This window comes from Puma concolor, chromosome B2 (genome assembly GCF_028749965.1).
Source record: "Puma concolor isolate L17-30 chromosome B2, mPumCon1.1.hap2, whole genome shotgun sequence".
NCBI lineage: Eukaryota > Metazoa > Chordata > Mammalia > Carnivora > Felidae > Puma > Puma concolor.
Genome location: NC_141671.1, coordinates 121,559,826 through 121,681,721, shown reverse-complemented (window position 1 = coordinate 121,681,721; position 121,896 = coordinate 121,559,826). Strand labels below are relative to the sequence as shown.

The 121,896-nt window shown below is 39.2% G+C and overlaps 9 protein-coding genes and 2 pseudogenes across 10 annotated transcripts; 6 read left to right on the top strand and 5 right to left on the bottom strand.

Moving 5' to 3' along the window:
- The first annotated feature begins 4,045 nt into the window (after window positions 1-4,045).
- Window positions 4,046-5,014, top strand: TAAR2 (trace amine associated receptor 2). The gene has a single exon (XM_025925606.2). It carries the CDS (start codon window positions 4,094-4,096, stop codon window positions 5,012-5,014), a length of 921 nt encoding a protein of 306 aa, XP_025781391.2. The 5' UTR covers window positions 4,046-4,093.
- Window positions 5,015-17,119: 12,105 nt separating this feature from the next.
- Window positions 17,120-18,151, top strand: LOC112862354 (trace amine-associated receptor 3). Its single transcript, XM_025925641.1, has one exon. The coding sequence runs from the start codon at window positions 17,120-17,122 to the stop codon at window positions 18,149-18,151; it is 1,032 nt and encodes a 343-aa protein (XP_025781426.1).
- Window positions 18,152-25,659: 7,508 nt separating this feature from the next.
- On the top strand, window positions 25,660-29,711 carry LOC112862883 (trace amine-associated receptor 4). Of its 2 annotated transcripts, XM_086705961.1 has the most exons (3): window positions 25,660-26,033; window positions 26,912-27,029; window positions 27,980-29,711. In XM_086705961.1, exon 3 carries the CDS (start codon window positions 28,038-28,040, stop codon window positions 29,079-29,081), a length of 1,044 nt encoding a protein of 347 aa, XP_086562087.1. In that variant the 5' UTR covers window positions 25,660-26,033; window positions 26,912-27,029; window positions 27,980-28,037; the 3' UTR covers window positions 29,082-29,711. The 2 variants fall into 2 exon arrangements, with proteins under 2 accessions (XP_086562087.1, XP_025781887.1); XM_025926102.2 differs by lacking the exon at window positions 25,660-26,033 and having other exon boundaries at window positions 26,562-27,029.
- Window positions 29,712-36,321: 6,610 nt separating this feature from the next.
- Window positions 36,322-37,782, top strand: TAAR5 (trace amine associated receptor 5). The gene has a single exon (XM_025925391.2). The coding sequence runs from the start codon at window positions 36,693-36,695 to the stop codon at window positions 37,704-37,706; it is 1,014 nt and encodes a 337-aa protein (XP_025781176.2). The 5' UTR covers window positions 36,322-36,692; the 3' UTR covers window positions 37,707-37,782.
- Window positions 37,783-42,309: 4,527 nt separating this feature from the next.
- Window positions 42,310-49,095, bottom strand: LOC112862633 (trace amine-associated receptor 6-like; annotated as a pseudogene).
- Window positions 49,096-51,260: 2,165 nt separating this feature from the next.
- LOC147581214 (trace amine-associated receptor 6-like) lies at window positions 51,261-52,376 on the top strand. The gene has a single exon (XM_086705960.1). The coding sequence runs from the start codon at window positions 51,335-51,337 to the stop codon at window positions 52,358-52,360; it is 1,026 nt and encodes a 341-aa protein (XP_086562086.1). The 5' UTR covers window positions 51,261-51,334; the 3' UTR covers window positions 52,361-52,376.
- Window positions 52,377-59,041: 6,665 nt separating this feature from the next.
- Window positions 59,042-59,764, top strand: LOC112862634 (trace amine-associated receptor 7a-like; annotated as a pseudogene).
- Window positions 59,765-76,091: 16,327 nt separating this feature from the next.
- On the bottom strand, window positions 76,092-77,129 carry LOC112861980 (trace amine-associated receptor 6). The gene has a single exon (XM_025925150.1). It carries the CDS (start codon window positions 77,127-77,129, stop codon window positions 76,092-76,094), a length of 1,038 nt encoding a protein of 345 aa, XP_025780935.1.
- Window positions 77,130-86,862: 9,733 nt separating this feature from the next.
- On the bottom strand, window positions 86,863-88,335 carry LOC147581213 (trace amine-associated receptor 6-like). The gene has a single exon (XM_086705959.1). The coding sequence runs from the start codon at window positions 88,197-88,199 to the stop codon at window positions 87,162-87,164; it is 1,038 nt and encodes a 345-aa protein (XP_086562085.1). The 5' UTR covers window positions 88,200-88,335; the 3' UTR covers window positions 86,863-87,161.
- Window positions 88,336-97,238: 8,903 nt separating this feature from the next.
- On the bottom strand, window positions 97,239-98,270 carry TAAR8 (trace amine associated receptor 8). Its single transcript, XM_025925488.1, has one exon. The coding sequence runs from the start codon at window positions 98,268-98,270 to the stop codon at window positions 97,239-97,241; it is 1,032 nt and encodes a 343-aa protein (XP_025781273.1).
- Window positions 98,271-105,577: 7,307 nt separating this feature from the next.
- On the bottom strand, window positions 105,578-106,624 carry TAAR9 (trace amine associated receptor 9). Its single transcript, XM_025925484.1, has one exon. The coding sequence runs from the start codon at window positions 106,622-106,624 to the stop codon at window positions 105,578-105,580; it is 1,047 nt and encodes a 348-aa protein (XP_025781269.1).
- Between the last annotated feature and the right edge of the window lie 15,272 nt (window positions 106,625-121,896).

Sequence of the window (121,896 nt, the reverse complement as noted above, 5' to 3'; positions counted from 1 at the left end):
TAAAAATCTGGGGATGAAAATGTTTTGGCAAAACTGTCTTTCAAGAATAAGTCTGTCGTTTCTGTAAATAGTCGTTAGGGCATGAGCTGGCAGAGACCCCAAATGCAGTTTGGTAGCGTTCCTCTGTGGTTGTAAACAGTCGTGTTCCTCCTTCTCTAACTTTAGCTCCATTGCTAAAATGTGTCCCATCTCACAGGCTATTAGTTCTGTCTAGGTGGAGATAGAACCCCAGAGTAGGAAGGATAAGTAGGATATAATTGCTTTGGATTCAACACTTAGAATTAGTTGGAGAATTAGCATCCAGAATATCAGTTGGAAGGTGAACAGCCAACTCATGCAACTCAATATCAAAAAAATAAAAAAACAAAAACAAACAGAAAGAAAAACAACACCAACAACAAGCCCAATCTAACTAAAAAAATGGGCAGAGCACTGGGTATCATATGTAAGAGATGAATAGCGCTGGATTCTACTCCTGAAGCTAAGACTACATTGTATGTTAACCAACTAGAGAATAAAAAAATAAACAAAACAAAATAATAAAAGAAAAATGGGCCGAGGACTCGAATAGACTTTTTGTTTTCCCCCAAGAAAACAACATACAGATGGCCGACAGGCACATGAAAAAATGCTCACCATCACTAAAGGAAATACAAATCAAAACCACAATGAGATACCATCTCACGCCCATGAGAATGGTTATTATCAAAAAGATAAGAAATGACAAGTGATGGGGCGCCTGGGTGGCGCAGTCGGTTAAGCGTCCGACTTCAGCCAGGTCACGATCTCGCGGTCCGTGAGTTCGAGCCCCGCGTCGGGCTCTGGGCTGATGGCTCAGAACCTGGAGCCTGTTTCCGATTCTGTGTCTCCCTCTCTCTCTGCCCCTCCCCCGTTCATGCTCTGTCTCTCTCTGTCCCCAAAAAAATAAATAAACGTTGAAAAAAAAAAAGAAATGACAAGTGTTGACAAGGATGTGGAAAGAAGGGAACCCTTGTGCACTGTTGGTGGGAATGTCAACTGGTGTAGCCACTACAGAAAATAGTACGGAGTTTCCTCGAAAAATTAAAAACAAAACTACCATATGATCTAGTAATTGTCCTTCCAGGTATTTACCTGAAGAAAAAAAAAACTTTAATCCGTAAAGACATATGCACTCCTATGTTCACCGCAGCATTATTTACAATAGTTAATATATGAAAACAATCTAAATGTCCATTGATAGATGAATGGATAACGATGTGGTCCTTATATTTACATTGAAATATTATTCATCCTTAAAAGAGAAAGAATCTTGCGATTTGCAACAACTTGGATAGACCTTGAGGGTATTATGCTAAGTGAAATAAGTCAGGCAGAGCCAGACGAATGCCATATGGTTTCATTTATATGTGGGACGTAAAAACCAAAACAAGTGAACGAATAAACAAAACAGAAACCGATTCACAGATACAGAAAACAAACTGATGGTCATCAGAAGGGAGATGGGTGGAATGGACAAAATTGGTGAATGGAATTAGGAAGTACAATCTTCCAGTTATAAAATAAATAAGTCATGGGGATATAATGCACAGCATAGGAAATATACTCAACAGCATTGTAGCAACTTTGCCTGGTGACAGATGATAACTGGACTTATTGTAGTGACCATTTTATAATATATAAATATCAAGTCACTACACCTGAAACGAACAGAGTCTTGTATGTCAGTTATTCTTTTTTTTTTTTTTAAATTTTTTTTTTCAACGTTTATTTATTTTTTTTGGGACAGAGAGAGACAGAGCATGAACGGGGGAGGGGCAGAGAGAGAGGGAGACACAGAATCGGAAACAGGCTCCAGGCTCCGAGCCATCAGCCCAGAGCCTGATGCGGGGCTCGAACTCACAGACCGCGAGATCGTGACCTGGCTGAAGTCGGACGCTTAACCGACTGCGCCACCCAGGCGCCCCTGTCAGTTATTCTTCAACAAAAAGAGAATCAGTTGGAGGAAGCTTTTAATTTCAGATCTGCACTCATTCTCCGCCTGCAGCTATCTTAATTGCTTTCTTTATTTTTTCTTTTTAAAATCACTGCTTAACTTTGAGAAAAATGGGAAAGCTCCTTGACTACCTACTGGCTAAGACCACTGGCTTGGGGGCAACAGGGAAACTAGACACCCTCCCGCCTCCCACTCTATCCTCTCCCCAACCCTTTATTTTCTCTGTTATGTTCTGGAGACCCTGAGAATGACTTTCAAAAATCTTCAACCGACCTCGAGCTCTTCCTTCACCTTTTCTTCTGCTTATAACCGGCTTTCTTTCTTCTGTTTAAATCCCACTCACCCACTGAGAACCAAATGGAAAGTCCCAACCTCACCGGAGCGTTCTTGTCTACCCCAGCCTGAAATTCCCTCACCCATTTCTTTTACCTTGGCACATTTTGCTTAGACTCCTTTTAGATCAGTTAATCTCCACAGTTGGTTTTTATCTGTGGTGCAGAGTCATTTAGGTTTTAAGTTCTGCCTCTTCAGTTGTTTTGTAGAATCTCTGAGGCCAACGACTAGCTCAAGCTTTCTTGTTCCTTTCATTGTGTCTTGCGTGTTGTGGGCACTCTGTAAACAGTTGTGGCTCAGTGTCTGATGGTGCTCACAGGGGCTGAGAATTTATTGGTTTATCTGTTAGTAACTGGTCAGGTCTGATATGTGTGAAGTCCTTGATGGCCACAGACTCTCGGCAGTATTAACAGTTATTCTTTTTGTATTAGTGTTTTCTCCCCCAACGTACTTTAAAAAAAAAGGAAAGTTATCCTAATTCATGAACATGTTACCTTCCAAATATACATGGAAATAGCATCATGCAGATTTTTATATGCAAAATGAAGATACTGGGCCAACACAAGGAAGGAGTGGAGATGCCTAGCTGTCCTGAAGCTCACTGACCACCTTCTCCTATAGCTTTCTCTGCGACCCACACACTGAAACTTATTCGGCTTTCATTTTGCGTGATACGCGTTGCCCAAGGCTTTGAGGAGAAGCACCATGGAGGTGTACTTGTTCTTCCCAAAGAAGTGAGAGTGGTCCAATTTTGGCCTCTGCCCATGTCTGATTCAGCTGCTCTGGCTGGTGAGATGCTTGTCAGGGCTCCATGACTGGCTGAAAATGATTCTACCCGGTCATTAGACATCCTTAAATGATTCTTCCCCTTTTATTTATTTATTTATTTTTTTCAACGTTTATTTATTTTGGGGACAGAGAGAGACAGAGCATGAGCGGGGGAGGGGCAGAGAGAGAGGGAGACACAGAATCGGAAACAGGCTCCAGGCTCTGAGCCATCAGCCCAGAGCCCGACGCGGGGCTCGAACTCACGGAGCGCGAGATCGTGACCTGGCTGAAGTCGGACGCTTAACCGACTGCGCCACCCAGGCGCCCCTGATTCTTCCCCTTTTAAACAACCTTAGCATGAACAAAATCAAAACACCATGAAAACAATACAACACATGAATGAAACAATTTTCAAATAATAACAACATCCTGGTCCCACAAGGCAGTAGACTGTACTCAAATAAAAGCTGATTAAGTGTTCCGGACTTATTTGAGGAAGAAGTGAATGTATTGTCTAATATATATCCATTCTTTCTATGAACATAGGAGCATCAATTATAATAAAGTAGATAATGAACTTGTTGCTTCTTCTCTTCCCCTCCTTTCACCTCCCAGTTCTCTCTCTCTTCCTCCTCTCTTCCTTCTTTTTCATTTCTGGCCCTGGAATAAAATAAGAGCCTACTAAATGTTGGTGGTATAATTCGAATCCAGGAAAGTATAAAGCAAATAAATCATTTAAACCCAGGTTAAAATTCTGTGAAGTTGCAAATGAAAGTTAAGATAAATAAATGAGAAAGATTGTAATTAATATTTCAGCATAAATTAATTATCTTCCTTGAGTCTTCTATATTTTTCTTGAGTTGTTCTGTGAAAACTTACATAAAATATAGAATATTTGATTAATATCTGACAAAATTTCATGTGTTCTTGCTTTTTCTGAAGGAAATATTGGATTGCTCTGGATATGGAAATGGATCTTGCCCGGAAAATGAAAGGCCACCGGGTGTCCGAGCTGCTATGTATTCATTTATGGCCGCAGCCATATTCATCACGGTGTTTGGCAACCTCGCCATGATAATATCCATTTCCTTCTTCAAGCAGCTTCACACACCAACCAACTTCCTCATCCTCTCCATGGCAGTCACTGACTTCCTCCTGGGGCTCGCCATCATGCCCTACAGTATGGTCAGATCGGTGGAGATTTGCTGGTATTTCGGGCTTACATTTTGCAAGATTCATTACAGTTTTGACCTGATGCTTAGCATAACGTCCATTTTCCATCTTTGCTCTGTGGCTATTGACAGATTTTATGCTATCTGCTACCCTTTACGTTATTCCACAAAAATGACGATTCCCCTCATCAAGCGGTTGCTATTTCTCTGCTGGTCGGTTCCCGGAGCATTTGCTTTCGGGGTGGTCTTCTCAGAGGCCTACGCCGACGGGATTGAGGGCTACGATATACTGGTGGCCTGTTCCAGCTCCTGTCCAGTGATGTTCAACAAGTTATGGGGGACCACCTTGTTCATGGCCGGGTTCTTCACTCCTGGGTCTGTGATGGTGGGGATTTATGGCAAGATTTTTGCGGTATCAAGAAAACATGCTCGAGCAATCAATAGCTTGCCCGAAAATCAAAATAATCAAATGAGGAAAGACAAAAAAGCGGCCAAAACTTTAGGAATAGTGATGGGCGTTTTCTTACTATGTTGGTTTCCCTGTTTTTTCACAATTTTATTGGATCCCTTTTTGAACTTCTCTACTCCTGTAGTTCTGTTTGATGCTTTGACATGGTTTGGCTATTTTAACTCCACATGTAATCCCTTAATATACGGTTTCTTCTATCCCTGGTTTCGCAGAGCGCTGAAGTGCATTTTACTAGGTAAAATTTTCAGCTCACGTTTCCATACTACTGATCTGTTTACTCAAAAAGAAACTGAATAGACTTGTGTATGAGTGAAATGAGGCAAAAGCACAGGAATGTAGAAGAATAAAGTCACTTAAAGCATGTGTATATGTGTGTGCATGTGCGTATATGTGTGTGCATGTGTGTATATGTGTGTGTAGGTGTGTGCGTGATTTTGGCTACCAAGGCAAGCTTTTAGTTTCCAAGACTTGAGGGGAAAAAAAAGAGTCTTCTCTTTGAACCAAAATCCCTCTTCTTCAGAATACTTCATATACCTATTACTTCTAGGGAGAAAAGAGGAAGAAACTTGGAAGGATAAAGAGAAGACAAGGAAAAGCCAGGAATGGTGTGAAAAGAACACACAACCTTGATACTATTTGGAAGGGATCAGAGCATAAACTGAGCTTAAAAACTCCTGCTGCCTCTTACTACCACGAGCACTTTGTGTGATTCTTCCATTCGCTTTTTGTTCTTTCGTGTCTGACCGGATGTAGTTTGAAACGTCAACAGCTAATAATTATAGGCAAAGAAATACAGAAATAATTTCAAACATGCATATTCTGTCAGGAACCAGTCACTGGTTAGCTGAGAGTTAAACCTTTACTAGAATTTACTATCGTGAGGTTAAATGTTTCTTTTTTTTTTTTTTTTAAGTAAAGTTTATTTATTGAGAGAGACAGAGAGAGAGAGCAGAGGAGGGGCAGAGAGAGGGAGAGAGAGAATCCCAAGCAAGCTTTGCACTGTCAGTGCAGAGCCCCGGACTCGAACTCATGAGCCATGAGGTTTTTATTCAGCGTCTTTTTAACTATAAGTTGAGGCCCATTAGTAACTTGTGAAGTGAAGTTAGTGGTCTGCAACCAGTGGTGTGCTGCTAAGTGTTTGACACCTGACTCTGAAAAGGAAGAAAAAAACAAAGAAAAAAAAGCCTTGATTTGCAGAATTTGACTATAAATATACATATAAACTCAATATATATATATATATAGAGAGAGAGAGAGAGAGATTATATATATATGTATGAAAATTATGATTCCAGTACATATATATATATATGTATACATACACACATACATTTATTTAGCAGAATGAATATATATTGTTCATTTAGCTGAAATCAAGCTATAAATGTGATGTCAACTGGCTCTCAGAAGTCCTGAAAAGTTAACCTGTTCTTGTCAGTGGGCATGAGAGGTGCCAGTACACCACTGGCTGCAAACAGCATTTTTCATGAAAAGCAAACAGAAGAAAATAAATAGTCTCAGAATACGTTGCTTGCATTGAGGGTAAGTAGTGCCTTATAATGTTTTAATTTTAGTTATGTGAGTGTGTGTGTAAGTGAACTGCGTTCCACTAAAATTTTTTGTGGTTCATTTCTTTTTTTTTTTTAATGTTTATTTTTGAGACAGAGTGCAAGCGGGGGAGGGGCAGAGAGAAAGGGAGACACACAATCTGAAGCAGTTTCCAGGCTCTGAGCTGTCAGCATAGAGCCTGACACGGGGCTCAAACCCACGAACTGTGTGATCATGACCTGAGATGAAGTTGGACACTCAACTAACTGAGCCACCCAGGTGCCCCTAATTTCTTTATTTAGAAATTGATGAACTATATTGATGAACAAATTAGCAATTTCTCCTCTTTATGGAAAAGCTTACATCATTGCCTGTAAATTTGCTTTGATCTTAGTTAATTGCACAAATCACAATTCAGCAGTGACCATTCTGTGGTCAGCTGAAATATTAGTTTTGTCTACCTGCCCAAAGATGGCCCTGCCACATATTGTCTAGACCTTCCATCCCTGCTAGCGTGCTGATAGGTTGGTGCCTCCCCGTAGCCTTAGAGTAGAGAAGAAATGGTGGAGATTCTTTGAGATGGTGAAAGAGATTGCAAGTACAAAATAAGTGGAAACACTGATTTTCCAAGAAGAGAGGAATTAAAGCCAGGTGCAATGATGGGAGCTAATATGGTGTGTTGGATGCTATTGTGGCTTTTTGGCAATTCTTTTTAATGAAATACAGTAAAACCTTGGTTTGTGAGCATAATGTCGTCCAGAAACATGCTTGTAATCCAAAGCGCTTGTATATCAAAGCAAGTCTTCCCGAAAGAAATAATGGAAACTCAGATGATTTATTCCACAACCCAAAAATATTCATATAAAAAAGTACAAAATATAAAGAAAAATAAGCAAATTAGCCTGCATTTACCTCTGAAAACCTTCATGGCTGGTGTGAGGGAAACAAGGGAGAGGAGGGTTATTGTAGGACGACTTTCACTATCACTAACGGAATCACTGCTGTCTATTGGCTCAAGGGAATCTTTTTCTTTTCATGCAACTTTAACAAGGGACCTATCCAGTGACACTTGGTTTTGCCTCCTTTGGAGGATTTCGGGGAACTGTGACATTGCATGGTCATTCAACAGATTCATCCCTCGCACTGCTACAGACTTGTTCAGGTGGTGCTTTTCCACAAAATTTTGCGCTGTTTCACACATTTTACACATCTCCCTAATCTCATTTGAAGCGAGCGATTCCTCCACCTTTGTCTCCTCCTCCTCTGCAAACAAGATGCAGACATAGACTTCTTATAACATCTTGCAATTTCGGCAACCTGCATACGTCATTTGTACTTCTCAGTGATTTCCTTCTTACCTTCCACTGCGATCATCTCCTTATAACTGCCTTTCTTTTTAACCTTTTTCTGCACGGAGGCCATTGTGTATGCTAGCACAGATGTTGACCACAATCCAGTATTCATAAACTCTTGTCATATACTGTATTTAATGTAACTGACAATAAGGCAGCAGAAGAAAGGGTCTGTATCTGCAGGCCACCTGACCTAGAATGAAGCAAAGCATTCCTAAGCTGATTCTTGTATGGAAAAGAAAAGGACTGTCCATAGGTGCTTTGAAGTGACAAAAAATTCACTAGTGCCAGTTGTGGGCAGCTTCCAACGTTCTGAAAAATCACTGATTTCTGCCAAACACTACAGCCTGAGACCGAGCGTCCGAGCATGGGAGATGATCACCCACAATCCTACAGTGTGTATTGTGAGAGACGAATCACCGGCTCAGTTGTGACCATGTCATATTCGGCATCATGTATTACTCGTATTGCAAGACATTGGCTCATATATCAAGTTAAAATTTATTAGAAATGTTTGCTCATCTTGCGGATCACTCACAGAGCAAGTTATGATCCAAGGTTTTACTGTACTGATGTTTATGCTGCTTTGGTATTTGAACACCCACCCCCCAACACACACAGATGTTCTGTTTTTATTTAAAAGACCAATTGCTAAAAAAAAAAATAAGTAAAATAGAATTTAGTTTTACTGGAAAGTAGAAGTATCTTGAATTAATTTGTATTAAATTTCCTCCCAATTCCTTAACGTATGACTTTAGAAAAGAAAACTAAATATCTTGATGTAAGTTTGTTGACAAACTTACAACAAATTCGGTGGAGAGGGTTAGACATTGCTCTTTTTTTTTTTTTTTTTTTTTGGCCAAAGGATAATGTTTGTGATGGTGGTTCTTGTTTATGCCAGTGCTTACAGATGCAAGAAAATGTTAGCAGCCCTACACCATATAGTTCCTTCTAATACTTCTTTCCTTCTTCTACTAGATCCTATTCGTATTTGAAAACATCAAATAGCCCCGTGTAAAGTTCTGCTCAGTTAGTCCCCTTTCATTGAAACAGATAATTTTCTCTATAGGTTCTCATGGCACTTGTTGGTTTCAGCATGTAGTCATCCTGACTTGTTTGCTGTGGAAGAAAGTGATCCAGCCTCCTACCTACTGTCCACGTTCCATCATTTCCCAGAGTTAGTAAAATAGCCTCCTTTCCACACCCAGGATTTGACGGTAGGTGGCAAATGAGAAAACTGAACCCAGAGATATTAAATGATTTGCCCTGAATTTTACAGCTAAGTATGAAAACCGGAACTAGAACCCAGCTCTACTGACTTCTCATTCAATGTTCTTTGTTCGCTGAACTGATTTTTTCAAGATTTGTGGCACCTTAACTGGCTTTTCTTCTTCTTCTTTTTTTTAATTAAGGATTTTAGTCAGACTAATATAAATCACTAAAGCAAAAATTAATACTTCCCTCTTACCCCAATATCTTATTACATTCAGGAGTCAAACTGTAAACAGCAACCTTTTCGGAGTCAATTGTCCCTCCTTTGGATATCAGCTAATGTTTAATTTAGCCTACACATATTTATGTGTTTTTAATATACAGAAAGGATACCTTATCTTTGGTACCTTATCTTGCCAGAATGAAGCCCAAAGGACCATGAAATCGATATGAAATAGTCCTTTGTTTGGAAAAAAAGGAAACTGAAAATACTCGGGACATTAAAAATACACAGAATATTTTGATATCCTCCAAGAAAGAGAGTTAGAAGAGTAATTCCACTGGGGCTCTGCAGTTAGCTACTCTCTCAGAGCTCCTGGATCTGAGCTCCCCACTCCAAGTCTCTTGAGAGCAGAGGCAAACTTATATGAATCAGATATTTCAATCCTCAACCCTACACTTCCTAGAACTTCCTGACCTCATACCTGCCAAGTCACCAGAAAAGACTCAATGATTCACAACTAACTTTTCAGGAGATGGAAGGTACTGAGTCAATAAAAAGAATTGAAATGTACCATTGTTTTTTTAAATATTGCTAATTTGTTTGCCTTTTCAAAATAATTGAACAGAGAGGACTCAATTTGGTGGAAAACCAGAAATTGTTGCCATAAAAAAAGGTAAGGTATTTTCCTAACTGGAAAATGATAATTATTATGACATTTAAGTGAACGAAACTTCTTACATTTTCCATTAAGTTTTGTCTGGCAAGTTTTGTAAATTTTTATGTGGTGGCCTATAAAAAATGTTTTTGTGAAATTCTAGAATTATTCCAAGCATGATTCAATAAATGTAAGGTACATCTATGTTTCAATAATGTTAAAATGCTTTCTCCTCTTTAATATTATATTTTAACAAGCAAATCCTGTTGTATACTACTTAATTCACTGCTACTACTTAATTCACTACATATTTCATTTTTGGTATTTTTCTCTTGCCAGCAGCATTTACTTAAGGTATTCAGTTGCTCTTTGCTCCTCAAAATTATTCACTCATTTCAGATACAAAGAGTGTCTGAACTAAAAATGCAGTTTCTCTATTGTCTGGAATTGTTCTTCTAGAATTCGTTGGGCATACAAATAACATAGGTATCTTGCTAAGATGTACATTTTGGGATGGCTTAAAATATTTCATTTCCCAAAATATTCCCAGGAGATGATGATGTGGCCGGTCTGGGGACCATATTTTGATTGGTGAGGCCTAGTAGGAGAAACTATAAGCAGACAAAGCTGTAGAAAAGACCTAGATTATAATGTTGTTTTTCAGCATTTAGTGGCAATATCTACCTCAGGGCCTTAGTTATAGGGGGAATGTGGCTTTCAAGTAATTTAGAAACATTAAGGCACCCAAAATTTTAATTGTCACCTAGGTTTCATTTAGAATACTGTTTATTTGGGGATAAACAACATTTACTGTTTTCCTAATGTTTTAAACTTTCCCAAACCAGAGGTCTCTAACACCATGAGAGGAGATGCTTATTAACCAGGTTACATCATGTGTTGGGATTAATTTCTTTGCATTTAATCCAACAAGCTGTTACTGCACAGTCCCCAAACACACAGCTCTGTATTGAGTATTGCAAGAGTAGGAAGGTTAACAGAATGGGTTGAAAAATTTTTACAGTCAGGGTGAAGTCATTTTAAAAAAAAACAGTTGTGTCACTTGTTGGGAGCACTGGGTGTGGTATGTAAGGGATGAATCACTGAATTGTACTCCTGAAACCAATATTCACTGTTAGTTAACTAGAAATTATATTTTAAAAACTTAAAAGAAAAAAGAACTTTGCTGAAAAAGGAAACAAAAGTATTTGAACTCGAAGTCAGCTATGAGGAGAGGAATTGGAACCACTTATCTCTATGATCTTTGGCCACCCCAAAGGTCTGGAATTTCATGAGATTAACTCCAACTGGGAGAATCAAAAATAGGTTCCTGGAAGGAAATGATATTTTTGTAGAGCCTTGAAGTGCTCAGAGATGAAGGGATGGGCAATCAGGAAATGGGGTTGGCCAAGCCACGGAGTGGGCCTTTGTAGGGCAACATGGAGACAACTGTGGGCAAAAGTGACTGCGCTATTGCAGACTGAAGGGGGGGCAGGTGACAGACAGATGCTGAAAGCGTAAATTTATGCATGCAGGATTATGCCAAGGTATGTTGTCTCCGACTTTTTCCCTTGTATCCACTGAAAAATGTATACGTGATCTTGATAAAAGGTGTATTTAGATCAATTCTTCTTGGGCTGTCTACTTCTGACACATTTTCTGATGCATAGTTTTAGTAAAACTTCCTCTGTTCTGCTGGTTTTCAAACATGCCATCATTTATAGCTAATTATAAGAAAGATGTTTTCCTTTGCTCTTAGTTTTCACTCTTCTTTCTGCCCCCGCTCTCTGAAATGAAAGGTGCTCTGTCTGTTCTCCAGGTAATGTTTCCTGATCCCAGCTGCCTTTGAGAAGACAACATTTTCAAGATGTCATCTCTGCCTGTTGCCAGCTGCTACGTGGCGTTATAAGGCTTACTTAAGACCCTTATAACGCCACTTGGGGTCAACTTAAGTAAGTTCTCATTACTTAAGAACCATGAGCCACTTGGGGTCAACCAGTCATTTACACGCTAGGTACCATTTTTACTTTTTGATGTCATGATGTGTAAACTACTAGAGATAGTTGTAAAGTCGATTTATAGAAAAAATGATCTTTTTCTTCTGTTTGTTTTGTTTTCAGTGTTACATTTGAATATAGCCTACTTATTATCATCCCTGAAACGTCTTCCAAAGAGTCTTTGTGATTGTAGTCTTTAAATATTCATTGTAGTCTATGTTAGATATTAAAGAATTAACCAGAAAAGATCCAATATCATGAATTCATAAATTGCAAACCTTGGCTTATTTTTTTCTGTTACACTATGTACACTATTTACGCCCTGCTCTCTTGATTTAACAAGTTTAATAGAAAATTAACACAAATCTGCTCTTCGGGTGGAATTTGGTTTTAGGCCCAGAATGATTTTGGAGCTTTAAAAACGGAATTTATATCTGAGACTTTGCAGTTTGGGATCAATTTCTTGGAAGATTATATGAAAATTGACGTTATTTTCTAACTTGTGGCAAGAGAAATGAAATAGTCATTTTTAGTGTCAGTTCTAGGCCTTCCAATTGGTGCTCGTTTTGATAAGAGACTGTCTCAACTGGCACACCATGAGCAGGCATTCAGAAGAGCCTATGGTTTGAGAGGCTAGTTTGAAATTTTACGTGGTTCTCTCAAGCAGTTAGGTGATCAGCTGAAATACTTTAGACTTCAGCCTTAAATTCCAGGGCGATCAGAATTCAAAGGAGAAAAAGAAAGCACATTATTTGTGATCATCATCCACATTTGTGTGCAAATAAGACAGAAACTTTAAAATCTCCTTCATATTACACTTAATTTGACTCAGAGTATTACAGAACAATAATACTGACTCATATCTTCCTTTGCTGATCCTTTATACCTGACATTTTTTCAACAATTAAAAATGAGAAAAACCTTAATTGGGATTATTTTATGTATATGTACACAGACATATATACATAGGAGGCGATAGCAATTTTAAGTTCTTTACCAAATAGTTAGGTTCCAGAAGAGAATGTGTTTTCTAGCAATGGTGATACTTATGTACTTATGTTAGTTGGTGCTTTGTTAATAGCATATGCAAATGTATGTCTCCTTCTATTAGAACCATGGATTATAAATGCCCATTTCTACTACATCTTATATGATATTCATATTTTAAGGCTATGAAAATTAGATTCTGAACCTAAATTTTGTGTTGGACAACTTTTTCCTCCTACTAAAATCATGTGTTCACATGAAGATTTTCTTCAAGAAGCTTTAACTCCATGTTATAATCTTGCACAGAAAATCTGACATCCTGCACATGTATGTGACTGGAGATATGCCAACCTTGTTATCAGTCAGTGCTTGGAACTGAAAACTAAGGGGAAAAAAGAAAAAAAAAACACCTAATGTAATGTACCTAATGTAAATTATATAAAAGCATTAATATTTTAACGTTTTAACTTACAAAAATGACAATTTCATAGAGGCGTGTGGTTCAACATAATAGATTACATGGAAGTACAAAATAAAGAAAACTTGGCGGAGATGCCATAATTCTTATGCAGAAAATCAAGGAGGAAGGTAAAAATAACGCTAATGGTCTTAAATATCTTCACAGCCAACTCTCCCATTTTATAAAAGAGGGAACTGAGGCTCAGGGACACTGAAAAGTTGTCCAGAGTAATATGGTTGATAAGTGCTACAGCCAATCATCAAACAAGGTTGACCTGATTTCAAAGTCATCTTGTGGGATGTAAGATAGCCAGGAAGCTGGAAAATGCACAAAATCACATGATATGTCTTTGTAAACATTCCATTTGAGGTCTCTACTTCTGAAAGTGTGTGTGCAGTTTCCCTTATATAAATAGTAATGTGCATAGAGGAAAATTTGATCTCATGTTAAAACACCTCCTAGAATCCTCTCAATCCTTAAAGAAATGGAGCAGTTATTTATATACAGCCCTCATATGATGTTGTTTCAATGTCACGGCTGTCATCATTAAGGTCATATGGGCAACTGAGGTGTGACAGGGAGTTTCTTGGGCAACACTACACTTTAAGTGTTCATGTCTTCATGGACTTACATACTGTATAAGGTCAATGGTGAGTCTGTGCTTTCCAGATTGTATTTAATTTATGAAAGTCTGTGAGTTTCGGCAGGAAGAAAATCTTCAACTCCCCTCAGTGGTAGGTAAGGTTCTAAACATTGTAAAAGGGGCTGAAAAGGGCCAGTATAACCTCATTTTAACGTGTTCATGAAACACCAATGGAGTTTTATGCCACCATCACCACCACCTCGTAGGTGCATTTAACTAAAAAACTCAGCAGCTTTTTTTTTTTCTTTTACTGACATCTTTGTATTTATCTGAACTTACTATCTTTAATCCTCTTATCACTAGCCTAGGGGATCAATAAAGTATGTCTACAGCAATCCCTCCTGTCTGCCTGTCTAAACGTTGTCTAAATAATGAGGGATTATTTTACAACACCATCAGAAGCAATTGAATCCTGGAAGGTATGTTCACAAACTGTGCTCCCGGGTCTAGTCCATTCCTTTACAGCAAAGTTTCAAGTACATTGAAGCAACTGCTTTAATTGGAACAATGCAGATATTTTTTAAAACAGACATAATTTGCCATTTATTTTTACTTTTATTTGTTCAAAAATATGTACCTAGTGTCTACCACAAGCACTAACCAAGGTGCTGAGAATCCAGGGGTGAATGAGATCCGACAGGTTCCTTGCCTCAAGGTAGTATATTAAAAAATTGTGTCTGATAAGATTTAGCTGTTACTTAGAGTTGATTATAAAGGCAAGAAAAGACAAGATGCGAGCTGATGTATATTTTAACACAGATAATACATTCAACAACTGTTTATCGACTGCTATCACTTATATGCTAAAATGGGGCCCAGGTTAGATGCTCACAACCTTTCCTTGGTGAAAACCAAAGAAGAAAGGGAGGCAATGAGGAGTGGAGGAGCGTCTACAGTGGAGAGAAACAAATCCGTGATCTTGGTCAGATGTGCCTCAGGACTGAAAGTACTATTCAATGAATTCCTGCATTGAGCCACATCCTTTATTCTATGTTTTCCTTTCATCTTGTTTCTCTGTTTTTCCACTTTCTATTTTTTTTAGGAGAAGATAATTTAAAACCAAGGACCTTTTGGGTACCAATCATTCCCAGATTTTCAGAGCCTCTGAAAGGCCATCGATTCTAGCACACCTCCTTTTCCCGGGAGCTCACAGCTACTGAGAGGTAACGCTCACAGTAGAAGAAGAACCCCTAATCCAAGGATATTTTGCCCCCTCTCCTTTGGAAGTAAGTACGTCCCTAACCCAGAGCGAACAGGAGAGCCACATGGAGCAGTCAGCTCAAAAAGGATCCCCCTAAGACTTTCTGAAGAGAAACCTTCCTGAGACTTGGGAAAAGATGCTTCTCCAACTACATTGAACAGGTTTTTCTGTCATGACCAGGTTCTTTTACTTTTCCCTGTCAATCAGGAAAGAGAGACAGAATCAGAAGGAATGAAAGGAACTTCTGACACTTTGAGACCAGAGACCAGTAAGGGACCTTTCGTGCTGCTCTTCCTTAGGGTTCTTTTTTTTTTTTTTTCAACGTTTTTATTTATTTATGGGACAGACAGAGACAGAGCATGAACGGGGGAGGAGCAGAGACAGAGGGAGACACAGAATCGGAAACAGGCTCCAGGCTCCGAGCCATCAGCCCAGAGCCCGACGCGGGGCTCGAACTCACGGACCGCGAGATCGTGACCTGGCTGAAGTCGGACGCTTAACCGACTGCCCCACCCAGGCGCCCCTTTCCTTAGGGTTCTAAAGGCAAAACTAAGTTGAGTCTGCCTAAGTAGATGAACTTGACAAATGTACACTATGGTTGAATCTCTGTGGCTTGGAAGAATCTGACATAGGGCAAGAGTGTCTCTTGTGTCTGACTCAGACAAGATTGGACTTGTCTTTCTGTAGCTCACTAAGTAGATTTGATGCTTTGTGAGACGCACGGTGTCTAGCTTCTCCAGAACCAGCCAGTGGTTTTTCATGGTGGCGTCCCAAAGTAAAGGGCAGGGAGGTGCAATAACTTACTGAGAGGTTGGACTTACTCAATTTGTCCATCATCTCTTATTCAGCCCACTGTGACCAACAGCAGTTACGTGAGATTTGACTCACCCAAGTCTGTGAATATGAAATTTGTGATACTTCTGAGTCACTCGGGGATGGCATATATGTCCAGTAGTTAGAATTTCAGATGAATGACAACACTCCAGAAATACAGGGGAGGGGAACAAAGAAGGAAGGGCAGAAGAGAAGGACAGAGGAGAGGAGAGGAAGGGAGTAGAGAGTAGAGAAACTTTGAAGCGTTAGCCCAGGTGCATGGTTTGACCCATAGGTACGTGGTTTTCCTTGTATTTCAACAGCTATATGCCATTTATAACTCTTACAACATCTGCAGACTCTTTAAAACGAAGAGTTTAAATTATTGAAAGAATACCTAAAGAAAAACACCGCGATTTCACTTAGCTTTTGTGTATTAAGTATTTTTATGATGAGAGATGTTAACTTGTTGTAGTGCAAAGGAGTTTCTAGAAAAGTGGTTGCTCAAGGTAAAAGTTGACCATAAATTCTTTTTTCTTAAACAGCTTTATTGAGAGGTATATTGATAGACAAAGAACTGCACAATTTGATTAGTTTGGACATCATACACCTGTGATACCATCACCATGGTCAAGGTAAGGGACATACCCAACAAGTTCTGGCCCTTTCTTTTTAGTTTTAGTTGTGTGCATGTGTGTGCATGTGAGTGTGTGTGTGTGTGTGTGTGTTAAGAACACTTACGTGAGATTTACCCTCTTAACATGTTTTGAAGTACACAATACCATATTATTAACTATAGGCACTCTGATGTACAACAGACCTCTAGAATGTATTCATGTAGCATAACTAAAACTTTGTATCCATTGAACAATAACTCCCCACCTCCCCCATACTGGTAACCACTATTGTCTTCTCTGCTTCATGGGTTTGACTATTACAGATCCCTATACAAGTGGAATAAACTCTTAAGAAGCTCTCAATACCTTAAAAAGAACAGAGCAATCAATAGATAAGCCCAGGTCGAATGAACAAATGGATGAGTGGAATAGAATAAAATAGAACAGGAAAGAATAAGTAGTTGAAACTTTTCCTGCCCTAATGCAGCAAATAACTCAGAGCGCAACCACAACTGGCATAATTTTAAATATTTAAATAAATGGAAATTGAAATGAATTCATAACAGATGTCTTTTTTTATGCAATTAATGCTTTTTTTTATGCACTTAGGAGCTGAAGTTTCCTGGAATCATTTTTAAGAGGAGAGGAAACACAGACTCATCTTCCTAGAAAAGGGACTTTTAAGTGATAAAGCACTATGGATCCAATTTATATTCCTGAAGACTTATCTGGTTGTCCAAAATTTGGGAATAAATCTTGTCCTCCCGTAAACCGCTCTTTGCATGTCCGAGTGATAATGTATTCAATTATGACTGCAGCCATGTTTATCACTATCTTTGGAAACTTGGTTATAATGATTTCCATATCACATTTCAAACAGCTTCACTCTCCCACAAACTTTCTGATCCTCTCCATGGCAACCACCGACTTCCTTCTGGGTTTTGTCATCATGCCATACAGCATGGTGCGATCAGTGGAGAGCTGCTGGTATTTTGGGGATGGCTTTTGTAAATTCCATGCAAGCTTTGACATGATGCTTAGCCTAACCTCCATTTTCCACCTCTGTTCCATTGCTATTGATCGATTTTATGCCGTGTGCTACCCTTTACACTATGCGACCACCATGACCACCTCCATGATAAAGCGACTGTTAGCATTTTGCTGGTCGGCACCTGCTCTTTTTTCATTCAGTTTAGTTCTGTCCGAGGCCAACGTTGCCGGCATGCAGAGCTACGAGATTCTTGTTGCTTGTTTCCATTTCTGTGCACTTACGTTCAACAAATTTTGGGGGACGATATTGTTCACTACATGTTTCTTTACTCCTGGCTCCATCATGGTTGGTATTTATGGCAAAATCTTTCTTGTTTCCAAACGACATGCTCAAGTTATCAGCAACATGCCTGAAAACACAAAGGTGGAAGTGAAAAAAAACTTATCTAAGAAAAAAGACAGGAAAGCAGCTAAGACCCTGGGAATAGTAATGGGGGTGTTTTTAGCATGCTGGCTGCCTTGCTTTCTTGCTGTATTGATAGACCCATACTTAGACTATTCCACTCCCATAATAGTACTTGACCTTTTAGTGTGGCTTGGGTACTTCAACTCTACTTGCAACCCCCTCATTCATGGGTTTTTTTACCCGTGGTTTCGGAAAGCTCTTAAGTACATATTGTCAGGCAAAATATTTAGCTCTCACTCAGGAACTGCAAACCTATTTCCCGAGGCACATTAATAAAAAAAAAAGCTATTACAAAAGTGAAGAGAGTATTGAAAATGAGACTTATCATTTTGGCCTCATGCCTCGCATTAATGATACTACTAAATTTCAGTAATCCGGATAAGTGTCTCCTAACGTGCGCAACAGTTACCTTCAGTATCTTTGACCCATCAGGCATCAGCCGTGTATTAACTGTGAACTCTATCTAATCAACACTCCCATCTGACTGGGGGAAAATACACAAAAGGAGTATAAGACATTTCAGAATAGGTTGGCCTCTACTTACACACATGAGACAATTATAAACCCATAAAAGAATCAATGTAAGAATAAAGAAAATAAAGTGCTAATGGTTTTGGTTGCTGACTCCACTCTAGGAATTCAGAAAATAGATTATTGAGGCCTGCGGACCCATGGAGAAAGTGTGACATAAGGTTGGTCTATACTACCTACTAGCAGTCAGTCCCCTTTATTGTTTGGTTTGGGAGAATTATTAACCATCATTATATGAATTATTCAGTCATTTCCTGACACCCCGAAGCTTACTACAAAGAGCTGCCCATTGGAGAAGCAGTTGATTACAAATCATCATATGCAATTTGAGCTTTTATCCTTGTGATTTCTCACTCCGTGGTTTATATTCGAAATGACTTCCTGTTTCTTTGTCCCCACCTTCTTCCTCTGCATGCTGTGTCTACACCACTTGCCAGCAATCACAAAGCCTCTCCCTGTACTCGTTTAAATCATTTTCTCTGTAAGTTGCCCTGCCATCCTGCCAAATACATTTCATCCACACCACAATGCCTATGATTTAAGTCAGATCATGAATGTTTGGTGAGAATCCTTCCAGTGATTCTTCTGTGAAACATTAAGAAAAAACCAGAAACTTCCTTTTATCTGATAGATTGGAAAACACATGCGTACGTGTAACAACCATGTGCACATCCTGTCCTACGTTGGATTAAGTTGTGGGGTGGAAAAGAGGAGGAGCAGAAGGAGGGCAGATTGCTCCTGAATCCAAGTTCAGCTTTAGGTCAGACTTTGAATAGGCAAATTTAATTCTGGCTTTTTCCCGACTCTCTTCTAAGCCCTTCTCTCCCCATACCCTGACATCCATGTTCTAGGTCCAGCTATGGACAATCATTGGGCTCCACTTGTGCCTTGAAGGACAACATGATTCCATAAGGATGATTCCTCTTCACCATGATTACAGTTTTCATTTCCTGTACTTGTTGGTAGAAAAGCAAAGGGGTGTAATAAATGCATAATTGAAGTACTTTCAAATCTGCCAAAATATTTACTAATGCAGTGCAACTGCTCGTCTTGAGACGAGAGGGAGGGAGATTGGGTATGAGTAGCACTGCCTGGCTCCTTCTTCCTGAGAGTCCCAAAAGACTGTGGACACCACCCAAGTATACCTCTTCCCTCACAGTTGATGACCAGGGGGCCTGGCTGGCTCAGTCAGTAAAGCATATGTCTCCTGATCTCGGGATCCTGAGTTTGAGTCCTATATTGAGTGTAAAGATTACTTTAAAAAAATTATCACAGATGAAGACCTTACAACTGACTTGCTGACTGTAGATAGAAATCTATTCTAAATATAAATGGAATAATCTATTGGAATAGATTCAGCTAGGCAATGCATGTAATAGCTCTAAGGCTATAGGAAAACTGTCTCTATTCATTGATATAGATATTGAGTCCTCAATAAAGGATATAAATACTCATCATATGCCTTCCCTCCCATCTGTGTTAACTAGTGTTCTTGCCTCAGGTTTCACAGCTTTCTGATCTACTCTACACAGTTTTCTGAAGTTAACAATTTTCTTCTTAAATATCTTCCATTGTTTCTATGCTAGATTCCCTCTATTTACACTAGTGGGGAGCACAGATTAAGATTAGGATTAAGGGGGTCCCTTGCTGTGGGGTGTCCAATGGCATTCTACCAATGAGAAGCACCGCAGGAGATCGAAGGATGGACAGAAGTTGAAATCAGGGTAACGCAGATAATCTCTCTGTCACATTGCCCTGGAGTTGGCTGACTTCATACAGGAAAGGACATGTGGAGTCCCTCTCCATACAACTATTCTCTCAAGTTCCCATAGCTACTCCCTTTCCCTGTCACTTAGGGCCCCACAGGGTGGTGACTCTATGTTATTGCTGCCCCTGGATACTAGGCTGTTTCTTGCTGGTTTTCTTAATGCTGCCCACATCATTGTAAATAGTCCCTTTATTAAACTCTTCTCAATCACCCAGGTTGATTGTGCCATCTGTTTCCTGCTAGACACATGGTGAGTGTAGCTTTCATTGCTCTAAGACAAAGTTTTGAAATTCTTCTCAAAAACATCAAGTCTGTCCAAACCCAACTTGGCCTTTCTTTGTGTTTTCACATTTAGTCACTTCTCTGAAGGGATTGTTGGTGTCCAATAAATCGTTCTTCAGTTAGTCCTACCTGGGGGCAACTTGCCTTTCTCCTCTACCTGACAAACTTTTTATTTTTAGGATCAGTCATCAATGTAAGATTTATGGTGTCCTTTTTGTGTATAGAAAAGATTATTTGAGGTAATTTTGGCTTCTAAAATTAATCTTTCACTTACAAAATCATAATATTGAAAAACGTAGCTCTTCCTTAAAAATCTTATTTAACTTATAAGTTTTATTTAATGGTAACATATAAACTATAATTTATAAACAGAATATAGTTACTCTATTTCCATAGTTAGTAACTTCTAACATCTTTAAGCGGCAAATACAGCTATCTAATTGAATTATCTTAATATTTTACTTGTATTTATCAAAATGTTCAACTTCTCTTTTTTGTAGTTTTTAATTTTTTAAATTTTTTAAATTTTATTTAATTTTATTTTAAGTAGTCTCCACGCCCAACATGGAGCTTAAACTCATGACCCCAAGTTAAGAGTTCCATGCTCTACCAACTGCATTAGCCAAGAGCAACCCTTAATTTCCCTCTTGAAAATTTGTCAGACTAATGCATAAAACTTTTCCTAGTACTTAGAAACTCTTGTAGACTTAATGACTTACAAATATGGTAATTTTAAGATTCTTTTGTTTTATTTTATTATTTTTTTTATTTTAAAGAGAAAGAGAGAGCATGAGCAGGGGAAGGGGCAGAGGGAAAGAGAGTGAGAGCATCCCAAGCAGGTTCCACGCTCAGTATGAAGCCTGACACAAGGCTCGATCTCATGACCTGGGATCATGACCTGAGTTAAAATCAAGAGTCAGATGTTCAATTGACTGAGCCACCCGAGTGATCCGGTAATTTAAGATTCTTAGCAATTATAATACCATTTATAGACTTACCAAACTTTTCTTGGGCCTTTCAACTTAAAAATCATGGCTAAATTAATTATTTAATAACAGATTTTATACAACAGAATAAGAGGCTTCTGCACAGCAAAGGAAAACAATCAACAAAACTAAAAGACAACCTACTGAATGGGAGATTATACTTGCAAATGACCTATCCTATAAAAGGTTAGTATCAAAAATGTTTAAAGAACTTACACGACTCAACAGCCAAAAACAAATAATCAAATTAAAAAATAGGCAGAAGACATGAACAGACATTGTTCCAAAGAAGACATCCAGATGGACAACAGACACACGACTAGATGCTCAACATCGCTCATCATCCGGGAAATGCAAATCAAAACCACAGTGAGATATACCTCACACCTTTTAGAATGGCTAAAATCAAAAAAAGAAAAAAAAAAAAAAAAAAAAAACAGAAGAAAGAACAAATGTTGGCAAGGATGTAGAGAAAAAAGAACCCTCTTGCACTGTTGGTGGGAATGCAAACCGGTGCAGGCAGTCTGGAAAACAGTATGGCTTCTCCTCAAAAAGTTAAAAGCAGAAGTACTCTATGATCCAGTAATCTTACTACTGGGTATTTACTCAAAAAATACAAAGCCACTAATTCAAAGGGATACGCATCCCTGTTTATTGCAGCATTATTTATAATTGCCAAATTATGGAAGCGGCCCAAGTGTCCATGAATGGATAAAGAAGAGGTGGAATATACATGTATATCAATATTATTCAGCCATTAAAAGGAATGAAATCTTTTTAATTTGCAACGACATGGATGGAGCGACAGAGTATAATGCTAAGCAAAATAATTCAGTCAGAGAAATACAAAAGCTATATGATTTCACTCATATAAAGAATTTAAGAGACAAAACAAAGACAAAACAAGAAGAGAAAGAAAGAGAGAGACAAACCAAGAAACAGACTGTTAACAATAGAGAACAAACTGGTGATTACCAGAGAGGAGGTAGGTGGTGAGGGGATGGGTGAAACAGGTGATGGGGATTAAAGAGTTCACTTATCACGACGAGCACTGAGTAATGTATGGAATTGTTGAATCCCTGTATTATCTACCTGAGACAAATATAACACTATATTTTGACTACACTGAATTAATATTTAAAAACTTAATAAAAAAATCCCTAAAGAAGTAGGAAAATATTCCATACTAATGGATTTAAATTCTCAATATGGATTGAAGATGACAATGCTCCCTGTCGATGTATAGGTTAAATGCGATCCCAATCAAAAGCCCATCAAGGTGTGTGTGTGTGTGTGTGTGTGTGTGTGTGTGTGTAAGTTGAAGGGCTGATTCTAAAATGTTCATGTGGAAATGCATAAGATATAGAAAACAATCTTGAAGAAGAACAAAGAGGACCTTCCACTACCAAATATCGATTACTACTACAAAGCTATAGTAAGTAAGACAGTGTTATAACGGTGAAAGGATAGAACGGAATAGAAAGCCCAGAACCAGTTCCATATATATTTGGTTACCTGACATAAGATCAAGGCACCGCTGCATTTATATATACTGTGATTCCATTTATAAAAATAGCAAGAACAGGAGGGGCGTCTGGCTGGTTCAGTCAGAGGAGCATATGACTCTTGACCTTGGGGTATTGAGTTCAAACCCCATTGGGTGTAGTGATTACTAAATAAATAAAGAAAGACACTTTTAAACAAAATGCAAGAACAGGAAAAACTAATTTTTGATGAAAAAAGTCAGAATAGTGGTTACCCATACGGGAAGAGGTGACTAGAAAGGGGCACAAGAGAGCCATCTACATACAGGAAATATTCTAGGTCTCTCCTGGATTATGGCTATACAGGTCTATATGTATTCAAAATCTCATAAGCTGTATGCTTGATATTTGTGCATTTACTGGGTTTGTGTTGTACTACAATAAAAAGTTTTAAGAATATAGAAAGGAAAAAAATAAAAACACTTTTTAAGTGGGAATCACAAAGCTATGGTGATAAATGCCCTAACATACTAAATTCTTTTAAACATTACAAATACTGAAAATGACACATATACAAATATTACTTTGAAACTGGATGTAAACTATATTAATACTACAAATTTGAATTACAGATCCTTCACAAGCATGAATATAAGGGTTTTTATATGCAAAATTGTAATTAATAAATTTAAATGATATAAATAAAGTAAATATAAATGATAATAAATAAATAATACATTTAAATGATATAAAGAAAAACTTTAAAAAAATCTTTTGAGGGGCGCCTGGATGGCTCAGTCGGTTGAGCGTCCGACTTTGACTCAGGTCATGATCTCACAGTTTGTGAGTTCGGGCCCCATGTCAGGCTCTGTGCTGACAGCTCAGAGCCCGGAACCTGCTTCAGATTCTGTGTCTCCCTCTCTCTCTGCCCCTTCCCTGCTTGCACTCTGTATCTCTCTCTCTCAAAAATAAATGAACATTAAAATTTTTTTTTAAATCTTTTGAAAAAATTTTAAAGAGACTGCGTGCATATTAAAAAATGCAAAAGGAAGCAAGAACTGTGCACTAAAAAATAAATTTCCCTCTAATCTGTCCTTTTGGCTTACAGACTGCTTTTTCAGAGGCAATTACTTTCCTGTGTATCTTTCTAGAAATACACAGGCACATCCACAATCATATATGTACACATTGTTCTCACGTACTTTTTTTGAAGATGGCAAAATACTATACATGCTGTTCTGCAACTTGATTGTTTCAGTTAGTAATATTAGGGATTCATTCTCTATCAGGAAACAGTTTTTCTTAATTTTTCAAAAGCTCTAAAAAATATTCCATTATTTGGAAGTATCATAATGTATATAACTGGATTTCTACTGTTTCTGATTTCTGTGGTAACAAATCATGCTGCAATAAATATCCATGTGAGCACATATCTATTTATTGAGTATATCAGCAAACACCTTAGTTGTTTGCTTTTTGATGTTTATTTTACTGCATTTCCATGATTGCATTATATCACTTCTCCCTTTGTGGTTCAATACAGTGCTTAGTTATCAATGTCTACCCAGAGGGATACAGAACAGAACATAGTGATAAGCTAGAACTAAACCCTGTCCTCTGGAAATTTGAATCTTAGTGAGGGAAAAGAAAACAGGGCAGATGAACACATATTTTGCAAAGTTTTTCAAGTATAATATACCTGACCTGAACCATGTGAATCTTGTGTTTAATTTAGATCTATTAGTTATTTAGTGTATGAAGGAAATCCTTCTGAAAATTCAAGTGTGCAATTTATAGGTACCTGTTGGTCTGGTTTGTCTTTTCCTTCCTTATTTCCATTCTTTTTTCTTTTTTACTTTATTCTTTGATCTTTATTTTAGTCTCTATAACTTGATTCTTATTTCTTTTATTTTACTTACTTTATTCTTATTTATACTTTATCCTATATTACTTTATTCAACTTGGGGGATAAGCCACTGAGAGTGGGCTGCTGGTAAATTAATGCCAAGGAAAGAAAAGATCTTCTTAAGGTCAAAAGGATGCAATTGTTTTTCCTTTTGCAAATTAAGCTCTTTTAGTAATAATTAAGTCCTGGGGCTCCAAAAGTCCCTGTGCCCCAGGAGAGCTGGGATGATGGATCGGACAGCTCAGAATCTGACTGTAGCAGCTAAGTGTGTGCTTTATGCTTCATCATCTCAGAAGCTCACTGAGGAGTAATCTTCATGCTAAATAATTTTGCTTAGTCAAACACCATTGAAGCATTCGAGCCTTGGTTTGAGCCTGGACAAACTGTTGTTGCAATTCTGAGGGACTTTTGTGTTTTTGAAATCATTATTTCAGTCCTTGTTTGTTTCCTTATTATGTTATCTTTTCCCTTAAATAATTAAATTTCAACTAAAAGACAATGCAATGCTTGCTCCTCTCCAGAGTTGTTTGCAAATGTTTCTTTTTACTTCTTAGGAAAAAAAACTAACAATTTTCTATGCTTGCATTGGGTGATTGTTTACAGTGCTGTCATGCATTTGGCCCCCGGAAATGTAACTGGTAAAAAGAAAAAGAAGTGTAATAATAATATCCTAGGTTGAAAGTGAGATGTCTTAGTGGGCTTAACTTTATTTAATCTTATTAAAAATTACTGTATATCTTTTGGAAGTGAGTCTTCAACCTAAAGGAATCTAGTCTGTTATGTTCTTTTTTTTTTTTTAATGTTTATTTTTGAGACAGAGAGAGACAGAGCATGAACAGGAGAGGGTCAGAGAGAGAGGGAGACACAGAATCGGAAGCAGGCTCCAGGCTCTGAGCTGTCAGCACAGAGCCCTATGTGGGGCTCGAACTCACGGACCCTGAGATCATGACCTGAGCCGAAGTCGGAGGCCTAACCAACTGAGCCACCCAGGCGCCCCTGTTATGTTCTTAAATAACAAACAAAAGCCGGACTGCACTTGATTTCATGACAATTTCTTTGTTTAACAAAGCAGTAGACCAGCAGCCATATTTGCATTTGCTTACTTGCTTTTGTAATTTGGGACCAAGAGTTTATGATAGGGGCTTAAAGCACTATTACCTTTGACATTACCTTCACAATTCACACGCGTAATGACTTTGTAAGTAAATAAGTTTAAACACTTCCCTAATATAGGTAACCATGCGTCAGAAACATGAGATAATGCTATTAAGTTTGGGCAGCTGTTTCATACCCTGCTTCCTCCCACAAAAAAATAAATAAATAAGATGAAATAAATGATATTCACTTTACACACCTAGGAGGTTAAGTTGTATCAATTCTTTCAGGCATTAAATTTTCAAAAATGAAACTTCAAACTCCAAAAATTATACCATAAACAATTGAAGAGTGTCTATTTTGTATGAGAATGCTGTCTGTCTATGGATATGCAGTGAAATGCTTAAGAAATTTTTTGGTACCTGTCAGCTATCTTTAAGGATGATTTTTTAAAGAATTAAAGAAAAAAATTAAATTCACAAAAATAAGATGAAAGGCAAAATAAAGTTAATTTGTTAAAGAAGTTAATTGAGCATTTAAGATTTCATTATTCCATTATTTAAGATTTCATGGCTAAAGTGATAAGTAACCAAATAATTTGTGCTGTATGTTCCAAAATTGATAAGCTACAGTTTAAAAAGGATTTGAATAAGTCTTTGTCCTTCTTACCTGTGTTTGGTTTCTCAAGTTCAAATCCATTGCACAATATTTGATTGACAAAATTAAAACATACCTAAAGAAAAATGTTAATTTGAGAAATTAACTTATTATATCCAGATCAAATAAAATGTGCCATGATGTTAAAATTTCAAATAATACACATTGGAAAAAAAAATGGCTGAGCTATTGTAGCAAATACTGTAAATATTATTTTCAAAGGTAATTGTATTCTCATTTAGTGTGTTTTCCAAGTAAATTTCATGAGGACATGATTGTGAGTTTGTTTTTACGATGGACCAGTGAGTTTTCATTTCTTCTCAGGCCAAAGTCCACTCTACCCACCTGGCCTTAGAGCTCAGTAATGCTTGTCTTTGGTCATCAGAATTACACAGCCAGTCCGGGCACTGGAAAAACAAATCCAACCTCTGCCATACTCTGGGTGAGTCAGTCTCATTATTTTCACACTTTTAAAGGCAACAGCATAAATTATGTAACGTGACAGTTTAAACAGTGAGCACGCCCATGTGTCAAATTTGTTCCCAATATAAGTCTTGCAATCTGGGGACCAGGAGACCTCAACTTAAATTTGAATTCATGGATGGAGTTGCTAAATGAAAGGAGGTAACACATGAGATTTACAGAATTTATCATATCAGTATCCCCCTGCCCTTTTTGGAGATTATTCATGTATAATTTTGTAGACTTTAGCACATTTTTAGTCGACCACCAATTGCTCTAAAAATCTAAAAACTTATTCTTCACATTGGAAAGAAAAATATTCCCTTAACTGAATGGTATGTATTAATCAACAGGATCCAAAGCATTTGCAAATACCCACAAGAGAAGTTAAGGGGGGGGGGGGGAAGCACAATCTTTAGATTGTAATTATTTTTGAAGCTAAACATTAAAGTTCCATAAGTCCTAGTAATTCTTGACAGGTTTTATCCATCAAATTGGTTAATATAAGTGGGATAGAGAAAATTCTTGATCTGCCTATAGATTTGGAATCCTAAGTAAGGGTTACATATTAGTGACCAGAACATGGGCATTTACCTGGGTTACTTAAGTGGTTTTAACTGGGTTACTTAGACATTGGATATTCATTCAGTTGTCTTTAGTCCCTTCCTACTTAAGGGATAGTCCTTAGACTAAGCATCTCCTGAGAGCCAGACTAGGCATCTCCTGAGAGCCAGACTCTTAACCTCCACCCCAGAAACAGAATCTATATTTTAGAAAGACCCCTGGGTGATTTGTATGTACATTAAAGTTTGGAAAGCAGTGTTCTTGGTCGGTAGGGAGTTCAGTTTAGGATTGGAAATGCAGCTACCTGGGCCTTTCTGAAAATTTGCCCACCAGGGATTTTTATTGTTTTTCTTTTTTCTCTCACAGAAAGGAGAGGAGCACAGTAATTTTGCAAAAGATTAATAGTGCCCACAGGACAAAGACGATGAATTCACCTGAACTTTGGAATCCTCCGGAAGTCCAATTTTGCTTTGCTTTGGTCAACAATTCATGCCCTAGAAATGTGAGGTCTGTGCTGAGTGTGTGTGCCATGTATGTTGTCATGACTGCTGCTATAGTGATGACCATGTTGGGCAACCTGGTTGTGATCATTTCCATCGCTCACTTCAAGCAGCTCCAGTCCCCAACCAACTTCCTGATTCTCTCCATGGCCACGACTGACTTTTTGTTGAGCTGTGTGGTCATGCCCTTCAGTATGGTCAGGTCCATTGAGTCTTGCTGGTATTTTGGAGACCTCTTTTGCAAAGTCCACAGCTGCTGTGACATCATGCTCTGCACAACCTCTATTTTTCACCTCTGCTTCATCTCAGTGGATCGCTACTATGCTGTTTGTGACCCTTTGCATTATGTCACCAAAATTACCATCCCTGTAATAGAGGTCTTTCTACTCATCAGTTGGTCTATTCCAATTTTTTTTGCCTTTGGCCTGGTATTCTCAGAATTAAACATAGTTGGTGCAGAAGACTTTGTTGCAGCCACTGACTGCACAGGTTTGTGTGTATTGATATTTAACAAGCTCTGGGGGGTGTTGGCTTCCTTTATAGCCTGCTTCCTACCTGGGACTGTAATGGTGGGGATTTACATACACATTTTCAGCGTAGCCAGGAAGCATACTAAGCAAATTGGCATGGGTCCTACCAGGAAACACGTTGGGTCAGAAAGCAAAATGAAAGTATCATCCAAAAGAGAAAGCAAGGCCACCAAGACTTTAAGCATAGTCATGGGAGTGTTTGTATTGTGCTGGCTGCCCTTTTTCATCTTGACAATCACAGACCCTTTCATTAATTTCACAACTCCTGAAGATTTGTACAATGTCTTCCTCTGGCTGGGTTATTTCAACTCCACTTTCAATCCCATCATATATGGCATGTTTTATCCCTGGTTTCGCAAGGCATTGCGGATGATTGTCACGGGAACCATCTTCCACCCTGACTCTTCTACCCTAAGCCTATATCCTGCAGATACGTAGGCAATACTCTCCATTCTGTAAGATTCTTTCCTGGTAAGGAATCTTGTTGGATGCTCCTCCTCAAAGGTAAGGCCATAAACTTACTGGATAAGCATATTCTTCCAGTTGGTGTTATGGACATCTATCTAAGTAGGAGCAATCGATCTAGTGTTCTAGGTTTACCAGAGCTACCAAAGTGGTTAATTTCTGGAGTTCTGGGGAAGGCATCTCTAATAAAAAACTCTGTCCCATGGCTTGCTGATTCCTGAATTCACAAAATTAGAGATTTAGAATTTCACTCCTTTGACTTAAATCAAATGGAGATCTTATTTTTTCTTATGAACATCAGAAGAGGAGACAGAGTTGGTCTTCACACTTATTGACAGCCAGAGTTTATCTAAATCTTTCATGAGACTATTGTTCTATCTTAGGGGAGCCAGGGAGAGAGCTTGAGAACATTGGGAGTCTGGATTATTTAGCATGTGATTGACTTGGAAGGGGAGAAGGAAGCAGACAGTTGTAGCTAGTTTCAATTTTTTTGGTTCTGACTTAAACCTCTTCTAAAAGCATTGATGTGAATTTTGTAATATTTTGGTAAAATTGGACTGTCTTACTGAATGAGAAGAATGAATAAATAAGAGTTTAGGAATATATTCTTTCTCCCTCTCAATATGTAATTATATATGCTGTATATATTTACAGCCTGTGTATATACACATAGGTGGTATTTCCATGTCTTTGGGTGTCTGTGTGTACATACTAATTATTCACTAAGGTTGAGTTTCATTCACAACTGAAGTTCTTTCCCTACCCCATAGTTTTAAGATAATACTTAATGCTGCACATGTCTCTTCATGTCTTTTTTTTTTTTTTTTTTTGTCTTGCTCTTGCTTCTCCTACCCCATAAACTTATTTTGTCCTTTACAACCTTCTTTTCATCCTTCATACCATCCCTCTGTCTCTCTAATCTGGTGGTTCTCAATCAGGGACAGTTTTGCCCTTTGTGGCCATTCAGTGTCTGGAGATGTTTTTGGTTTTTACAACCAGGGAGGGATGCTACTGACACCTAGAGGGTAGAGGTAAGGAACACTGCTAAAGAGTCTACAATGCACAGAATATCCCCCACACTAAAGGATTATCTGGCCTAAGACTTCAATAGTTTCATGGTTAAGAAATCCTGCTTTAACCTTAGCTAACCTCACAGCTTCAATATTCATGTCTATATATCTTTCTCTCAAGTATATTTATTTGCAGCCTATCATTTCTTCCAAACTCAAGCCCTTCATTTCTTACTACCAATAGACTGCCATTTTGAATGTTCTACCAAGATCGCAAACTCAATGTAACCAGCATCTTCCTTCTATGCACACCCACCACCCCAAACCCATTTCTCTGACTCCTGCTTTGTGCCAGAGTTGAGTACGCACCGGTGTGTTGGTTCCTCATTAGATTGTAAGCTTCTTCTGTGGGACACTATGTCTTTATATTTTCCATTTTGTATCCCACAGTGCCTGGGATGGTTCCTTTCCCATTAAAATCTCTGAACATGTTCACTGGATAACTAAAACATATAAACTTTGAAGAACATGGGAGTTACTCAAATCCACCAAGATAAACAACTACAAAGCAAAGAATTCTAGGCAAGAAGGGACTCCTTCTCTTGGGAAAGAAGACGGAAGAAAAAGCCTATTTGTAAAGTAGAAATTGAACTGAATTTAATTCCTGTTTTCTTTGGTCACATGTGCACGATATTGTACTGGGGAACTGGGGGACAGAGCCAGAAAAGGCACATAGTGGAAAAGGACTTACTGACTCAGAAACATTTGCAACACTCAAAATGAAGCTTTCATGCTCATATAGTGAGATTCCCGAGAATAGAAGTAAGATCTTCCCTTCCTTTCCTAATGCCTCAGTGGCGGAAGTATTTTACTGAAAGTTTTGGTTATGTAGAAATATTGTTGATTATCTAATAGATTGACAGATTGGGAAATTTCATAAATGGAGATGTTCAATAGAAGGACTCTTCCAGCCAAATAGACTATATCTGCAAATAGTTTGTATGTGGCTGATGTGATTTATTTATAACTTTTGCTTATTTTTGCAGGAAGTAAGGTTGCTTTTCATAACTTTCAGACACTGGTATGTTGCAAAGAGAAATCTTGTTACCATTAGCATAGGCTTTAATATTAAGTGCATTTTATTGCAGTAATTTATTTTCTTTTATTTTTGGGGGGGGGGGGGAGGTGGGGCAGAGGCTCTGAAGTGGGTTCTGTGCTGACAGCCCAGCTGATGTGGGGCTTGAACTCACAAAACAGTGAGATTATGACCTGAGCCAAAGTCAGACGCTTAACTGACTAAGCTACCCATGTGCCCCTACAGTAATTGTTATAGTAATATCAGAATATTTGGTTAATCAAACCCCCTCCATTCTTTGACCTGGCTAAATGATATCACACATCCATGCAGGACATCTTAATACTTAAAGTTTCTAATGTCCATATACATATATATAAATCCTAAATGCTGTTTATGAACCTTTTTGCCTTTTTGACTCTATCCCCACTCTAGACTATCTATTAGGAACTACTCATTATTCCAAAATACATTTAATAACATCTCTATTCAGTTGAGAATTCCCAATACTCTCTGGATCTACATGTTCTGTTGAATATTTATAGCTTCCTGAGGCCAGTACTTGTAATTTAACCATTTAGATATAGCATATTTAGATCCTGAGATGTTTTGGCAAATTATTATTATTATTATTTTATCATCATCATCATCATCATCATCAAAGGACAGTATTTAAAATCATAATTAGGTTTCAAGATGCTTGGTAAAGTATTGGTTTATTCTTTAATGACTACAGTCATTTAATCCTTCAGGAGGAGATTTCTTCTGCCCCTAATCCCAAACACGACATTCCAGAGGCTAATGGTACTCCTTCCTTTTGAAGACTCAAAGAAATAGGAGGAGTTCCTTGGTCTTTAGGCCAACATAGACCTCCTTCCTGGGTCAGATGGGTCAATAGATAGAGCACCATATGATGGAAAGAGTATTTTACAATCTGCTTCCCATGATGAGCCTCTCTTCCTTTTTCGGGATTCAACAAGGTTATTTGCACTGCTAGCACTGAGAGACTGAATGAGAAGGACAGCCACTTACTCGGTATATGTGCATTTTCTCATTTGACCCTCAGCATAGCATAAGGATGGGGCACCTGGGCAGCTCAGTTGATTAAGCATTTGACTTCGGCTCAGGTCATGATCTCGCAGTTCACAAGTTTGAGCGCCATGTCAGGCTCTGTGCTGACATCTTAGAGCCTGGAGCTTATTTCAGATTCTGTGTCTCCTCTCTCTCTGCCCCTCCCCAGTTCGTGCTCTGTCTCTCTGTCTCTCAAAAATCAACAAAACATTACAAAAATTAGAATCACACAAAATGGTTGACTTAGTATCAAGGAACTCGGATCTGTGGCCACAGGCCACATTTTCTCTTGCCCACTAAAAGCATAGCTAAATAGAGGAGAAATGAAAGAGCATATGGAAGCTTCTGCTGCAGTCATAATCACTCCCTACCTTCATAAAGCACTTCTGTAATTTACAAAGGATGTCCATGAACATCAGCTCAATTGTTTCTCAAAACAGCTCCACCTTCTCTTCCCTAGGGGAAGGTGGCTAGTCCGAGGAAAAGTGAATCATTCCATTATTATTACAAACCCAGTGCTCTTCTTTCCAGAATGTATTGAGGTTGAATAGAGCAGCCATTATCCCAGGAGGATGGTGGCTGCCATGGACAGCCTATATTAAAAGCCACTCAGTTCAATAAACATTTACTGAGCATCTACTATGTGCCAAGTACTACTCTGAGTGTTTTTTGTTCAGAGACACATAAAGCTGAAATCCTGGCCTTAAGGGGCTCATGGTCTAATAGGAGAGACATAGCCATTCAATTACCCTGCATGGTAATATATCTTATGATAGAGCCAGGCACAATAAGCTACAGAATATGGAGGAGGAAAATTTTGCCTGGCTTGGGGTGTAGGGAAGACTGCATTTTAGGCCGAAGGAATGTGTCATCACATTGAGTAAAGGAGACGCTTCCTACCACTGAACTACCTAATCTTCCTAGCACTCTCCATAACCTCTAGCTTAAATCCCCTGTTCAAGAGATTAGGCAACTTTTCCAAGATCATAATATTCAAAACCTGGTGTATCTCTTGGTAAAGCCCACATTTTTTTTTTTTTGCCTCATCTACTGCTAACGTAGGTTTTCCCTTTCATATGCATTTAATTGATCTTGACTGGATTGCAGAGGGGCTATGAAAAACAGGAAATCTTGTTCTGCAATTGATTTTTTATTTGTGTCCTCAAGGGAATTGCTTTTATTATTCTTTCTGTTAAAAAAGAAAAAGAAAAAGAAAAAGAAAAACCTGACTTTCTTAGACCTTAGTCATCAATGGTGATTACTGTTTCAGATTGCAAATATGAATAGAGGCAATTCTTAAAAACTTACTGACTGCCTGTCTCAAATATTGCTAGCATTTATGGGTCCCTTGGGTATCATCAGTTAGATTATTTTCTTTTCTAGAATATCTCCTAGTAACCTTTATCTCTCCTGGACCAACACTCACAGCTTATCTCAAAGGAGTCAGACATTGCTTTGGGGGAGGGGGGAACATTAATATTCTTGTCTTATAGCCTACTCTAGTAGCTTTAGCATTGTTAAATAGCAAAACTAATTGTTAAGATCCTAAATCTAAACAACACTTTTGACTACCTTATAAATATTCCACTTTCTCTTCTGTCTTGTTTCTAAAATATAAAGCCTCTTTGATGAAAGCTGTACAAATGGAACATCAATGAATCCCAAGATGAGCAAGAAAATCTAGAGGATCCAAACCCCAATTAGTTTTGCTCCCAGTTGTTATGTACCTGGAGTGTATTTCTGAAAGTCAGTCTGGAAGAGGGGATCAGAGCCCTAACTTGGGAGGGTTAACACAGAATCGGGACTAGTATCTATTCCCACTCTTGTCTGTCCAGCTTGCCATGTAACAGGAACCATTCTTAACACTCATCCATCTTCATGACAAACTTGTGGTTGTAGGTATTGTATTATATTCAATTAATAGATTAGAAAACAGGGCACAGAAGGTTAGGTAATCTCTGACAGAGGAATCACACATGTGCTTGCATATTGCATTTCAGTTTGATGCAATATATCCCCCAAACAAACAAAACACAAGACCCTTTTTGAGAGTTTCCTTCTTAGGCCTTTTTTTATTTAGAAGACATTTGTCCTTACTTTTCACAAACTCTTGGTCAGATTAGATTTAGAGCCATGGGAATCTCTGCCTGATTGCAGGGTGGATTAGGATTTATGAATCAAAAGGTGTCACGGTATGTGATAACGCAGGATCCTTCCTGGTCTGATCATCAAGTTCTGGAGTTAAAAATCTATTTCTATGCACGTGGACTGGATACAGGCAAGTTTCCAGTGACGACCACTGGGTTTGGCCCAGGCCTTGTGGAGAAGGTGGAGGTGTCTGTCAACCTCCTTCATTTTTTTTTTTTTATTTCATTCCTTCGACCCCTATACTTCCTACTACAGGCCCCATTGGCAGATGTAATCTTTTGTCACCTTTACAGTTATGTGGTTTTTGCAACACCGGTTTGATTTATTTTGAGGAATGATCTCTCCAAGGCCATAAAGAGGCATCCCATCCCCTGGAGGTTTGGTACCAAAACTCAGAGAGAGCAGAATATGATCAAATGTGTTATTTTCCTTGGTAGTATCCACATAAAGTATGGACATATGAGTCTACTTGTAGGTACTCTTACCAATGGGGAGGCAGAGGGACGAAAAGGGTAAGGGATGACTGAGGGGGTAACAGAACAAGAATCTAACTCGGCTGAATTCAGGGAACTGTTTCATCTACTGTGACTTCTTTAACCAACACGAAGTGAACCTAAGGGCTTATGATCAATTATTCTCAACTATTTTGTTGAAAGAAATGTGCACAAATAATGTTTTTTTTTTTAATATTTAACGTTTATTTATTTTTGAGAGAGAGAGAGAGAGAGATACAGAATTCAAGTGGGAGAGGGGCAGAGAGAAGAGAGAGACACAGAATCCGAAGCAGGCTCCAGGCTCTGACCTGTCAACACAGAGCTTGATGCAGGGCTCGAACTCACAAACCGTGAGATCATGAACTGAGACAAAGTCAGACTCTTAACCAACTGAGCCACAGAGACACCCCGTGCACGAATAATTCTAAAGCAAGTGGGGTGCCTGGGTGGCTCAGGTCATGATCTCGTGGTCTGTGGGTTCAGGCCCCATGTTGGGTTCTGTGCTGACAGCAGCCTCGAGCCTGCTTCGGATTCTGTGTCTCCCTCTCTCTCTGCTCCTCCCCCACTCATGCTCTGTCTCTCTTTGCCTCTCAAAAGTGAATAAATTAAAAAAAAATTTTAATAAAAAATAAAGCAGAAAGGATATACAGAACTCACTAAAAATAAAATAAACAAAAGGATATATAAAACTGGTGTCTTCAGTTTTCATCTCTAATTGGCAAGATAAATGATCTCGTGCTGAGAAGAAGCTTCAAACTACTGAAACTTGTGAATAGTGCAAACTAGGTCCCTTGGAGCACTTCCAACACTCATTTGCATGGCATACCACCCTGAGGACTAGTTTCTATTTGGAGTATAAAATCATTAACTGATTGCACATCTGTCGTCTTTGCTGATTGAAGAGAATTCTACATACCTGTGTTCACCTGCTACAAGAAGGACTTCTGATGAAGTGATCCTGATTCCCACTTCTGTAAGTAGTTTAGAAACCTTGAATTCAATTTACTGGAACTTGTTTAAAATTGCAGACCGGTGTTAAGATAGAAAAATACTTTTTCACAACAGATAGTTCTTCCAGGATGTATGAACAATGTGTGTTCTCTTTAGGAATTGTGCCGCATGCAAAACTGAAATTGGTAATTCTCTACTTTTTTTAATTATTTGTGTTTTGAATTATTTTCTTGGTTGGCATGTAATTAAACATCTCAACCTGTTGATTTTACTGTTGCTTTATTTAATTCTTGAAGAGAGGAGCCAGATGTTATTCTTTCCCCAAGCAATGATTTATTAAAGACTTAATTCTTCCTTGTTTCAGACTGATAACTTGAAATCTCACTTTATGTTTGACAATAGGTCAACTTATCAAAATGGAAGAGATGGCCTCTCAATAATTGTATAGTACCTACTGTGACATAGCCTGCTTTGTCTCTGAGGGAACAGTTAGCTTACATTCTACTTCTTTTCCCTTAAAGATACAGTCTACACTAATTTCAAAAGTGCCCAGTTAGAGAAACCAGAGCCAGCAGAGAAATGACTCTTATGAGACCTTAAATCTCACATTATACTGATTTTTGGACAATATTTGCTTCAGTACCTAAGTAAATTGTACTAGGTTACAAAATGCCCTTCAGTTTCTCCTCCACATCTTTTTGTTTTGTTTTGTTTTGTTTGTTTGTTTGTTTGTTTTGTTTTGTGGTTTTTTGGGGGGGTTGTTTTTTTGTTTGTTTGTTTTTTGGGTGGTACAGGTGGCCAGTTCCCAGAGAGAAAGGAAGAGTAGGAACCATAAATGAGTGCTGTCCTCAACCAAGGTGCTGAAGAACACCCCGCAGCATTCTGCTACCAGGTGAATGGATCTTGCCCCAGGACAGTCCATCCTCTGGGCATCCGGTTGGCCATCTACCTGGCCGGTGCAGTAGGCATGTTGATTATGGTCCTAGGAAATTTGTTTGTGGTGTTTGCTGTGTCCTACTTCAAAGTGCTTCACACCCCCACTAACTTCTTGCTGCTTTCCTTGGCCCTGGCTGACATGTTTCTGGGTCTGTTAGTGCTGCCTCTCAGTACCATTCGCTCAGTGGAGAGCTGCTGGTTCCTTGGAGACTTCCTCTGCCGCCTGCATACCTATCTGGATACCCTCTTCTGCCTCACCTCCATCTTCCACCTCTGTTTCATTTCCATAGACCGCCACTGTGCCATCTGTGAGCCCTTGATCTATCCCTCCAAGTTCACAGTCAGGGTGGCCATCAGGTACATTCTTGCAGGGTGGGGGATTCCAGCAGCTTACACTGCCTTCTTCCTCTACACAGATGTAGTAGAGAATGCACTCAGTCAGTGGCTGGAAGAGATGCCTTGTGTGGGCAGTTGCCAACTGCTCTTCAATAAGTTTTGGGGCTGGTTAAATTTTCCTATGTTCTTCTTCCCCTGCCTCATCATGATCAGCTTGTACGTGAAGATTTTTGTGGTTGCCATCAGGCAGGCTCAGCAGATCAACACCTTGAGCAAAAACCTGGCTGGGGCTGCCAAACATGAAAGAAAAGCTGCCAAGACCCTCGGCATTGCCGTGGGCATATACCTCTTGTGCTGGCTTCCCTTCACCATTGACACGCTGGTTGACAGCCTCCTTAACTTCGTCACACCGCCACTGGTCTTTGACATCTTTATTTGGTTTGCTTACTTCAACTCGGCCTGCAACCCTATCATCTATGTCTTCTCCTACCGGTGGTTCAGAAAGGCACTGAAACTCTGCCTGAGTCGAGAGATCTTCTCACCTCGGACACCCACTATTGACTTGTACCAAGAGTGACTTCTTTGAATGCAGGCGAGGGTAGGTCCCTGCAGGAAGGATGAGGGCTCTGTGGCAGGGGCGGTGTCATGAGTTTGTGGGCATGCTTTTAGGGCACCGTGGTTTAAGTGGAGGAGAAAAAACAACCTCTTAATTCGAAAAGAAATATAGTACTCTCTTAATTCAATGTTTCTGTAGTAGAATGTAGCACTCTCTTTATTCAATGTTTCTGTAGAAAAGGAGGGAATGAAATCAACCAAGTATTTATTGGCTGCGTTAAACTTCTGTGAAAATATTTGGCTCCTTGTTATCACTTCCTTGAGACTGAGATACAGAGGTGGAGAGAAAAGAGCGTGAGGTGGAGATTTCTGAGTTCTCATACTGGTTCTGCCTCCTGGCAGTGCTTGGGTGAGACTATTTTGACAACCTTTGAATTTCTCCCCATCTCAGAGTTACAGCTGGAAAATTAGGGTTTTGTACTGTTTGTTCAGGTAACCTGAAGCTCAAATATTGTATAATAATTTAACTTTGGAAAACGCTGTTTGACATCACTTTTCATAATTGTAGTCAAGTGTTGGGAGTGTTTCTTTTTCAAAATGTCCTCTTTAGAATCCCTGTCTCCCTAAACAGGATTGTAAACTACGTTTGTCCATTTGAATGATCACTGAGTAAATGTATTGTATTCTTGAAGGAATATTTTCTCACTTTTCTTTAATTATTAAAACTTGGAAGTGGTGAAATGTTTGTAAAGTGATAATGATCCACATCTGGCCATTGTAATATTTTTCCTTTAAAAAAAAAAAATTACCTAAGTTAGATCTACTATCTTTCCAGGGACACCAGTATATGATTTTCTTTGGAAATACAAGTACTTAAGCCACATGCTTGTTCAACACTGAACCAAGTGTTTCTTAGGACCTATTACTAGTAAAGGTATTGACATCTTCTATGTACATTTTGCCTCTTTTTTCTTCCTAAATCTTTTCCTACAGGTCTCTAATAACTCCCACATTTCTTACTGACTATTTTTCAAATTAATAATTGCTGATTTGGAAAACTTATTTGTAAGTTAATTTGAGGTCTCCAAAGTACAAACATATAGATAGATGTAATATATATACGAACATAAATCAATCAATCTCCATAAATAAAAAAGTAATGTTTTATTTTGTCATGGAAGTTAACTGAAATGAATTCATTTCCTTTCCTTCCTTCCTTCCTTCCTTCCTTCCTTCCTTCCTTCCTTCCTTTCTGGCTAGAGAGATAACTTTTATTGACTTTATTGTTTTTCTTAATTAAAAAATTATTTATTGTAGGGACACTTGGGTTGCTCAGTCGATCGAGTATCTGACTCTTGATTTCATCTAAGGTCATGATCCCTGAGTGGAGTCTCCAGTCAGACTTCATGCTAAGCATGGAGCCTGTTTAAGATCCTCTCTCTCTCTCTCTCTCTCTCTCTCCTTCTGCCCCTCTCCCCCACTCATGCTCTCTCTTTTTCTCTCAAAAAAAGTATTTATTATAAACATATTTTTTGATGTATTTTTTAATGCTTCTTTTTTCTTTCGAAGTAATTATTCTTTCTTTTCCAATTAACTTTTTGGTATTATTACATAATTAAATTAAAAAAGAATTATAAATTACAATTTATTCTAATATATACAATTTTGAGATATCAAGGAACACTGTGCCTTAGATATAGGAATAAATAAAAATTGCAAAGTATAAATCAGTCATTACTTTAAAAAACACATTTTTGGGGCACCTGGGTAGCTCAGTTGGTTAAGTGTCCGACTTCAGCTCAGGTCATAACCTTGCAGTTCATGAGGTCGAGCCCCGTGTCAGGCTCTGTGCTGATAGCTCAGAGTCTGGAACCTGTTTCAGATTCTGTGTCTCCCTCTCTTTCTGCCCCTCCCCCGCTCATACTCTTGTCTCTGTCTCTCTCTCTCTCTGTCTCTCTTTTTCTCAAAAATAAATTAAAAAAAATTTTTAAAACCACATTTTCCTCTTCTTAGAGATAAATCCACACCTCTTCACAATCCACTGAGTATGGCACTGTCTGTCCTAGAAGGACGCTCTGCTATATCACAAGGTGGAACTCTGCATAAATAATTTTTATGTGCATATTTAAACGATGTTAAACAGGTTTTTGTTGAAACAGGACTTCTCGGAGTCTTTACTTTGTCATGTCTAGTGTTATTCTCCAAGAGCAGGCTATTGTATGCAGCAATTCCAAAACGTTGGGGATGCAGGAATTTCTTTCCCCTGGAGCATTTCGTAGGATGACTGTCTGATAAAACCTCATTTGGGAAATGTTGGCTCAGAAGACAATGAGAATCAGAGGAGTCAAAACCTGAGCAGAGCAGTGGAGGTAAGAATGCCTCCAAATTAAAGTGGGGGGTGCCTGGGAAGATGGAGGGAGAGGAAGAGGTGGAGGGGCTTGAATGCCAACCTCAGGGAGGTCAAAAGGGTGACGACTCCCTTGGTAGTTGTTTAGCTGCTTTATCTCCGTATTTCCTGAATACTCTGTGCACTTTCTCAGTTTCTTTGGTCATGCCATTCCTTCAGCCTGAAAATCCATTTCCATCCTTTCCCTCCTGCAAAATCTCTGAATCTCATAAGGCCCAGCTTAAGTGCCACTTCTTTAATAAGTCTCCCTGATCTTGCTTCGAGAAGCCAAGTTCTCCTTTCTTTCGTGCTTCTCAAACACATCTTTTATCATTTAAACTTCCATGCATTCCAAACCATAAAAATTGTTGATATACCATTTTTTTTCTATAAGATAGTCTCAGGTTTTTGTTTTGTATTCCTAAAGCTCTGAACCAGAACCCAGAATGCTAAGTTTTCTAAGGTATTTGTGAAATGGATCAATGAATCAGTAGTATAAGGATCAATGCTCACTGTCCTCACATAATTGTGTGCTCTATATTTTAAAAATAAACATTTTATTTTAGAATATTTTAAATTTACAGGAAAGCTGCAAAGATAGCACAGAGAGTTTCTATACCCTACACCCCATTTCTCCTATTATTAACAATTTAGATTAGTATCATAAATTTCTTACAATTAATGAACCAACATTGATATATTTTTATTAATGTATCAGTAAGAAGTCCAGCATGATTCAGATTGCCTTAGGTTTTCCTTATGTCCTTCCTCTGTTCTAGTTCCCCTTTAGGACACTACGTTACATTTAGTTGTTATGTCTCCTTAGGCTCCTCTAGACCTTGACAGTTTCTTTTATCCCTTATTTTTTATGACCTTGACAGTTTTGAGAAGCACTAGTCAGGCATTTTGTAGGATAGTCCTCTATGAGGGTTTGTGTAATGATTTTTCTCATGATTCCACTGAGGTTATAGGTTTTTTGGGGGAAAAAACATTGAAATAACATGCCATTCTCATCACATCATGACAAGGGCACACTGCTATCAACATGACTTGTCACTATCGATGTTAATCTTGATCTAGTTGAACTAGTGTTTATCCTTTTAAAATTTTCACAGTTAACAACATTGCTTCTTGCCAGAGTTACAGATTCTGAAACATAAAGGTAAGATGGTATTACCATTTCTACATAATCTAGCACTGACTTGGTACAATGTGGGCATGTGGTTCATATGTCAAAAATGAAAAACAAGGTGAATATGTGAGTGTCTTTATCGATGTATATTTCACTTATCTCCTAAAACTAGCAAATTTTCTGTTGAAATTAAGTTTTGTTATAGACAAGAAAGAACTAAAGACTGCTTTCAAAAAAGAATTACCCTGAATGGGAAAGTAATATTCAATGAGTTTAAACAGAAGAGCATAGCATAGAGTCCTATCCATACCAACCATTTACACAGTTCTGAGTTGTAACAGCAGTAGTGAGAAGAGCAGAGAAATAATCATCCTATCATCGTTTCGGGAAGTACAGTGGCTTCTGCTTCCTACATTGGGGGAGGAAATAATTACACAAGATGACAGTAATCTGTTTGGCCATCACAACAGCTTGGTCAAAACGATATCTATGCTTGCAAATGCCCCCCAACCCCCAAGAGATCTCCACTAATTCTAAATCAGACACAGTGGCTGTGTTAGTCTACACACAATTTATAGATAAATATTTCAGATCTCTCTCCTCAGACATTAAGCCCAAGACATGTAACTGCTCCCCAAAAGGCTCCCTCCAAAAATGAAGCAAACCAAAAGAAAGCAAGAATCTTGGGATGCAATTCACAGGTGAAAGTTTTGACTGGTTGCTAGAGTTAAAAAGCTTTTTAGAAAAGAGGAAAGTGAATCAAAGAATGAAGATGTTTGTAGATGACGTATCAGAACAAAGGGAAGAGTCAGTGAACTGAAAGAAATGAGGGAGAAAAATCTTTTTAGAAAGTGGGATATGCTGAGCTCTGAGGTAGTTAGCAAATAAAAATTTAACACTTATTAATAAAGTACATGCTTTTGGAGAAGTGACAAGGAAGTTCACATTTTAACGAGTGGAAAAAAATTTCCTTTTACTCATAAATACATTTACCCTATTACATTTGAAGAGTAATTTGTTTTCTCCTCATTAATAGCCTTAGTTGATTTTTAAAACTCGTTTCATTTAGAAATTGTAAAGATTTCTTTTACTTCCCAGTCCAATTGTTTACGTTTGTTCAGAGAGCAAATTCACGGTAGCTGAACTGTCCTTGAAAAGTCAACCATTCACAACAACTTTTATGGCTTTCCGAAACCATGGGTAAAATAAAACATAAATCAAAGGGTTCATGTCTGAGTTATAACAAGCACACCAATAGCAAATCTCATAAGTTTTGGGAGGGGTTATGAGGCCTATAAAAGAATCAATCGATGAGTCAATACTATACGGTGACCATGAAGTCATAAATGCTACCACAGTGATACCCAGGGCTTTCATTGCTTTTCACTCTCTCTTGACCACTCTGGATATAAATCAACTAGCTGATGAAAATTCTATTTTGCCCCCGGTATCTTCAACCTTTTTATCCTGTTGTCTACCCATAAGAAAAATATTGCTATAAAGAGTTATTATAACAAGAATAGGTGTGAAGCAAGATAGAAAACCTATCAACACCCAGTTTTGATTTACAATGGTCTGACAACCTCCTACACAGTTGAGGGCACTAGATAATTCCTCCAGCCCATCATCATAAGCACCTGTGAAGAACACGGCACCACTGTATACAAGAGGCAGGATCCAGGAGATGCCGATGCATGCCCCTGACACAGACACCGTGAACTTGGTAGGATAGACCAGAGGTTCAGTAACAGTGATGTACCTGTCGATGGAGATGAAGCACAAGTGGAAGATAGAACAATAACAAAATGCCACATCACAGCCCATGTGGAAGGTACAGAAACTTGGCCCAAAGTACCAGCAGCCCTCCACAGACCTGACCATGCTGAAGGGCATGACGGTCACCCCCACCAGAAAGTCAGCACAGGCCAGAGAGGCGATGAGAAAATTGGTTGGCGAGTGCAGCTGCTTGAAATGCAGGATTGAAATCACCACCAGAGGGTTTCCAAAAACGGCCAGCACAGCCCCCAAGCTGAACAGTGTGTAGAGAATGAGCCGGGGTCCGGGCGAGTAGGGGGCTTTCACGCAGGATCTGGTCAGAGTCATGTTCTGGTAGCAGAGCTCTGGGCTGCAGGTGAGGACAGGTGCTGCTCCTGATGCTGCTGTTTACATGTGGAGAATTCTGTGTTTCTTCATTTTCACAGAGGAAGTGGGATTTTACTTCTCAACACATCTGGGAAAAAATCCACAAGGATGTCTAAAGGAACGATCAGATACGATGTTTATTATATTTTCCAATCTCCCATTTTTATGGTAAATCTTTTGATTTCTATAATAAAATTAAAATTATATAATAAAAGATTACTGAGGGGTTGATGTCAATTAAAAAACATTTGGTTGCCTTAATTTGATAAAATTTCCTTTTAGTCATAAATATCTTTATTTTCTACCTTTAGCATTTCTCTTTGCAACAGTCATTGATATGGTATGTAACTCTGGGACTGAAGGATCACCTCTTCTTATCCTTATCTCAGCATTGCTTTACTAGGACATGTAGTCCTTCCAGATAAATAAATGCCATCAACGGGAAAATCCCTGCATGGAATCCCTATAGCATAAGGTTTGTGAACTTGGTAGTTTATTTTCAACAGTGATTTTTAGGAATGTTTTTCTTTTATTTTTTCATGTTTTCTTTATTAATTTGAGTGTGTGTGTGCATGAGAGGGAGAGGGGCAGAGAGAGAGGGAGAGGGAGAGAATCCCAAGCAGGCTCCACGCTGTCAGCGCAGAGCCCAACGCTGGGCTCCGTCTCAGGAACCGAACCCTGAGATCATGACCTGAGCCTAAATCAAGAGTTGGACCCTTAACTGACTTACGCACCCAGGTGCCCTGATCATTAAAGCCTTTATAACAAATAACTGACAACCTTGAATTCTGAAATTAGCATAAATACCTTTCAAAATTGAATGCAAAATAAAAATATTTTTAGATAAACAAAACCCAAGAATCTCCATTGCCAGCAGACCCACACAAAAGGAAGAAGCTAAAGGAGTTTTCAAGGCAGAAAAAAACCAATCCCAGAGGAAACACTGTAGTGTGGGAAGTAACGAAGTGTGCCACAGAGTGTCAATATCAGAAAATAAAATAAATGCTAAAAGTAAAAATAAATGTCTTTTTGACTTAAATTATATGCAGAATTAAAATAAATGACCACAGTATCAATAAAATGGCCAAGACAAACGGAGTTAAAATGTATATTGAAATTCCTGGCAATCTTTTGCATTGCCCTGAATTGGCAAAATTATTAACTTATTGGAGAATTTAATTAATCAGGGATACATATTAAAACTCCAGGACTCCAGGGGCGCCTGGGTGGCGCAGTCGGTTAAGCGTCCGACTTTAGCCAGGTCACGATCTCGCGGTCCGTGAGTTCGAGCCCCGCGTCAGGCTCTGGGCTGATGGCTCGGAGCCTGGAGCCTGTTTCCGATTCTGTGTCTCCCTCTCTCTCTGCCCCTCCCCCGTTCATGCTCTGTCTCTCTCTGTCCCAAAAATAAATAAAAAAACGTTGAAAAAAAAAAAATTAAAAAAAAAAAAAAACTCCAGGACTCCAACAGAATAATATGTTAGTCCAATTTATAATTTCATAGGAGAAAGAGTGAATAATAAAAAAAGTAATTTATTTAAAAAAAATTTTTTTTTCAACGTTTATTTATTTATTTGGGACAGAGAGAGACAGAGCATGAACGGGGGAGGGGCAGAGAGAGAGGGAGACACAGAATCGGAAACAGGCTCCAGGCTCTGAGCCATCAGCCCAGAGCCCGACGCGGGGCTCGAACTCACAGACCGCGAGATCGTGACCTGGCTGAAGTCAGACGCTTAACCGACTGCGCCACCCAGGCGCCCCTAAAAAAAGTAATTTAAAATGAGTCCAAAATGATAAAAGAACAAAGACAAAATGTGAAGAATGAAGAAAAATACTAAGATAGTTGACTTAAACCCAAATGCATCAATGATTATAATAAAATAAGAGAAGACTCATTCAAATTGGTAACAAACTTTTAGGCCTGGATTTCAAACTTCAGGACCAAATCTTTGGTTTTATTTACCCTGAGATTTGGAGAGAAGTCAAACAACCTAACTGCTCAGGAACTACAGGGTAGCTTCTCCGCCACAAATGTGTTTTCAAGATCAGCCTAAACTTAAAATTGAGGTATTTGTGAAACGTTGGGAATTTTCCGTGTTTTATGACATGGGATACGGTGTGTGAATATGACATCAAATTTGAAAAAAGTCTTCCTCAGATTTAACCAAACATTGCTTAAAGTGAGCTTTTCCAAGCATCTGCCACAGACAGATTTACTGACGTGGTGAACAGGCCTACTTCCTACTGCTGATTCTGCCAACTTCTTGTCCTGTCACTTTTCCACTTCCCAGCCTTCTGGGGGTGTGATTTCTTGGTATTTTCACCTTTCACGGTTACCTCCCTGTCACTTTCAATGCTCATTTTCTTCTTCCTCTTCTCTATTAATGTCATGTGCTCTTGGCCTTCCCCTAGACTCTTGTGTTTTTCGGCCAACTTTCATTCCAACATTGTCTTTTGCTGGAGTTCTTGTCTTAAATCTCCTCAGCTCCCTCTGTTTCATGCTCTAGCGAGGAGTTGAGTTCCTCTTGTTCACCAATGCTCTTCCAACAGCAAGGGAATCAGACATCCAATTCAGATCTGACTCAAACCTGAGATTTGATGTTTAAGGGACATTCTCCTTAGGACATCTCTCCATTGTGAAATTGACAAAATGATGTATTTATAACAATAACTATCTTTCCAACATGTTTATTTCACTTCACTTCTTCAACATCATGTGGGAATAGTTGCCTGTCATAACGTATTATAAATATTGTCACTGTTGGTTATAATGCAAACATACAATGTCATATATTTATAGAAGATGATATATTCAACAAATTATGCTTGGACATTTACCTTGGAGGAAAAAAGTTATACCCTTCCTCTACAAACACTTGAATATCTATATCTATATATCTATATCTATATCTATATTTATATCTGTATCTAAATAGATAGATGTTCCCCTGGGACAGATCTGAGTATAAAATAACAAAACCATAGGGGTGCCTGGGTGGCTCAGTTGGTTAAGCATTCAACTTTAGCTCAGGTCATGATCTCACAGCCTGTGGGTTTGAGCCCCGCGTTGGGCTCTGTGCTGACAGCTCAGAGCCTGGAGCCTGCTTCAGATTCTGTGTCTCTTTCTCTCTCTGCCCCTCCCCTACGTATTCTGTCTCTCTCTCTCTGTCTCAAAAATAAACATTAAAAAAAGTTTTTTTAATTCAAAACCATAAAAATTTAGAAAAAAATACTGAATACTTTCATAGTTTCGAATGGAAAATTTTAGGGGGCGCCTGGGTGGCACAGTCGGTTAAGCGTCCGACTTCAGCCAGGTCACGATCTCACGGTCCGTGAGTTCGAGCCCCGCGTCGGGCTCTGGGCTGATGACTCAGAGCCTGGAGCCTGTTTCCGATTCTGTGTCTCCCTCTCTCTCTGCCCCTCCCCCGTTCATGCTCTGTCTCTCTCTGTCCCAAAAATAAATAAACGTTGAAAAAAAAGAAAACAAAAACAAATGGAAAATTTTAGAAGATTTAACATAAACTTAAAATTTCCATATAATAAAGTTTAGAAAAGATAAACTTGGAAAAAACTCTTTGGAACATCTATTGTGCTCTAATTGATTTAGTTGAAATGAGCAAGACAGATTTTTTTTTCCAAGCACTTTAACCTTAAAAGCCAAAGCCCTGTTCAGAAAAGAAAGAGCTGATAGTCACTAGATTTGAGGAAGTTATGCACACTATCAAAAATTTCCCTGTATTCCAGAATAAGAGTAAGAAAGATAATTGGATGGCCAAAATAAGGGAGAAAGTAGTGGGGATCTCTGAGACAGGAGCGCCCCATCTCTCCCTCTCTGGGAGAGGGTTGAGAAAGGGCAAAAATTGACATGCCAGTGCAGTTGGTTGAATAATAGCCCCTTGAAAGAGATCCATATCCTAATACTTGGAACCTACCACTGTCAATCCTGTTTGGAAAAAAATATTTTTGCAGATGTGACTAAATTAAAAATCTTGACGTGGAGGAATCATCCTGGATCAACTGGGAGGGCCCTAAATGCTATCTCAAGTGTCCTTGTAAGAAAGAAGCACAGGGAGCTGACACACACCAAGAAGGCAGTGTGACCACACAGGTAGAGATTGGAGTGTTGCGGCCAGAAGCAAAGGAGTGCCAGCAGCCAGCGGAAGCCGGAAGAGACCAGGATGGATTCTCCCCCACACCCTCCAGAGGGCGTGAGGCTATGTAGGCACACTGATTTGGGTTCAATACAACTGATTCCATGTTTCTGCCCTCCAGAATTCTAAGAGAATAAATTTGTGCTGTGTTAAACCATCAGGGGCGGTGGTAATTTGTTACAGTAACCACAGGAAACTAACATAGTCAGGTAGGTTTAAGGGGAAAAGATCCAAGTGCAAGGGAAACTCATTCTCCTTCCTTGTGCAGAACTCACGGGGCAGAAATGGCTACATAGGCTGTCTGAGCATACAGCTTGAGACAGCACCACAGAGCACCCCACTGCTCTGCATGGTACAAGGACAGTAAAAATTCCTGAGCCCCTGAGGGTGCCATGGAGTCATGACAGGTCCTCGAAACCCCACCAAATGTTTGACTGCCTGTGATGCCACAAGCGCAGGGGAATTCTTCTGAGAAAGGCACTGGAACTGGCCGATAAAAGTAAGAATTAAAGGAGCCTTGCTGTCAGATATGAGGAATGACTACTCTGTGACAGAAGAGGACCAAAGTCCAGAGACCAGGAAGGACATCTTATTGGACATCATTGTAGGTAGATGGTCACCCAGATCAGATCTCTAATCCACAGAATCACTGTTGATGGGTGACTGACACAGTAGGGAAGGTAGAGTAAACCCAGATTGACAGAGAGGAAGTTTCTATCACCTGGAGGTTAGGGAGCTTGGCCCAGAAATGAGGTAAATTTATAATTGTAGAGCACAGAGAACACAAAATCTGGAGCTAAATTGCTTGGATGCAAATCCCCAGCTCACCATTTACTAGACGTTTACCCTGGGCAAGTGATTAACTTGTAGTGTTTCAGTAAAATAGTCATGATGACTTCATGTGTTCTTCTTGCTGTGACAATTTAATGATTTAATACGTATAAAACACTTAGATACAGCAAGTGTTCAAAAGCTGTTTGCTACTGTTATAGTGATAGTTGCTTTAACAATACAGTAGCAGGTTTTGCATACCTGAATCTGTGCCCTGTGATTCACGAAGATACTTGTGGGTTTTTCTGGCATTTCTGTAATGTTTTAGGAAGGATTTCTGTAAAACAGATTGTTAAAAGCCATAACAATCTGATAATGAGCTATTATCCAAATTGTAAGAATATTCATACAAAGATGTTAGGTAGGTGTACCTGATTGCTATGATGAGACAGAGTTGAAAGAGAACTTCAGCATGTTTTCAATATCCTGAAGGTAATTAGCAGAGGCTGAGGGGAGGGGAGAGAGGATGGAAGGAGGGAAGGAAAACTAGAGAGAAAATGACAGACTACTCTGACGTAACTCAAATCTCCAAGTCTTAGCGGAGGACGCCGAAAAGGAAGGCCTTGAAGGCAGAGAACTAAGAATTAATATCTCAATTTCAACAAAAGTGGCATTTTTCTTGGAGATAGAGGAAAGACTGATGAGGGTACAGTGGCTGTGACATCTGAAAAAGCTAAAGCAGCATGCCCCTCACCGTGCCACGCGTGGGTGGTCTGGAACACGCGTAAGAGACATCGGATTCTAGTCTAGAGGCGGCTATTGTTAAGCACATTATGCAGAGTTTCGGGTTGTGTGTACATCCATTTTTCCATTTGGAGATAGATGGCCATTTCATCCTAGAAGACACCTACAGACACAATCCTAATCGGTTCGTGTGGAAATGAGGCAGACTACATAGCTACTCTGGGAGAAGTGAGTGGGAAACCCAAATCGACTGAACTTAAGTCTATTGCATCCCATGACATGGGGGCTTATAAGAGAGGTAAAGATAAGTTACAGAAAAATCAAGAAAATTGCCTTCGGTGGTAGTTGAGATCTTCACCTGCTAATAAATATGCTTTCTTTACCTGCCTGCACTAGTCATAGGATAAAATCTAAAATGATCATTGGGGTGTTCAAAGCTATGCAGAGTTTTGAAACTTTCCCTGTTCTTTACATTAATACCTTCCTGGAAGGTATTAAGAGCCTTCTAGATCTGGCTCTCAATCTATACCCCCAGTGAATTCTATGTATTCACCCAATTCTATTAGTTGCTGATGTCATTTTTCACTCTACCCTTTTTATATGTGTCAACTTTAACTCAGAGCACAGTGAACTGTTATTGTTATACGTCTGTCTCTCATATTAACATGGATACCCCTTGAAGTGCAGGACACATTCCTTGCTTATTCTTGTATCTCTTCAAGACTCTGATACAAATAGATGCTAAATAAATAAGCATAAACAATGCATGCATGAATGATTGGACTGCACATGAATTTATGGGTATTATGGGAGGACTTACCCTCTGAATCTTGTGATTACTGAAGCATCTTTGCCTTGTCACTCGAAGAGAATGCTCTCAAATCGCACTTTGGAGTAAATTATATGTAATAGGCATTTTCAGTAGAGACCTTTAAACCTACAAAGATTTCTTGTATTTTTATTTTGCTAAAATTTTTTAAATGTTTATTTATTTATTTTTGAGAGAGAGAAGCACAAATAGGGGAGGGGCAGAAAGAGAGAGAGGGAGACACAGAATCTGAAGCAGGCTCCAGGCTCTAAGCTGTCAGTGCAGAGCCTGACGCGGGGCTTGAACCCATGAACCATGAAATCACGACCTGAGCCGAAGTCAGATGCTTAACCAATTGAGCCACCCTGGCTCCCCGCTAAGAATTTTTTCAGTAATGAATAAGTGTTGAACTTTATATAATTTTCTTTCCTCCTTCAGATATGTTAAAATGGTGAATTGTATTATTTTACTTTCTAATGTTAAGGCAAACTTCCCTTCTTTGTATCGACTCCAGTCATGATGCATTATCATTTCGTATATTTCTAGGTTTGGTTTGTTAAACTTCTGTTCAGGATTTTTGCATTTATTTATATGAGTGAGGTGTCCTTTCGTTTATGTTTTTCACATACGTTGGGTTTTAGTATGGAGGCTATTCTATGTCAAAATATGAATTTTAAGTGGAGAATATTAAGTTTCTGCTCTCTATTCACACCTTGCACTACAGGGACTCCACTTGATTTGCGATGACTTGAGATATGGGATTTGGTGGTGCTTCTTGGGATCTTTTTTGTCATTAACGTCACAGACAGTTTTGTGGGGGGTGGCAGTAAAAGGTAACTAATAAAACACAAGTCACACAATTATCGTTAACTGGCAAAAAGGAATATCCCCTATATCAAAAGCAGGTAATAAAAGACGTCCGATAAGTTGCAAGATAAACAAAATCTTTTGTGGCAAAAGGAAAATTGCCACAGTCTTAACGTGAAGTAAAATTCGTATTGGATTAAAAAAATTGGCTCGGGGCGCCTGGGTGGCGCAGTCGGTTAAGCGTCCGACTTCAGCCAGGTCACGATCTCGCGGTCCGTGAGTTCGAGCCCCGCGTCGGGCTCTGGGCTGATGGCTCGGAGCCTGGAGCCTGTTTCCGATTCTGTGTCTCCCTCTCTCTCTGCCCCTCCCCCGTTCATGCTCTGTCTCTCTCTGTCCCAAAAATAAATAAATGTTGAAAAAAAAAATTTAAAAAAAAAAATTAGCTCAACTACATGCCAAAGAGTAAAAATAAAAATGATACTAATAGCTAAGATTTACTGAGCATTTAAATTGAACATAGTACTATTTTATATGTTGTGAGCTTAAAATAAAATGCATATGACAGGGCACAGTGATGACATCTGATAACTACAACAGGGGTATCAGTTAAAAAGATCTTTTCTCCGCCTTAGGAAATAAGAAACCGCTCTGCTTGGTGCGACTGGCCAAGGGCAGAACTTCTCCACGTTTACAAGCTGTTTGCAGCAGCACCATGAGCACCAACCCGTCCCCCGCTGCATCCGAGCAGCTCTGCTACCAGAACGTGACCGGATCCTGCGTGAAAGCCCCCTACTCGCCCGGACCCCGGCTCATTCTCTACACACTGTTCAGCTTGGGGGCTGTGCTGGCCGTTTTTGGAAACCTCCTGGTGGTGATTTCAATCCTGCATTTCAAGCAGCTGCACTCGCCAACCAATTTTCTCATCGCCTCTCTGGCCTGCGCTGACTTTCTGGTGGGGGTGACCGTCATGCCCTTCAGCATGGTCAGGTCTGTGGAGGGCTGCTGGTACTTTGGGCCGAGTTTCTGTACCTTCCACATGTGCTGTGATGTGGCATTTTGTTATTGTTCTGTCTTCCACTTGTGCTTCATCTCCATCGACAGGTACATCGCTGTTACTGAGCCTCTGGTCTATCCTACCAAGTTCACGGTGTCCGTGTCGGGGACATGCATCGGCATCTCCTGGATCCTGCCCCTTGTATTCAGTGGTGCCGTGTTCTTCACAGGTGTTCATGATGACGGGCTGGAGGAATTAGTAAGTGCCCTCAGCTGCGTAGGCGGTTGTCGGCCACTTATAAATCGATTTTGGATTTTGATAGATTTGCTATTATTTGTCACACCTACTTTTGTAATGATGATGCTGTACAGTAATATTTTTCTTGTGGCTAGAAAACAGGCTATAAAGATTGAAACCATTAGTAGCAAAACAGAAGCATCAGGGACATACAAAACCAGGGTGAGTAAGAGAGAGAGAAAAGCAGCTAAAACCCTGGGTATCACGGTGGTAGCATTTTTGATCTCCTGGTTACCGTACATGATTGATTCATTCATTGATTCTTTTGGGGGGTTTATAACACCTTCTTATGTCTATGAGATACTTTGCTGGTTCGCTTATTATAACTCTGCTGTAAATCCTTTGATCTATGCTTTATTTTACCCTTGGTTTAGGAGAGCAGTAAAACTCATTATAAGTGGTCAAGTATTAAAAGACAGTTCCTCAACCATAAGCCTGTTTTCTTAATGATCCTAAATTTCAAATCGAGGAATCTGTTGCTCGAGTGCGAATTTCCCCAGAACTGTGGCATGAATCACGCTGTATGAAGATGACCCATCAAACTGCAGAGGAGAAATAATGCCACAGTTTCAGTAGCATAATTTTATGTTTTTACTTTCTCAGTGAACACCTTTAAGCATTGAAAGAAATATGTTTACTAAAAAATGGCTGATGTAAGTTCATATTTTCTAGTGTCTTCAAATCTGTGCATTCCCTGCTTTGTCAATTGTTCATTATTTTCAAGGCTTCTCGTTAGGCTTACCCTTGTGTCACCTTCAAAGGTTGCCTGGTTCCATGTTCCCTGTGAAAGTCTCGCTGTCCCTGTCACCCCTGGACTCTGAGCACTTGACTTCCATTTTAAGCAGCTTGTTTCTTGGGTCTGGTCTTTTTCTGTAGCTCCTATAGTTCTCTGAGGCTTATTTCAGACTCCGAAATGGACTCGTGTTTTATATTTTGGGGCATATTTTATGGAATAATTCTGAACAGATGATGCAATTTCCACACTGGTGATTGTTCTTTCATGGGACTGTTTTCTCACCCTACGCGGTGAGCTATTTTACTTTTCTGCTGTTGTGGAGGGCATTTTTCTGGCATTTTTTTTTTCTATAAAAAATATCCAAAGTAGTACATTGTTGATGACAAAAATAACAATGCATTGCAAGTTATGGAGAAAGAATGGGTTATTTAGGAAGTGATGGTGTGGCATACAGCTTTTTGGAAAAGAATGTTAAGCATCTTGCCTCATATCATGAACAAAATCAAAACTAGTATTTCCAGATGTTAAAAAAAAAACTAGTGTTTTTAGAATTTTTCGTGGTAGAAATCATGACTGAACATCTGTATAGATTCAAGCACTCAATTTAATTTTTTTTTAATTCAAAGGAAACGAAGCCTAGTTCGGGAAAAATTAAAAAGTTACACTTGGAAAAGTCTGGGCAGCACACATGGTGAAGGTTAATAGATTTAAACACGTAAAGGCTTTAACAAAACAGTAAGACAAGGTTAACACCTGACTGGGCATATGACTGGTGATTCCACAGAGAAAAAATATATGAATGTTTAATAAACACATTAAAATGCAAATCTAAAAATAACTTTTAAATGCTTGTGAATGTGTGATATGGTATAATATACCAAATTGGCAAATATTTGAAGTTTCTATAATACCCGATATTAGAGTATGGGAAATTGGATACTTTCATGCAAGTACATTATAATTACATACATCTTGGGAGACTATAACTTAGTATCTCCTTTCTGAGAGGAATTAAAAATTTAAGGGGCGCCTGGGTGGCTCAGTCGGTTGAGCATCCAACTTCAGCTCAGGTCATGATCTCACGGCTCATGAGTTCCAGCCCCACGGCTGGGCTCTGTGCTGACCCCTCAGAGCCTGGCGCCTGCTTCAGATTCTGTGTCTCCCTCTCTCTCTGCCCCTCCCCTGCTTGCACTCCCTCTCTCTCTCTCTCTTTCTCTCTCTCTCTGTCTCAAAAGAAACATTAAAAAAATTTAAAAAAAAATTTAAAACATACGTGTCACTTGACTCTATAGCTCCATTTCTAGAAAGTAATCTTAAGAAAAGAGCCAGCCGAGAAAGCAAACATGACAATAACATTCATTGTATAACTTTTAATTATTAACTGGGAAAAGCCAAGGTCAATACGGGATAAATTAAATAAATTATGCTCCACCTATGTAATGGAACATTATGAAACTGTTAAAAAGTGCTAATGAGTTCTGTATAAATTGACATGGAAAAACAACCACAATATATTTTTTGACTAAAATCAAAATAAAACAGGGGCGCCTGGGTGGCTCAGTCGGTTAAGAGGCCGACTTCGGCTCAGGTCATGATCTCGCTGTCCGTGAGTTCAAGCCCCGCGTCGGGCTCTGTGCTGACAGCTCAGAGCCTGGAGCCTGTTTCAGATTCTGTGTCTCCCTCTCTCTGACCCTCCCCCGTTCATGCTCTCTCTCTCTCTCTCTGTCTCAAAAAAAAAAAAAAAAAAAAAAAAAAAAAAACATTAAAAATAAAATAAAATAAAATAAAATAAAAATAAAACAAAACCCAAACACCCTGATTGTAAAACCCCAGATTACATAACACTATAAGTAATATGGCCCCTACATATGTATATTTCCATATGCTCTTTTAAAGTCGAACTTTATGTATAATGGACAATGTGTGTATATATGGAGGGGTTACTGTGTCATTTATCGTTATCATTGCGGTGTTTGTGATGAAAAATTAATGTATCAAAATTGACATTACTATTTCACAATATCTGTTTTACTTGAGTACTGAGTCAGGTTTGTCTGTTTGCTTGTTTTAATCAAATGAGGATTTTCTTCGAGTATATATCCCTAGCATATTTTGTCTTATGTAAGGAAACTAAATTGTAGCTGCATTGGTATATTTTAGGAAGTACCTCTTACAAGTGGTTAAAGTATCTTAAGAGTTACATCTTAATGTTATCAAAATATTTTTAATATTGTTTTGAGTTGCACATTTTCATGGATCACACTTTGTACTTCTCTCTTTGGGGCTGCTGGAATTGAGTGTAATTACAGTTCTGGAGGCAAGAAAAGGTGTTAGGGGAAGTCCTGAGGAGGGTCAGTGGTGCACCGTAAGGCAATTTCCCCAGGGAAGGCCATTATAGCTTTTTGAAACAAAGGAGAGTGACCTCCTCAGGCAGAAGTGGACCAGCTGCCTCTTCCAGCAGAGAAAGGCTTGTGAGAATTAGAGGGCAGGGGTAATCAGTTTTATCAGGACCTGCCATAGGTCAACATTCTAATATTTAGAATCTTTATTTCCTAACCAATGCCAGAATTTTAGCAAAAGATGCTCTGGGAGTTTGAGAATTCATCTTGCATGGTAATTCAGCCAGCTATAGAATTGGGCCTGGGGCTTGGTTCTCAGAAACTCAGTCCTATGGCTATGGCAGAGAGGGGATTCTTTCAAAGTATTCAGGGAATGTTCCAATCCTTCATATGGGCCTTGAGCAAAGAGTTCAAAGACTCTCAAGCTCATCATTTTCTTTCCCCAGGTTCTCCAGAGCAGTTAAAAGAAACTAACCAATGTATTACACTTCTATTTTAACTAAAATGTGGTATGGCAGCAAATCCTTGGTCACCAGAGTCTCGTCTTCTGTAGGCACTTGATTACAGGTGTCTACAATAATAATTTGAGTAAATGTTGTGCCACTGTAGGCTACGGGCTAAAAATTCTCTTTCTACCTCTGGAAATGGGGTCATGAATGCATCAAAGAACCAATTCCAGGAAACCCAGAACCTATTCAGAGAACTCATCTTAAGATTCAATTCCTCTGGAATATAGTTCTTTTATCATTTTATGGAATCGGTCTTTATTTCTGAAGGTATGATCTGTCAGGATTTTTATATTGTCCAGTATTTATACAGCCATAACAGCATTCTTATGCTCATTATGTGAATAGCATATATTTTTTAATTCTTTTTTCCTTTAAACAGTGTGTCTCTTCTAGACAGCAACAGTGGAGATTTACTATTTTTATGCAGCCTGACAATTTTTGTCTATTAATTGGAGAGTTTAATCCACTTACATCTGATATAAATTTTACATATTTAAGTTAATTCTATTATCTGATATTTATTTCTCATTTGTTACTTTTGTATTTTGTTTCCCTGTTGCTCCTTTCTTGCCTTAGTTTTTGTTAAAAAAAAAACACTTTTAGTTACCATTATTTTCTTCTTTGGGCTTCTTATACATGGAGAAATATAATATGGAGACTTAGTAGATTCAATATTATTAGGACGTCCAATCCTTAAATGTTACCAGGAAAATATAACAATCTTAAATATGTATACAGTTAGTGGTAGAATATCTACACTCGTAAACCATAAATGACAAAACTAGAAGGAGAAATGAGCAAATTCACTGTCCTGATCAAATATTTCAGTATGTCTTTCTGTAACTTTTATAGATGAAATTTTACACCAATAACAAAACCACAGGTTTTGTTTTTTTCCTAAAAATTTACAAGGTGATTCTAAAAGTTGTGTGAAACATAAAGACAACAGAATAGCCAAAACAATTTTAGAAAGAACAGCAGAGGGGAAAGCTTACATAACTTGACTTTAATACTTACTATCATGTTTCAGTTAAGACAATCAGGTATGAACCTAAACACAGAAACAAGATCAACAGACTAGAATAGAGTCCAGAAACAGGTTCACAGGTACATGGTTGACTGGTTTTTGACAAAAGAACAAACATCATTCACTGGAAAAAGAATAGTCATTTCAAGAAATGCTGCTGAAAGTGCTAAATACCCATATCTTACTACTACTGCTAATGCTACTAAACCTCAAACAATAATAATAATAAAATTCCTCACAACATAGTTAAAATTAATATGACATGAATTACAAAAGTAAACATTAGGAGTAGAATTACAAGAATTTCAGAAGGAACATAGAAGAAAATAGTTGTGACAATGAGTTAGGCAAAGGCTTCTCAGGTAAGAAACAAAGTCGCTAACCAAAAAAAAAGTTGAACTTCATTAAAATTAAAACCTTTACTCATCAGAAAAACACTAGCAAGAAATCGAAAAGTCCAACATTCGTAACATATATTTAGAAAGGACTTGTACCCAGTCCACTCAGTAGTAATAAGAACTCTTAAAACCCAATTACAAATGGGCAAAAATGTTAATGAATAGTTCACCAAAGTGGATACATCAATGGCCAATAATAACATGAACAGATTCTTAATATCACCATTCATTTCACTAAAAGCATCGCGAGATATTGCTAACATCGCCTGGACTGTTTAAAACAAAAAGAAATGGGAATACTGATATTGAAGACAACTTGGAGCAGGTGGAATGCTCACAGATTGTTTTGGGGCACGTAAAATGGTGCAATTACTTTCCAAAACAGTTTGTAGTTTCTTGTACAGTTAAACATAAGGTTCCGATATGATCTAGCAATTCTACTCCTAGGTATTTCCCAGAAACACATGAAAACATATGTCTGCGCAAAGAATTGCACATGAATATTGATAGCGGGTCTGTTACTAATAACCCCAAAGTAAACACAATAAATGTCTATCAACAGGTACATGGATAAAGTAATTGTGATTTATTCATATAATTGATTGCTATTTAGCAATAACAACGAACCACTAAATATCACCAACAAACGGATGAATCTCCCAGACATTAAGCTGAGAGAAAGAAGGTCACAGAAGAGTACATATTGTGTGATTCATTCCCCGAGTGATTTTTAGACCTCACAAACTAATCTGTAGTAGTAGAATGAAGATCACTGGTTGCCTAGGGCAGGAGAAGAGAAATGGGTGAGATCTACTACAAAAGCCTCAGGAAGCTCCTGCGGCATTGAAAATGTTCTATATTTTGATGGCAAAGATGGATCTATTTATTGTAAGTCATCAGCCTGAACACTGTAAAAGTGTAAATTTTCCACACACAAATTATCCCTCATAATGAAAAAGCTGGTTTTTAAAAATGACCAGAACTCATTTATTTAAAAACAAAAATCTTTTTCAAAGCCTAAAGCTGAGCTCTGTTCTAGAAAGCTAAGAGGAAAAAGAACTTTGTCAATGGTAAAATCTAAAGTATAATGTAGGAATATCCACATTCCAAAGATTTTTCTTCTTTAATATCTTCCCAACAGTTCCCATTTAGAAACAAACTACCAAATAAACAAAAACAAAAAGCCTTAGCAGAAACCTGCTTTTTAGGTGGACATATACTTCCTTTATGTATTTCCATGAAGAAAACGCTATATTTCCATATCCCCATTTTTCCAAATCAGAATTATTAAAACTCAACCTTAGACATTCCAGATTTTAATAAATGATTATGCATTTAATTTCTTTAACACAAACCAACAATGAAAAGGAGAAAGAGTTTATTTGAAGGTTTTAGTGACAAACAGGAATCATAAATAAATGGTTCTTACAAAAATGATAATGCAGTCTCCAGTAATTGGGAGGAATGAACAATATGGCTTTCAAGTTCTATACAAAGGTTTTTAAGGAGAGGCACTATTTCTATTTCTATTTCATGAAAAAGTCAGATGTCATCTGGAAATGAGAAGAATATAAACTTATTTTTACCCTAAAGATAATCATTATTTAGATTTTTCTTTTCTTTCCACACCTTGCACTATGGGGATTCAATCTTCAGGGCTCTGGGTATTTGGAATTACTTGGCTACTTTCCTGAGGGGACAGAGTGATTTGGGCATTGATAAAGCTCTGATAAATTAGGGGGAAAATGCTAATAAAAAGTGGCATTATGCATGCATCACATAACAGCTCTTTTGATGACCAATGCTTCTCAGATATGAACTAGTAGGCGATACGGGGAAAATATTTTTTAATTAAAATAAACAGCATCTTATGTAAAGATGAAAACTAACTGCTTATTCATTGCAAAGTGAAATATTTTATAAGGTGAGGATATGAATCAATCACTTTTTAAACATGAAAATAGGGAATTTTACTCACAAAAAAATAGGGAAAGAATGTACTGGCAATTACTGGTATGTTGTATATATCTTTTTTTTTTTTTTCCCTAAGGATTTTTGAAAACTGGAATGCCACTCTTAGCCGTAGAAGACAGTTTCCCAGGTATCGAAACGAAGAATCATGAGCAGTGATTTGCTCCCCCCTGCAGCTGGGCAAAAGTGCTTTGAGAACCTGCATAGATCCTGTGTCAAAACTGCCTACTCACCAGGCCCCCGCATGATTCTCTATGCAGTGTTTGACTTTGGGGTCACGCTGACCATATTTGGAAACCTCTTGGTGATGATTTCGATTCTTCATTTCAAGCAGCTGCACACACCTACAAACTTTCTGATCGTGCCCCTGGGCTGCGTACACTGACTTCTTGGTGGGGGTGACTGTCATGCCCTTAAGCACAGTGAGGTCCGTGGAGAGCTGCTGGTACTTTGGGGAGAGTTACTGTAAATTTCACTCTTGTTTCGAAGAGTCTTTCTGCTACGCTTCTATCTACCATTTGGGTTTTATTTCTCTCGATAGATACATGGCTGTCACTGACCCTCTGGTCTACCCTGGGAATCGCCTTCCTTTGATAGCTTTCACTATCACTGATAGGCTACCAGTGATAGCTTTCCTGATTTCATGGGTGCCATGCTTCATTGATCCAATAATCAATGCCTTCTTGGGTTTCATCACACCCACATATATTTATGAAATATTGGTTTGGATTGCTTACTATAACTCAGCAATTGACCCCTTAATTTATGCTTTCTTTTATCCTTGGTTTCAAAAAGCCATCAAACTGATGGTCACTTGGCAGAGAAGATCTTGAGAGAGAATTCCTCAACAATAAATATATTTTCTGAGTAAGTGTAAGTGATAGATTGAGAATAGATTCACAATGAACATGGCATTGGGAAGAAGAAAAATGAATCATAACTGTGCAAGATCTTCTCATGTGACATAATCGCAGTATGCTTCAGTTTTGACCCAAACACTTAAATTCAGGCTCACAGTTCAAGTTCATATAAATGCAACATCAAAACCCATTTGTGGAAGGAAATGGCATGGCCTTGGAGCCAGAAATGCCTGGACTGCAATGCCAACTTTGCCATTTAGCACCATGACCTTGGGCTGCTTCATTTCCTCTGAGCTTAACTGTACTTCTCTGCTTACTAATCACTCCCTGGTAGGATTTTTCAGAAAGATTAAGACAAGAATATAAAGGACCTAGTATATTTTTGTTATTCTAACCCTGCCTTTGATTACTTTATATTAGTTCTGCTCAAGCTATATCTTCTCTTTGTTTCCTTGTAATATTTTTTTAATAAACTGTAAATACAACTAAGAGACACTTAAGGAGGCAGTGGCTCTTTGCTCTGACAGGGTAAAGGAATGGGTCTGCACTGCCTGGTGTTCAGATTGATGGGTCCAAACGTGTGATTTCAGAGTCAGAAAAAAATCAGTCAAGAGACATATCTCTCAACTGTAATATCAATGCAGGCATTTACAATGGGAAAGATAAATGGCATCATAAAAAAACATTTATTCAGTAAGCTTCCTCCTGGTAAGTCTCCGCATAGAATTACAGTAGGCGTCAGAAATTTTGCCAGTTAACATATGGTTAAAGAAAGGGTTTTAAGATTGTCATTCATCATGTTAAGATTAATATTCAAATTAATTTATGTTTTATTCATGTAATTGAACTTTGTTCCAAAAACTACTTACAGAAGCCTTCAAGGATATAGGTGAAAATGTAAATTAAAAGTATGTTCAAAAGGAGAAAGAAAACTGAAATATAGGGCATAAAAAGAAGCCAAGAAAGAATCTGCAAAATACGTTTCATATGACCCACAAACTTGGTTCACGGGTGAAAAAACAAAGCTGCACTAGTCATGCAATTCACCGTGGATAAACTAAGCCAGTTATTTCAGAGACTTTTCTTGGTACTAAGACTGAAGGGTGCTTTATGCCCCAGGAACAATGTGATACGTCACTTGATGTGGTTCCAGCTCTACTTTTATTGCCATCAGACACGGAGATTTTTTTTTAATATTTTTTAACGTTTATTTATTTGTTTTTGAGAGACAGAGAGAGACAGAGCATGAGTGGGGGAGGAGCAGACAGAGAGGGAGACACTGAATCTGAAGCGGGCTCCAGGCTCTGAGCTGTCCGCACAGAGTAAGACGTGGGGCTCAAACTCACAGACTGAGTATCAGCTCTTGGGAGCAGGAGTGAATATATATCAGAATATTCTTGCTGTATTTTTCAAATTTCTAGAATAATTTACATCAACAGTATCTACTACACAACATTTCTGTTCTTACACAAATGCTGTGAAGTGGTAAACCTTTCCTGAAATAGTGTATCATTTCCAATTCTACTGCGCTTATGAGAAACGGTCTTATCTCTCTCTCGTCTTTATTGGATTTTGTATATGATTAAACGCACCCTAGAATGTTTAGTATCATTTTACCCACAACTCTTCAGTTCCAACACTGAATATCATCAATGTCTTACGATTCCAGTGGTTTTAGTGTAACGACGTTTTCTCATTCTGTTCCGCAGCTAGAGAATTCTCCTCCGGACTCATTTTAAAGATAAAGAAGCTAAAACAAAAGTGTTTAAGAACTCTGGTGAATATCATAAAGCTTCTGGATTCAAGCAAGCACTTTCAACATCTAGTTTAATACATTTACACTTGTCTTTTCTCTCTCTCTCTCTCTCTCTCTCTTTGGGGGGTAGCCTCTCAAATAGATTCGACAAACCATTCCATTTTTATCACTTTCTTCCTAGACCAACATACTATGGTACTTTTATAAGTGTTTGAAACTTTCGCTTGGAAGACACCAGCTACTTCCCTCATTGTTCTCTTCTGTGAACTTATTCTGGTTGTGTGCTGCCTTTGCTATTGGCCTTTGCATCAGTGAACATTTATTAAGTGCTTCTGTCTGGTGTGCAACACGTGGGCTCTGGAACTGGAAAGATATAACAATAAAGCCAATTTCAACCTAATAATGATTTATCCATGTCACGGAGCCCTCACTGTGTGCATGGGATCCCTTACCTGCACTCTCAGTCTTCTCAACAACCCTGTAAGAGGGCAAATATTATTACTTCTATTTCCTAAGTGAGGAGCCTGAGGCTTAAAGAAGTGAGTAGAAGGCCAAGGTAGCATATTTGTTCAACAACAGAATCTTATTCATAGCCAGGCAGACAGAGAGTAAGTGCAGCAAACACCAACTATTCTTCCTTACAGAGGAGACTGTGGCCCCACCTCTGTATTCAGGTCATTGGGAGCCATTTGGAACATGGGACTTTCCTTCTACCAAGGGCAGTATGAGCATCATAAAGAAAAGTGCAAAGTTCTTTGGGGAGACGGGGACATCGGAAGGAGTAATTGATTTGCTATGGTGTAACACAATTTTTTTTAACATTTATTTATTATTGAGAGACAGAGACAGATGGAGCATGAGCATGGGATGGGCAGAGAGATGGGGACACACAGAATCTGAAGCAGGCTTCAGGCTGAGCTGTCAACACAGAGCCCGACGCGGGGCTTGAACTCACAAACCGCGACATCATGACCTGAGCTGAAGTCGGACGCTTTACCGACTGAGCCAGGCACCCCTATGGTGTAACATTTTAATCCATGTTTTCCACTCATCTATACTCCTTCATTCTGGAAATAGTATTTTTTTTTTATGTTTATTCATTTTTCAAAGACAGAGAGAGACAGAGCAAAAGCAGGGGTGGGGCGGGGGGTGGGAGTGGGTACACAGAATCTGAAGCAGGCTCCAGGCTCTGAGCTGTCAGCCCAGAGCCGGATGCGGGGCCCAAACTCACGAACCGCGAGATCATGACCTGAGCCGAAGTCGGATGTTCAACCGACTGAGCCACCCAGGGGCCCCTTGGAAATAGTATTTGACTGTACAACGCTCTTCCCCCTGAGACTGAAGGGAGGGCCATTCAGATAAACTGTATCTTAACTGCTAAGTCGGGGTTGGCCCACACATCATGCACAACCATGATCTTGTTGCTTTATACTATTCATTCTTAGGCTCCTTTGCACCTTTTCTCCACACAAATCCCCCCATCTCATCTAATCATTGTTGAGATTAGAAGTTTCATTTTCTTTTTTCCACGGATCAATTGTTAGTACGTTATTATGAGTAACAGTATGATTATGTTTGCTCATGTATTTAACAGTCCCTTGCAAAGTCTCTCTTTGTTTTTCCATGTACAAAGATGAAAACAATAGAGCTTGTAGAAACATTTCTGTATGTCCTCCTTTCTCAGGAACTGATCATTGTGTCCATGGCATTACTCTCTGCTTTCTAGTGATCTGTTGTTCATAGTTGTTTATCCCAAAAAACTTCATGACTTAGGAGAACGTCCCTCTTGTTCTTCTTTATACTCCCAGCTGGACCTTACACTGTACTTGGAAATAATGGATAATCAATAAATGTTTACTGAATAAATAGATGTGTATTCATTTAAATATAGAACATTTTTAATAAGTTTATATAGAGTGTGCCTGGTCACATTGAGAAAATAATAGAATTTCCTTCAAGCTCTATTGATAGGAATGGCTCTTACCTCTTTAAAAACCTTATACTTGGCACAAAAACAGACACATAGACCAATGGAATAGAATAGAAACCCCAGAATTAGACCCACAAACGTATGGCCAACTCATCTTTGACAAAGCAGGAAAGAACATCCAATGGAAAAAAGACAGTCTCTTTAACAAATGGTGCTGGGAGAACTGGACAGCAACATGCAGAAGGTTGAAACTAGACCACTTTCTCACACCATTCACAAAAATAAACTCAAAATGGATAAAGGACCTGAATGTGAGACAGGAAACCATCAAAACCTTAGAGGAGAAAGCAGGAAAAGACCTCTCTGACCTCAGCCGTAGCAATCTCTTACTCGACTCATCCCCAAAGGCAAGGGAATTAAAAGCAAAAGTGAATTACTGGGACCTTATGAAGATAAAAAGCTTCTGCACAGCAAAGGAAACAACCAACAAAACTAAAAGGCAACCAACGGAATGGGAAAAGATATTTGCAAATGACATATCGGACAAAGGGCTAGTATCCAAAATCTATAAAGAGCTCACCAAACTCCACACCCAAAAAGCAAATAACCCAGTGAAGAAATGGGCAGAAAACATGAATAGACACTTCTCTAAAGAAGACATCCGGATGGCCAACAGGCACATGAAAAGATGTTCAGCGTCGCTCCTTATCAGGGAAATACAAATCAAAACCACACTCAGGTATCACCTCACGCCAGTCAGAGTGGCCAAAATGAACAAATCAGGAGACTATAGATGCTGGAGAGGATGTGGAGAAACGGGAACCCTCTTGCACTGTTGGTGGGAATGCAAATTGGTGCAGCCGCTCTGGAAAGCAGTGTGGAGGTTCCTCAGAAAATTAAAAATAGACCTACCCTATGACCCAGCAATAGCACTGCTAGGAATTTATCCAAGGGACACAGCAGTACTGATGCATAGGGGCACTTGTACCCCAATGTTCATAGCAGCACTCTCAACAATAGCCAAATTATGGAAAGAGCCTAAATGTCCATCAACTGATGAATGGATAAAGAAATTGTGGTTTATATACACAATGGAGTACTACGTGGCAATGAGAAAAAATGAAATATGGCCTTTTGTAGCAACGTGGATGGAACTGGAGAGTGTGATGCTAAGTGAAATAAGCCATACAGAGAAAGACAGATACCATATGGTTTCACTCTTATGTGGATCCTGAGAAACTTAAGAGAAACCCATGGGGGAGGGGAAGGAAAAAAAAAAAAAAAAGAGGTTAGAGTGGGAGAGAGCCAAAGCATAAGAGACTGTTGAGAACTGAGAACAAACTAAGGGTTGATGGGGGGTGGGAGGGAGGAGAGGGTGGGTGATGGGTACTGAGGAGGGCACCTTTTGGGATGAGCACTGGGTGTTGTATGGAAACCAATTTGACAATAAATTTCATATATAAAAAAAAAATAATAATAAATAAAAAAAATAAATAAATAAATAAATAAAAACCTTATACTAAGCATATTTTGGGTTGTCTTTCTCTCGACTCTGATTTTTCAATCGTTTGATCCTATCTGACCTTTCAGATTCTGTATGGATCATTCTTTATGCCTCACAGTGCTTATCATTATCAATGCTGCAGAAACATACGTGTTTATTTGTAGTATACGAGTGTGGCCATTCATGGTTATGAATTTTATTTGAATTACCCTCTGACAAGAGTCTCATTCCCTAACTATAGGGCATTGGTAGTTGAATTCAAGGGACAGAACAATTCCAAAACTAAACATGTATTTTTCTACACTCCCATTAGCACCTAGACATTAGACGGTGAAGGTAGACTCCTCATGGCTTGAAACTGAAAGTTATCTTTAAAATAATCTAAATTAAACCATCCTCTGTTGGATGCAGGCTGCGGCTTATGTAACCCGCACAAGGTCTGATTGCAGGCATCTCGTGAATTCGTGTAGAGTGTCGGCCACACTCCAGCAGCATCCAGGTGTGCACAGGGCCCGAGTCGATGCACCCTCTTGTCCTCCAACACGGGCTCACAGTACAACCGCCCCTTCCTGAAGGTTGCCTCAACTCTCCTCCATTCGATCTGGCTCACCTGGTTCCATAGATTCATGGTCTGTTCAAATATATACACAGACACATGGGGTTCTCAGTTAGCTTTGAAGAATTTTACAGGACTTCAGTTACAATGACAATTTTAATCAGAATTAGAACCCTGGTTCAGAAACGAAAGTCCCTGAGAACTGGAAAAGAATTTCTCCATGGCCTTCGAGGACAAGTACTCTGAGGAGCAGCGTGATGCCAGCATGATGGCCATCCCTTAATTTTAAGCTGTTTCTTGGTGGTCCCTGTTGAGGAGCTTTTAAGATTTTCTTTTTGTATTTCTTGCATTGCTGCCTGTGTGATCTTTTTTGTCTGTCTGTCCTCTTCGCATTTTCAACCTGAAGACTCGGACCTTTCTTTTACCCAGAAAAAGCTTCCCCTACAATTGCTTTCAATATTTTCTTCCGTTTACTCTTTGTGATTGCTCTTTCTGGAGCTTAGGATTTCTCCCAGGCTCTGTTGGAAAGAACAGCTCTTACCTCTCTGGTAACCTTATACTGTGTGTATCTTGGGTTGTGCTTTACTCTGGTTTTTCAATCAATTTGATCTCATCTGGTTTTTATCTTTCAGAAATACTTTTGGGGACATTTCATTGGGATTTCAGGAGTAAGGTAGAGTGCTTAATTATCTTCGTAGGGCTGATTTTCTGACAGTAGGCACCAATTCAACTATTCCAGTTGTGAAAACACTGAAATGCTCACTATTGGTTGGTAAATATCTATTTCCCTGAGCTGCCATGAACCACCTGTTTATTTTCCCTAGAAAGTCCTCCCCAGACTGCAAAGGCTCCTCCTGATCCAGCTGTTGGAAGATCAATGCAAGGCTGGGGCGCCTAGGTGGCTTGGTCGGTTAAGGGTCCGACTTCGGCTCAGGTCATGATCTCACGGTCCATGAGTTTGAGCCCCACGTCAGGCTCTGTGCTGACAGCTCAGAGCCTGGAGCCTGTTTCAGATTCTGTGTCTCCATCTCTCGCTGACCCTCCCCCATTCATGCTCTGTCTCTCTCTGTCTCAAAAATACATAAACATAAAAAAAGAAAGAAAGAAAGATCAATGCAAGGCTAAGGAGGACGTCTCCAGGGCTGGCTCTGCCTGTCAGCATAGCTTGCATTCTGACCGTCATTGCCTCCTCCGTCTGCTTTACAGTTTTTTTACCGTGTTGAAATATCAACCCTGACTATTGAGCTGGAAATCAAGTGGTCACATGCTGAAGAGCACTTCATCAATGATAAATTTATTTTAGGTCATGAATGCTTAAATAGGGGAAATTTAAGAATGAATTCAGAATTACTGAATGATCGTTTAATTATCATTTGTTTCTAAGAAAGGAATGTGATCTCTCAAAATGTGTGGTAGGGTGGTGGGACGTATTCTTCAAATTAGTCAGGAAAAGCATGAAGGAATGAGTCTCTGGTCATCAGATTCATCCTTCCTGCTTGCTAGTTTAATTGGAAGTCTGACTCATTGAATATGTTACTAGATTTGAGACAGTCTGAGCTTGGTTACATCACAAACATCAAATGGCTTCACCATTCTATCTACTAGAGCAAGCAAACACCCTTTGACTCTCCCTTACTCATTTTTAATAACACTCTAAGCAAATCTTATTGCTTTCCACTCAACTTCCACTACTTATAAACCCATAATAAATTCTAGCTAATTCAGATTAAAACTTTAAAATCACACCCAGTTCCATATTCTTTCAGTGACGTCCAGGCCCAGGCCCTTGGGCCCTAGAGTACAGAGGAGTGTATATCTACTTTTCACTCTTTCTTCCTCTCTCCTTTTCTGCTTCTGCTTCCACCCGCCCTCCAGAGTGGGGCAGCAATGGAATAAGGAGAATATTACTAATGGGACAAAAGCTGTCCTCACGCCTGGTAGGGTCACTGTCTTGGTGGACAATGCCCTGAATGTGCCAGGTACCTAAGTGGAGGCTCTGTGATGAGGTGTATACATGACTTCTTTTGGGGGGCCGGGGAGCCTGCCCGCCATCTGGTCCCTTGATATCGGTGAGCCACTCCAGTTGAACTTCCAACTCCTCCTTAGAGTCTGTCCATGAAGGGAAACCTTATAGACCTTTCTTTCTAGGGTCTCTCCATCCAGGGAACCACTCCATTGAAGAAGGTACTGGCAAGATGATTCAAACTGATTCCCTGTTTAGATCTGCTTATTCAGTAGCCCTGCTGACCTGCCCTGTCTTCATGTCAAGTAGGGGAAAGTAGAGTTGGAGGAAGATGGCTGTGAGGCAGACAGGCCAGCAGGAAAAGAGGCCTGTCTTGTCACCTACTCAGGTGGCACTGATGCATGCCAGGGAGCAGAAGTTTGGACTGTGTCCTGCAGGGCTGCCTGAAGAACCCGCATACGCACTGCACAAGAGGGATGTTACTGGAAGGCTCACAACACCAGGGTCGTGAGCATGAAGCAAATGTGATGAGGAAACCAAATTCAGTGTAAAATTATTGTTCTCCTTTTCTTCTACTCTACCTGTTCCCTATGGAGTGGAGCAGAAAAGGAGGATGCGGTAAGGAATGAAAAATCAGATGCGTCCCATCCCTAAAACCAGGCTTTTTAAGTTCAGACTTGGCTAGCATTGGAAATAGCGAGGACAGGGATATTCAATTAGATACAGAGGATAATTTTAAACTTGAGTTTAAAATTGGAGTCATTTAATTTTTAGAAATTGAATTCAATAAAATTGAATTTTTAACACTCACGAGTGACTGTAGAGATATGCCTGAGATTTAATGAAAGAATAAACAGGGAAGATTTGCTAGAGCCCATTTTAGAGACTGTGATTTGGGGAAAAATTAATTTCATGCTGCTTCTCATCCCAAAGATTTCCATAAGCAATTAAGACACATCTCTAAGAAATACTTGTTAAACACAAATTAATCATGTGATGAATCAAAATGAGAACTGATTCAGTTATTCATTAACTTGAAGGATTGCTTGGACTGGCAATTGAACATATGGATTTTGTAATCAATGCCAACCACTGTTCATTTACAGTTTAACCCTCTGATTCTGATTAGTGTTTGGTTACCTCTAGCCTCTAGTCCAAAGAGACAAGAGTACAAAACATTTCTCTCCCCTTCCTCTCATTAACAAATGTATGAATGTGAGCACTGGAAAGAACACAGAGATCATTAATGCATCTTTCTCTCTGATAATGAGAATTGTCTCGCACTTTCAGTCACTGGGGAGATGTTTATTTAATGACTTTTTATTTTAGGAATGTCTGAGAAGTTCAAAACTTTCAAACTGATTGTCGAGTACAGAAAAGAGACTGAAAACTTTGTATGATGCAAGATAATCAAAAGTTTGCCTCCAAGTCCTTCCCTTCATGTTAGAAAATATAATCCCTGAAAAGCATTGATTGCCACTTACCCTTGATCGTTATCTGATGCATTCCTTCAAGATGGTCTTATGAGCAAGATAGGAAGACTCATACATGTGCAAGAATTGTAGATTTAGGAAATGCCTCTAATTTACATGGCATCTCAGCTCTGGGCTAGTTGCTATTTATTAGACTAACCCCAGATATGAGTGTATAAAATAACCTAGATTCTGCTAATAACTTTCAATGATATAGAAGAAAGAAAGAAAGAAAGAAAGAAAGAAAGAAAGAAAGAAAGAAAGAGAGAAAGAAAGAAAAAAAGAAGAGAGGGAGGGAGGGAGGAAGGAAGGAAGGAAGGAAGAGAGAAAAAGAAAAAGGAAACTTGCATAAGAATCCTTTTTCTTAGTAGAAACTTCATATTTCTTTCTCTAGAAGGTTGATTTCTTGGACATCTGCTTCCATTGGATCATGTCAGATTTATTAACAGTCCTTATTATTTCATTGTCTTTATTTAGCTTAGAGTTGACCAAATGCTGCCCAGGTTTATTTGAGGGAGTAATAAAAGGGTTACCTGCTGAAAATACTATGTTTGCTATTAAAAATATCAGTGGGGAGCCCCTGAGTGGCTAAGTCGGTCAAGAGACTCTCGATTTTGGTTCAGGTCATGATCTTGTGGTTCGTGAGTTCAAGTCCTGCATCAGGCTCTGTGCCGACAGTGTGAAACCTGCTTGGGATTCTTTCTCTCCCACTCGGTCTACCCCTACCCCCTCACTCTCTCTCAAAAATAAATAAACTTAAAATTTTTTTAAATAGTAATGGGTCAAGATAGTGGTTTCTAGAAATTTGGGTCAGAAATAATAAAACTGGTTAAAAAATTTGGAGAACTAAACAGATTAATTACCAAATTTTAACTTTGCCAACTTAAGGTCATGATAAATAAGCAGCAATAGCACCAGGGACAACTTCCAGGTACTTTGCCATAATTTCATGTGAATAATGTTTTAATATCAAAAGCTGAAGAAGAATATAACCTAAGAATAAAGGACAGTCCTGTAAATTGAATAAAATTTCCATCATGCAACACATGCTCCATTGTTATTTTTTCTCATCTTTCTCCCCCCAGTGAGAGGTTTGCCAAAGTCAGTGCTGTTCCCAGACTGGCATCTCCAGATACGACAACACCAAAATGCATAACTGTTGAGAAATAACATTAGAGACATGTTTCCTTCTGTGTGGGGTCCCTGCACCTTCCAGAAACCTAGCCCTCACCTGATGACTGTGCTTCCCAGCAGGCAGGTGATGAGGTGGGTATCCTCCTTTGTTCGTCCTCGTGGTCATAGAACATTCTTTCTTCACACTCCCTGAATACCCATCTCCTATGCTCTCCTCAGTATTGTCCAGCACGGACCCCAGGGTGCTCTTTCCTTATTTCACATGAATGTTTAATACCCTGCACTCTCTCAGTCTCTCCAGCACTGCTCTCAATACATACAACATATAAAACATAAATACCTTGCTGTATTAGTGCTTGAGAAATAGTAATTCATAAATAACATAAAAACAAAAAAAAATAGAACTGTCATATGATTTAGCAATTCCCCTGGATATATACCCAAAAGAATTAAAAGCAGGATCTCAAAGAAAAAAAAAAAAGAAATATTAATTCCTATAATCATCAAAATTATCATATATATAGTATATATATGATATATATATTATATATTATATATATTATTATATATTCTATTAATATATATATTATTATATATTATATAATATATTATATATTAATATAATATATTATTATATATTATATTATATATATTATATGATTATATCATATATAATCATCCATGTGCTAAGCTGCCTCCGGGGTCCTGGAAATCCTCTCCATCCCACCTCAGTCTGTCACTCACACCCTCATAGACGTTTCCAAATTAGGGCATCATGAAAAGGGGTGTTTTGGTTTTTTTTTTTTTCTCTTTAAGCCAGAGGATATTGTCTGGCTCTCAGGCTAGAAAACACATTCACAGAAACACTAACTTTGCCATTCAAATTTCCCCACAGGGCCTGAAGGGAGCCAAAGCATGCCATAAGAGTCCCCTTCCATTCCAAAGCCTTTCTTGTCAGTGAGGAGGGTACACACTAATAAGCAACCAGTGTAGACTCACTCCGCTTTGCCTGAGTACCAAACTTAATGACAGGGGCACCTGGGTGGCTTAAGTGTCTGACTCTTGATTTAGGCTCAGGTCATGATCTCATGGTTTGTGGGATCGAGCTCCATGTGGGGCTCTGCACTGAGAGCACAGAGCCTGCTTGGGATTCTCTCTCTCCCTCTCTCCCTCTGCCCCTCCTCTGCTCACGCTCTCATGTTCTGTCTCTGTCTCTCTCTCTCAGAATAAATAAAGAAACATTTTAAAACGTATTAAAAAAAAAGCAAAACCCAAATGACATTCTCGGTTACAGAGGCACAGGTTCAGGCCATCTTAAAACAAGCAGTTCTTTTCTGTGTAGAGTCTGATCTGCCCACATCACCCACTGTTCAGAGGCCAGGAGAAGCACGTGCTCATATGCTCCTTAACTTCGTGGGCGGAAAGTACCATGGCCGTGGCAGTAGCTTCTCCTTCTGATGCAGCCCCTAAGGGTGCATGCATGAATGGACACGTATGCACACAAGTGCACGCACATGCGTATGCACATATGTGTGCGGAAATGGCCCAGGCTTTGGGATCTCCCTGCGTGTCTTCAAGCAGAAATGCCACACATTCAGCCCCCGAGGCCCCTCTGTGCTCTCCCAGCCCAGCAGATCTTCGCGGAGTAATTCTTACTCCAGCGCCCAACAAGGAAAAGGAGACCTAACCCATCGGTTGGGTGGCCCGTGCTCCTCAAGACTGTCGAGGCCGTGAGAAATGAGGCCCAGACCAGAGGTGGCTGGGGAGATGCGACAACGAAGTGCGATCCTGGATGGGATCCTGGAACAGGAAGTCATTAATGGAGACGCTGGTGGCATCCAGATAAAGGCTGGGGTTCGGTTAACTGTATTCTACCAATGGCAGTTTCGAAACCGTGACAAAGGTCCTATGGCAATATGTTAACAATGGGGGAGACTGAGTGCACGGTATTCAGAAATTCTGTACTAGTTTTGTAACTTTTCTGTAAACCTAAAATTACGCCAAAATAAATTTACTAAAAACAAAAACAAAACCAGGCAGTATGGGTGGGAAGGCCCCCTCTACTGAGGGCAGGACTTCCGTGCTGGGAGGAAGTAGAATTACCCAGGAGAGACCCCACAGCAGCCGCTTGCCTGGGGACTGCTACTGATGCCTCCTAGGGCCTCTTCCACCTCATTAGTTACAGTTTGAAGGGAAATACGTTGCTTAACCATGAAGGTTTAGGGGTTACTTATTTAAACATCTTTTTGGATCAGTGTCACCAGCTGGGACTTTGAAGGGAGAAGGAAAAACCTTTTCGATGTCTAAGGGATGCCATGCCGTTTGAGTTCCCAGGACTTTCTTCCTTCCCACTTTTAGGTGCAAAGATTGAGGCGTGTGCCCAAGCCAGAACAGCTGGCATTTCCGGCATCTATCCATGGATCCCCTCAACTCCCGAGTTCTCCCAAACCTTTATTTTCCTCTCTGCAAAAAATAGGCTAATCTGATTTACAAACATTCTTTCCCCCTGGTTAAAACCCTAAAAAACTTCAACGGCATGGCAATGTTATGGTTAACAGATAATGAGGGATCCAATGATCTAGTATCTTCACTGTTATAAAATTCATCAGGAATCAACTATAATAGCCACACTTTCTCAGCATGGAAATCATCCAAGAAGAAAATTTAAATGTCTACTGGCATGTTTATAGAAGTTAAAAAAAAATTTTTTTTGTAATGTGGCCCAAAAGTAACTGTTAATACATTACTGTATATGAAATAGATGTTTAAAGAACCTGCAACAATAAGAAAAAAGTAGTCCCTAAAAGATACCAAGGCAGCTGCAATTTCGTTTCATTAGGTTAAGAAAAAATATAGCAAATATATATTTTCAAAAGATATTCTCCTAAAATAAAGCAAGGAAGCAAACAGACAAATCTAATTTCAATGTTCAGATAAGAATAGAGATATGTGTTAGAATATCAATTTTAGTATGTTTATTTCATCACAAACACTAAAATGATAAAGATAAATGCAAAGAAACCCCCCTCACAAACTGCCCATTATGTATAAAGCTGGACTTTGTAAAAGCATATAGAAATATGTGCTTTATATATATGTATATATAGAAATATACATATATGGGAGCCGTGTTACATCTACTGTTTTATAATCTGAGTCAGAGTGTTTTGCTTTTGTTTTGATTTTAATAAAAAAATACATTGTGCTTGTCTTTCCCTGTCAAGAGTTATACAAAGAATGCCCTGGTCATGCTTATTTCCTTGCCTGGCTCTTTTCTTAGGATTACTTTCTAGAAATGGAACTACAGAGTTAAGTGACATGTATGATTTAAATTTAATATAAATATTTTAGTTCACTTCAGAAAGGAGGAATTAAATTATATTTTTCCCAGATGTGTAGGAGCATGTTCAACTCTTACGAGGGTGCATAATTTCCCACACTCTAATTAACATTGGGTTTTATGGATCCTTCTAATATTTGCCAATTTGATATATGAAACTCTAATACATTTTTATTAGTATTTTAACTATTTGTATATTTGGTATTTTAATGTATTCATTAGTCATTTGTATTTTCCCTCTATAAAACTGTCTGTTGACATGTTTAGTGTAGTATTTGTCTGTGTCTTACTGTTTTGTAAAAGGCTTTTATGTTTTGAAAGCTATTAACCCTTCTTCATCATGTAAACTGCCAATAGTTTTTTCAGCGTTGTCTTTTTTTCCTTAATGTGACTTTGTTTTCTTTTAAAGTTTAAAAAATCTTAAAGTAGTGCATGAATCCCTGAGGGTTTTCTGTTATTATTTCACCAATGAAAAATTATAAAAGGTTTATTTTCTTTAATTTTTATAAATCTGATAGAAATCCATTTTGATTTTATGAAATACATGAAGCAGGATGCTGAACAATATTTTTATCAGAAAGTTAAATACCATGTCAACATTTCTTTTTTTTAATATAATTTTTAGTGTTTATTTTTGAGAGAGAGACAGAGACAGAGTGCAAGCAGAGGAAGGGCAGAGAGAGAGGGAGACAGAATACAAAGCAGGCTCCATGCTCTGAGCTGTCAGCACAGAGCCCAATGCAGGGCTCGAACCCACGAACCATGAGATTATGACCGGAGCTGAAGTCGGTCGCTTAACCAACTGAGCCACCCAGGCACATCAACATTTCTTGAATCCTTTTCCCATAAACACAGTGTTACTTTTTTTTATCATGGAAAACATATAAACTTTGGATACTGTTTAATAGAAAAAAAATGACATAAATTTTCCTCCATGGTGATTGAAGATAAAAAAATAAACCTCGTGATAAGAAAACTATCATATCAATAGATAATCACTATTGAAGAAATTGTGCCATCTGCTCATGATTATTCCCACATTTACATTATATGCCCCCAACATGTAAAATATGAGTCTTGTCCTGAGTTTGAAATAGCTCACGTATATGGTTGGGAGACATCTTAGAAGCTTCAGAAAACTGCCCCCCCCCACCCCCCACCGCTCCAAGAAACAAGCTGTTCAAATGAAGACAAGTTAACCCAGTTCAATAAAAGACAGGAAATACAAGACACTAACAGGGAACATGGGACCAGGAAATCTTTCACAGTGAAAGAAAGGTAAGAAAGGAACGTGAGTCCTAGAAGACAAAAACAGCAACTGACAAAGCAGGGAACTGCACAGATTTAAGGACCCTTGTGCCAACCATTATTGAGTAAATACATTTCTATCAAATGCTTAAAGATGTTCATTTCACCAAGGAGGTAAAAGCCTATAGGGTATGCTACTAAAATTGAGGTACCATTTCTCTGCCATCATTTAAAATGTCATTTTAATGTGCTATAATTCGCACTTATAATTATTAGGAAATTTGCAACACGTCACCAGATTGATGTCTTTTTTTCTCAAATTAACAATTTAGGTTAATTTAGAAATTAAATTTGTGGTCGATGAATGCTCTTTTGCTTATAATAAGTTTTTCCTGCTCTCCCAAACCAAGGGTAAAGTAAAGCATATATCAAAGAATCTAGAGCAGAGTTACAATAACCAACCCAATAAAATATCTCATAACACATGAAGGTGTCATAAACCCCTAAAAAGAATCAGTGAATGAATCAATTGCATGTGGTAATCATGAGACCAAAAATGCTACACTGTGCCAGGGTATCAGCTGTTTTTCTCTCTTTTAGCCATCCTAGCCTCGCAAGTTCCTGATAATGATTTTGTTTTGTACTAACTAATATTTTCAATCTCTTTAGTATGTTTTCTAGCCACAAGAAAAATATTACTAGATGTAATATTAAGAAAGCTAAATGTGAAAAATAACAGAAATTCTATCACTATCCAGAATTGATTTATAACAAGCTGGCAACCATGTATGGAACAGAGGGCACTTACTAATTCCTTCATCCCATCCTCAGAGGCACCCACTGTATACACTGTATACAAGAGGCAGGATCCAGGAGCTGCTGAAGCAAATTCCTGACCCAGACACCATGCAGACATCCAGCATAATAGATTTCACTGCTGCCCCAAGTTTTCCTTTGGGAAAAGCAGCAAAACAAAGCCAAAAACAAACAAAACAAAAGCAAAAACAAAAACAAACACAAGACAACAACCATGTGAAAGCTAACCACAGAGAAATTTTTGACAAGTTGGGAGTGAGCAGAAAACTTTCTAAGGAAAAGAGGAAAGAATTTTTTTTTTTTAAAAAAAGGTGTTTTCAGGCTACGAAGGGAAGAATCAATGAAATAAAAGAGCAAAAGGGAGGGAGGGAAGTGTGTGCAGGAAAGGAGGTATGGTGAGCTCTGTAGCCGTTAACAAATAGGGATTTGACATTTACCAGTCATGCAAATTGTTTTTTGAGAAATGACAAGGAAGTGCACTGTTAATACTGGAAAGCATTGATTTATCCTGTTAAATTTGAAGAGTAAATGGTTTTCTCTTCATTAATAGTCTTACCTGCTTTTTACCAACTCATGTCATATGGAAATAGTAAAGATTGAACTTCGTCAGTCCAAATGCTTACATTTGTTCAGAGAACAAATTCATGGTGGCTGAACTGTCCTCGAAAACCCAACCACTCATGATAATTTTTAAGGCCTTCCTGAACCACGGGTAAAATAAAGCATAAATCAAAGGGTTCATGGCTGAATTGTAATAAGCACACCAACAGCAAATCTCATAGATGTAGGCAGGGGTTATGAAGCCCATATAAGCATCAATTAATGAGTCAATACTGTACGGTAACCATGAAATCATAAATGCTACCACAGTGATACCCAGGGTTTTTGCTGCTTTTCGCTCTCTCTTGGCCACTCTGGATTTGTAACTAGCTGATGACAATTCTATTTTGCCCCCAGTATCTTCAATCTTTTTAGCCTGTTGTCTAGCCACAAGAAAAATATTGCTATAGAGAATTATCATAACGAAGGTAGGTATAAAGAAGGATAGAAAATCTATCAACACCCAGTTTTGATTTACAACGGTTTGACAACCTCCTACGCAGTTGACGGCACGAGATAATTCCTCCAGCCCATCATCATAGGCACCTGTGTAGAACACGGCACCACTGTATACAAGGGGCAGGATCCAGGAGATGCCGATGCATGTCCCCGACACGGACACCGTGAACTTGGTAGGATAGACCAGAGGCTCAGTAACAGCAATGTACCTGTCGATGGAGATGAAGCACAGGTGGAAGAGGGAAGAGTAACAAAATGCCACATCACAGCACGTGTGGAAGGTACAGAAACTCGGCCCAAAGTACCAGCAGCCCTCCACAGACCTGACCATGCTGAAGGGCATGACGGTCACCCCCACCAGAAAGTCAGCACAGGCCAGAGAGGCGATGAGAAAATTGGTTGGCGAGTGCAGCTGCTTGAAATGCAGGATTGAAATCACCACCAGGAGGTTTCCAAAAACGGCCAGCACAGCCCCCAAGCTGAACAGTGTGTAGAGAATGAGCCGGGGTCCGGGCGAGTAGGGGGCTTTCACGCAGGATCCGGTCACGTTCTGGTAGCAGAGCTGCTCGGATGCAGAGGGGGACGAGTTGGTGCTCATGGTGCATGTGGAGATGTAAATACGCCAGGTTGTCTAAAGAAATTATCAGATACTATTACTAATGTTTTTCCTCTTTCCACTTATTATAAATCTTAAATGCTTTCTATATGACAAACTAAAATTGAACAAAATGATATTGTAGGGGCACCTGGGTGACTCAGTCGGTTGAGCGTCCACCTCTTGATTTTGTCCAGTCGTTGTCTGGCATTTCCTAAGTTTGAGCCCTGCGTCCCCTACTTGGGGTTCTCTCTCGGTCCCCCTCTCTCTGCTACTTCCCCACTCAGGTTTGCTCATGCTCTTTGTCTCAAAATAAATAGACATTTAAAAATTATATTGTATAAGGTTAGTGGTGTTAATTTCAACTAAATAATGCCTGGTTTCTTTAACTTGATAAAATTCCCTTTTATTCATAAAAAATATGGTTTTCTTTTTACCTCTAGTGTTCTTCTTTGCAACAGCTGCTGATATGGGATGTAACTGTGGAGTTGAAGGATCACCTCCTCTTTATCTCTGTGTTGTCTGACCTGTGTTACTAAGACATGCAGTCCTTCCACATAAATAGACGCTATCAATGGGGAAATCCCTGCATGGAATCCCTATAGTATAAGGTGTGAACTTGGAAGATTATTTTCAACAGTGATGATTAGGAAAGGTATTCTATAAAACAACTCTTAACATTAAATTAGCTTAGCCACCACGCTTCTTGGGTCAAAGATTTCTTTTTTCTTAGACTTGAATCTTTCCCCTATTGTCAGTCCTGATGAGGTACGTCTTTGGATTTTTGTACAGAGACACAATATGGTGTAAATAGTGAGAGTTAATACTTGGCTTTTTCTCTTTTGGCAGGAGCCATTCTTGTATCTGCACTGGCTACCAAGAAACAAAAAAGGTAACATACATTAAGGACGGCTTGAGATTGGTGAAATACATCACACACAAGCATTAAAGAACAGCATGGTATTTAGACACACCAGCACTTCTGAGGTACTATGACTATCAGTGCTGGTAGAAAGGAGATCGGTTCTCTGCTCAGACATTGTCACTGGAAGCATATCTGTGATGTCTCTGTCCACATGATAAATGGGCAGTGAGCCCTCTGACTACACACATTTGTGGTTCTAACTGATAGAACTTCGGTTCCGATGCTGAATGAATTCAAATAAGGAATAATGACCAGAAAGTTGGAAAATGGGAACACAATTCCTTGGTAATTTCCTAGCCCTGCAATGTTGAACTCCACAGAGCACTACTCAGACTTCTCGAAGAAAGGTTCAAGACTCTTGCCGCTGCAGCGCTGTGACCTACACATGTGTGAACTTGCTTTTCAAATTATAAAGTGCCACAGGTATTATTATTAATCCATCTGTCCATCTGCTTCCTAATCTAGAAAATTAGATTCTTTCTAATATTATTTCTAATATTTCCTGAGAATCTGGTTTTGTGAAATAATAATAATTGTTTCCATAGGCAAAGGTCTAGGCCAGGCTTTCTCAATTTCAGCACTGTTGACATTTGAGATCAGATAACTCTGATGTAAGGATCTGTCCTGTACATTGAACAGGATTTAGCAGCGTCCCTGCTACTAGATGCTGGTAGATTTCAGTAAAATTTCCCCAAGAGCGTAAATCAAAAATGTCTTCAGACATTGACAAGTGTCCTCTGGAAGATAAATGTCTCAATGACCTGCCTATTGAGAAACATTATTCTAGGCAAAAAATAATGATACATGATGCACACATTTAGGACAGAGAAATAACTTTATATCTCCCTTCATATTCTGAGATATATTCATTCATTCATTAATCAATTCAATATATATTTGCTGAGTGCCAGGAGTTGGGTGAAAAGCAATGAACAAAGGAATGAACAAAAAATCTGGGTACACATGATCCCTGTCTCATGAAGTTTGCAATCTTGAGCCGGAAACAAACCTTAAGCAAGTAAACAAATAAATGGATATATGAATACAAATTGTGAAAAGTAGTAAAAAGGAAAAAGACAGTAGCTCATGATACAGGAAGCACTTAGGCAGGTGTGGATAAAGAGGTCTCTTCAAACAGGGTAAGGCAAACAAGCTACTTCAATATTTACAGAATTTTAATATAATATATATGGGGGAAAAGGAAATGAGAACAGAGTAGAACAATAGCTGGGGGTTTCTGATGTTTTCTAGCAGAGGGTAGCTTAATAAGAAAGGAATATTATGTCCAAAAAAGAAAAAGGCAGAGGGATGAGAGAGAGACAGAGGCAGAGAGACAGGGATGAAAGTCTTGCTGTGGTCTGGAAGCAGGAATGAGGGGAAGACCTGATGCTTCTTCCAGGAAGAAACTGGACAGAAGCCCAGATCTCCGTACCTTAGTTTATAAAACAAAGAGCTAGACATCTTCCAGTTTTCTACCGGGTCTAATTTCTAATTATTCCCTCTTAGCTAATTCTTAGGATATTCAGTTAGGATTTATATTCTTCCCCTTTTCACCAGTCCCCCACAACTTTCAGGGTCCAATTTAGGACAGGTTTAGAAAATGCTACCACAATCAACAGGATCAAAACAAATTCAGAGTGTTACATTTTTTGAGCCAAGGCATAACAGAGGAAGATCTTAAAGTAGGTGCCCAGCCCCACCCCTTCAGCTCCCTTGAATGGACCCAACAATTTCTAAAATATAATCGAGAGACCAGAGAGAGGGGGAAATAGCTCGTATGGTAAAATACTATTTCCAGAATGAAGAAGGTTGGATGAGTGAAAACCTGTAGATTAAAATGTTACACCAGAGCAAATCAATTACTCCTTCCGATGTCCCCATCTCCCCAAAGAACTTTGCACTTTTCTTTATGATGCTCATACTGCCCTTGGTAGAAGGAAAGTCCCATGTTCCAAATGGCTCCTAATGACCTGAATACAGAGGTGGGGCCACAGTCTTCTCTGTAAGGAAGAATAGTTGGTGTTTGCTGCACTTACTCTCTGTCTGCCTGGCTATGAATAAGATTCTGCTGTTGAACAAATATGCTACCTTGGCCTTCTACTCACTTCTTTAAGCCTCAGGCTCCTCACTTAGGAAATAGAAGTAATAATATTTGCCCTCTTACAGGGTTGTTGAGAAGACTGAGAGTGCAGGTAAGGGATCCCATGCACCCAGTGAGAGGGTTCCGTGACATGGATAAATCATTATTAGGTTGAAATTGGCTTTATTGTTATATCTTTCCAGTTCCAGAGCCCACGTGTTGCACACCAGACAGAAGCACTTAATAAATGTTCACTGATGCAAAGGCCAATAGCAAAGGCAGCACACAACCAGAATAAGTTCACAGAAGAGAACAATGAGGGAAATAGCTGGTGTCTTTATAATTAAAGTTTTTAGAAACTTACAAAAATAGAACAATATGTTGATCTAGGAAAGGAAGTGGTAAAATTAGATGATTTGTCTAATTTTGAAAGGCACTAAAAAAAAGACAAGTGTAAATGTATTAAACTAGATGTTGAAAGTGTTTATTTGAATCCAGAAGCTTTATGATATTCTCCAGATTTCTAGAACATTTTGGTTTCAGCTTCCTTGTTCTTAAAATGAGGCAGCAGGATGATTCTCTAGCTTGCAGAACAGGATGAGAAAAAGTTACTCTACTGAAACCACTAGAATCAAAAGAAATTGATGATATTCAGTGTTGGAACTGAAGAATTGTGGGTAAAATGATACTAAACATTCTACGGTGCCTTTAATCATCTGTAAAATCCAATAAAGATAAGAGTTTCTTACAAACACAGTATAGTCATAAATAATACACTATTTCAGGAAATTTTGCCACTTCATAGCATTTGTATAATAATAGAAATGATGTGCTGGTAGATAATGTTGATTTACATTATTCTAGAAATTAGAGAAAAATAGCAAGTATTATTTTTATGTATTCATTCCTACCCCAAAGATATGATGCCCCGGTTTTGAAATCTTGGTGTCTGATTGCCCCAAAACTAAAGCTAGAACAGAATCAAGTAGTTTAATTGCATTGTGCATGAGATGTAGAGCACTTTCCAGTCTTACTACCAAGAATGTCTTCATCTCCGAAATAACTATTCCATCCACTGTTAATTGCATAGCTAATCAGTTTCCCTTTGCTACCAAAACCAAATCTATGGGTCATAATGAAATACACTTACTAGGTTCTGTCTTATTATCATGTTATGCCCTTCATTTCAGTTTTATTTGACACATTTTTTGGATTAAATTTTATTTTATTTCATTTTACTTTATTTTATTCGATTTTATTCCAATATAGTTGACATATGGTGTTATCTTAGTTTCATGTGTACAATATAGTGATTGAACAATTCCATACATCATGGAGGAACTCATCACAAGGGTACTCTTTAATCCCCATCACCTATTTCACCCTTCATCCCTCACCCATCTCCCTTCGGTTATTTATAGAGAACATCAGTTTGTTCTCTACAATTAAGAGTCTATTTCACGACTTTCTTTCTCTCCTTTTTTTTTCTTTGCTAATTTTTTTTTTTTTTGTGCTTTAAATTTCACAGATGAGTGAAATCATATGGTATTTGTCTTTCTCTGATTGGCTTATTTTGCTTAATATTACACTCTCTAGTTCTATCCATGGTGTTGCAAATGGCAAGATTTCTATCTTATTATAGCTGAGTGATATTACATTGTATTTGCATGTGGTGTGTGCGTGTATACCATATCTGCTTTACTCATTCATTTGTTGATGGACACTTGGGCTGCTTCCATAATTTGGCTACTGTAAATAATGTTGCAATAAACATAGGGGTGCATGTATCCCTGTTAATTAGTGTTTTTGTATTTTGGGGGTAAGTACCCAGAAGTGCGATTACTGGATTGTAGGGTTGTTCTGTTCTTAACTTTTTGAGGAAACTCCATACCGTGTTCTGCAGTGGCTGCACCAGTTTGCATTTCCACCAACAGCGCAAGTTCCTTTATGTGCACATCCTTGCTAACACTTGTTGTTTCTTGTATTTTTTTATTTTAGTCATTCTGATAGGTGTGAGGTGATATCTCATGTAGTTTTGATTTGTATTTTCCTACTGATGAGTGATGTTAAGTATCTTTTCATGTGTCTGTTGGCCATCTGGGTGTCTTCTTTGGAGAAATGTCTGTTCATGTCTTCTGGTCATCTTTTAATTGGATTAAAATTTGAATGTGTATTCTCATATTTAATATAATTATTGCTGTATTTGGGTTTCAACCAACTAAATATATTTTTTCTTCACATTTTTTCTTTGTTCTTTTATTACTCTGGACTCATTTTAAATTATTATTTTTTATTATTCACCCTTTTTCTCCCATGAAATTATAAATTGGACTTACTTATACTGTTCTGTTGGAATCCTAGAGTTTTAATATGTATCCCTGATTAATTAAATTCTCCAGTAAGTTAATAATTTTGCCAATTCAGGGCAATGCAAAAGCTTGCCAGGCATTTCAATACATACTTTAACTCCGTTTGTCTTGGCCATTTTATTGCTACCACGGTCATTTATTTTAATTCTGCATATAATTTAAGTCAAAAAGACATTTATTTTTACTTTTAGCATTCATTTTATTTTTCTGGTATTGACATTCTGTGGCACACTTCGTTACTTCCCACACTACAGTGTTTCCTCAGGGATTAATTTCCTTCTAGGTTGAAAACTCCTTTTAGAGACGCCTGGGTGGGTCAGTCGGTTAAGCGTCGGACTTCGGCTTAGGTCATGATCTCATGGTTGGTGAGTTCTAGCCCCACATCCGGCTCTGTGCTGACAGCTCAGAGCCTGGAGCCTGCTTCGGGTTCTGTGTCTCCCTCTCTCTCTCTGCCCCTCCCCTGCTCATGCTCTGTCTCTCTCTGTCTCAAAAATAAATAAAACTTTTTAAAAAATTAAAAAAAAAAAAAACGTCTCTTTAGTTTTCTCTTTGCGTGGGTATGCTGGCAATGAAGATTCTCGGGTTTTATTCATCTAAAAATATTTTTACTTTGCATTCAATTTTGAAAGGTATTTATGCTACCTTCAAAATTAAGGTTGTCAGTTATTTGTTATAAAGGCTTTAATGATCAGAGCACCTGGGTGGGTAAGTCGGTTAAGCGCCCAACTCCTGATTTCGGTTCAGGTCATGATCTATCTCACAGTGGTGAGATCCAGCCCACTTCCAGCTCTGTGCTGAAAGCACGGAGCCTGCTTGGGATTCTCTCTGTCCCTCTCTCTGCCCCTTACCCGCTTGTCCTTGCTCACATGCACACACTCTCTCTCTCAAAATAAATAAAGTTTAAAAGTAAAATTAAAGAAACAAACAAATAAATAAAGGCTTTAATAATAATACTGAGTTGTATCCAAGTGTGTTGGGAGCAAATTTACCAAGGAGATGAACTTAAAATGTGTCTAGTAGGTTAAGAAGAGAGATTTATGGTAAAAACAGAATGTCCAGAGGCTCCTGGGTGGCTCAGTTGGGTAAGTGACGGACTTCGGCTCAGGTCATGATCTCGTGGTTCATGGGATGGAGCCCTGCATGGGGCTCTGTGCTGACAACTCAGAGCCTGGAGCCTGCTTCTGCTTCTGTGTCTCCACCTCTCTCTGCCTTTCCCCCACTCACATGCGTGCTGTCTCTCACACACAAAAATAAATAAACACACACAAAAAAACAGGAGGATATCGTCAGAGAGGACAATGTGCACTAAGGTGTGGAGAGGGGAGAGGACGTACAATATACACGGTGACAGGTACAGTTCTTGGCTACCATTTACTCAGGTGTGCTACAGTGCAATTTATTTTTCTGTAATGCCCTTTTTTAAAAAGTTTATTTATTTATTTTGAGAAAGACAGTGTGAGTGGGGGAGGGGCAGAACTCATGAAACTGTGAGACCATGATCTGAGCCGAAACCAAGAGTCAGAGGCTTAACCAGTCGAGCCACCCAAGCTGCCCCTTGTTTTACAATATTCTTAAATCTTGCTTAGAGGCTCATAGCCCACCAGGAACAAGAAACAGATCCCAGTAAATTTAGGGATTCTGCTCCTTCCTCCCCCTCCCCCCCCCCCCCCCCCCCCCCCCCCGCCCCGGGGTGACATCCAAGCTCCAGGGGCCTTGGCCTCCACAGTAGCATCTGTGGGTGTTCTGTGAGGTCTATTAAGGAATCCGTCTCCCTGCCTCTAAGGAGCAGACCCAGGGGCATCCCCTTCAGGAAGAGAAGTGCTCCTTCCAGCCTGCTGGGAAGCTGAGTCTCCCAAAGCAGGTGAGGGACTGAACATCTGCCCTGTTGCTGTTTTCGCTTTTCAAGAGGGGACCTAAAGCGTAGAAATAAAATACAAATGACAGATTGAGAAGTGACTGTTGCTAGCTCCCATAGCTCCTGAATATAGCACATTATTAATATTAGAGGGGAAGTGGGGCGCCTGGGTGGCGCAGTCGGTTAAGCGTCCGACTTCAGCCAGGTCACGATCTCGCGGTCCGTGAGTTCGAGCCCCGCGTCGGGCTCTGGGCTGATGGCTCAGAGCCTGGAGCCTGTTTCCGATTCTGTGTCTCCCTCTCTCTCTGCCCCTCCCCCGTTCATGCTCTGTCTCTCTCTGTCCCAAAAATAAATAAACATTGAAAAAAAAATTTTTTTTTTAAATATTAGAGGGGAAGAGTTCGAGAAACTTAGAGATCTGCTGCAAAACAAACAAACAAACAAAAAACCCAAATGCTTAACATTAAGATGTAATTCCTAAGATAATTTAATCACTTTAAGATGTAGTCCCTGAAATATACCAACGCAGCTACAATTTCATTTCTTTAGGAAGAAAAATGTAGCAGAGATATATACTCAAAAGATCTTCCCCTGAAATAAAACAAGCAAATACATCGACAAACCTAACTTCAATGCTCAGGTGAAAGTAGAGACATGTGGGTAACATCTCTTTTGTTTGTTTATTTATTTATTTATTTATTTATTTATTTATTTATTGTAATATCTATTTCAATATTTTCATCTCATTTTCATACCTTAAAATGATAAAGATAAATTACAAAGCAAATTCTCCACCCCACCCCACCCCCCACCAGATACATACTGTCTATTACACATGAAGTTACACTTTGTAAAAGCATGTAGGAAGTGTATCCATATATAGGGGCATATATCAATTTATACAGAACTCATTAGTACTTTTTTTTTTTCTTAAGAGATGGAGAGCTTGAGCAGGGGAGAGGCTAAGGGAGAGGGAGAGAGAGAATCTTAAGGAGGTTCCATGTCCATGATCTCTCGATCATGACTTGAGCTGAAATCAAGAGTTGGATGCTTAATCAACTGAGCCACCCAGGCGCCCCTTGTTAGTGCTTTTTAATGGCACCAAAACATCCCATTATGTGGTTAGAGCATAGTTTATTGAATTCAGTCCACACTGCTCCTAGATTATTCCAAGTAATAATTAAGAATTATACAGTAAATGTCCTTGTGATGTTTGCTTCCTTGACTGACTCTTTTTTTTTTTTTTTTTTTTTTTGGATTCCTTACTAGAAATGACAGGTGTATTTTAAAATTTATAAAAAAACTTTAATTCCCCTCCGAAAACTGATACTAAGTTGTATTCTTGTGAGATGTATGTGAGCAAGTTCTACTTTCTCGAGAGTGCTCAATTTTCCATACCCTAATTGTTATCAGGTATTTCTTATTCTTCTAATATTTGCCCACTTTATATATGAACCACTGCCACATTTTAACATTTTAAAATTATGTGTACATTTGGCATTTTAATGTATTTATTACTCATATTTTTTTCCTCCGTAAAATTGCCTATTTATTTGTATGGGAGGTGTTAAGCTATGCCTGTTTTGGAAAAGGCCTCTATGTTTTTAAATCTATTAACCTTCCCTTCACTATGTTTGCTGCCAGTAATTTCCCCAAGTTTGGCTCCCTCCCCCTAAATTTGGCTTTGTTTTCTTTTGAAGTTTTAACATTAATTTTTTTTTATTTATTTTTGAGAGAGAGAGAGAGAGAGAGACATACAGAGCACAAGCAAGGGAGGGGCAGAGAAAGGGGAGACACAGGATCGGAAGCAGGTTCCAGGTTCTGAGCTGTCAGTACAGAGTCTGACCCGGGACCCCAACACACAAACCATGAGATCATGACCTGAGCCGAAGTCGGACGCTCAACTGACTGAGTCACCCAGGCGCCCTTGAAATCTTAAAATTTAAATTATGTGCAGAAAGCTACAGGCAGTTTCAGTCAGGTTCCTCCAGTGAAAAATTATAAAATATTTTCTTTGACTCTTCTAACATCTGAAAGAAATTTGTTTTGCTTTTGTGAATGGCATGACATAAGATGTTTAACAATATTCTCCAAAGAGCTTTATACCATATCATCCCTTCTTGAACAGTTCATCCTTCTACCATAACTTATAATATATTGTTATTTAGTTCACCGACAATGTACCACTCTGGATAGTGTAATAAAGAGAAAAGAAATGACAGAAAACGGCCCTCCACAATGGCTGGAAGGAAAAACAACATACTTCATGGGATAAGAAACAATCACATAAAGGACAATCACTGGTATGCATTTTACAAGGTCTGCTCATAATTATTCCACAAAATGTCTCCAACGATATAAAATATGAGTCTGGCTCTGAGTCTGGAGTGACCGATGTGTATGGCTTGGAGATCTCCAGGAGCTACAGAAAGATGGGCCCCCAAGAAACAAGCAGCTTAAAATGGAAGTCAAGCACACGGAGTCCAGAGAAGACAGGGATGGCGAGATTTCACTGGAAACCTTTGAAAGCGTCTTAAAGACAAGGTTGAAAGGGAGGCCTGGACATGAAAAATAAGTAAGAACCCACAAAGCAGGCAAGTGCACAGATTTGGGGAAACTGGGAAATATAAACTCTGTGTCAACCATTGTTTAGTAAGCACATTTCTGTCAAATACTTGAAGATGTTTAGTTCACCACGAAAACGAAGCAGAAAAGTTATGCCCCTGAAATTGAGGTACCATTTTTCCTCCTCAATTTACTGGGTCATTAAATTCCCAATATATCAATAAATTCCTCAATTTGAAATTTAGGGTTTTTTAGAAAACAAATTCATAGTTGATGAACTGTCTACTCTTAATGCTTGACCACTTATAATGAGTTTTATTGCTCTCCTAAACCAAGGGTAAAATAAAGCATAGATCAAAGGATTTACAGCAGAGTTGTAATAACCAAGCCAGCAAAATATCTCATAAACATAAGAAGGTGTTATAAACCCCCCAAAAGAATCAATGAATGAATCAATCATGTACGGTAACCAGGAGATCAAAAATGCTACCACCGTGATACCCAGGGTTTTAGCTGCTTTTCTCTCTCTCTTACTCACCCTGGTTTTGTATGTCCCTGATGCTTCTGTTTTGCTACTAATGGTTTCAATCTTTATAGCCTGTTTTCTAGCCACAAGAAAAATATTACTGTACAGCATCATCATTACAAAAGTAGGTGTGACAAATAATAGCAAATCTATCAAAATCCAAAATCGATTTATAAGTGGCCGACAACCGCCTACGCAGCTGAGGGCACTTACTAATTCCTCCAGCCCGTCATCATGAACACCTGTGAAGAACACGGCACCACTGTATACAAGGGGCAGGATCCAGGAGATGCCGATGCATGTCCCCGACACGGACACCGTGAACTTGGTAGGATAGACCAGAGGCTCAGTAACAGCGATGTACCTGTCGATGGAGATGAAGCACAAGTGGAAGACAGAACAATAACAAAATGCCACATCACAGCACATGTGGAAGGTACAGAAACTCGGCCCAAAGTACCAGCAGCCCTCCACAGACCTGACCATGCTGAAGGGCATGACGGTCACCCCCACCAGAAAGTCAGCACAGGCCAGAGAGGCGATGAGAAAATTGGTTGGCGAGTGCAGCTGCTTGAAATGCAGGATTGAAATCACCACCAGGAGGTTTCCAAAAACGGCCAGCACAGCCCCCAAGCTGAACAGTGTGTAGAGAATGAGCTGGGGTCCGGGCGAGTAGGGGGCTCTCACGCAGGATCCGGTCACGTTCTGGTAGCAGAGCTGCTCGGATGCAGAGGGGGACGAGTTGGTGCTCATAGTGCTGCTGCAAACAGCTTGTAAACGTGGAGAAGTTCTGCCCTTGGCCAGTCGCACCAAGCAGAGCAGTTTCTTATTTCCTAAGGCAGAGAAAAGGTCCTTTGCAACTGCCTACCTTTGTTATAGTTATCGGACAATATCTCCATGGCCTGTCACATACTCCTATTAATTTTAATGTCTGAACACTTGAAGTAATGTATTCAATTCAAATGTTCAACAAATCTTAGCTTAATTCATTGTTACCATTGTTTTGCTTACCTTAGAATATACTTGGAATCAATTTTCTAAGTGCAATTGTTTAATTTCAAGTACATCTTTTACCAATTTGCTAATCCCAAAGATTTCTTCTTGCCTTACAATTTGTCAATAATCTTTTATTTACCTGGTCGTGATACAGGGATATTTCTCTTTGTCAACGTTAGTGAGATATGTGTGATTTGTTATCTATTGGTTACCTTTTATTACACCCACCCCAAGACTGTCTGAAGAGTAATGACAAAATCCCCAGAAGCACTGCTGAATCCCACACCCCAAATCCACACCCAAAAGCTAAGGTGGAATCCCTGTAGTGTAAGGTGTGAACAGGGACAAGAAACTTATATTTAATTATCTCCACTAAAGTTTATGTTTTGCTGTAGCCTCAATGCTAAAACTCCCAGAGACAATTTGAAAAAGGAAAATGAGAGAAAACTCTCACTCATAAGCAACGATGCAAAAAATCCTACACAAACTGTTACAAACTCAATCCAGAAATATATAAAAAAGATCATACATCATGATTCGAGTTGATGCCAAGAATGAAAGTTTGCTTTGAAATTAGACAATCTATTAATACAAATCAGCATTGTAACAGATTAAAATCTAACAATCATCTGATGAAGTGAAAAAATGTATTTGATAAATTTCAAACTGTATTCATTACTAACAAGAAAAATTCTTAGCTTACTCTAAAAAACCAGAGGTCTTTTGTACCTATAGAGGTCTGTACAAAAAGGACCTATCTCATATGATACACTCAATACTGAAATGTGACAATATTCTCTTCAAGATGAGTAAAAAGGTTTAGATGCTTTAGTAAAAGATTCAGGGAACATAAGTTCTCCCAAGACACCCATAAATCTGCCTGCAGTTCAATCATTTGTGTAATGCAATATTTATATTTGGTTATTTATGAAGCATCTATTTGTGCAAGGTCTTCAACATACAGGAATAAACACAAAATATCTTCTTCCCTTAGCGGGAGTTTCCATGTTAACGTGAGAGACAGACATAACATAACAATTCACTGTGCTTCCAGCTAAAAGTAACACGTGTAAAATCACAATGAGATACCGCTTCACACCTGCCAGAATGGCTAACATTAACAACTCAGGAGGCAACAACAGATGTTGGGGAGGAAGCAGAGAAAGAGGAACTTTCTTTTGCACTGCTGGTGGGAATGCCAGCTGGTGCAGTAACTCTGGAAAAACAGTATGGAGGCTCCTCAAAAAATTAAAAACAGAACTACCCTACGACCCAGCAATTGTACTACTAGGTATCTATCCAAAGGATACAAAAATGCTGATTCGAAGGGGCACATGCGCCCCAATGTTTATAGCAGCCCTATCGACAATAGCCAAATTACATTACGGAAAGAGCCCAAATGTCCATCAACTGATGAACGGATAAAGATGTGGTGTATATATACAATGGAATATTACTCAGCAATCAGAAAGAATGAAATCTTGACATCTGCATCAACGTGGATGGAACGAGAGTGTATTATGCTAAGCGAAATAAGTCAGTCAGAGAAAGATAATGTCGTATGATTTCACTCGTATGTGTCATTCAAGAAACAAAAGGGGAAGGGAAGCAAAAACAATATAAAAACAGGGAGGGAGACAAACCATAAGAGACTCTTAAATACAGAGAACAAACTGAGGGTTGCTGGAGGGCTAAATGTGAGATGGGCATTAAGGAGGGCACTTGCTGGGATGAGCCCTGGGTGTTACATGTAAGTGATGAATCACTGAATTCTATCCTGAAATCATTATTACACTATATGTTAACTAACTTGGATTTCAATAAAAAATAAAATAAAATAAACACATTTAAAAAGTGTAAAGTGAGAAATGATGTCAACAACTAATAGAAGTGGGGTGAATAAATAGAATTCACTGAGGGTATAAATTTAGGGCCCGGATAGAAGGGTGAGGAGAAAAGGAAGGTACTAATGTAAAGAACAGGGAAAGATTCAGATGTTGTGCACAGCTTTGTACATCCCAATGATCATTTCAGATTTTATCCGATGACTAGTGCGTGGAGGTAGAGAAAACATACATATTAGCAGGTGAAGATCTCACCTACCACAGAAGGCAGTCTTCTTGATTTTTTGGTAACATGTCTTTAACTCTCTTGTAAGCCCCAATGTCATGGGATCCCACTGTCTTCTTCCAAGCTTTCCTCTAAATTCCAGGGTCCTATGCAGTCTGCCTCGATGCTGCATGCATAGACTGGGATTGTCTTTGTAGGTGTCCTCTAGGATGAAATGGCCGTCTATCTCATAATAAAAAAACATATGTTCACAGGACCCTAAACTCTGAATAATGTGCTTATCAATAGCCCCCCTCTAGACTATGAATCTGGCAACCTCTTACACTGCTCCAGTCCATCCAGGTGTGGCTTAGTGAATGGCATGCTGTTTTGGCTTTTTCAGAATTCACAGCCTCATCAGTCTTTCCTCTATCCCCAGGAAAGAGTTCCACTTTCATTGAGAGTAAGTGATTAATTGAGTGTCTTAAACCTGAGTCTCAAGCCCCTTCCTTTTCAGTGTCCTTGACTCAGAGATTTGAGTTACATCAGAGTAGTCTGTCATTTTCTCTCTAGCTTTCCTTCCCTCCTTCCCTCCCTCGCCTCCGCTCAGCCTCTGCTAATACCTCGTGTCCGTCCATGAAATTGAAAACATTCTGAAGTTCACTTTCAACTCTGTCTCATCATAGTAACCAGGTATTTCTCAACATGTAACTGCGGAGCACCTACCTAACATCTTTATACAAGTTTTCTCAGAAGGGCGCCTGGGTGGCTCAGTCGGTTGAGAGTCTGACTCTAGATTTCCGCCCAGGTCATGAACTCACGGATCGTGGGTTTGAGGCCCGGGTCAGACTCTGCACTGATGGTGAGGAGCCTGTGGGAGACTCTCTCTACCCCCGCCCCTCTCTCTGCTCCCCCCCCCCCCCCCGCTCAAGCTCTCTCTCTCTCTCTCTCTCTCTCTCCCTCTCTCTCTCTAAATAAATAAATAAATAAAGTTTTTTTTCTTAGAATTTGGGTCCATAGCTCTCATGGCTTTTAATTGTCTGTTTTACAGAAATGCTTCCTAAAACATGGTAGTAAATCTAGAAAGACCCACAAGTATTTTCTGTGAACACAGGGCACAGGTGTGCAAAACGTGTTACTTTATTGTTTAGGCAACTATCATTTTCACAGTAGCAGACAACTTTTGAACACCTGCTATATCTTGGGAGTTTACATGTATTCAGTTATTAAACTGACACACACACAAAACCCAATGAGGTCAGCATAGCTACTAACCCTATTCTGCAGATGAAGGACTGAAACCCTGCAAGTTGATCACTTACCCAGCGTGAACTTCTAGTAAATGGTAACTGGGGATTTGTATCCAAGCAGTTTAGCTCCAGGTTTTGCATTCTGCTCCTCTATGTTGTACAACTATAAATGAATCTAAGGTCTGTGCCATGCCCCTAACTTCCAAGTGATAAAAACTTCCTCTCCATCTATCTGGGCTTTCCCTACCTTCTTCTGTGAGTCAACCACACATCACCAATGACTCTGTAGATTAGAGATCTGGTCTGGGTGACCATCCACTCTCCCTGATATTCAATGAGATGTCCTGCCTGGTTTCTGGACGTTGGCCCAGTCCTGTCACAGAGCGGTCATCGTTCCTACCTGGCAGTAAGGCTTCTTTAGCTCTTACATTTAGCGGCCAATTCCTTTCCCTTTTCAGAAAAATTCAGCTATACTTGTGGCATCACGGGCGGTGGAACATTTGGAGGGGTTTCTAGGACCTGTCATGACTCCAAGGCACAATCAGGGGCTCAGGAATCTTATTTTCCCTGTACCACGCAGAGCAATGAGGTGCTCTGTGGTGCTGTCTCAGGCTACGTGCTCAGCCTATGCAGCCATTTCTGCCCGGTGGTCTTTATACACACTGAGTTCTGTCCAGGGAAAGGAGAATGAGTTTCCCCTTGCATTTGGAGCTTGTCCCCGCAAACATACTTGATATATTAGTTTCCTGTCACTGCTGTAACAACTCATCACACACTTGGGGGCTTATAACGACAGAAATTTTATCCCTGTAGAGTCTTGGAGGCTGAAAGCATGAAATCCAACATCAAAGCAAGGTGGCGCACCCTCTGAGGGGGCTTGGGGACAATCCATCCTTCTCCCTGCTTCTGCTGGCTGCTGACATGCTGTGGTCTCGTCGCTCCAGTCTCTACCTGTGTGATCACACTGCCTTCTCTTCCGTGTGTGTCATCTCTCTCAGCCTCTTTCCTGTAAAGACTCTGGTGATGGCCTTTTGGACCCACCTGGACAATCCAGGCTAACTTCCCCATCTCAAGATGCTTAACTCAATCACACCTTCAGCGACCTTTATTTTTTTCTCCAAATAATCTTTAATATGTATAGGTTCCAGGGTCTAGGTATGGATCTCTTTGTGGGGTTCTTATTCAACCCACCACAATTGCATATCAGTTATCACCCCTTTTCTCAAACCAGACCGTATCCAGGAGAAATCGGGTGCTCCTCCCTCAGAGACCTTCACTATTTTCTCACTTATTTTTGTACTCCAATTATCTTTCTACTCTTGTTCTGGGATGTAGGCAAGCTTTTCTATAGCCCTTACTTCCCCAAATCTGTTCAAGGTAGGCTCTTTTTCCTTTCTCCCAGGGCCTAGACTTTTGAGACTCAAGGGCCAGGAAAACAAACATCTTTTTCTTCTTTCTTTAAAAAAATTTTTTTTGATGTTTATTTATTTTTGAGAGAGACAGAAACAGAATGAAAGTGGGTTAAGGGCAGAGAGAGAGGGAGACACAGAATCCCAAGCAGGCTCCAGGCCCCGAGCTGTCAGCACAGAGCCCGACGTGGAGCTTGAACTCACGAGCTGTGAGATCATTTCCTGAGCCGAAGTCGGATGCTCAACTGACTGAGCCACCCAGGCTCCCCAAACATCTTTTTTTTCTCCATTTTCAACGAAAACCATTAGAATAAAATAAATATTCTAAGGAGTTTTTTTTCAAGTTTATCTTTTTGACATTTTGATTTATCATGTGGAAATATTAAGTCTATAGTTAACCTGGCAATCTTTTCCATGAGAAACTATGAAAATATTCTCCAGCATTATCTTCTAAATTTTCCTGGCTTTATATTTTACACTAAGATCTGTCCTGAACAATATGTATGTAAGGGCACATGTGTAAGTAAGGGAAGAGTAAGAATCAGAACTTTTTTTTTTTTCCCAAATAGATATCAAAATATTCAAACACAACTTCTTGACTGGCTCATCTTTCCTCATGACTATGTGACATCATAAGTTTGCATTATGATCAACTATGACAGTGATAGATGATGTTTATAATATGCCATGATAGGGCAATTATTCCCATGTCATGAGGAAGAAATGAAGTGACATACCACATGAAAGTAATTATGTTGAAGAACTAATTATTGTGGTGAATGTATCATTTCGTCATGGTCAATTGTCCAATGTCCTCTAAACATTAAATGTCAGGCTTGAGCCAGATCTGAATGTGACATCCGATTCCCTTACTGTTGGAAGAGGAGGAGTAAGAGGAACTCAACTCCTCGCTAGAGCATGAAGCAGAGGGAGCTGAGGACATTTAAGAAAAGAACTCCAGCAAAAGAAAATGTTGGAATGAAAGTTGGCTGAAAAAAACAAGAGTCTAGGGGAAGGCCAAGAGCACATGACATTAATAGAGAAGAGGAAGAAGAAAATGAGCATTGAAAGTGACAGGGAGGTAAGCATAAAAAGTGAAAATACCAAGAAATTCACCACCCTCCCGAACCCCCACCACCACCACCACCAAAGACAGGGAAGCAGAAAAGTGACAGAGCAGAGAAATGGGCAGAATCAGCAGTAGGAAATAGGACCTCGTTCACCACGTCAGTCAATCTGTTTATAGATGCTTGGAGAAGCTCACTCTAAACAATATTTAATTGAACTTGAAGAACACCTTTTTTCAAATTTGATATCATCATCAACACTGTATTCTACATCATAATACGTCGGAAATTCCCAACATCCCACAATTTCCTTGATCTTAACTTAGTTTTATCCTGAAAACATATTTATGTTGATTTCTTTACTTTACATTTCTTTACTTCTTGACCAGTTATATTAAGTTTTAATTCTCTCCTAAACTAAGGATAAAATACAACAAAGAATTTAATCCTGAATTTTTGAATCCATATCTCAGGTAGTCATTCCTAGGAAAGACTATCATGAAATATATGGAAGAATCTAATTTCTTTCTTTTCTCTCCTTTGTGACGTTTCACATACCCAGCAGATTTCAGATTTAGAATTGTATTGGAAGTCTTGGTAGCATTTGCCACAATATATTTTGCTTGCCCATAAGATAAATTTCAAAAATCCTTAATTTGCCTTTGAACTTCTGTCGTATCTGTTGTAATTTAGCAACAATGTAATGCTATGAGACATTTATAAAATGGGACTCTTCTACTCTCTCAGTTACTTTTTTCTATGCTTGTCCTCTATACTCTAAAAATAAGGAACATGAAGTCCTTTTTAAGCTGTGACAGCCAATCTGATCTATTGAGTATATAGTAAGTGACAGCATGAATTGTCATTGTGCTATAATGTATTCATTGTCATACGGTTGGCCAAGCCAATCCTCTATTTGTGGAAATTAACCCTCCTGTCAAAAAATGTCCACACTCCCGTCTGCCTATGACAGTCCAATGCTTGAAGACTCATCGAAAGGCCCTTCTACTAAGGAAGTAGAGTCTTTGACAATTTTTAAGCCCTCAGTTCATGAGACCACATGTCAGTGAGAAGACAATGTCCTAGAAATGCCCAACACCAAACATCATCCTTACGACAAATAGTGACAATGAGTCCTCTGTTCACAAGACTTAGCATCTCTGACACTTTTTTCATTCTCAATAACGTAATTTAAAATGTGTAGCCCCTATTACCTACAAAATCATGTTCCTTGAGGAAAATACTATATAAAACATACTTTTTATTGTTAGCTGTTCCTAACTCAGGTACTTGCCTGTAATTTATGCTCAATATTTGCTTGAAAAAAATGAAAAATCTCAGTGAACGCCAATGGGAAAAAAAAAAGATTTCAATCATTTTAATTGAGTGACCCAAAGATAAACCAAAAAGAGAAAAAAAAAAAGGTTTTGAAACCAGTACTCTATTACAATTTAGCTTCACTCTACAAAATACTGTACATACGCATTCCAGAATACTTTTGTTACATCAACAATGTAAAATATTCCAGAGAGCAAAATGTAGAATTAGAGCATCGTTTTTTTATATCCTTTTTATTAGAAGTTTCTGCAGCACCAGCAAAGACTTTTTCACCCCCACAACATTCTGGGAAAGGGAAGCATGCAGTATATTCAGGTGAGAAAAGTTAGTGTCACTGATAGCAATAATTGATCACTCTTTCCCTTGCAGAATTTCCAATTGCTAATGATCGCTGGGCCAGCTTTCTTGTGGCAAATTTTTCCATTTGCAGTTTTTCACTTCTGTGCAATGTCCATAGTTAATACCTGATTCCAAGGCCGAATTACTGACCCCAGGATATTACAGGTGAATATTCCAAGATTCTGCCCAGCCATTAAGCAAGAAAGGCTTACCTCCTGCCCCAAAAGCTCCTGGAAGGTACAGACAGTATCACAAATCATTTGCTGAAAAGACCCTTGGGTAGTGTCACCAACTCTGGTCTTGTGCCTGTTATGTGCTGCATGGTATCCTTCCAAAATTCATATATCAAAGTCCTGACCTCTAGTACTTTAGAATGGAACCATGTGCTGAGATAAGACCTTGTAAAAGGTAATCAAAGAGAGTTTTAAAGGGTGATCCCCAGCCCAATATTCCTGGCCTTCTTACAAGAAGAGGAGGTAAAGGGATCCTGGGTGGCTCAGTCGGTTAAGCCTCCGACTCTTGATTTCGGCTCAGCTCATGATCTCACGCTTTGTGTCATTGAGCCCTGTGTCGGGCTCTGCACGGACAGCATGAGCCTGCTTAGGATTCTCTCCCTCTCTCTCTCTCTCTTTCCCCTTCTCTTGCTCGTGCTTGTATGTGTGGGTGCAATGCTCTCTCTCTCTCTCTCTCTTTCTCAAAATAAATAAACATTTAAAATGTGTATTAATAAAGGAGATTAGGACACAGACATACATATGGCATAAACCATATGAGGACACAGAGAGAAGCTAGCCACCTATAAGCCAAAGAAGGGGGCCCTCAGATGAAACCAGACCTGTTGACACCTTGACTTTGGAATTTTAGCTTTGAAATCATTAGGAACAGAATAAATTGCTCTGGTTTAAGCCACCTAGTCTGTGGTACTTTGTCATGACAGCCCTAGAAATTAATACAGTGTTGCAAAACACACGAAAGAAAGACCATTTGAAGATAAATGAGAGGTGAGAGGTGACCATAAAAGAGAAAATGATTAGAGAGATCGCAACCGAAATGAGATTCAGAATTCAATGAAATTGGAAGAGACAAGTGCGTGTAACAAGGACGCGTACAGAGCGCCCAGGCAGATTACGTATGTAAACCACTTCGTTATTTACTGTTTAGTTCAGTAATATTTCTGCAATGATTTAATGGAGTTATCTTCTTGTGATTTTGTTCCTAGCTAATTTGAGAAATATGTAGCTATTTCCCCAATTTTGAAAGGCTTTATTCATTTCTTATATCTAATTTCATCATAAGTGTATCATTTTTAAAATATTTTTAAATTTCTCGACTTAGTGTTCATACTTATTCAACAAATAAACTGATGGTTGATGAGCTCTCCTTTAAAAAGTCTCCACTTAAAATAACTTTGATGGCTTTCCTAAACCAAGGATAAAATAAGGCATAAATCAAAGGGTTAATGGCTGAGTTATAATAAGCACCCCAACAGCAAATCTCATAAATATAGGCAGGGGTTATGAAGCCCATATAGGCATCAATTACTGTATCAATTGTATATGGTAGCCAAGAGATCATAAATGCTACCACTGTGATACCCAGGGTTTTAGCCGCTTTTCTCTCTCTCTTGGCCACTCGGGATCTGTAACTGTCTGAGGATGATTCTGCTTTGCTACCAGTATTTTCAATTTTTATAGCTTGTTGTTTAGCTACTAGAAAAATCTTACTGTAAAGAATTATCATAACAAGGGTGGGTATGAAGAATAACAGAAAATTTATCAAGATCCAGTCTTGATTTACAACAATTTGACAACCACCTATACAGTTGAGGGCACTTACTAAGTCCTTCATGCCATCGTCATTGACGCCTGTATAGAACACGGCACCACTGTATACAAGGGGCAGGATCCAGGAGATGCCGATGCATGTCCCCGACACAGACACCGTGAACTTGGTAGGATAGACCAGAGGCTCAGTAACAGCGATGTACCTGTCGATGGAGATGAAGCACAGGTGGAAGAGAGAAGAGTAACAAAACGCCACATCGAAGCAACTGTGCAGGCTACAAAATCTGGCCCCAAAGTACCAGCAGCTCTCCACAGACCTGACCATGCTGAAGGGCATGACGGTCACCCCCACCAGAAAGTCAGCAAAAGCCAGAGACGCAATCAAGAAATTGGCAGGAGAGTGCAGCTGCTTGAAATGCAGAACGGAAGTCATCACCAGCAGGTTTCCAAACACAGCCAGAAAAGACGCGAAACCAAACACTGCGTACAGAATCACCCTGGATCCAAGTGAGTAGGGAGTTTTAACACACGATCCGTTCACATTCTCATAGCAAAGCTGCCCAACAGGAGGTGGGGAAAGATGGCCGGGCATGGATTCTGCAGTTTGATGCCTGCTGTCTTTCTGCCCTTCCTTGCAGTAGGAAATAAAGTTTTTCAGTTCTGAGAATTAAAAACAAAAAAATCAAATCGCATATTTGAGCAATTGCTTTTAAGTATTGCCTCCTATTCTATCCTTTCCCCATTTTAAGTATAAAGAGAAGTTAAAAGAATTTCAAAACTCGGAAATGAATCCTTTCTGACTTTAATGCATGCAATTATTTCTGTAATTACATCTAAAGCTCATAGATACTGAATTCCAAGCTAATCTATTATGAATTTTCATCAAGCCCGAATCCATAGTATCTGAAAAATTAAAGAAATGCAATTTAAATACCTGATTCTTTATACCTGTGAGGTCCTTCCTTGCAACGAATAATCACATATAATATAATTACATATTTGAAAAGTCGCCTTTTAATAGACTTCCACCTTCACATTGTCTGAGAAGTTAACACCTAGAATGTTTTAGGAAGCCAGCCAATAAACTTCACCCATTATAAATCCTCACTAGGAATCCCTACAGTGTAAGGTGTGAATCCAGAAAGGAAACTTTTGCTAATTATAATTAGTTAAGTTTTTCTGCAGAATGTATTACTCGGTGTTCTATTATGTCGCAGAAAGACGTGATTTTCGTAACCAAGAGATTTCTTTACGTTCAACTGTCCCAAAATAGCCTCATCCAGTACTTGGCAGTATATTACCTGTTTACAAGACTGGCTGCATAATTTGTAGAGACCGGGACAAAATTAAAACATGGAGATCTTTTTTCAACAATATGGACAAAAGTGCCCTTGAGTATAAAGCGTTTTCCTTTTTTCTGCAGTCTTTCTTGAGCTGCTATGATGTTTTTTATTTATCATGTCCCACTTCCTCAGATATGGAGGTGTTTGCAGGGCAAGTGCAGACCCCCACAGATGCCTGGAGACCCTGCCCTAGGACTCAGTACACCTGGCCCACCCATTGCCAGTTTTCCCCTCCCACCAACTGCTGAAACAATATGCGTGCCCAGACTGGGGGGTCTAGGAAGCCGAGGAAGGCATCTGCCCTTCCCCTGGGCCTGCCACCTCAAACAAAGGCAGATTGCTGACACCCTCGGGATTGTAACCTCCACATTGGGCCCCACTCAAAACGTGGGCTGAGGGTGGGTAAAAGGATTGCACTTGCTGTGTCACCCTTCTAATGTGCTGTGGACCTACTAGCCTGGATGGGATAACAACTGCCATGACTTACCCTAAGACCATGGAGCGCCATCTTGCTTCAACCCTCCCTGCCCTGTATCCGGTCCTCCAAGAGGGCAGTCTTAGTAAGTCAGGGTGAGGAAGGGGAGGCTGGACCAAGTTGAAGGTGCCAGTGGTGGAGGGGCTGGGGGACAGGTGGCCAAGAACTAGTCCAAGGGAGCAGGGGAAGTTGTATAATGCAGGATAATCGCATGTAATGTGTTTTGAGGGTTCCAAGCCCCCCATGCATGCTCTGTTGTGTCTTAGGACTTTACATACAAACTCCAAGTCAAAGATAAAATTTTTAAACATTTCAAGATGACAAAAACAGGCATCAAACACCAATAGCAGAGTTCTGTGCCACTGGGCTGTTCATGAGCCCAAAGAAGGGCCCTGCCTATTTCATTTCAGAGATTAAATGAGCTCTGCAATAGCAATTAAATGATGAAGCAAAGAAAATCCAATGGGGGTGACAGTGAAACTGCCAGATGGGAAGGTGCAGGAGCTGAGAGCCAGGGAGTTCCAATAGTAGCAGCCTTTCCTGACACAGACGTTGCCCTTGCAATATTAACAGGAATTTAGGGAGCTCAAGTAGGAAATTGAAGATGCTAAAAGCTACATAAAAAGATTTCGGGTCTGAGGAAATAAGCTACCTTTGATCTTATAAGGCAAATAAGAAGTGCTAAATACTTCTGTCCTCCACAACAATATATTTAAGACTTGAAAAACACAAATATGATCTGTCACTTAGGATATAGTATATTGGGGGACTCCTGCGTGGCTCAGTTTGTTGAGAGTTTGACTCATGGTTTTGGTCTAGGTCACGATCTCACACTTGGTTGGGATGGAGCCCAGGTTCCACACCGACAGCACAGAGCCTCTGTGGGATTCTCTCTCTCTCCTTCTCTCTCTGTCCCTCCCCCACTTGCTCTCTCTGTCTCAAAAGTAAATAAATAGATAAATAAATAAATAAAATATATTGGAATAAGAACAGAACAGATATTAAAGATGTGACATGAAAACAATTATTCAACTGATCATCCACCAAATTCCTCTCGATGATACTATCTTCTCTTCTCTTTGTATTCTCAAACCTGACTTGATTCCATCCCACTGTAATTCAGTAACTTTGCCTCCCTGCTTTCTGAAAATGTGAAACACACAATTGAAAGGCTGAAAGAATGTAGGGCCCCAGGGATGTATCATGGAGGCAGGAAACACGGATGACTCCCAGATTTTTAACTTGCCAACAGGAAACATACAGTGTGTAGAAGAAAGATGAAATTTGGTGAGGAAAGATGATGGGTTAGGTTCAGATGGGATGGCGCACAATCTTGTGTTTTCTACGGCAAAGAAGGAAGCACATTACCTGGTAGACCTCTTCGGGATCCAAAACAACTTATTCCACCCTTAGGAATACTGTTCAGGTCCATATACTGAGTAACAAAAACAAAAATCCCAGATTTGTATAGGGATTGGAGTCTGGGTCTGGGCTACAGTTAATTGCCATGCAATTTAGTGGCCTAGTGGTGCTAGAGGTGTTCATAATGGTAAAAAAAAAAAAAAAAAAAAAAATGCAGTTTAGATTTTATGGAAGTTTTCAGTGGGAGAAATATAATGCATTCCTCTGGGGTTCTGAGCAAGGCTATGCTATTTACAGCAAAGGATAAAACACCTTTTGAAAGATGGCTCTTTGGGTGCTATAGAGGCCAAATAGTGATGGGACACTTGACATTGTGATACCAAGTGATCATGTGTGTCTTACTAGCCATGATTATGTAGGTCTTCTTGAATCTTCAAAGTCATAAAGTTGGGTGGGTCTGGCAAATTCTTGGTGAAATGGAAACTATACACCTGGAACCAAGACTGAGCAAAGCCGGACAGCATGAGCCTGGAGCCCATGTCACCCACCACAGTTGCACCAGTGTCCCTTCCGTCTCACATTTCAGCAAACTGAAGAGGATGAAAAGACCTAGCATGGTTTATGGATAAGCTGTCTCAGTCTGTGGGTGCAAACCAAAAATAGACAGCAGTGGCCTTACAGACTTGCGTTGGCCCAGGGATGAAAATCTTCTCAATAAGAAGACTTTTGTTTTGACTAATTATATTAATTGAAGGACACCAAAAAGTTATTCTACCTGAACTTCACTCTTCATTAGCCTTTTATTCTTTTTCTAAAGTACTTCTCTCTGAATGTCCCCTAAAGTGTCTCTTGGGCCTTCATCCACTCAAAAGGGAAACTCTGAGAATAGTATGTTTTATTGTGAATGCTCGAATATGAACAATTAAATTAACTTAGCCAATGGTTATTGCTTAGGAGCTCAAATTACTGGTGGGAAAGGACACAGCACAAATAGTTGTTCCCAGCCAGCAGTGAAAGGGAGCTCCTAGGAGATGGTAGAAAGTAGAGGCAGGGCAGGCCGGGACTCAAGTGGAATTTGCCTGTCCCATAAATGCAACCAGGATGAGTCATAGCAAGGATCTTATCCGTTCTTACCTTTGAAATGGTCTATACTCCTTAGCTTAGTACAGACCTCAGAAGCTAATGAAATTTGTCCTTTGGCATGAGACATAGTTGAGGGCTTATCTTTACATTTGGGGTGTGTGTGTGTGTGTGTGTTTGAACACAATAAATATGTCAGCACCCAAGCAATGCTTGGGAAGATAGTTCATGCGTTTTCATTTCTGAGAAATATTGTTGGTTTTTCTGGCTGGGTCACAATGGTAGGAAAGCTTTGGCTTTGAGGCTGACAGACAGAGGTCTAAATACGTAGCTCCAGCATTTAGTGCATATAATTTCTGCAGAGCTGGTTTCTTCATTAATTATTCCTATGACTAATAGTAGCAAGAAAAACAAAATACTCCTCATAATCCACATAATAGGAAAGCAAGGTAAGCAGTTTATACACATGTCCTTTTATTTATGTAGATATATGTAGTTTTTGATTCAGATTTTTAGATTTCTGCCTTCCTTGACTCATATGAATACACTTAGAGAAGTTATTCTCCACGAAGGGTTTATTTTGACCTTACGTCATTTTCTGAACCAGCTAAGTGGTTCATTCCACAGAACCCTGCAGTTATTCCTGCATGAGCTCTGATTTCTAATCAGAAAATATTATGTTGGGTGGGTTTAGGGCAACTTTATCAGTAAGTGGCAGGGCTGTGAATAATCCATCAATAACACATTACAAAGACAGCATAGACCAGGACTAGGTGCTTTCAGAGAGCCAGCAGTGCAACTGGGCACTGTTGTCACAGCATTTCCTCATTTACTCCTGATGTCCTAATTGATGATCACCTGAACCACAGCTATTGTTCTGTGACTTTCAATGTCTCAGCTCTCCATTTCAACTTTTTTCTTTTTTTAATTATACAAAACCTTATACAATGTAGCAGCCGTACTTTCAGGATTTACTAAATTGAGAAAAATACATGTGGACAAAAGCTATTATGGATTCAGTAAGGCTTTTATGTGAATTTTTAGTTTATGAATTAAAAATAAACACGTATTTTAAATAGTAGTACATACATTGTATTTATGTGCCCTATAACATGGGGCATAAGTGGTCTAATTAGTTCTTTGCAAGAGTTCTGCTGCCTCCCGTTGGCTGAAGCAGACAACTTGGGAACCAGAGCTCATTAGGATGAAGAGACGCAGCTCAGGAACAAGTGTCAAGGTCAGGTTTTACTCTGAGGACAGTCTTGCAGAATGAAGCCTGTTTCCCATCTCCAATGTGTCTTGTTTCAAATGGATCGATGGCCCTGATGCCGTTTGGTATGCAGCTAGCCAAGAAATTAATAGCTTACTTGTATAAATAATTGAGGTGTAGAGGAGGGGAGTAATGCTATAGCAATGGTCTAGTTCATTTGGGGGAAAATAAGCCAGTATTATTTTTTTATAAAAAGCTTCCTACAAGAAGAATAGAAAAATAAACAAGAGAGAGCACATTTGAAGTATTATTCTCCATTTGCCGATATGTACAACAGCTTCAAAACATCACTGGACAGAATTTCTGCAATTTTATCTAAAGATTACACTCTACATAGTGCGAGTGACCAGAAGTCTAGTATATATTTTTAAGCCTCCCTGATTGATTTTTCTTATTGTTTATGAGTGTCAGTGTAAGTTTACACTTGCACTTGAGAGAAGGACACGTTTCTATGAAGACAACATTCCTGACTCACCATCAAAGGGAAGGAATGAGGGCGGGGCACCTGAGCTGTGAGCCTTTGAAAGGTGGTCAATACACCTGTTCCTTGACTTTACCGTCTCAATCACAAACAGGTACTATGCTACAAAGGCATTCATTCATATTCCTTTCATCCTCTTTAAGTTATCTTTAACTTCCCCCCAAATTCTCTGAGCTCTGTCTGAAAGATATTAACATGCCAATATGAAACAGCTTAATTTCATATAAAATATTTCCAAACAAATTTATTTACAAAATCTGTAACATGTAAAGTTTATGTACCTCTATTTACTTAGCTATCTCTTCTTTTCATTTCATAAAACAGATTTGTACAGAATAGTCTGTGAAAATAAGCAAAGATTTAAGGCTGTGAATCAAAGATTTGAGAAGATGAATCACCCTATTATTAGTTTCTTTCAAATTTTAACTGTACCTTAAAATAGTCAACATATATTCTTTTAGTTAAAATGAATTAAAATTCATGTGGCTAAGGGGCATCTGGGTGGCTCAGTCAGTTAAGCGTCCGACTTCAGGTCAGGTCATGATCTCACCGTTCGTGGGTCCGAGCTCCCCGTCAGCCTCTGGGCTGACAGCTCGGAGCCTGGAGCCTGCTTCAGATTCTGTGTCTCCCTCTCTCTCTGCCCCTCCCCCACTCACACTCTGTCTCTGTCTCTCTCTGTCTCTCTCTCTTTCTCAAAAATAAATAAACATATATTTTTTAAAATTCATGTGGCTAAGACACGCTATCATATGAGAAAACTGGAGCTATTCCTAAAGTGTATAATGCCAGTTTGGGTGTTAGCTATTCCAAAATAATACTTGGTTATATTTGGGTCACTCAGCTTTATATTTCCAATGTCAAATACAGTGTCTGGTGCAAAGAAAGGACTCAAAAGTCACACATTTGTGACTGTGAAAATTATACATATTTTACTCCAAATTTCTAAACAAGAAGTCCAGAAACCATTTTTTTGTTCACCTGCTTTTTGATTGTAATAAATTATGTTACCCAAAAGTAAGATGTAGTGTGTAATCACATAATCATCACACACGCTTTTTGTGAAGGCAGCCTCTGTGAAATGGAGACAAAGCACTGTCAGGGTTCAGAAAACACAGGAGTTCCAGGGTTTTTTGCACAATGTTCAGTGACTAGGAAATTCCATATTTCAACTCTCTACAAAGTCCTTTTAGACTAAAAAAAGTTCCAAGAATTTTAATCTTGTATTTACTTTTCAAACAAAGTATATTTTAAAGAGAATTTTGGCCCCAGGGTGCCTGGGTGGCTCAGTGGGTTAAGCATCTGACTCGGTTTCAGCTCAGGTCATCAGTCCTGCATGGGGCTCCCCTCTCACAGCATGGAGCCTGATTGAGATTCTCTTTCCTTTTTATCTCTGCCCCTTCCCAGCTCTCTCTCTCTCTCTCTCTCTCTCTCTCTCTCTAAGTAAATAATAAATAAACTTTAAAAGAAAAAAAAAGATTTTTGTCCCTAAAGCATCTAACTTACAAGTTAGGCAGAAACTCTTCTTTTGCTTCTCTGAACATTGGTAATGAATGTGGGAGAAACTACAAAGCTTCAAATTGTTTGAAGAAACAAGTAGGAAATTCAGAGAAGATGTTAGAAATTACCATAGAAATTAGAAACCCATAGAGGAAAACTAAGAATACTAAATAGGAAGTAATCAGGATTTTTTTTTTTTTTTGCCTATAACTAAATTCAAAAAAAAAATGCTGAAGTACATAAGGACAACAAATGCTTTAGAACAACTAAATGTTGAATATAATATCCTCCCACTTGGCAAATGATTACACTTGCCTCTCTTGATTGAAGTGCTTAATTTCACACTTGACCTTAATTCCATGTTAGTTTCCAAATCCCTGCAGCCATCTTGTCACTCTATATCTGCTTCCTCAGAAAACAAATTGATTGTTGACGAATCTCTCCTTAAGACTTTACCACTTATGATAAGTTTTATTGCCTTCCGAAACCATGGGTAAAAGAAAGCATATATCAAGGGATTCATAGCTGAGTTATAATAAACACACCACACTAAAATCTCATAAACATAAGGAGGAGTTATAAAATTCATGTAAGCATCAATCACGGCATCAATAATGTATGGCAGCCAAGAGACAAGAAATGCTGTCATAGCAATACCCAATGTTTTAGCAGCTTTTCTCTCTCTCTTTGCTACCCGTTCTTTGTAACTCTCTGAGGAAGACTGAGGATGGCTGGCTGAACTTTCTATCTTCCTAGCCTGATGTTTGGCCACCAAAAAGATCTTACCATATATAAACACCATGGCGACAGCGGGTATAAAGAATAGAAGGAAACAAAGTAGAACCCAATTTTGATTCAGTGGCGCCTGACACCCTCCTACACAGGTGAGAGCAACAACCAAGTCCTCGATTCCTTCCTCATTGGCCCCAGTGTAGAAGATGGAAAAGCTATAGGTGATGGAAAAGAACCAAGAGAGAACAATGCATATGCCTGATACCAAGACAGTAAACTTGGTTGGATAAGTCAGAGGATCAGTTACAGCAATATATCTATCAACGGAGATACAGCATAAATGAAATAAAGAGGCAAAACAGAAGGAAGTATCAAAACATGTATGAAATTTACAGTAACTCTCCCCAAAGTACCAGCAGCTCTCCACAGACCTCACTGTGCTGAAGGGCATGACAGTCACCCCCACCAAGAAGTCAGCGCAGGCCAGGGACATGATCAGAAAGTTTGTAGGTGTGTGCAGCTGTTTGAAGTGAAGGATAGCAATAATAACCAGTAAGTTTCCAAACATGGCCAGCACAGCCCCAAAACCAAGGACTGTGTACAGAATTGCTCGAGGACCCGGTGAGTACGAGGTTTTAATGCAGGATCCATTCACATTCTCATAGCAAAGTTCCACAGCTGCAGCTTGGGCGGAATTGTTCACCATTGCCCTGTGGTTTGAATTACTTTAAAGTTGTCAAATTCCCTATTTAAACGATTTAAAACAAGAAGAGGTTAATTTCAAGAGTGTCTAGGAGGGGGAAAATATCCGGTTAAAATGGAGGCTAGTAATTTTCTACCTTTTTTTTTTTTGGCATGTTAACTACCACCCCTTGATCTTTCTAAAAAGTATCCCCATGTTTTTAATATATTTAGAGTGGGAACTTGTTTCAGAAAGCCATTAAATTATAGTCAAGTATAGTACAAAACAAATAATTGGCAATACATTTAGTCCAACGATATATATGTACATCTTAGGTATTAGATTGATATCAGATAATAATAGATTAATACATATTAAAATGTAATTGGCTCATCATTAGAAAAATCCCCTTTTTTGTGTGACTTTACCTTCGAAATTTCACCTGTAACCACCTGAGTTGAGAAATAATTAGGCTACCAAAGGTTGAGTTATATTCACTAAGTTATCTCCCCTGAGTAGCTACTTCAGCAGTAATGACAAGCTATACTCCATTTTTTCAAGAAGGGAAAAATAAATTACGTCTTCAAATTATGACCTCAAAATCCCTATAGTATAGCATGTGAAGACCGAGGAAACATTTGTTCATAATAGCTTGGTAACTTACTTAGGTAACACGCTTCTTCTATTGCTTATATTTTCAGAGTTTGGGTGTGTTTTTTTTTCTTTTTTATTTACTCATGGTTTGGACAGCTTGAGATGATTTGCAGAACTATTCTTAGAAAGTGATACTAATATAATTTGTGTGTAAGTATTTTCCAGGCTAATAGCTAGTGTCAGATGTCTAAATTCGATAAGATTGTTTGAAATAAACAATAATTCCCCTAGATGATAAGACTGATTAAACAATAATTCCTCTAGACCTTCACCTCCCCATTCTTAAACAAAATAGTATAGTTGTAAAACTAGCATAGAGAAGTAGGCACTCCCTGGAGTACACTGGATCTAATTTGTAGATTAGTCACGTCTCTGGCAGGAATGGATTCAAGCAAAGTTACCCAAAGTTCAAATAGACAATAAGTTTCTTTCTTTAGGTATCTGAGAGTTTTTCTTTTAATCCTGAGACACACGGTCTTAAAACAGTTTGCAGATCTCACCAAATAACAGTGAATAATTAATTTTTACTTTATTTAATCATGAAAAGGTATAATCTTGCATCTAAATCTTAATGTTTGAACTAGAGAGTGGAGTATTTGTATTGCCATGTATCCCATATCATAGATCTGGCCTCTGTGAAAGTGAAGGATCCTAGAAAAAGCTATATGCATGGGGCGCCTGGGTGGCTCAGTTGGTTGAGTGTCCGACTTCGGCTCAGGTCATGATCTCACAGTCCGTGAGTTTGAGCCCCACATCGGGCTCTGTGCTGACAGCTCAGAGCCTGGAGCCTGTTTCGGATTCTGTGTCTCCATCTCTTTCTGAACCTCCCCCATTCATGCTCTCTCTCTCTCTCTCTCAAAAATCAATAAAGGTTAAAAAATTTTTTAAAAAAAGAAAAAGCTATATGCATACATATAGGTGTGTATACCTTTTATCTATTTATCTATACTCTCCAAGTAGTAGATTTCACTAGTCTGTAAATTTTAAGTGTTTGTGTACAGGGGTATGTCGGTGTGGGGGGTGTGGGAGGCAGGGGTATACACCCATGGTGTTTTCAGCCTTTGCCATTCTGGGTGTTTTAAGTCAATTCATTTTTCCTTTTATTTCTCAGTTTAATGCTTTATTTAGGCCCTCACTGGTTTAATGGCGTAAATCTATGCCCCATCTTTACTCCTGGGATTCCCCACTTGAGTGCATCCATGTACTCACAAGTTAGTCTACCCAATAAAATCTCCATTTGACATGCTCTGTGTTTTCTTCTTCTTCCTCAGCTATCCTGATAAAGTCTACCATATCTCTTATTTTATTCTCAATCTGACTAAAGGAATTTTACCATTGCCACCATAGATGATGCCCTACCTGAAAGTCTGAGTGTCTATGTAAAAGATAATATCCTCCCCAACCTTTAACCAACCCCCCCCCCCGCCATTTCATTGGTGTCCAAGTAATGCTTCTACTGTGCAAAACAAAAAACAAAAAAAACCAAAAAACAAACAAACAAAAAAACAAAAAAACCCTGAGCCCTTCTTCAGGTCTTCATACTTGGACCTTAGAATAACAGATTTCAGTCCTATAGAAGGTCTTAAAATGTGTCCTTCCATAGAAGCAAAGACCCTTGAGAAGTAACAAGTACTCCTAAGACCCACATCTTTGTGCTTAATACTTTTCACCAGTAAAATAAAAAACAAATAAACACAAATAAAAAACAAAAAAACATGGTTCATCCAAGTGATGGGACAGGGAAGGTATAGGAATAAACTGGAATATATTTTTATATCAGAAACTAAGACAGAGATTTTTTTTAATGTTGGCATTTTATAAAGACACCTTTGCTAACTTGAATAGACTCCCACTAGTCAAATTTGGATAATTTGCGTGCCAAAATAATGAGGGAGAATAAAAGGTTGCAAATGGGTGTGTTGTGTGGGGAAAGGGAATCTATAAAGCCATGCTAATGATAGATACATTAGATAGATAGATGATAGATAGATAGATGATAGATAGATAGATAGATAGATAGATAGATAGATAGATAGATAGATAAAGAAGGGCTCTTCCTTACAGTAGAATACCAAGCACTACTGACATAGAAGAGAAAGTGCTAGAGCTGGAACATCATAATTGTGGAAGCATCACATTAATATTGACTAAAGCAAGAATCATCTATTGATGCTAAATCTTAGAATAGTGGAGAAGAATTTTGATGAGAATCTGGTATTTATATGGTATAAAATGTCATCTCCTACTGACTCCTTATTAGTTGCAAGAGAAATAAAAATAGTAGCTATCCAGTGAAGCAATCAAATAAAACCTTGACTGGGTAATCAAATCAACATCACTAATGATGTTGATTGAGGAGGACATGGCCACATATACCTCTGGAGAGATATTCTGAGAGGCACACGATAAGATGTATATGGTATTCCAGTCAGGAATGCATAACCAAATCTAATCATGAAGAAATTTCAGATAATACCAAGTTGAGAAACATTCTATTTTTGAAAGGCAGGAGGTGGGAAGGTTACAGTCTTCAAAAATGTTTGTGTCATAAAAGACTGAAGAACCTTTCCAGAATAAAGAAGACTGAAGGGCAAGACAACTAAAGGAAATGTGTGGTTTTAGAATGGAACGTATTACTGGGCCAATCGACAAAATGGAAATATGAGTGGTAGATGGTAAAAGTTTTGTGTCAGTATTAAATTACTGAGATGTTTAGGGCTAATGGGCCATGATGTATACAACTTACTCTGAGATGGTTCAGGAAGAAAATTATATTCTCATATCGATAAAGATGGAGAGAGAGAGAGAGCAAATGTCAAAGCAAACAGGGCAAAATTTTCCTAGGTGAACCCAGATAAAGAGTACGTAAGTGTGCTTTGTCCAACTTTGCACAACTTCTCTGCAGGTTTAAAATTATTTCCAAATAAAAACTTTCTTTTGCAAAACACAATTTTGAAAACTTGGACCTTTAGTAGCTTCCTTTTTATTCATCATCATGTGCAAGCCACTCTCAACCCCCCACCACCTTGCCCATAGAAAACCTCTATACCAGCAGTGGTTCTGGTGTCCTGCCTGAGTGAACCAACCTCTCCTGTTCACACCGCCACTGTAAGTGCAGAAAGCCTTGAGATGCATCTCATTTTAACATAATGCTACCTTTTACGCCCCCGAAGCACAACGCTTCACATCTTCACTCGCATTTCTGTAACTTCACGATTTCTCTGTGAACAACAGAGAACGTAAAATGAGTCTATCTGAGTGGCTACGGTTGTAGAATAGGGAGGAATAGTTTGCCCCATCTGAGAGGCAGGGCTGTGAATCATGGAGGAACTTAGGAAACCAGAGAAAGGGAAATGGTAATTGTGCTTCTACCCAAAATTGACTTTGAAGTGGTTTTTCGGGTGCCCAGAATATAATCCTACACCAACAGAACCAGAATTTCATGTAAGGAACCTAGGCATTGTAGGTATATTCAGTGACCATATAGTGAAAGCCATTAGCAATTGCCAGAATTCAACCAAATGTCATTTTAATATCTAAAAATTGAGACAGTATTAGGAAAGAATGCATGAATAAGGCAGAAATGAGGTGCAAAGATGTTAAGAGGTAGATGGAATATTCATGGACAGGATCTGCCTTTAGAAAAAGAATACAAAATTACAAAAGCAAAGTTAGTTATGTAACTGTGAAGTAGAGAAAAGAAATCACCACGGTTTCTTAGTTGTTACCTAAGAAACTAGGTAAACTTGAGCCTAAGTGTCCATCTTGTTATCAAGCACCTGATGTGAGAGGTACTTCCATGACCATCCACTTGAAAATTGCTTCTTCCCATAATAATCACTGTGGCCCTTGAGAGCTTGGAGATGTATCATTCAATAGAAGAATCCTTCCATATTAATTTCAACAAATGTGAGTAATCATTTAATTCAAAGCTGAGATTGTTATCTGGTCATTTTGGGCTCTGAAAGCTACCAGGCATAAAAGGGGATTAGGGGGGTGCCTGGGTGGCTCAGCTGGTTAAGCATCTGACTCTTGATTTTGGCTCAGGTCATGATCTCACGTTCATGAGATCGAGCCCCACGTCAGACTCCATGCTGACAGTGTGGATGGAGCCTGCTTGGGATTCTCTCTCTACCTCTGTCTCTGCCCCTCCCCTGCTTGTGCTCTCTCTCTCTCTCTCTCTCAAAAATAAATAAATAAACCTAAAAAAAAAAAAAAAAAAAAGGAGGTTAGGATATTTGCTCCTGCAACAGTAACCCTGGGCTGTCCTGTGTAGTGAGCACAGTAAATGATATGGCTGGAACTCTTCACCAGTGGCAAAGGTTAAAGAAATAACTTAGTCAAATAAAGGTAGGATTTCTAAAGGCTCGATTTTCTCAGAAATGAAGCACCCCCACTGAGTAAATAAACCTAACAGCTAAGGTACTAGCTGAAGGCAAAGGAAGACGAAATCAGTGGTGGGAAAAAAAAGACATATGTCAACTACAACCCCATGATCAATTGTAGAAAAGGGGATTATTTCACTTAACATAATGTTCCTAGTATCTTAATTTTAAAACATGTATAGTATAATTCCCTTTTTCATTTCTTTTCTCTCCCTCTATCTCACTACTTTACATAGGGTGTATTAGTGGTGTTTAACTTTGTAATTTACTCTGTAAGCTATTGGACATTGAGAGAGGATTGTATGCCATCCAGAAATCATAAACTTGGAGCTGGAAGCAATAATTAAGAGGACCGAGTTGCCACTTGGGTAAGAGGTGAATGTGTGTGGGGTTATATAAGGAATACTATGTGAAGAGAAAATGAAGCACTTGAAAATGTTAAGTATGGGGAAAAGAGAATGTTGACTGTAGGCAACATGTATTAATTTGAATGCCCAGTATTCAAATATTCTTCCTATTGTGATGATACCAAGCTAGGAGAAATCAACACCTGTGTTATGACCCTCTCCCTACACCAATGCCCAAAGGGTGAATGCACATATCCATTCATAACTCAGATAAGAGGTTCTTCACAGCAGCTGCAGTAGAGTCCAAAGAGCAGGCAATAATGTTGTTCCATTAATAGGGTGGCAGAGGCCAGCTGAGAAAGAAAGTTCCTGCAGAGGAATCTTCCTTTGGTTCCTCTCTGAATCTGGTTCTCCAGCCTTCCTAGAGATTTGGGGGCTTGATCTCATGACCGTGAGATCATGACCTCAGCTGAAATCAAGAGTCAGATGCATAACCAGCTGAGCCACCCAGGCGCCCCCCCCTAATCTCCTTTTATGCCTGGTAGCTTTTGGAGCTCAAGAATCTTCCTAGAGATCTCCTGCCTACCCTAAACCTTTCTAATTAGTTGAATTTCTCCATAAAACCACTTAAAATGAGAAATGAGAATGAGAAAAAAATGAGAATTCCAGGGTGATTGCTTGCTTTGGATCTTAGATTACCCACAGAGGAGAAAGTTGGGGTAGGAGCTGGGGAGGGGAGGGGATTTTCAGGTGGGGTTTGTTGAAGCTGAGATGCCTATGGACAAACAACCTGGGACTTGTCCACTGGACAAATGGATAGATTTGTGTAGAAGCAAAAAGCTAGCAAGTGTTATTGGGGACCATCATATGTCATCATCAATCACTGAGGAAACTGACGGTGCTAAGGGAATGATTACTTCTTATGAATATACTATGTGTCAGACATCTACTGAGAGTCACTATAACACCATAAAATTAGAAGTCAGTGAATGACTTTACAATTCCACATTATGGCCTGAATAAAATTTTCCAAGATGCTAGATTTATTTTGTAGAGCATGGAACAAATTAGGTATAATGATGAAATTTCCATTATTAGATTCTCTCTGGACCAAAATCTTATTGATGCAATATTTTCCATCACATAGTTCAAATGATATTACAGGGGTTTTTCTTCAGCCATTAAAAAAAAATTTCCATTTCTTGACTTATCGGTGTCAAACATATCTTCAGTTGAGACAGTTTCTTTGATTTTAAGAAAAAACTGTGTTTCTAAACACTATATTCTTGGTTTTGAGAGGACTTAATTTATAATCTAGAAATCATATACTTAATAGTAATATAAATTATTATGCTTGAAAATTGGATCCCCAAAATAATAGGTAAAAATGTGAAGGGGAATGGGGCATATTAACTCATTACCTCTTGGCATGGTTTTTTTTTTTCAAATTTTTATTTAAATTCTAGTTATTTAACATATAGTGTAATATTGGTATCAGGACTAGAATTTAGCAATTCATCACTTACATATAATATCCAGGCTCATCATAACAAGTGCCCTTCTTAGCACCTATCACCTATTTAGCCCACCCCCCACCTACCTCTTCTATCAACTCTCAATCCAATCTCTATCATTAAGAGTCTCTCGGGGCGCCTGGGTGGCGCAGTCGGTTGAGCGTCCGACTTCAGCCAGGTCACGATCTCGCAGTCCGTGAGTTCGAGCCCCGCGTCGGGCTCTGGGCTGATGGCTCAGAGCCTGGAGCCTGTTTCCGATTCTGTGTCTCCCTCTCTCTCTGCCCCTCCCCCGTTCATGCTCTGTCTCTCTCTGTCCCAAAAATAAATAAATGTTGAAAAAAAAAAAAAGAGTCTCTTGTGGTTTGTTCCCCTCTCTCTCTTTTTTTTCTTCCCATGTGTTCATCTGTTTTGTTTCTTAAATTCAACATATGAGTGAAATCATACGGTATTTGTCTTTCTCTGACTGATTTATTTTGCTTAGCATCATACACCCTAGCTCCATCCATGTTGTTGCAAATGGCAAGATTTCATTCTTTCTGATGGCTGAACGCCATGTCTTTCTTATGGAACTATTTCAAAAGTTTAAGGTCTCCATTCTCTTTTACGACGCTCTTATTTTTTCCCCCCATACTCTGCTGCCCCTTAGCGGTCACTCTGAACAGTACTGGGCAGCCCAAACAAAAGCTAAGTCGGTAAATGCCAGAAGGAAGTGTCTCTTTAAAAATGAGCCACTTTGCCAACAAAATTAGCCCCTTCCCCCCATCTCTGCACAATAAGCCCCACACCAAACACTTTGAAAGCTTGTCAGGTGGGTGGCTATCTCCACTCTCTCTTCCAAGCCAGCCCTACATAGGAACGGACAATTTTTCAAACTTTGGTCCTCATTAGAATCATGTGAGGTTCTTAAGCTCTCCAGGTGCTACACCCCAAAGTTCCAACCTCTCTCTAGCACTGAAGTAAAACCCGAAATATGCGTCTTTAACCAAGCAGCCCACACAATTCTGTCATTCTTCTACAGACCCCTTTTTTGAGAAACACTGCTCCAGGGGAATCAGCACAGTGGTCAAGGACAGAACTCTAAATTTAGATCAGAAAAATCACGTCCATTCATTCCACTCAGACTTGCTGAGCACCTTCTAGTGCCAGGCATCTGTGCGAGGTGCTAAGAACACAGATAAAAGCCACAATCCCTAACTTGAATAAGTTCATAGTTGAGTTTGGGAGAGGCCAAGTAAACAATCACAGTGCTCTGAGATAAGAACTCTGGAAAGAGAGACTCAGATGAGCACTCCCAGAGATGTAGAGGGGGGTAGGGGAGGGCCTTGGGGAGAGCCAGCTTGATGGCATTTACCTTAGAAAGTTCTCCAGGTAGAGACTCTGAATTGAGTTAGGAAGGACGGATGAGTGGCACTTAAGCCTCCCATTTCTGTGACCCTGCACACATCGCCAAACTCTCTGAGCTTCACCTGGTCACTTGCATAACTAAAGGACAGGTTATATGCCTGTGGGTTTGTAATTGTGTGGCTGTTTCTGGTGCTTTTCGCTTTTACTTGACAGTGTGTCTTAGGGTTTACTGTCATTGCAGTGTTTGTGACAGGTGAAATAAAGGACCCCAAGATGCCATTCACTGACTCCAGATAGATCCACCCCCCTAATGTTTTATGGTCCCATTTACACATAGGGTGCAGGTGCCTTATGAAGGACAGCTGCTACTCTTCCAACTAAAACAGGTAAGGTCCTAACTGCTCACTGAATCTCCTTAATAATTTCACGATAATCTACCAAACGGAAAGCTGTAATGCATTTATATGTAGCCTTGTCATTGATCGTGGAACTTCAGTGAAACCCAAGAAATGTTTAAATGGAAAACAGGCTGAGACCATGTAAGATGAGAGGAAATGAGAAGGACCAGAGATGGAGGGAAGGGGTAAGGAGAAGAAGACGAGGAAAGGATGGTAATTCTCCCTCCTTTGCAGCCCAGCACTGCAAACACCTCTTCATGAGGTCCCTCCTAAAGCAAGGTCACCAGCCGTGCACAGTGTTTTTTCTGGCCCACAATTCCTGCAATAGTGAAAATTAACACTTACCCTGTGCTAGGCACTCTCGCAAAAGCATCTTTTCATTGTTAACTCGTTTAATCATCACAATTCTATGAGGCAATGTTATCATTTCTACCTGACGCATGAAAATGGAGGTAGGGGCTTTGACTCACTTCCCCGGATTCACAGAGAGTAAAGTGCAGAAGTAGGATTTGTATGAACCTGTCCTAGATTTCCACTCTTTCCGTAAGCTATCTGAGGACAAGGACTTTGTAGTGGCCTTTTATCTCCGTCTTCCTCATTTCAGTGGCTTGTGAAAAGGGAGGCACTGAAAATCATATTGATGACTTCAGGAAGGAAAAAGGAAGTTGGAGAAAGAGTGGTTTAGCCAGTTTTGAGGAGAAGAGACATTGGAACTCATAACCGGAAGAATTCAAAGCCAAGACTCAGCTGATTATCTCCTAAACTATAGATGAGCTATTGTAGGAAGTCCTTCACTATTAATATTTACACTTTTTTTACAATCTCCAATAATCTTTATTCTAATCTTTAACACCATATTGCTTTTTAAATTGAGATATAATTGACATTAAGATGGTGTTAATTCTAGGTATACAACATAATGGTGATGAGAACTTTTAACATGGACTCTCTTAGCAACTTTCAAATATACAATACAGTATTATGAATCATAGTAACCACTCTTCCCTGGATTTATTTATTTTATAACTAGAAGTTTATAACTTTTGACCACCTTTACTCATTTTGCCCACCCCTTCCCCCCTCCCCTCCCTCTGGCCACCACCAATCTGTTCTCTGGCAACTACCAACCTATTGTTTGTACCTTCAAGTTTGTTTGTTTGTTTATTTGTTTGTTTTCAATTCTATGTATGTGACATACAGGTTTTGTCTTTCTCTATATGATCTATTTCATTTAGCATAGTCATAGTGCCCTCAAGTTCCATCCATGTTGCAAATGGCAGAATTTCCTTCCTTTTTATGGTTAAATAATATTTCACTGTGCATGTGTGTGTGCCTGTGTGTGTGTGTGTGTGTGTGTGTGTATTCCAGTTTTTTTATGCATTCATCTATCAGTGAACAATTAGGTCATTTCCCTGTCTTCGCTATTGTAAATAATGCTGCAGTGAACGTGAGGATGTAGATATCTTTTCAAACCAGTGACTTTGTTTCTTTCAGATAAATACCGAGAAGTAGCATCAGTGGATCATATGGTAGTTTTGTTTAATTTTTTGAGGACCCTCCATGCTATTTTCCATAGTAGCTGTGTCAATTTACATTCCCACCAACAATGCATGAAGGTTGTCTTTCTCTATATCCTCACTAATATTTGCTATTTCTTGATTTTTGATAATAGCCATTCCAACGGGAGTAAGAAGATAGGTCATTGTGGTTTTGATTTGCATTTCCCTGATGATTAAAAATATCTGCACTTCATATACTTATATATGTGTCTTCTTTGGAAAACTGTGTATTCAGGTCTTCTGCCAATTTTTAAGTTGGATTATCTTTTTGCTATCGTCATATGAGTTCTTTGTAATTTTTCGATATTAAACCATTTGTCAAATACATGATTTGCAAATATCTTCTTCCATTCCATAGTTTGCCTTTTTGTTTTATCGATGATGTCCCCTACTGTCCAGGAGCTTTTTAGTTTGATGTGGTCCCACTTGTTTATTTTTGCTTTTGTTGCCTTTGGTGTCAAATCCAAGACTGATGCCTAAGAGCTTACTCCCAATGTTTTTTTCTAGAAGTTCTATGGTTTCAGGTCTTATGTTCAATATTTTGCATGCAGTTGTTCTGTTTACTTAACACAATTCGTTAAAGAAATTATTTTTTCCTATTGTATGTTCTTGGCTCCTTTGTCATAAATTAACTGATCAGATATGCATAGGTTTATCCCTGGGCTCTGTATTCTGTTCCATTGGTCTATGTATCTCTTTTTATGACAATGCCATACTGTTTTGATTACTATGGTTTCTAATATACTTTGATATTTAAACTTTCAAAGACTGCATTCCAGAATAATCTCACCACAAATAGAATTTATGGAAAACATTCTCTCTTCAACTATAAAGACCAAAGAATATATATAATAGAATATTTTATAATATTATTACACATATTATTGTTTATATATGTATGTATATTGTGCATATGTGTATAATATTATTGCATATATAATAATACTGTAATATAGGTCATTTCATTATAGTTGCCCAAGCATTTCCTCAGTATAGATTTCTAAAGGTGAGAAGGATGGGTTGAAGAGCTAGTACATCACATTTAAAAGTTTGCAGGGTCTGTGTCAATCTGTAGAGCTACAACTTTGTAAGCGTGTCCATTCCCCCCATACACCTACACCTGTCAGTACTGTGTTATTATTATTCTTTCTCGTATTGTCAGTCTGTTAGGTCTAACAATGGTGGATTTTACCTGAGCTCTGTGATCTTGGAAAACAGCTATGGTTAAGGTCCTCGCACCTTCGGTGTTCTGGGAAATGACTTATTGAAATAACCACCCTTCCTTATATGACACAGATAAGACTCACAGATGTCTCCCCCCCCCCCCCCCCCCACGTTTACCTATGACAAAGCCGGAAAGAAAAGGTTCCCATTCTTTGCTTCATAAATGATTAGCTGAACTTCTGGTCTCTACAGATCAGCTGGAACAAAATGCTTGTTAACCAAACTTTGCTTAACACTTGCTCCTTCCCCGGGTGCCTGAACTTTGGTCCACCACCCTCAGCCTGAGCCAGCACACAGCCAGCCTCTCCAGCTGAATAGACTGGTCTCAGGGTAAAACATTTTCCGATCTTGTTTTCCTACCCACTCCAAATGCTCACACCCAGTTCTTTCTAGTTCTGTTTACTCCCGTCTATAAAAGAAAAGTCATAGGGCCTGACTCCTGAGACACTTGCAGATCTTATGGTCAGAGGGTTCTCCCCATCACAACAGCCTCTTTCCCCCATTGTAATAACTTTTAAGTTAAGTCTCTCCTTACTAAGTCCAGATTTGTTTTTTACTTGACACGTCAAAACGTTGACGGCAAAACAGCTTGTTTTGGTTCACTTTCCTTTGCGTAATTTTGTTTGCTTTCCAGGTGTGGTTATTGGCTATTTTGGTGTCTCTCATTCAGTTTATAAACCTCCCCAGATTCGCTCACTCCCAGCGGATTCCAGCCATTTGTTCCCAGAAGATCCAGCCACCGGGTCAACATTGGTTCAACAGTGCCGGGTCTCTCAACATGCCTACCATGAACGTGGGTTTCTGCAAAGCCTTCATTGTGGGCCCTGAGTGAGCCACAGCAACAACAGGACACAGCCACAAGCCAAGCCAAGCCACAGAGGCCACAGCCTCTGTTTCACTTTTTACTTGAAACAATGTACAGTTCTATGTTTGGGATCTGACTTTCTAGAACTTAGGTAACACAACCCGAAAGTGCAGAGGGACTTAAACGCCCCATGGGGTGACCTTTGGTCCATGAAAATCAAAAGACGAAAGGGAAGCAAACGTAAATCCTCCTCCCTCCTCCCCTTTCCCTCAAGCTTCTCCAGATTTGGTTCCAGATCACTGTGGGTATCTGAAAGGCCCATCTGGAAGATGTCCCACGCCACTGGTCCCAACTGCCTAAGCCATGCTTTCTTGGTGATGTGCCACTTTATATTTCTCTCCCTCTCTCCTGCCTGGCTTCCCCTTTCCCCTTGCTCCTGCTGCCCTAGGATTACTGTAAAGCTTTACTATGGGGATGGGGGAGGAAAGGAGACGTTGCATAAAGATACAAACTTGCAACCAGTAGATAAATAACCTGGAGCACAGTGTAGTGATTAGAGACAACAATATTGCATTATAAACATCAAACTTGCTATTAAGAAATGATTAAGGAAGACACTTTAAGTGATAGAAACAAAAGCTATTTAATACTTCATGGGGCACCTGGGTGGCTCAAGTCAGGTGAACGTCTGACTCCTGATCCCGGCTCAGGTCATGATCCCAGGGTCATGGGATTGAGCCCCGCATCGGGCTCCGTGTTAAGCATGGAGCCTGCTTAAGATTCTCCCTCTCTCTCCCTCTCTCCCTCTCTCTCTCTCTCTCTCTCTCTCTGCCCCTTCCTTTCTCACACACTCTCTCTCTCAAATAAAAAATAAAAATTTAAAAGAAACACTTCGTGTAGTGGACAGTCTCCTTTCAGAGAGCTGCAAAATGGGGTGGAAGGCAGAAAACTTTTATAGGATGAAGAGTAAAGAACAATGAAGAGAAAAAAAACATCCGATTGACTGGGGCCACATAGCCAACCTTGTTTGGAGTGAAGAGGCCCACAGTTGGATGGGCACTTGGGGATTGGCTGACTGGAAATGCTGCTTCTCCGGTCAAGCAGATCATATACAAGGACACAAAAGTTAATCTAAGCTTTGGTTTGCTCACATGCATCCCGGGTAGGAATGGCTTAATGTTGGGCTTAGAAATTTATTTCAATATTGCTAAGACACAAGATCTTAATTATTGGCACCACAAAATGAAATGGCAATTATGTGACATAATCTAGGTGTTGGCTAACAATACAATGGCAATATATGGCAATATATAAATGTATCAAAACAACACGTTGTACATCTTAAACTTACTCTGTTACATGTCAAATATATTTCAATTAAAAAAAAAAAAAAGCTGGGGCGCCTGGGTGGCGCAGTCGGTTAAGTGTCCGACTTCAGCCAGGTCACGATCTCGCGGTCCGTGAGTTCGAGCCCCGCGTCAGGCTCTGGGCTGATGGCTCAGAGCCTGGAGCCTGTTTCCGATCCTGTGTCTCCCTCTCTCTCTGCCCCTCCCCCGTTCATGCTCTGTCTCTCTCTGTCCCAAAAATAAATAAACGTTGAAAAAAAAATTAAAAAAAAAGCTTTAGTATGTAAAATTTGGCCTTAGGCTCTATTTTTTAGGAAACAGATTAAGACACTTCTGTGAATTGTCCGTTCTGAACTTTTGTTAATTTTTCTAGTGCGATGTCAGGCTGTTTCTCTCAGTGCAGAAACTGAAGTGAGGAACAAGTTAGGGAGAATACTCACAGGAGAGAGGGACTTAGGAAAGTTGGATGAGCAAAGGGCAAGCTGGGAATGTGGTCTCTTCTGCAGAGAGCTTCAGTCCATCCCAAATGGAAGATCGGGAACACAAGCCACACCACACCACAGAACCACAGAATTGGTTCCACCACAAGCCCAGGAGTTGATGTCAATCAGTCACCGACAGAGTCCTTGAGTCAGGGAATGTTGCTCCTGAATGGGACAGCTCCCTTACGATAGGAGAAAATACGATTCAGCAGACAGAGAAAGATTAGGGCCTGAGGTCCCTGGATGGGGAAAAACACCTATTTGGGAACAATGCTGGGAGTGTCTGACCACAGCAATCCCCCTCAGGCATGAGGTTCCTCTCAAGAATGTAACAGACCCCACCTTTGCCCCCTCAGGTTTCTCTTCAGGAATTTGACAAAAGACCTAAGTACAGCCATAGACCCCCCTCGTGCAATGGAAAAGAGCCCATCAGGAATGGACGACCCAGCACCCAGAGCTATCAAGCCAATAAGGGCAGACCCTGAGAAGAAACTGGGGGAAGGGATGGGGGAGGGCTCGCCAGAACCTTATAAAACAAAGACCCTTGCGTATAGCCTTCGGCCATTCACTTTCAAATGTCCCTTCTCTGTAAAGAGAGCTTTCCTACTATTTTTCCTTTCTGATCTTATACTCTAATAAACTTTTGCCTATGCTCATTTTGTGGCCACCTCTCCATTCTTCAAAGAGGCGAGTCAACAAATCCCGGGTATTGTGGTAAACAAAAATCCTGCAACACCCTTGAGCCACAGGCAATTCTGCAGAGAAGGCCGGTGTGATTTGTTCTTAGCCCATATGGCAGCTGTGGTTTGGTGACAGTGGCCTTGAAGAGGAATCTAGTTGGGGTATCAGTAGCCTCTACCACATGAGATTCGTCTTTCTTACAAATGATAACAGGATGTAAATCATTTGTATTAGAACCTGTAAATACTTTCTCTTCATTTGTCATTCTCTTACACTTTGTTGATGATTCTAATGAAGAAATTACGAATTTTTGTGTCAAGGGGATCAGAATATGCCACTCCAAAATATACCACTTTGACATGAAGGGGATTTTCAGCTGAAGGTATTTGAGATTCAACAAATGAAAAAAAAAAAGGGAGGGAGGTGGCCTTTCCAAAGCTTCTCTTATCTGACTAAAAGCAACACATTCTAAGAAATTAGGCTGCTATAAAATTTCCCTTCAGAGCAGTTATACTCTCAGAAGTATACTCCAAATCCTTTCTCTAAGGGAGTTTTGC

Coding starts and splice junctions, on each gene's coding strand:
- LOC112861980 (XM_025925150.1), bottom strand. CDS start 77,129: ATGAGCACCAACTCGTCCCCCTCTGCATCCGAGCAGCTCTGCTACCAG.
- TAAR9 (XM_025925484.1), bottom strand. CDS start 106,624: ATGGTGAACAATTCCGCCCAAGCTGCAGCTGTGGAACTTTGCTATGAG.
- LOC112862354 (XM_025925641.1), top strand. CDS start 17,120: ATGGATCCAATTTATATTCCTGAAGACTTATCTGGTTGTCCAAAATTT.
- LOC147581213 (XM_086705959.1), bottom strand. CDS start 88,199: ATGAGCACCAACTCGTCCCCCTCTGCATCCGAGCAGCTCTGCTACCAG.
- TAAR2 (XM_025925606.2), top strand. CDS start 4,094: ATGTATTCATTTATGGCCGCAGCCATATTCATCACGGTGTTTGGCAAC.
- TAAR8 (XM_025925488.1), bottom strand. CDS start 98,270: ATGCCCGGCCATCTTTCCCCACCTCCTGTTGGGCAGCTTTGCTATGAG.
- TAAR5 (XM_025925391.2), top strand. CDS start 36,693: ATGAGTGCTGTCCTCAACCAAGGTGCTGAAGAACACCCCGCAGCATTC.
- LOC147581214 (XM_086705960.1), top strand. CDS start 51,335: ATGAGCACCAACCCGTCCCCCGCTGCATCCGAGCAGCTCTGCTACCAG.
- LOC112862883 (XM_086705961.1), top strand. CDS start 28,038: ATGAATTCACCTGAACTTTGGAATCCTCCGGAAGTCCAATTTTGCTTT.